Below are 121,896 nucleotides of genomic sequence, written 5' to 3'. Positions count from 1 at the left end.
TCTTACATGTCGGAATATGCATGATTTTCCTTAGCAACAGAATGGGCAGGGGAAGTGTCACATCTACTCTTGCTGTGCTTTCTGATCTCATAGCAGCTCAATCAATGGCCAAAGACAGGAGTCTTCATACCTGGTGTTTTCAGAAAGTGGGTGGGGCCAGGGGGGGTCTCTTGTTCATCACAGCTTTTGATTGGCCACTGGAGACCTGATTGACTGGGTGGATTAAAATAACGTTTCTTTAGCAGCTGCTGCTGATGCAATGTTTGTTTTATTCTCTCTTCTCCCCCACACTTGGATTTCCTTTGTATGTGTGTCTGCCTCCCAACCCCCCTATTTTTGCTGTGCTCCCACTATCCTGTGTCAAAATCCCAAAGGTACCCCCAGCCCAAAAAATGTTAAGGCCCCCTGGCCTGAAAGATATCAAAACCTGCTGCTGTATTTCATTTGTTATAGTTAAATTTTAGTTCGCCTTTGTGCGGTTCCAGATGGACACCAGCAACAGAAAAGAATACTAGCAAAAGAGCAAACCGTCTTTGAAAATGTGATACGTATGAAAAGGAACCAGAAAACAATAACAATAAAGCCAGCTAAAAGCAATTGTTATAGCACTATAGCTGCAGACCTCATTCCATTCCAAAAAGCCGTAAGCCGTGACTTCTTCGGGTAGTAAAAAGTTCCATTCCAAAAAGTCTTGCAAGAAAGAGTGATCTTAAATAATCCTCCTTCAAATCACATTGTGTGTGTCCGGTTGCTTCTGACTTGTGGTGACCCTCTGAATTAGTGCCCTCCAAAATGTCCTCTCATTAGCAGCCTTGCTCGGGTCTTGCAGATTGGAGGCCGTGTGACTTCCTCTCTTGAATCCTTCCATCTCGTGCTGAGTCTTCCCCTTTTCCTCCTGCCTCCAACTTCATGATTGCCTTTTCACGGCAAGTCTTGTCTTCTCATAATGTGAACAAAGAGCATCTCACATTGGCACTATGCCTTTTCTTTCCAGTGTATTTATGTGCTTTAGCCTGATGCTTCAGTGCAACAGTAATATTCTGAAAGTTTGCTGAATTTGTAAAGGTAAAAGTAAAGGTATCCCCTGTGCAAGCACCGGGTCATGTCTGACCCTTGGGGTGACGCCCTCCAGCATTTTCATGGCAGACTCAATACGGGGTGGTTTGCCAGTGCCTTCCCCAGTCATTACTGTTTACCCCCCAGCAAGCTGGGTACTCATTTTACCGACCTCGGAAGGATGGAAGGCTGAGTCAACCTTGAGCTGGCTGCTGGGATTGAACTCCCAGCCTCATGGGCAGAGCTTTCAGACTGCATGTCTGCTGCCTTACCACTCTGCACCACAAGAGGCTAAATTTGTAGTTCAGCCCAAATTTAGTTTCAGATGGACCACACACACACAAAGAATAAGCTAGAAGTGGACTGGTACATTTCTTTCCCCTGCTCTGGGGACTAAAATCATGAGTGAAGGACTTTGGAAAAGAGAGAAAGGACTGTTTCACCCTTTCCCCCTTCCCATTTTTAATCCTTTGCCAACTGGATGTTCCCTGAATTGTCCGGCACAGAGAACAGCAGAGAGATAATACAGAAAGAAAACAATAACCTTCTAATCAATTCCATGGTCTGGAAAATAACTAAAGGGCCACAAGACTGCATACAAGTCTTAAGCCTGATGCTTCAGTGCAACAGTCATTCCCTACACAGTGCCCCCCTATGTGTTTTCCCAACCCCCTCTTGCTTGTCCCCCAAAGTGCAAAGAGCCAATCATCACTTTCCTCCACATCGCTGGAGCAGGAGCGGAGTCCGTCGCAATACCTGGGGAGGTTCCAACCCAAGCATCCTCCTAGGATGGAGGCAGGTGTTTGTGTGTCCCCCTGTGGACAAAGGTGATGTCCCCTGGGCTTTGCTAAAGCATCTCCTGCATACAGGAGGTGAAGAGAAGCTGGGCTCACTTCTCTGCCTTGCAGAAGGGATGCTGGTTAGTTCAGTTTAGGAGAGGAAGAGGAAGCGGGCAGAGGAAGAGGTTTCGAGCACCGAGACATAACGTCTCTGTCTGCGGCTGAGCTGGTTATGCACAACTGGGAGGCACCTGAATGAGATGCGCTCAGCACTTTGCTACTTGGTCCACTGGCAGGAAGTGGCCTGAAAGCCCCTACGTTTTATGGTGGACAGCTGCAATTGGCAGCTATGTATCTTGGGGCCATTTTAGATGTGTAGGTATTGGCAGAATGTTTATGTTGGTTTTTATATGGAAGATAATGGAGCAGATTTTAAAGGGGGCGATCTGCAATCATCTGGGGACCAGATCCAGGGAAGTCAGAATGGATTTGTCTCCAACTGGTCCTGCCAGACCAACCTGGTTTCCTTCTTTGACCGAGTGATGGGCTTATCAGATGGTGGAAACTCAGTGGATGTTGTTTACCTATATTTCAGTGAGGCTTTCAACAAGGTTCCCCATGATGTTCTGATGGGTAAACTGGAGGACTGTGGACTGGATTTTTGGATGGTTAAGTGGCTGGGGAACGGTACCCAAAGAGTGGTTGTCAGTGACATTTTATGAGATTGGAGGGTGGTGAGCAGTGGGGTGCCACAGGGCTCAGTACTGGGTACGGTACTTTTCAACATTTTCATCAATGATCTGGACGAGGGGCTAGGGAGACTCCTCATTAAATTTGCAGATGACACCAAATTGGGAGGAGTAGCCAACACCCCACAAGATATAGAATTCAACCAGGCTTCCTTGGTGGTCTCCCATCCAAAAACTGACCAGGACCAACTCTGCTTAGCCTCTCAGATCCAAAGGGATCAGCCAAGCCAGGCTCATTCAGGTTGGGGCTCAAAGAAAGGTGTGGTGTGTTAAAGAAATCATCCTAACGGTTCTCCCTCTCCCTGTTACTCCTTGTTGCTCAGCATCTTCCCCCAGGTGGCCATGATTGCAAGAAGCATGTGCCTCACTGTGATCTGTGGGGTCAACCTCAGCTACTCCTGCACCCAAACCACAGCCCCTTGTGCAGCTAAACGAGACATCTGCCTAGCTCACTGAACAGTGAAAACCAGCTCTTGTTCTCTCAGCCCCACGAGCAAGATCTGTGATCGCTGAAGCCGGCCTGACTCTAAAAATACTGGTTTCCTTTCTAGACGGTTTCTTCCCCGCCCCAACATTTCCTCTGTTAAATCTCATCCCGTTGGTCCTCGTGGAGCCAGGCATTTGTCACCTCTCGCTCATAGAATGCAGGGGGTTGTGCTCTCAGGGTCGAAGGGACTCCTAAGAGCTCTTGGACGGCCTCGGGGGAGGGAGCAGCCCGTGCACAGGAGGCAAGTCCCCCACAGAGCCCACGTGTGGGCCTGTGCTGCTGAGAGCCGTGGGATTCAGAACCACCCTGCCGAGAAGCGTGACCTCAGGAGGAAGTGCAGGAGACCGGCTAAGCAGCAACATGTCTGAGTCCCAGCAGTTGACGGGAAGCACCATTCCCTGTGCCAGGGACGTGCTGCGGGACAACTACGAGAACCTGCTCAAAGTGGCGGATTACTGCGACAGCAACTATGAGGGGGTGAGTTGCAGAGCGAAAGGTTCGGGAGAGACGCGCCAGGCAGCTTCCCAGGGGAGCAAAGTACAGTGTGGGACCTGGGTGCTGGAGGCTAATTATTTATGAGATATTTCTTAAACCATAGGATCGTAGAGATGGAAGGGGCCATCCAGGCCATCTAGTCCCACCCCCTGCTCAATGCAGGATCAGCCTCAAGCATTCAGGATAAGGATCTTTCCAGCCACTGTTTGAAGACCGCCAGTGACGGGGAGCTCACCACCTCCTTAGACTGAACTCCTCTGACTGTTAACCCCCCCCCCCATTATCTAGCCTAGTGGCCCCCAACCTTTTTATCACCGGGGACCGGTCAACGTTTGACAATTTTACTGAGGCCTGGGGGGGGGTAGTCTTTTGCTGAAAGATGCTGCTGCCGCCTGAGCCCCTGCTCCACTTGATTTCCCGGGGGCGCCCCTGATTTCCTGCCACCCACTGGGGGACGCTGCCAGCAGCAGCTGTGCAGTGCCACACCAAGGGGGAGCCCCAGCCATGACGACCGCTGGAGACCACCAAAGGTGAGCCGGTGGCAGAGTGGCAGGGCAGCCCTCGAGGTAGCAGCCAGGGAGGAGGGTGAGGAGGAGCCGTGGCCCGGTACCGACTGATCCATGGACCGGTCCCTGGCCCGGAGGTTGGGGACCACTGATCTAGCCGATATCATATTCCATGTAGTTTAAACCCCATAACTAAGGATCCTGTCCTCCCAAGTCCCTCCGCCTTTCCTCACAGGGCTTGGTCTTCAGGCCCCGGATCATCCTTGTCGCTCTCCTCTGCCCCCTCTCCATTTTGTCCATGTCCTTATTGAAGTGAGGCCTCCAGAACTGCACACAGATGGGGCCTGACCAAGGTGGCATACAGCGGGACTAGGACATCTTGCAATTTTGATGTGACGCTGTGCTTTTCTCTCTGGTGAGGGTCCAAAGTGGTTTACAACACCGTCCTCCATCTTATCCTTACAAACCAGCCACCCTATAAGTTTGGGTAGGTTGAGAGAGAGATCTGTCACTCGGCAAACTTCCATCTCAGAGGGAGGATTTGAATCTGGACAGGCTAACCACTGTGCCCCCCCCTCTCTCTCTCTCTGCTGCCGTTCTGCCCATTGAAGATATAATTTTCTTTCTGTGCCAGTGGCTAGAATGGCACCAAACTCTTCCACAGAGTTTCCAGGGGGTTCTAAGGCTCATCTTCTCTTCAGACAAGGAGCTGGCCATGGGAAGAATGAGATGCTTGCTTGTGTCTTATGCAAACTAAGTCTGTTCCCCAGAAGTGGCTGTGCAGTGAATTCCCAAAGACACTCTTGGTTCATGTTCTAATCAGATGCAGGGAAGCAGTCTTCTCCCTGCTCCCGATGGAGTGGTCGGATCATGTGCCCTGGCCAAATTGTTACAAGGAATATACTTCATTCCCTGGCAGTTTTTAGTTGCTAGCTGAAAGGAGGGCCAGGGGCCGGTCTTGGCTCCTAACCCTTGTCTCTAAAGCTGCACTAAACAAGTTGCCCCTCCCCAATGTCTTTATCTTTTACATGGTTGAACACAGCTGTCCTATCTCCCCTTGCCCTCCTCTTCTCCAAGTTACACATACCCAACTCTCTCAGCCTCTCCTTGTAAGGCGTGGATCCCAACCCCTCATCCGTTCTATTCAACCTTCTCTGAACAGATTCCAGCCTGCCAATATCCTTCTTCCTCTTCAGTTTTGGATGGGAAATCTCTGAAACAAAACTAACCAGAATTTTGGACACTGTTTTGGACCAGAAATATCCCAGTGCACACCCCAATTCTGCATAACCGGTTGCTGCTGTGAATTGTCACACCGTTCTCTTCTGTTTTTACAACCCACCTCCCCACTCCTTTAGGCCCAAGACAAGCGCAAAGCCTTGGAGGAAACCATGGCCTTCGCTACGCAGTCTTTAGCCAGCGTGGCCTACCAAATCAGCACCCTGGCCAACGACATCCTCAGGATACTGGACCTGCAGGCCACTGAAGTGCGGCAGGTCGAGGCCAGCATCTGCTCCGTGGCACAGGTGAGCAAGGAGTGGATGGCAAGGAAGGCACAGAAGAGAAGTTTGTGTGCCTGTGTGTTTTCAGGGAGGGGGGAAGGGATTCTCTTTGGGTAGGTAGAGCCATGCTCTTAAAACTAAGGATGCCAGATCTCCCCTGGTCCCCAGCAGGGAATTGGGATGGGCAGGGGTTAACCAGCTCCAGGCTAGGAAACTCCTAGAGATTGGGGGTGGAGATTGGCAAGGACAGGGACCTCAGTGTCATAATATCAAGCCCTCGAAAATATCCATTTTCTTCAGGGGACCTGATCTTTGTAGTCTGGAGATGAGGTGTCTCCAGGTCCCCTTGAGGGCTGGCATCCCTGCCTAAAACCAGTTTCCTATTAGTAACTTTAACAGCAAGGGACATGTCCCTTGTTATGCCGCTGTTTTGTGACCCGTGACAGCTTGAATCTTGGCGCCCAAGGGATAAGGAAAAGATGTATTTGTAAAACGTTAGGGCGCTAGTGTGGGGCCATGGTCCGCTGAACTGTGTGCAGAGTCCCTCCTTCCATCCTGGGCATCTCCGGGGAGAAAAATAATAATTCCGTAGGGGCCCTTTCCAAACCCACGCATGCATCTGATGAAGTGGTTGTGTATTTATTTATTCACTATTTACGTGTGACTGGCCCAAGATCACTTAACAGGCTTCCATAGCACAGTGGGAATTTTGAACCTGGATCACCCAGGTCCTAGTTTGACCCTCTAACCCAGGAGTAGTCAAACTGCGGCCCTCCAGATGTCCATGGGCTACAATTCCCATGAGCCCCTGCCAGCGTTTGCTGGCAGGGGCTCATGGGAATTGTAGTCCATGGACATCTGGAGGGCCGCCGTTTGACTACCCCTGCTCTAACCACAGCACTAGACTGGCTTACATGAAGTTACCTTCTACAGACCTAAACTCTGGGACCGACTAGCTTAGAGTCAGATATTTCCCAATATTTCCCTACTATTTCATATCCTTGAACTGGAACTGCCAGGAACTGAACTGGGAAGCAGCTGTGTGCAAGTCCTGCATGCCCAGAGTACTTCTTCCCCTGTGGCTCATGAAAACAAAGGCCACGACAGATGTATTAATTTTTAAGGTGCCCGAAGGCTCCTTGCTGTTCCAGTTTTTAAAAATGGAACTAGGCAACGGAACTAGAATATACTACTTTTAGAGTCCTTGGAGGCCTGTTCACAAGGGTACCGCTTTTATTTGTTACAGCCATGAGCTATGGCAGCATCACAGGGTCTGTTCCTACCAGGATTTGCCTACTGTCCTTTCTCACAACTAGGCCATCAGAGCTGGCCACTGTTTAGCTGCAACGCAAGACTAAATTATGTTGCATCCAAGTATTCTTGTGTCTTCTCTTCCTCAAAGTGAACCTGTAGGAGGGCATAATGGGAGAGATATAATGTCCAGTTCAGAAAGGACCCTCAAGAACCATGTCGGTCACAGGTGAACATGCTGTTTAATTTCTTGCAAGAGAGCCTGGTCAGAAACTTTCCTGGAAGCCGTACTTGTCTGCTGGGCAAGTCTTGTTCCTCCATCCCAAACGTGTTCAGCTAATGCCTAACTTGCTTCAGTCACTTTGAGAGGGCCAGGAAAGGCTTGGGAGGCAGAATTTAAAGAGATACTTCAGACTGAAAAGAAGAACTCTGTTTTTTATTACCGGAAGGAGTCTCAAACAGCTTAGAAGGGTTGGTTTTTATATGCCACTTTTCTCCACTAGGAGTCTCAAAGCGGCTTACAATCACCTGTCCTTCCTCTCCCAACAACAGACACCCTGTGAAGTAGGTGAGACTGAGAGAGCTCTGAGAGAGGGCCAAGGTCACCCAGTTGGGTGCATGTGGAGGAGTGGGAGATCAAACCTGGCTCTCCAGATTAGAGGCTGTCGCTTTAAACCACTACATAAGGCTGAGGTAGAACATTAGTCTGTCTGATCTACTCAGGTTTGTCTGCTCTATGAACAGCACTCTAAGATATCACTCAAACGTCTCCCTCGTCCCACCAAAGAAAAATTCCCTGGTTTACATGCAAGAGATGCATGCTTCATGCTACCTCATGGTCCCCTACATCCACCTCTACTGCAGATGGTGGGGTCAACTGCAGGTCTGGCTTGAACAGTGTACCTCCATGACACCCCCTCCGCTAAGAGTGGTGCCTCTGGGAACCACAGTTTCTATTGGCTTTTCTGGTGCCCACACTTCCCCTCCAAAGTAAATAGCCAATTACTGACTTCTCCCCTCCTCATTGGATCAGGAGAGGTTGCAGAAGCACACGATTATATCCACCCATTCAGCACCAGCCTGCCTGGTAGGAAGATGCTTGGTCCGTAATCTCCCCGAAAAACCCCAGGGCAGCCACTCTGTGGTTCTGGCCACCCTCCCTACTCAAAATTCCAATAGTGTCTCCAGGGTTACCGTGGGGACCCCTGATGTTGATGAACCATTAGAGGAGGGAAACAGGTACAGGATTCTTCTGTGCTGTCCCACTTTCTGGGGCTTCCTTCGTTCCTTGTACTTCTCGCTTGTTGCTAAAGCCCCAAAGCAGGCACACCCTTGGACTCCGTGACTCAGTCCTAAGGATTCCTCCTCCATCTCCCCTCCCTGCTAAGTGGAATTTAGGGAGGACCCCACCTTGTTCTTGGACATCAGAGCCTTCTTCCTGTTACGGGAGAGATGTGCCTGATTGCTTTTCCTGTTTCCCTGAGAATAATACCCTTAAAAAAAAAAGACCAGGAAACGTCAGTGGAATGGATTAGTCACCTCTGCCTTCCCATCAGTTCAGGTCTTTTCCATATGCCTGAGGATTGAGGTGGGGGTGATCACAAGTACAGTTTACTTTGGTAACTGATTTGAACATCCTGACATTGAAGCCCAGAACATGCCTTGTGAGAATTATGGATCTGCACATTCTTTCCCCCCCCCCTCTTTTCTGGAGAGAAAAACAAAAAACAATACAGATAACATGATATGTTGAACAATAGCAAAATGGTCATAACAGGAGAACAGTAACATAATGGAACAAACATGGTGAGAACATCCAATTGTAACTGTAACATACTGATGGCCCCGTAGGATGGACATGTTGTTGGTGGTTTTCATGGGAAGGGGGGCTCAGTGACCCATGGGAAGTGATTGAATTCAGGTAACCAAAAGCCTGGCGGGAGAGCTCCCTTTTGCAGGCCCTACAGAACTGTTCAAGCTGCTTCGGTAAAAAGATAAGGAAATTAGGTAATTCTTGGCCCCTGTTTGCTTAAAGGCAGAGTGACCCTTGCCAGTTAGTATTTGGGGGAGCTAGGGAGTTCTGGCAGGGGCTCTCCAGAGACCCCCCCCTGAAGTTCCCAAATAAGGCCCTCCCTCCTTTGAAGGTCTCCTTTCCACAGGTGGTAGAAATGCACAAGGAGAAAGTGGCTCGCCAGCAGATTGGCATGCTTGCAGTTTGCAAGAGATTCCCACACTGCCAGAAGATCATCTATCCAGAACACCTCGAGCCCCTGGAGGCGTATTACAGGAAACCGATGAATTTTAGCAGTTTGGATGACATCGGACATGGGATAAAGGTAAGAGCAGGGACACCGCACCTCAGCCTCTCCTCGGAGCCAAAACAGGCCACCAGAGGAGATACAAGAGAGCATGCCAGATCTAGGAGGCCCTGTGCAGATGTTATCACTACAGTTCTCATCAGAGTTACAGCTCTGGGTTGGGAAATACCAGAAGACTTTAAGGGTGGAGCTTGGGAAAGATTTGAGGAGGGGAGGGACCTCAGCAAGATATCATGCCATACAGCCCATTCTCCAAAGCAGCCATCTTCTCCAGAGGAACTGTCCTTGGTCATCTGGAGATGAGCTGTAATAGCAGGAGATTCCAGATTCCACCTGGAGGTCGGCAATCCTGTTGACTTCAAGGGACTTAGAAGGGTGTAGAAGTGTGAGTAAAAGTCACCTTTAAGACCAACAACATTTTATTCAAGGTGTAAGCTTTCACGTGCAGAGCGCTGAAGAAGCGTGTGAACAAACCAAAGCTTATCCCTTGAATAAAACTGTGTTGGCCTTAAAGTTGCCCCTGGACTCACACTTGGTTCTACTACTTCTGACCAACACAGCTACCCACCTTAATCTATTTGCTTGGGATTGTAATGCACGTCGCTGTAAACACAAAGCACTTGGGTCACATCTGTGATGTGGGTTTTTGTAGCATTCTGAATATTTGAACCAAGGCCAGGAAGTGGAGCAAGGCCTGGTTCACACAAAGAAGAAGAAGAGGAAGAGGTGAATGTAAGCCTCTTTCAGACTCTCCCTTCAACAGACACCCTGTGAGGGAGGTGAGGCTGAGAGAGCCCTGTTATTCCTGCTCAGTCAGAACAGCTTTATCAGTGCTGTGGCGAGCCCAAGGTCACCCAGCTGGCTGCATGTGGGGGAGCGCAGAATCGAACTCAGCTTGTCAGATTAGAAGTCCTAACCACACATCAAGCTGGCTTTCTTTCTGATCTCTTTCAGCAGAGAATGATTGAGGCCAATCTCACTTCCTTTGGCCCACGGATCCTGAGCAAGTTTTGGTTTGATGACCTTAATACTCTTTGGGAGACATAGTGGAAAAGGTGGTCCCATAGATCCACCATTTAGGGCCTTAAAGGTTAATACCAAAACCTTGAACCTGATTTGGTCTCCAATCTGGAGTCCTATCAAATCACTCTTCAATACCCCTCAGTAGCAAGCACATAGAAGAATCTTGTCACTTCAAAAAATAACTCGATGGCTTCCAACTGGGAGAGAACACTGACAGACTAAGGATACTCAAACACACACTGGAAGGCTGTGGCATGTTTATATACGCACACACATGGAGAGCAAGGCCCCAATGGCTTTGGGGCTCACGTAAATGTATAGAATCTTATATACATCCTATAGCTAACAGGCTTCCCCCGGAATGAGCACAGAATCCCACCCAGCCTGGTTGCTGTTCTTGAACCAGCCTGGTTTTTCTGACCTCACATCATGTTCTATGCTTGAGAACTTGTGGTCGGCTTCACATGAGAAGTTGAGGGTGGGCTGAGGACGGATTCAGAAACAGAAACTGGGCAATAGACAGTGAGTCTCCTCTCACTTCCTCTGTGGAAAAGCTAAGTCTGCTGATGAACGCAGAGCTGTTCTCTTCATCCTTAAAAAAACTACCACCATCCCCACCCCAGACAAATGAACAGAGAAGGATCGGTCGTTGCATCCTCAGGGGTTTGTTCGGAGGGGTCTACTCGGCTCCCTAAAGGGGAAAGAATCACTTCTTGAAATTCTGTGATGGCTGGCAAGTCTTCCAAAGGAGCCTGGGAGCCTTCTGCGCTTGGCAAGCCACCATGATGAGGAAAGGAGAAGCTGCAGCCCACCATCTTGACCGCAAACACCTGCAGCTGATGTGGGCAGAGAGGAAGTTCCGTTCCCACGCCCACGCCCGCTCTCTCCAGCAGCCCCCTCGTTCTCGAGTCAGCCGTGGCCTTGGCCACATGGAGGGGGGGGGGAAGGGGGGGAAGGCACAACCCAGTTGCTCTGAAGAGGCACCTCTGCAGCCTCCCAGCCCTGCTCTGACACATGTGCACATGAGTCTGCTTTATACTGAGTCGGTCCATCAAAATCAGTATTGTACCCAGACAGGCAACAGCCCTCCAGGGTCTCAGGCAGGAATCTTTGTCATAACCTAGAATCACAGAATCATAGAGTTGGAAGGGGCCATACAGGCCATATAGTCCAACCCCCTGCTCAATGCATAGAATCATAGAATCATAGAGTTGGAAGGGGCCATACAGGCCATCTAGTCCAGCCCCCTGCTCAACGCAGGATCAGCCCAAAGCATCCTAAAGCGTCCAAGAAAAGTGTGCATCCAACCTTTGCTTGAAGACTGCCAGTGAACCTAATGCCTGTTCCTTTTTTAACTGGAGATGCTGGGAACTGAACCTGGGACCTGCTGCCTGGAAAGCAGATGCTCTACCACTGAGTTACTGCCTGCCTGCCTGCCTTTGTCTGCCAAGATTTGCGTGCTGTCCTTCCCTGAAGGTTCAGGGCAGCTCACAGCATTGTATAAAACCCATAATATGAAATACATACATATGAATATGTTTTCATATATGAATATATTAAAACATTTTACAACCAGGCCGTGTAATTTAATTAAGAGCTGTGTCAAATTGCCGCCTTCTCTCTGGTGGCTGAATGTGAAGTTTACCAGAATGGAACTAAGATTTTGCACATATTTTTTTTTAATTGCATCTGTTTTGCAGTTAACTTTTGGAATGTTGGATCCTTTGATTTTTCACTACTCAAAGGGGATTTGGAGGGTTATATTCAAAAGATTGGGTTGCCAGCTCCAGGTTGGAGTGTGGTGACGTGGAGGTAGGCAGTGGCAAGCCATTTCTAAACATCTATTTCCTTGAAAACCCTAAGGTAAAGGTAAAGGTGCAAGCACCGGGTCATGTCTGACCCTTGGGGTGACGCCCTCTAGCGTTTTCATGGCAGACTCAATACGGGGTGGTTTGCCAGTGCCTTCCCCAGTCATTACTGTTCACCCCCCAGCAAGCTGGGTACTCATTTTACCAACCTCAGAAGGATGGAAGGCTGAGTCAACCTTGAGCCGGCTGCTGGGATCGAACTCCCAGCCTCATGGGCAGAGCTTTCAGACTGCATGTCTGCTGCCTTACCACTATGCACCACAAGAGGCTCTTGAAAACCCTACTGGGTGGTAAAACAACATAAAACAGGGCAGGGAGATCTGGTTGTAGTTTTAACCTGTGCAATTGTTTTCAATCTCTCTTGTGCTTAATCTTTGGCTTTAAATCCAAATCGTTTTTTTAACTGAGGCATTTCTAACCTTAGTGTTTGTTTTCATCTTTATCAGCAACTTAATGATTTTATGTTCCCTGAAACAGTTCCTTATGCTGTCACTCGCCTTGTGCCTCAGTAGAGAAGAAGGGAGATGAATGTTTACAATCAATATATCCAAGCAAATTTGACCTATCCCTATCTCTTCAAATCAATTTACCTTTACGAGCTTTAGCTGTTCGCAATTAATAGGGATTCAGGCAACTGCACCTGTTTTCCTGTTGTATTTCTTTTGGTCAAATATTTACGGCATGGATGTCTCATGTGTATCATGATGTTAGTAAGTTTTTAGTGCTCACTTGCTTTGATCATTTACAGCTATGCCCTTCTGTCCATTAAAGTCAATGGGCTTCGAAGGGTGCAACTGTGTTTAGGACAGCACTGTTAAACTAAACGGTGGGATAATTTTAATTTATTTATGTAGGTAATTATCCTCTGAGGGCCCAGAGTGACTTATAACATTGTTCCTCTGGTTTTACCTTCACAACAACCTTGTGAGGTAGCTTAATCTTGGCAGAGTCAGCATTTCAACCCAGCTCTCTCAGATCCTAGTCTGATGCTCTGATCATTACACCTCTCTGAATAAGAAAACCAATACATGACTTACTCACACTGGGACAAACTGGGCTGTCTGTAAATATCCAACAGATTCTTGAGTGGCATCTGGCTATCCATGTGATATGACTAAAAATTGTTCCTTGCCCTCCTTTTCTCCACTTCTCTCTTGGTAAGGCATGAAGTTCAACCTCTCAACCATCCTGGTTGCTCTTATTTTAACATGTTCCAACTTTTCAATAGCCTTCTTGAACTCTAGTACCCCAAACTGGGCACAGTATTCCAAAAGAGGTGTAACCAATGAGAAATAGAATGGTATTATAACTTCCTTAGCTCTAGATTCTATGCTCCTAGCAATGCAGCCGAATATGGCATTAGCCTTCCAAGCTACGATAGCACATTGTTGGCTCATATTTAACTTATTGTCCATTCAGAACTTCTAAGTCCCTTTCACTAGTCCTACTATTAAACTAGGGGCCATTCCGCACAGCGTTAATGTTGCTGAAGTGTTACCATTGTGTAACGCTATTTATTTTTTGTTATTCACGACGTCGTACACAATCTGCAACACTCCTGCAAAAATCTCTTTGTTATAGCGCTTTTCAGAGAATCCACAAAAGTGCATTCCCCCTTTAAAAACCCACTAGACTCTTGAGAACAACCTCTTGAGAACAACCTGCAACACATCCAAAAATGACATGTGCATTCTCAGTATAGCGGTAGCAAGCATGTCCCTCCCTAATTTCTCGCACCCGAGCTTCCGGCGTCGTGATCGCCATTCCCCCCCCCCTTAAACCGGCAAAAGCAATGAATAAGCTATGCTTCTTTGCTGAAATCCCTCCACAAGCAATTGTTTGTAAAGTTTCCAAGCACAATACAGGCCCCCGTTCGACTCTGCCCCTAATTTCAGCCAGAAATAGCACGGGGGGGGGGGGGGGTTTGATGTAGGAGCACCAGCTCCTACATCAGTGAAAAAGGTCTTTCTGATACATCGAATGAACGAATATGCATTGCTACTGGTGTTTTCGGGTTTTTAAAAAACAGTTTTTAAAGGGAAGCACAAACACAACAGTTAATCGGCTGTTCTGTTTGATTGACGGCCAGGGGCAGGAGGAAGTGCAGAAAAATATCGCCTCCCTTGTTGCGATTTCGGCGAGACCGGAAACTTGTGCGTTATGAAAATAGCGCTAGTGGGAGAGCCTTTTTTCCGATAGAAACGGCTGTGCGCGTTACTGAGACCTGCTGCTTTTGATTGCAGCGCTTTTCAAAAGTGCTCAGATTTAGCAAAATTGCCCATTGTGCGGAATGGCTCTAGGTATCCCCCATCTTGTATTTCTTGTGTGTGTAGGTATGCACATCTATAGCTGCATCAGCTCCCAAGACTTACTCAGACCCCCCACCTTAAGGTGTCTTCATTGTTGATTAACAGACACTGCATAGAATGTTTTCCCTCATGCAAGCAACTTTTTGAAAAGTAGAATGAGAAATGCCTTCCTTGGGGAAGATTCAAATGGGTAGCTGTGTTGGTCTGAAGTAGCACAATTTATTCAAAGTGTGAGCTTTTGAGTGCAATCTTTGTTGGTCTTAAAGGTACTACTGGACTCCGATTTCCTTGGGAAACCACTGATGATGCATGAATCCTCTGGGAAAGAGACTATATTTACTTTGGCCCAGTCACACCTTTCATATTTCCCCTCTAATTCCCCACTTAGGATCAAAGCTCACAGTTGGCCAGAACAGGAACGCTAACCAGGAGAGGAACAAAAACTTCTACAGGACAGTCTCCTGGAAGTCTCAGGTGAGGACGGAAGAGGCAGGCAGCAGGGCCTCTGTTGCATGGCCAAGGGCCCAGCTACAAGCCACATGGGTTGGGTCTGCGCCGATTTGTCTCACAACCGTGGACAAGAGGGGGACTTCTCTCAGAGACCAATGGAAACAGCTGTGGAGATGGGCTTGCTTGCCCCTGGCTTGGACACCACATGTTCTAAGTCACACAATCACAGGATGTGGAACCCTAGAATGGGGCAAAGACAGCTCATCTCTGGCAGCTGTTTCTGCTGGCAGAAATAGGGTGGGAAGGAAGCAAGATGCCCCCCCCCTCCACAGTGCTCAGTGCTGCAAACAAGCAGCAGAAAACTTGCAAAGAGGAGTTTCTATTGGGGTGGGAGGGGGAAAGAACTTGGCTTGACTCAAGTCTCTTGTATTTTTAGCTTGCGGCCAAAATTGTGCCCTCCACAAAATGGGAGGCAAACAAAACCCCTTTTGATTGGAGCTGCAGTATGCATTTGATTAACTGGTTAGTTAATCAATGGCAAACGTCTTGATCATTTTTTTAATGCTATTAAATTTTTTATATATTGCCTGATTTAATTAATTATGCCTGAAACATGCACTCTGCTTAACCAGGAGGAGATGCCTCTTCTAAGGAGGTGCCCACTAAAGCAGGATTAGGGTTGCATCCAACCATCTTTTCTGCTGGTGAAAAAGGAGGTGGTCTCCTTTCACCACTCAAAAAAGGCTTTGGTGGGGTTCATGGGACCTGCATGGCCGAAAGCCACATGCGATGTGGATTGTAATTTGGAAGGGCATTGGCTGCTATTGGCCGGAAAAAAAACCAAAACTGTCCGGATCCAGCCCTTATAAATTATCTGAAAACAAAGTTGGCTTCTGTCCTTTTAAAATGGAATGTCTACTTGTTCTGATTTCGTCAAACTTAATTGTGTGTCATCTGTTAAAACATACACGTCATCTAAGGATGCAATCCCTAGGCAAACCTACTTGAGAGTAAATTCCATCAAATGAAGCGATATTTAGATTATTAATCCCTTTAAAACAAGGGAGATCTGAACAGAAGTGAATGCAGGGATCTGCTCTGAGTTTACAGGATAAAATCAACAAAATGTCAAGCATTGGGCTACCCAGTGTTTTCAAGTGTGTGTGTGTGTTTGTGTGTGTGTGTGTGTGTGTGTGGAGGGGAATCCTTGCTTTCATTCCTGTCTATACTCAAGGTGTGCCTAGAGTCAACCTGTGGTCCTCCAGATGTTCATGGACTACAATTTCCATGAGCCCCTGCCAGCGAATGCTGGATGCTGGCAGCGAATGCTGGCAGCGGATGCTGGCAGTGAATGCGAATGCTGACAGGGGCTCGTGGGAATTGTAGTCCATGAACATCTGGAGGACCACAGGTTGACTACCCCTGGCCTAGAGGACCTCTAACGATGGGGGGTGGGCAAGAGTTGAGGTTCCGCTGAGCCGGTTCCTCAGTCTGAGTCTCCCATTGCCTTAGTCTTTTGTTTCCATAACAACATTTCATTCCGGCATAAATCTCGGTCGATCATCTGGAATAAAGCGGTGTTAGTCTTTCAGGCACCTTTTAAAAAGGCCGATATTTCATGTTTTGCAGAAAACGTTAACATAGTGAAAAGATTTAAAGGTCTAATCTCATCTTTAGCCTTGACACAGATTGCCTGAACCAGCCTGGCTTTTTCAGGCCTCATAAGCTAAGCAGGGTCCTGGCAGTACTTGAATGGGAGACCACCAAGGATAACGATTCTCTCCCATTCCGGAAGTGGCCTGCCTCTGTAAATCTGTTGCTGGGGAGCACAGAAAGGGCAGTGCTGCGGCAATATCCGGGGCAGTGATGCTCTATGTTCTCGGTGCTTGGAGGGCAATGCTGGGGGGGGCGTCTGGAGTTCTGACCCGGCTGATGGACCTCCTGATGGCCCCTGGGGTTTGGCCACTGTGTGATACAGAGTGTTACCCTAGCAAGAGCCCCCTAATACAGTGCAGTCTTGCAGAAGGCACCGTCATATGCCTGGCACTGTGCAGAAGGGTATCCAGAGGAGCCAGACTGACAGCGGCTTGATAGGGAAAATCATAGGATTCAGTTCTTGGTCAACGAGTTGACGCTGGACTCCATCTTGTCTGAGATTGCCAGAACAGGATGGAAAGTTCCTTTCTCCCCCGTTTCCTCTAGGCCAGCCCAAGAGACTTAATTCTAAATGGGTGATTATGGGAAACACAATGGAGTCATTTCCCACTCCCAACCAAAGACCACTAGACTGTCCAAGAAAGGCAGTGGCTCCCCCAGGAACTAACTAGACCAGGGGTAGTCAACCTGCGGTCCTTCAGATGTTCATGGACTACAATTCCCACGAGCCCCTGACAGCGTTTGCTGGCAGGGGCTCGTGGGAATTGTAGTCCATGAACATCTGGAGGACCGCAGGTTGACTACCCCTGAACTAGACCAGCACTTCCCCTAGACTCCTTCCTGATTAAACAATGCAAGGTCATTAAGAAGATTCTAGGACACATTCTTCAGATTAGATGTGCTTCACGCCTAGCCAAGGTATTGTTCAGCATGACAGGCTTACTCCATACCCCACTCTAGTTACACCATATGCCAGCACACCTATCAGAGTTGTCCATAACTCATAATCAATGACCCGTCATTCACGTCACATCTCCATGTGGGCAGTCACCAGGCTGGCAGGAATTTTAAACCCTTAATTGGTCAGAACCTGAGCTCTGCTCTCTTTGTTTGTTTGGTTCCATCCACCCCCGATGTCGCCAAACCCATCTCTTTGCTTCTCACTCAAGTACAGCATTTTCCTATTTAGCTAACCCCTCCCCTCTGTAGAATTTAGTGTGCATGTTTTTGTGTGTGACTTTTGAATGTATCCTGATATTTCCCCCAAATAAATCCCCTTGTGTGTAATTGTCATCTTTATTTGAGAAGGGAAAGGACCCCATGAAAATTGGTAGACAGATCTTGCTGTTATCGGCCTCTTGTTAATATTAATTCCCCATCATCATTCATGACAGGCCATTTCTGGTAACAAGTGTGGGACTGGCTTGGCCACTGGCTGATCCAACATGGCTTCTCTTACATTCTCCCAGCTTCCTTGAGGTAGCTGGTCAGCTGCAGTGTGAGCAGAGTGTGGGAACAGATGGGCCTTTGGTTGATCCAGCAGGGCTCTTCTTACATCCTTAAGTCCAGGGTAGCTACGACAAAGCACCTCAGCGTTGTAATCCGTCTTTTGGGTTTAGGAGAAGCCACCGGACCCTGGAGCCAATACAAACCCCTGTCATCCCAGATGCCAAACTATCACCAGCATCAGCGGAGTCCTCCTTGAGGTACCTTATCCAGAAGCCAATGTCACAGAGAAGGGAACTGCAGGAGGAAGAACTGGTTGATCTTGATTGACGTAGCCTAATACTCTTTCTTGGGGCCAGGGCGGTTTGGGAACATGCTTGAGGCAGAATCAACGTTGTGAACTGTTTTTGCTGTAAGTGAGAAGTAGAACGTACTCTGTATAGACAACTGGAATGGGGATAGATGGGGGGGAACCCATTCCACAAAAGAAAGAATAACTCTTTGCAATAGCACCGAGAACTCCTTCACAATGGCCAGACATGGACACCACAGTCTTCCCATTGTGCACTTGGGGAATATGTATCTTATTTTAGCCTGAAGAAAATTTCTTGAGGCTCCAGAGCCTTTTTCCACTCTATGTAACCCTTTCTTCAGCGGAACAACCCCTTGGTGCTGGAGGACAGCTCCTTCAGCTGGAGGAATTTCTGCTCATCATGTAAGGATTCATGTCTCTCTCTCTCTCACACACACACAAACAGGTACAATGGGGAATGATAGAGATATGCAGACTTGAATCTTAACCAGGAAGTCTTCAGATTTGTTGCCCCTCCTATTTCCTCCCTGTGAATCCAGCCTGCTCCAGCTTCCAGGAACTGAAGTGGGGGGAGTCTAGTAACAGCACAAGTCTTCTGCTAGCGTTGGTCAGAGCCTACAGAACAGGGGACTCCAGCTAGGTTCCCAGGGAACCCTGGGATTTTGTGAGGGCACCCCAGGGATTATGCAATCTTTCCCCAGAAGTTCAGATGGTTGCTGGCACCAGATCCAATGGGATGAAATTAATTCAAAAGAAATTTCATCTAAACACCCAGAAGAAGTTCCTGACAGTCAGAGCGGTTTCTCAGTGGAACAGGCTTCCTCGGGAGGTGGTGGGTTCTCCCTCTTTGGAAATTTTTAAACAGAGGCTGGATAGCCATCTGACGGAGAGGCTGATTCTGCGAAGGATCAAGGGGGTGGCAGATTATAGTGGATGAGTGATAGGGTTATGAGTGTCCTGCATAGTGTGGGGGGTTGGACTAGATGACCCAGGAGGTCCCTTCCAACTCTATGATTCTATGATTCCATGGTCAAAAAGTTGAAAAAGGCTGCTATAGAAGATGTAACCCATACCATAACTGATCTACTATACACTGGGAATTGAGGCACGGAAGTGAGAGGAAGGTATCAAACTTTGCTTAGCGGGGTGGTAAGATACAGGCCACTCCCCTGAGTCTGTGGCTGAGAGATCCCAGGTTCAATCCCCAGCATCTCCAGTTCATGCAGGCCAGGCAGTAGGCAAGACCTCTGCCTGAGACCCTGGAGAGCGGCTGCCAGCCTGAGTAGGCAATACTGACCTTGAGGGACCAAGGGTCTGATCCAGTGTAAAGTAGCTTCCTGTGTGTTCCTGTGTGACTGTTGCAGGAGTTCTACTGGAGTGATGGGCAACACCAGCTTGAAGGCACCGACTGAGCCGCCCCCTCCACCCCCTTTGCTGTCTCTCTTTGCTTCTCCAACGGATGAAGGTGACCTTCCTCCTCCCCCTCAAGCCGATGCTTTGCTGCCACCACCTCTTGCCACGGAAGATTTGCCTCTGCTCTCGGGCCCAGGTAAGGCCTTTGTCAACATGCGGGACTCAAAATCAGCTCAGGCAAGGGGGAACTCGAAGCTCAACCTATGAGAATAGGGATGGGGATGGGCTTCAGAATTCAGCACCCTGGAAGCTCCGTTCTCCTTCAGGTTAACAAAAAAAAAAAGAGTACGTTTCCAGCTCTCATCATTGTTACAAGGACCTTACAATTTAGTGAAAGTTCATCAGTCAGTACTAGGGGGCTCAGAAGGGGACCCAGAGGCTGATGGGTGGTTAGGAGATTCAGTGCCAGGCACAACTCTCTGTCTCTTCCAGAACTAACAACAGAAAAGTACATACATTTGATTTTCTTCTGTTTGGGAGGAAGTTACTCATAGGGCCGTCTTAAGTCCAAAGCGACTTAATGACACTCCTTGTGTACACCTGAAGCAACTGACTGTAACTGGCTTCTTTGCAGACCTGGATTTCCCAGCATCCCCTCCTCCTCCACCTCTCGACGTGACTGATTTTGAATTATTGGCGCCTCCGGTCCTGCCTCCTCCACCCCCCCTGGAAAAACAGCCGTGGGTCCCGGATACCTACCTGGAAAAAGGTACCTTGCTAAACGACTCCCAAGGGTGTCTGACTCTACCTACTGGAAAAAAATTAAGCCATGGGGATGATCCCAGGGATAGTTTGAAAATGAGAGAGGGTGGGGCTCATGAGAGAGAGATAGAATCATAGAATCCTAGAGTTGGAAGGGGCCATAGAGGCCATCTAGTCCCACCCCCTGCTCAACGCAGGATCAGCCCAAAGCATCCTAAAGCAAATGTTTTTTTTATATCCCACTTTTTACTACTTCAAGGAGTCTCAGATTGGCTTACAATTGTCTCCCCTTCCTTTCTGCACGACAGACACCCTGTCTGAGGGAGTACTGAGAGGAGCTGTGATCGGCCCAAGGTCACCTACCTGGCTGCAGGTGGAGGAGCGGGGAATCAAACCCAGCTATCCAGATTAGGGGCTGCCGCTTTTTAAAAACCAGGCTGGCCCTCCATCTGTGAGGCCTCTATGATTCAGCAGCAAGTCCTCTTAGTGGTCCCCCAGCAACAACAGCACCAGCCATGGGTGGAAGCTTGCCCACTGGCACTGCCACCCCTAGGCTGAGTTTAGCCTCCCCTTTGGCACTCCCAGTGTCACCTGGGCTCATTTTGGTTTGCTTCTGGCTGCCAGGGGTCTCCAAGGGCCACCCTACTGAAAACTGCCCTGACAAGTTAAATGGCCCACCTGCCCCGGAGACATTCCTTCAGCTGTGTGAAGCCCTGTGTCCGATCCCAAAGATTGGGGAACCAGCTGCAGTTATCCCCCAGTGGAGAGGGCAGGGCCTTCTGTATCTGCTTCCAGGCACTGTCCTCTCCATTCCTATGTCCCTGACCTAAGCCTGGCCATTCAAAGGAAGGTGAGTCAAACCCCACCCATGTCTGCCCGACATCATCTTGCAATTCTAGCTGGCTGTGCTGGATTTCTCCAACATGTGCGCACCTTAGGCGATGGATCCTGCACACAGTTTCTACTTGGCCAGCAACTTTTGCCAAGAGTAGCAGCCTGCACAGAGTCAAACTTGTCCTATCTCCACCTGTGCACAACTTCTTGTGCCACCAGTTTTGGGGCACCGTAATCTAAAGGGGAGGACTGCAAAAGATTTTGCTCAAGCGAAGTCCCATCAAGTCCTTCTATGGTTCTCTCACACACTGCTGGATCCAGGCCTGTATGGATCTTAAAGACTGCACCAGCCCTCTATTAGCAGGGCTAGTTGGCCCAGGCCTTGCAGAGGTGACTGCATGAACACAGGGAGCAACCCCCCCCCCCAAAGGTTCTCCTGCACAGGTTCCCTTGCAAAGCTCAGGAGCTCCACGGGAGAAAGAGGGCCCTCATCAGATCAACAACATGTCAATTAGATTTTTATACCGCCCCTCCCTGGAGCAAATCTGTTTGAACCTCCTCCTGCCTCTGCCACCCTTAACAGGGCGCAACTTGGGCTTCCTCTCTTCTGCCATTCCCCTTCCCTAAGCCCTGAGTTCCACAGGTTAAATCCAAATCTGTTTGCATGGACTCTGACCCAATGGCAACCTCCCAGGACTGGCTCTAAAGATGCTCTAAAGATGTGAGGCTGCTTCTTCCCTCCCTCTGACTCTCTCCCCCCCCCGCTCTTTCTCTCGGCTGCAGTGGTGACGCTCTACCCTTACATGGGGCAGAAAGAGAACGAGCTGTCCTTTGAAGAGGGGACCGTGCTTTACGTGACCCGGAGGTACTCGGACGGCTGGTGCGAGGGGATCAGCAGCGACGCTGAGGGCTTGTTCCCGGGGAACTACGTGGAGCCTCTGCCCTGAAAGAGACAGGGAGAAAGTGGGGGCTTCCGCTGTCAAACTCTATGGATAAAAGTTCCCTTAAAGATGCCTTTGATTCTGAGGACCTGGGCTGGGATTGAAGGGCGCCGGCTGGAGAGAGAGCCTGGCTGGGCAGAGGCTGCTGGATCTGCCCTCCACTCCATAAACCAGGCCGGTAATAAAACAGGGTTAAAGGGCAGGGTATGTGTCTCTGTTTATTGCAAGAGGAAGACTTGCAGCTTAGCAACTTATTCCCCACCCCACCCACTGCCCTTGAGACACCAGCCACAGCCCTGTTTTCCCCAGCCTCCCACATAGAATCAGAGTTGGGACCCCCTGGGTCATCTAGACCAACCCCCTGCACTATGCAGGACACTCACCACCCTATCGCTCACCCACTGTCACCTGCCGCCCCCTTGAACATTTATTGAATGCAGTCAATACATCTCAAGAAGATACAGTTTTTGCCTATTGGTTTCGTTCGCTTTTGGGTGTATTTCTATGAGAAACGAACGGTGTTTCTTTATATGGACCCCCTTGAACATATAAGATTAAACATCCCTAAAGTGCATTGAAGTGCATTGAGCGGTCTTTCCCACTGAGCATCCAGCTGGTGGCGCTATTGCATTGCTTGGGACACTTAAAGGAATAGCCAGTGCAAGAGCGGGCAGGGTTTGGTCAGGAAGACACAGGATTGGACCAATGGCCGGAAGTTGAAGGTTGCTTTGTTTACTAGCTCTGGGAAGACTAGAGTGGACCAGTGGCCCATTCATTCAGGGTTACACAGAGTCACTCGCAACAGGCACTCAGCTTCTTCAAGGATGGCTTCTTCAAGGATCTAACTGCAAAAGCACACTGAAAGTGCATTATCCATATCCGCTGTGTGTGGAATGGGAGCGGGTTGGGAAAGAGTTCCCAGGGGAAGCCACTTCCCCTCCTGGGATGCTGGTCCAAATCAGACCCTCCTGGCACTTTAGAACTGAAGTCCCCCGAGGACTCCTAAATACAGGCCCTCTCCCACTGGGGTTTTCTCTTTATGGGTTCCACAGTCCCAAACATAGCTTTTTGGGTTGTCCAACCCTCTCTTCCTCCAGCAGAAAACCTGGTAGAATCCATCTCTTGGTGGCTACGTGGTCATGAGCACACAAGACTGCCTTGTATTGAGTCAGGCCCTGAGTCTACGGAAGATGCTATTGCCTTCTCTGACTGGTAGCGCTCTCCTTTGTGTCATAGAGAAGTATGCTCATTACCTGTTCCTTGATCCTTTTAATTAGAGCTGTGTATGAGGGGTTGAACCTGGGTCCTTCTGAATGTAAGGCAGATGCTCCATCCATGAGCCTTAGCCAACCTCATGGTAATCTGTTCTAGGGTTATGTCTACAGAACTCCTCTTTGGACAGCCCCGTTCTCCTCAACCTTACTACATAGATGGGGTGGGGGACAGCCCTTCTTCCTTCCAGGAACACGAAGCAGAAAGGACTGCACTTCAGATTTTGGTAACAACATGACACCATCAGAGCCAGGATTGTTTGCTAGAGATATATAGGTTTTTTCTTTTCTTTTCTTGCTTACAAAAGACATTTCCATGGCTTAAGTTCCAACAGAGCTGGACAGACCAGAGGAAAGAGGAAAGGACATCATCAAACGGAAGCAAAGGGCATTGCAGGCAGGGCTGGTCGCATCTCTCCTGCCAAAGGACCAAGGCCTGGTTACGGAAGGAGCACAGCAGCAAGAGAGATGAGTGCAGCAGGCACAAGGCTGGGCCTTCAAATGAGGCAGAAGGCGGCAGACGGAATTAGGCTGGAAAGGAAGGACAGCTGCACAAAAGTGGGCTCACGTTCATCATTCCCAGAAACGGAAAAAAACAGCACACCCTGCAAAGGTGGCTAGAAACTCTCAATCCAATAAATTTGTTTTTTAAAGGATCACCAGGCCTTGGCTGGGAAGTACCTTGAGATTTTGGGGAGGGAAGGTTTTGGGGAGGAGTGGGACCTAAGCAGATAATCCCACGGAGCCCACCCTCCAAAACAGCAGCTTTCTTCAGAGGAACCAATCTCCGTCGCTGGAAGATAGTTTCTAATTCTGGGAATCTCCAGGCCCTATCTGGAGCCTGGCAGCCTTGGGGATCACCTCTGCTTTGGGTCTAAAATTGCACAGTCCGTTTGGTTACCCTTGCCACCCTGGCTGGACCACTGTATTTTGCTGCACGGGGTACAACCAGGCTCAGTCGATAACTGGGCGTAGCATTATAGCCTGAGATGCAACCCCCCCCCCCCAGCACCATGGGCAGACGTGTTTGTACTGATAGGCTGCATTCCTCGAAAGGAGAAAGAAGCTTCCTGACAACTGCTCTGGATTCAAATCTGTTTCCCAATTTCTGTACCCTCCTTTCCTCCTTCCCCTATTCGCCAGCTTTGCAGGGGTCACCCTAAGCGACATCACACCCTTCCAAGCCCATCGGAATCAACGGACTGAGAAGGAATTAAGCTCTGCTTAGCCTGGCGCTGTTAAACTGAATGTCCAGTAGCTCCCAGGATTCAAGGGGCATATTATGTGTCTGTATGTGTGAGCCATAGCAGCTAAACTGATACAAAATGAATGTAAGAACGGACTGCCCTCCCCATCTGTTTTATTTTAAAATGATGATGAATTTGCATCATGACCCCCTGGTCAATGTAGTCACTTTGGTAAAGATTTCAGTAAGGAGTTCCAACTACAGCATGTGCCTGTGCATAGAAATGGAGATCACACACCTCACTCTGATTTATGCCATGTATGTGGCACCCTTTACACAGCCTCAGTGCACCTCGGAGCCATGCAAGAAAGGAGAGGGTTTAACCATTTAACCTCCATTTCCCTATTCAAAGCCACCCTGCTGTTGGCACTTAAAACCACTGGCGTTTAAATCAAACGCTACTGGCATTTAAAAGGAGAAAACACCCTTCCTCTCTTGAAATGCTGACAACAGAGCAGATGGGAACCAGTTTCGAGGAGCGCAAAGTGGAAGTTGAGCCGTTAAACCCTTTTGACCTTCTGTGCAAAGCCCCAAGGCAAATTGAGGCTACAATCTGTATCTTGAAGACAGAGTGAAATATATGATCGGATTGAGCCCTAAGCCCCCCCCCCCCATTTACTGGGGAAGGCCATGGGGGCACACATAGTCCATACTAGCCAAAAAGGTCCGTAATGCCTGGAAGTGCATTCAAGTGGGAAGATCAGGACACGGAAGCAATGGAGTCCCAGTTTGGACACGTCCTTACAGAAGTGGGGGTCTGCTTCTAAGCAGGTTCCTTCCTTAGCTGGTTCCTTCTTCTTGGCCATCCCTAGCTCAGATCGCACCTCTTTAGCCTATGGACCTTCTCCTACCAGTGCTAAGTTTCTTGTTTGTGAGTTTTCCTGTTTTCCCTGAGCAGCACCGACACGCCCTGCATGACTGTGCCGGAGAGCAGTTCCCACCCACCCCTCAAAATCAAGGGAGTCTTCTTCTACGCAGCTGGGTTTGGGTTGTTCATGTTCCACACAAGTTGAGCCCTATGACAGGCAAAGTATTCAGACTAGGCAGGAGGCTGGGCCCCAGGCTAAAATGGCCATGCTTCCTTCTCCAGCAGCCTGAGTCCTCCTCCTTTTCAGGGCAGCATCAAAAGATTCTGATCTCCCATTGGATGGAGCAAGACTGACAAATGCCAGGGAGGTCCCCTGCCTGGCTTAAGCGCTTTGGCGGCAACAGAAGCCTTCCCCAGATCCCCCAAATGCTTCGGAGAATGTGCTTGAGAGAGAATGCGTTTAGGGAACTTGGAAGCAAAAAAAAAAGTTCTCAAAAGATGAATACAGAGCTGCATGGCCAGTCATCCACCCACCCGTCTTTGAATGGATATCCTAGCTGCATAGAGGACCCTCATCCCGAGATCAAAGGAAGGGAAGCTCCATAGATGAAGGCTTTGAGTGAGCAAGAGAGAGAAACCCAGCACAGACCCCAAGAACAAGGGAGGTATGCTGTCCGGAGGGTGACGTCGAGCTGCTGCTTCCACCACCAGGTCTTCTCAACATTTCTTCTTGAGGGCTTCTTGGAGACAGCTCCAGACTTCGAGAGCTGAATCCCAAGGGACGACTGCAGCCTGGTAGTGCCCAGGCTGGCTCTTCTCCATCTCTAGGATCAGCCGGTGCATTGGGTAGCCTTTTCTAGGGAACGCCACATCCGTGGACTTCATAGCCACAGACGGGCAGAAGTCATTGGCTCCATCGCCAACGTAGAAGACCTTCTCAAACCTGGCTCCCTCATGAGACCTCTCGGCCAGGTATTCTGTCAGGATCTTGCGCTTGCACATGTTAGCCGGACATCTTGGGCAGCTGTGTGAGTGGTACGGGCCTAGGGTGAAGTAGCCCCTTTTGTCAAAACTGGACGGGTTACTGAAGATTTTGCGGAAGAGGGAGTAGGCGCCGGTGGCCTTCAAGGCACATTGGATGCCAAACATGTTGGCGTCAGAGATCAGGATGATTTCAAAGTGCTCCTGCTGTTTGGAGAGGGACTGGAAGAGGTCGCGCATGCCCGGCGAGAGAGGGATGGTCTCATAAACAGCTTTGAAGTCGGCCATCTTCACACCTTGGTCGCCCATGTACTTCAGCACTCTCTGCATGTACTCGTTGTAGAAACCCTCACGGTAGGTTTGGCGGATTGTCTCTGGAAGCTGCTTCTCAGGAAGGGCCCGGACGACGGAGTCATCGCTGTTCTCGTTGATGATTGTCTCGTCAAAGTCAAAGATGAGGAGGTATTTGGAGGGCTGCGTGGCCACGGTACTCCCATCCTGCACCAATCACAGACACAAGACCCATTAGTGCTTTAGGATGCTTTTGGCTGATCCTGCATTGAGCAGGGAGTTGGACTAGATGGCCTGTATGGCCCCTTCCAACTCTATGATTCTATGCATTGAGCAGGGGGGTTGGACTAGATGGCCTGTATGGCCCCTTCCAACTCTATGATTCTATGATTCTAGTGGAAGCCACAGTGTCAAGGATCTTGCATTCACCAGTGCTTCCCCACCACCAGTGCAAGAGAAATAATGTGCTTTGCCTCAAGGGTGAGACCGGGGAGAAAAGATAGTTGGGCAATCTATAAAATGTATCGAAAATCAAAGTTACACAAAGGGGAAATCACATGGGGTGATACAGTAATCAAAAAAGGAAACCGTGTGGCTCAATAGTCATCTATATCATACCTCATAAAAAAGAGCCAGGTACTTCTGACAACATGTAGAATGCTCTAAAGCCAGAGAAGTAACCAGCACGTCCAGTGCGCCCATGGACTGATGATTGACAGGTGCCCTGCCTACTCCCTTTAAATGCCTTTCCAACTGGGGAGGCATTTAAACGGAGCCTTAGCAGCCATTTGGTGCTCTTAACAGTCCTCATCGGTGCAGGATTTCAGAAACAGGCCCTGCTCTGTCCAGGTCAGGCAGTGCTTTTCATGCTGCTGCCTTTGGCTGCCGGTTGCCCCTGAATGCCAGTGACTTGCCTTGTGCTTATGGAAAGACCAGTGGGAGACAAGCCTAACTATCTAAGCAGGGAGTCCATCTGGATCCACAGCGATGCAAGCAAATGACAGCATCTTTGGGCATCCTTCAAGCTTGGCTGGGACCTTAATCTGTTCCTCTTATATCGTCAGCTCTGACCGTAAGGAGCTTAGCTCCCAGGAAGGCTTTGCAGCCTTCTTAAGCCTGGTCACGCTCTTTTGGGAACAGGTCCATTACCGGCTTGAAACGTCCATGGCAGCATCCCAAAAGGGCAAGGATGGGAGGCAGGAGAATTTCAGAACACAAGGCAGATTTGGGAAGGGAAAAGGTGACTATAATGTCACATGGATTTTTTGTTTTAAATCCCAAACCATTCTCTGCATAAGAAGCCTGGTTGGAATTGGACTTCCTAAGATCTTCAGCTGTCAGCTAAAGGCAAAAAAGGTAATAGTCCTCATTATAACAGAGTCAACTGCAACTAAGGTTATTAGTTCTGGGCTGGGAAACACCTGGACATTTTTTTTGGGGGGGGGCATTAGAACAAGGCAGGGTGTGGGGTGGGGAGAGACTTCAACTGGGTCCAGGGCCAGAGTCCATATTCCAAAGCGGCCATTTTCTCTAGGCGAACCAATGTCTGCCGCCTGGAGATCAGATGTAATCCCAGGAGATCTCCAGCCACCTCCTGGAGGATGGCAACCCTATTTGTCCGGAGGAAAACCTGCTCAGTTTTGGAGAGGCACAGTTTCTGAGCCACACCAGCCTGCCTCCGCACCTCTGAACTACTTTTGTACCCGTTTCACCTTGGGATGTGAACTTATATACATTCCAAACTGAGAAATGTCGGCCAATGACAAGAGTGAGAGCGAGAGGGAGGCGGGGCCAAAATAGGATGTGTGGCAGAGGGAAAGGAACCGAGGAAGCCAGTGTGGCACTGAGGCTGCTGGGGCTTTAACTGAGGAAGAAGAACATATGAGCCCCTGTGGACCACAGAGAGGGTGGCCGGAGCGTCTGCCTTGCAGCAAGAAGTGTGCTCACCTTGAGGAGGCACCGCAGCCCGACACCTTCGAAGCACCTTTTCATCCTCAATCAAGACTTTAGTGGGCACCACGGTACACTGGCCCGTGAGCGACACTCTCTCTGCATCAAGGCCTCTTGGCTGCCAAACAAACCACAAGTCGTCATTTTTTGGGTGGGTGTGGACAAAGCTCTAACCGCTACCCTACACTGTCTCTCTGCAGTCAGAGGCAGGCCATAAAAATCCCAAGGGCTGCATTCAGTAGGAGCTGGAAGACTAAGTCACGCAGTCTGAAATCAAACTCCGCAGCAAGAATGGGATAAACCCACATGCGTGAACTGGGGATTTGAACTTGGTATCTGAGCAAATACTCAAGTGTCAAATAGAAAACCTCTTCCTATGTTCTACTGACCTCTGCTGGTCAGAAAGAGAAATTCTGCTGCATGAGATTGATGGGTGAAGAAAAATGGTAAGCAAACACGGATGCATTTATACCCAATACTTCTTCGACCCTGACCTAATCCAGGCTAGCCTGATCTGGCCAGATCTCAGGCTCCAAGCAGGGCCATCCCTTGGATAGCATTCGGAAGGGAGACCCGCAAGGAATACCACAGCTGTGACATGGAGGCAACACTAAATTTTCTCGCCCACGAAGTCTCCGAACGGCTTTCCCCATCATTCTCCCCTCTTCCACTTCATCCTCACAACAACTGCGCAAGCACTTAAGCATTCATTAATTGCCTTATGTAAAAGCAAACCACTTATGTAAGAGAAAACCAATTTGGAAAGAATGGCCAAAGAGCTCTGAGAAGGAGGCAGAGTGGAGGGATGGAGAGCAGCCAGTCAGTGCTGGGCATGGCTGGTTTCCACTGCAAACTGGGAGAAATTGACTGCACAGGAATGCTTGGAAACAGACACAGTGTCTGTGCTTTCACAGCATCTTGGTGACTCAAATAATGCGCGGATGTGCACACTCAGAAGGGTGACCGCCCAGCTTTTTAGCACCTCCAGAGAAAGGAATCTACCCACAGCCCAGGTGATTCTAGACAAACTGTGGCCCTCCAGATGTCCATGGACTACAATTCCCATGAGCCCCCGCCAGCATTTCCCCTCTCAACCGCCTCTTCTCCAGGCTGAACACTCCCAAGCCCCCCAGCCTGTCCTCGCCGGGGAGAGGATTCAAGTTCAGAGGCACCAGGGAGACCATTAAGTTTTGGAGAGGCAATGTTCCCTCTGTCAGTTTCCTTCTGTTTCTGTAGGTATATTTGGTAAGGAACCCCCTACTGAGGGAAGAAGAGATTGGCTTTGGTGCCTGGAAGGACCAGCTCAGGAGGGATAAACCGAACTGGATTTTAGAAACACCCACAGCCGTGCTGTCAGGTGGATCCAAGCACCTTACAAAGAGCCTCCCTCCACTTCGAGGGGCTCTCCTTCCACTTACACGGGAGAAAGGCTTCACACATTAGCCAAAAGCAAAAGCAGGCTGTCAGGATGCAAACACCCTTTGCTCAACGGAGTGGCTGGCTAGGGACAGGGTCCGCCCCCCTCCATCCTGGAGCTCAAGCTTGGTGACATTTGTGCATCTCATCCCTTTGCAGGGACACCAAATCCAACTGGGTTAAGGCTGGAATGATGAAGGCACACTACGATGGCCACTAGATTCAAACCCATCCTGGAGGAAGTGGGGCAATCCAGGCATCCCCAAAACTGCAGCGGGGGGAGGCGGAAGGTCTGAGCCTGCTGGTGTCTCATCTACCTTCCCTCCCTCCCTCCAAGGTGAGGGGGGGACGACTATTGACTTATGATTATTATTTAGCACATGGCACGTGTGCGATGTAGCCGGGAGACCCTAAGATAGTCGGGATACCAGGCAAGAGGCGGTTTGCCATGGCCTGCCCCAGCGTCACAACCCTGGCGTTCTTCGTAGCGTCACAACCCTGGCGTTCTTCGTAGCGTCACAACCCTGGCGTTCCTCGTAGCATCACAACCCTGGCGTTCTTCATAGCGTCACAACCCTGGCGTTCTTCGTAGCGTCACAACCCTGGCGTTCTTCATAGCATCACAACCCTGGCATTCACCCTTCCAAGTGGTCGCCAGGGCCAGCCCTGCTGAGCTCCCTAGAGCCAGGCCGGGTGGAGAAACTATTGTTGGCTGCACACGCAGAGCTGCGGCTGAGCAAGAGCTCCTTTGCTGCAGCAGATGGCAAAGCGCTAATGTTTTCCGTTTCACAGGATGTTCTCTGTCTTGGGCTGCTCCCCCCTCCCCCTCGCAAGCGGTGTGGGATGTGTGAGCAGGGCCACGTCCCACCAATTCAATACAGCAATACAGCGAGACGTGGCACTGGTTCTTCTTCTTTTCTAGTAGTGTACTTTGGGGGACTACAGATTTTTAGCATTGGCTGCCCCGTAGCCAGCCAGAGTGTGCATGCATGACCTTCCTATGCCACAAAACCAGGATTCAAAGAAGGGATTAATTATTCTCCATGCGCCCCTATGCGCTGGCAGAGGAGGAGGGGCAGACGGAGGGGTCTGGATTCTGACTCCAGCCATGCTCTGCCACAAACCGAGGGAACAGACTTGGCCAAGTCAGCTATTTATTTTAGCCTCCAGCTGCTTTTGGCACCCTCAGGAGGATGGCTCAGGGCTGTACATTCACACCGGCTGCCTCCGTACGGCCAGAAATGACTCGGCCTAATCGCTCCGGCCTACCTACCTCACAAGCGGGCTGTTGTGAGGAGAAAGTAGGGGGAGAGTCACTTGGCATCCTGATCAGGGAGGAGCCTGGGGTGTCAAAATAAAATAAACAAGTGCAGAAGTCCCCATTCACTAACAGAAGTATAGCGCATCCCTTCCCGTCAAGGAGATTAAATGGTGGGCTAAGATCCTTGAAAGGCCATCACCTACTATAGAATTAAGCCCACTATTTAAGATCTTCCTCCCAAATCTTGCTCTTCCCAAGGATACCGGCCTCCAAGCGGGCCCTGGGGATCCCATAGAATTACAGCTCCTCTCCAGTCATTTATTTTGTGGTTTTTAGGCAGCCCCTCTCGGAAAAGGTCTCCGAGGGGCTAACTCCATAATCACTCTGTCTAATGATCATTCTCTTGCGAGCCAAGGGACATTGTTGGTGGTGTTCTACTGACCAGCCTGGCTCGGGATGGGCACATGCAGCCCAAGTGCGGAACCTGGCAAGGCCCGTGCAGATGGCAGAAGGGTTTCCCTTGACCTCAACCAAGATGGCAGAAGGGTTTCAAAAGCACCTGGGTCAAGTTGAGGCCAAAACCAAAAAAGGAACACAACCCATAGGTGGTCTAGAGAGGTAGTCAACCTGTGGTCCTCCAGATGTTCATGGACTACAATTTCCATGAGCCCCTGCCAGCAAGTGCTGGCAAGGGCTCATGGGAATTGTAGTCCATGGACATCTGGAGGACCACAGGTTGACTACCGTTTCCTGGCAGTAATGGCTGTGTTTTTTTTTGGGGGGGGGTGAACTTTGTGACACCATACCTCGTTGCCATCCTCAAATCTCCAACCTGGAACTCCCCACTGGTGCCCAGCTGTAGAGGCTACCCCCTGCCAGGTCCTCATTGTTCCCACTGTGAAGGGGCTGCTTAAACCTTCCCAGATCTGATACCCACTCACCACAAGCATGTGCCCTCTGAGTCACATGGCAGGAAGAAGGGGAATCAGAGCTCAGGCCATGCACAGGAGCACAGCAATTAAGCCTAGAATACCATCGCATCTCTGGCACACCACCAAGGCTCCGCTCTTAATGGGACTGATTAGGGTGTGGGGCCGCCACCCCCAACAATTAAACCAAAATTATATGGCCAGGGAACCGATGTTCTCCTGCTCTCACAGGCTTTGGGAACATGCCAATTTGTGGCTCAGGCTGAACAAGCACATGCAAGTCGGCCCTTTGAGCTATTCCATTTCCTGGAAATTATTAGATCCCTGGCCTGATAGCAGGCCTCAATTTGGTTTAACTGCATCCGGGATGTGCACTCAGCCCTGCTTCCTCCTTCCAATTTTGTAACACCTAAGAGGTCGACTCACAAATCACGAGGCATTTTGTGGAAAGGCTCGAGGAAATGGAATTTTGAAGTACCAGAGTTTGGCATTGCAGAGCTGAGAAACAGACAAACTTAGTGGGAGTGCTTTGAGAGCCAGTGTGGTATAGTGGTTGAAGAAAAGCAGCCTCTAATTTGGAGCGCTGGGTTTGATTCCCCACTCCTCCACATGCAGCCAGCTGTTTTTGCAGAACAGTTCTCTCAGAGCTCTCTCAGTCCCACCTACCTCACAGCATGTCTGTTGTGGAGAGAGGAAGGGAAAAGTCTTTGTAAGCTGCTTTGGAACTTCTTCAGGTAGTGAAAAGCAGGGTATAAAAACCAGCTCTTCTTCTTCTGTCCCCACTTGGTGGATTTCCTGATGGCACCTGGGTTTGGACCACTGTGTGGAGTGTTGGACTGGATGGGCCATTGGCCTGATCTTCTCTTATGTTCTTAAGTAACGTAGCATTGGGTTTCGGAAGTCAAAGAATCATAGAGTTGGAAGGGACCTCGTGGGTCATCTAGTCCAACCCCCTGCACCCTAGGGTTTGGCTTAAAGCAAAAATATCTGAACCCTCATTTATAACTGCACCTTTCTCTCCAGTGGGGACTCAAAGTGTCTCCCTTGTCTCCATTTTATCCACACGACAACCCTGAAAGGCAGGTTAGGCTGAGCTTGAATGACTGGCCCAAGGTCATAGAATCAAAGAGCTGGGAGAGAGTTCCACGGTCATCTAGTCCAACCCCCTGCAGAATGCTGGAAACTCACAACTACCTGCTCACCCACAATGACCTCAATTCCAAGCCCAGATGATGCCCCCCCACCCAGAATCCCTGGCCAGTCTGGCCTGGAAGAGATTTGTTTCCCAATCCCAAAGTGGTGATCAGCATTTCCCTGGGCATGCAGAAAAGGGCCACAAGAGCCAAGCACTGTCCCTTCTGCCCAGCCACTCACAATCTGCCTAAGTCCACAGAATCAGCATTTCTGCTGAATGGCTCTCTAGCCCCTGCTTAAAAACTTCCCAAGATGGAGAACCCACCTCCTCCTGAGGAATCCTATTCCACCAAGGAACTGCTCAGGTCAACCAGCAAGCTTCCATGGTCAAGTGGGGATCTGAACCTGAATCTCCCAGATTTCTGCCTGACTCTAGCTGCTACAGCATGCCAGATCTCTATACACAGAAGCTGGTGTAAAAAGAACTGAATGCGCAAATCAGTTCACCCAGATTGGGTGTAAGATCGTTCCAGCCAACAACAGCTGTTACTGGCAAATGTGCTGTTGGATTCCTGTGTGAGTTGGCTACAACAGACTAACACCTCTGGAATTACTTGAAATATATGTCTCCCCCTATTTCCCCTTCCAAGAAACTGGGTTCTGGGTGGCTTGCAAATACACATGCACAAAAAACATCAACCAGCCACGATATGACAACAGTAAAACCGCAAGAACATGAGAACTGAATCAGACCAATGGCCCATCTAGTCTCTCAGTGGCCAACCAGTTCCTCTGGCAGACCAACAGCAGGGCTCAGAGCCTTCCCCTGACTCTGGAATTCCGAGGACTAGTGCCTCTCTATGTGGAGGTTCCACTCAGTCTCCATGGCTGAATCTATTTGAATCTCCTTTTTAAAGCTGCTCATTGCTACACCTTCTGGCAGCCAGTTCCAAATCTGGATCACCGGGGTAAAAAAGTATTTCCTTTTGTCTGTCTTGTATCTACCGCTCATCAGTTTCACTGGATGCCCTTAAGGTCTAGTATTTTGGGAGAGGGAGAAAAAAATTACCTTTGTCAACTCTCTCCACGCCATGCATAATTTTATCAACCTCTATCCTTGCCTCCCCCCCCATCTATGCTTAAAGGGACTCTAGTAAAAGCTTGAGCAAGCAGAATAGAATGGTCACTTCTGCTAAACCTCTGCAAAGGACGCCCCTTCCCCCCTCGGATGTCCTTATGAACTATAATAGCGGGAGGTCTTCAGGCCCCGCCTGGAGGTTGGCAGCCTTATCTCAGACTAGCCTGAGATTTGGAAATATCGCTTGCCTCTGGTTTTGGATTTAAACTGTATTTTGGGTCCCCATTGCGAGACGCAACACAGAGACACAACACTCCTTCCCATCAAGCAGAGGACAATTTGAGGAAGGAAGTGGGAGGGGGAGGGCCTAACATGGCGTGAGCCAATTTGGTCAGCCTTTAAGGTGCGGATTGTCTCCTGCTCTTTTCTACTGGGCCAGTTCCAACAGAATTCCTTCGGTGTCGCCCTCTAAACCAGGGGTGGGGAAACTGTGTCCCTCCAGATGTCCATGGACTACAATTCCCATGAGCCCATGATGTGGGCATTCGCTGGCAGGGGCTCATGGGAATTGTAGTCCATGGACATCTGGAGGGACACAGTTTCCCCACCCCAGCTCTAAACACCTGATTTCGCAACTGCCTTCCCGTCAAGCAGAAGCAGTTCCCCCTTTTCAACTCCGAAGGCAGGCTGGAGTCAAAACACCAGCAGGCTGTCAGATTTCCCTGTGTCCTCGCTTAACCTCCCCCGAACCACTCCTTTTGCTGGCAGGCTCAACATTGCTCCTGCTCCGACCGCCCTCCCCCACTGAGTCATGCGCATCTTTGTCAGTCGGCACATCCAAACACCAGCAGGGGCGGGAAAACTGCAGCAGCAAACACTTTGAAAAACAAATTCAAAAGGGAGAAGCCCAAGGATGAAATGGTGGCTCTCTGAAAAGGCTGGGCAAAGGAAGCGCCAGGGGAGAAGGATTTTCAAGCGGGTGTGCCATTCCTCTGCACAGATCTCAGAATTCCTTGGGGGGCTCCTAACTAAATAATCTTTCTAACAAGGCAATTGCAAATCTCCCCCCCCCCGCCCCGCCCAAACCTTCCAGACATATCTTTATTTAATGGGATACGAAACCTTCATCACGTGACTTCTTCTATTGACACAATACTTGTAGTTATGGAGTGATAGGTGATAGGCGTAGGCCCCCCGTGGGGGTGGAGGAAACAGGCTTATGGAGGGGAGGGAGGGAGGGAGGGAGGGAGGGAGGGAGGGAGAGAGAGAGAGAGAGAGAGAGAGAGAGAGAGAGAGAGAGAGAGATATTTTGGATTTAATGCTCTGTGTTTCAGGGGGAGCGGTGAATGGTTTTAAATTGTCATTTTGTAATGTATTATTTTAATTTATTAGCCACTTTGGGGGGTCTTGTCAGGGCAGAAAGGCAGGATGTAATTACCCTAACACTTGGAACTAGACCTAGACAGACCTTTTTATATTTTGCAGACATCTGGGGCAGGGTGGATCGGCTGGAACTGGGCAGGGAGGAAAGATTCGGATATCAGCCTTACAGGATCCCCCAAGTTTAGTGCTTGATTTTCCCACCTTGGGGATAAATGAAGTCATCGTGTTATGCAGAAGTAGGGATAAGGGTGCAATTCAGAAATGCTCTTAAAGGAGGAGCTAAATCTTTTCTCGTCATGGAGCCTCAAACATCTGTCTCTCTCCTCTGTATCTTTTCCTTCCTATGCATAGAATCTATACTGGGTCCTGTTTTACCTGGCCAGTGTTTTTACAGAAATAAATTTGCATCTGGCTGAACCCACATCAGGCTGTAACAGGAGAGAGGGTTGCATGAATGAATATTAATCCAGTTTTTAAAATCCTTGCATGCAGAAAAGCAGCAGTTCAGGGAGAAGGCTGTTAGAATTCTCCCTGTTTATTTTCTATTTGTTTGTGTGGAGCATTTGAGCTTCCTACCTGAAGCCTGAAGGGGCATGGCCCAGATGCAGGGTTTGTTATACCCTTGAGTAAGGCTAAGCCTAGAGCAGGCTCAAGTTGGCAAAATGCCCTATAAACTCTTCTAAGACAGCCGTTTGCCACAGGATGGTTTCCAGTCCCTAGCTCATTCATCCTTCCAACAGCTCTGCAAGACAGAACAGGAAGCTCTTTATTTATTCCTTGCTTTTCTGCCCAATGGCAACCCAAAATAGCTCATGATCATCTCTGGTTTTATCCTCACGCCGACCTTGTGAGGTACATTAGGATGAGAAAAGTCCCAGTGCGTTTCCACGGCGGAGCAGGGACTCGAACGTGGGTCGCCCAGGTACTAGTCTGACACTCTGACCATTCTACCACACTACTCTGGGGCCCTGTGGCAGAAGCCCAGAACTACACAACGGCCACGGGATCAAGTTGGGGACAGGGAATCGTTTTTAATGTCCGTGGTGGGTTTCGGGGAGTTTTAATCCAATGCTTTCAAATCCAGAGGGTGTTTTTCTTTAAAACGCATTTAGGGAGGTGTTTCCAGGTTAGTTTCTGCTACAGATTGCTCTTTGGGAAAGCTGGCATAGAGCTTGAAATGCTTCCTTCCAACAATCTGCACATGACTGGCTCAATGCCGGATGATCTGTGGAGTCCCCAAGATCGGAAACACACAACCAAATACCTGAGCCAGAATAAAAAAACATAAGGAAGAATAAACAGGCCAGAAGGAAATTAAAATAGGATGAACTAAAACTCTGTACAGAGAAGCCTGTGTTTACATTGGCAGATCTTTTCGTTCAGAAGAAAAACAAGCTTGCTTATTGGGAGAGAAACTCGCCGATGCTATATTTGAAGGTGCCTAAGCCACTACTGCAAACACGGCATTCAATGAGTCTCTCTTCTGCTACGACCCATCCGAGAGAATCCAAGTGTCTCACCTTGGTTTGGCATTTTGCTACCTGGACAGAGGCGACAGGGAAGGCCAAGGGCAACCGCGTGAGGCACTAGAGGAGAAACTATTGATTAAGTTGAGCTGGGATACCAGGGAGATGAGTCGAAGACCAGAACTATTTGGGAGGCAGGAGTGTGGGGGGGGGGGGACCCAATGATTAGCCCTGTGTGGGTGCAGAGATGTGGGTGGAAATATGTTTGGAGCCATGGCAACAAGCCAAACTGAGTTATTTGGGGCAGTGAAGAAACCAGGGCTTTCAGCTTCTGTTGAGTAACAGCCGACATCTCTTGAAAAGAGCAACGTACAATTGGGGACAACATGCTATGACCTCACCCTGCCCTTCAGTTAACAACTTCACCACCCTGGCAACAAACCCAACTCACAAGTCCAAAGGATGGCTGTCTGCCATGGCTGGGTGTATTTGCACAGACGTACGACACAGGCACAGGATATGGCAACCCATAGTTTGAGAATTTCAGCTTTCAGTACTTTGGAGTCCCAAGTTTTTGCTACCCTGCCGAACTCTGCACTATGCCAAAGACAGGAGCAATGTAAATACAAATCATTAAGTACGTTGAATTAGTTTGTATTATGCATGAGCATCAGAGTACACCATGCTCTTGAGCACAGATTCGTGCTCCTGGCAGGACATAAAATCTGCTCGTCACAGAGCCTACACTCCCCATGCAGCCTTTGGGATTCCACATTCTTCCCTTTTTTTTCCTCCAGCACTCTCTATGTCAGGGGTAGTCAAACTGCGGCCCTCCAGATGTCCGTGGACTACAATTCCCAGGAGCCCCTGCCAGCGAATGCTGGCAGGGGCTTCTGGGAATTGTAGTCCACGGACATCTGGAGGGCCGCAGTTTGACTACCCCTGCTCTATGTCATCTCCTGTTTGGGGCATGACAAAGTAGTCCTGATGCTCCTGTATTTCAGAAGAGAACCATAAACCGAGGGGCTAAGATCGGCAGGATTATATTTAAATAGCATCAGACCTGGAAGGGCATTGTGTTCCAAAGATCGGCTCAGCGCATTGGCTTTGTTACATATCAGAGGAAGTAAAAGCTTCTGCTGGAATAACTCTGGCCCATCTTTAATGTTCCCAGCTTTGTTCTTTCTTTGAAAAAGAAACAGTGACACATAAAACCCCTTAGAAGACAAAGCCACGGGAGACGTCAGATAGGTAAGTCAAAAAGTGCAGAACGAGGGTCAGAGTATTGGGCTAGGATCTGGGAGACCCAGGTTCGAATCTCCACTCTGCCATGGAAGCTCACTAAGTAATCCTGGGCCCCTCTCAGGCTAACCTTGCACCACAGGGAGGTTGGAAGAGGTAAGAATGATGTAAGCCACCGTGGGTCACCATTAGGGAGAAAAGCAGAGTATAAGTATTGAAATAACCCAGCTGCTGCTAGCAACTTGTTTCCAAGCATGGCCACAATGGCCCAGTCTCGGTGTCCAAATAAATAAATGAATGAATGGGGGGGGGGGTTGTACTGGCCCTCAGACCTTCAGTTCAGTTCATTCTTTTTATAGCCTTCTCTAAATCCAGCTGCTTCTTGGATCCCTTCAATCCAGTTGTTAAGCCTCCCAATTCAGCATCTGGCAGCATCTGGTGCTGAGGAACCAACTCGCTGGGGCTTCTTCCCCAGAGATAACCTCCAGGCTGCTTGCTGCCTGCATCAGTCTCTCCTCTCCGGCTCCAATTCTGCCACGGCCAACAGATCCTGCTGCCCCTGGGATGCCCGACACACCTGGATTCCCAAATGCCCAAAGATGCTTATGAAGCGATGTGGGGAAGGCATGCCCCCCCCACTCCCTCTTTCTTCTACCATGGTGGGAACCTTGTGTGTCATTCTTGGGGTCCCATCCTGTTTGGGAGCCCCCGGCAGCTATGCTACCAGAGAAAAGGGTGGGGGATGCCCGCCTCTCTCTTGCACCTTCCCCAAGACAACTGCCCAAGCCCCCAGACAAGACCTACAGAAGTAACTCCTGCACTAAGGAAATCGTCGTGGGCAAGGGAGAGGGGTGCGATTTGTATGAGCCCCCGGACTAGAGCCAAGAGGGGGGGGGGCTGAGAATCCTCATCCCAGGGCCAATCGGGGAGGCATCCCTGTGCAGCACTCCCCCGGCCATGTCCTGCCCGTTCTGGGCACAGATGCCCTCCGCCGCCCAAGGGCAGCCTGCAGGAGTGTGGCTAGGACCCCTCTGTCCATTGCTCTCCCCCTTCCCCTCCGGCGTGGCCGGGGGGCTTGCATGTCCTTTTTGTGCCCCTTTATTACAGCGGCCAGATGGAGACCCCCCTAAGGGCTAGGACTCCTCTTCCCCATCCCCACAACGGCCCCAAGAATCCCCCCTCCCAACTTCTCTGCCGGATCGCACCATCCTCCACCCGCCCAAGCGCCGGGATGCGACCCCTTCTTCATAGCCTCCCCCCTGCGCTGTCCCCGTTGCCCTTGGGCCAGCCCCGCGCTCTCCGTCGCGCCCCCCCCCCTCTTCCCCGCAAGCGCGGCAGACTCACGTGCGTTCTTGGATCGGACGCCGGCTTAGAAGCAGGGGCGGGGGGGGGGGAGGAGGGGGAAGAAAATCCCTAGTTTCGGTTCAGACTTGAACTTTGCTCACTGCATGGTTCTTCTTGGGCTTCAGGCGGGGGGGGGGGGCGGGGAGGAGAAGGGAAGCGGCTCTCCCTCCCAGTCCCAACTCTCGCAGCAGCGGCGGGACCCGGAGGGAGATCCCCCCCTTATGTACAGGAAGGCCTGGGGGGGCGCGGCCGGAGACGACCCGGGCCTTCCCTCGCGTCTGCCCCCTGCACATCCCCCCCCTCCCCTCCCCCCCCACCGATCTCGGAAAAGAGACGGAAACTAAGCCCGGCGCTTTTGCTACAGTGGACAACCGCAGTCCCCCCGCGTCACAAACGAAGCAGCCAATGGGAAGGGCCGCCGAGCCCAGATCAAAAAGGGAGAGACCGCAACGGAGCGAGAGCCGGCACTTAGGAGCGGCGCGCGCCCTCCTCCCCCCTTCCCCGGGGCATTCCAGGACAGGCGAGGCGGCAGGCGGACCCCCAAGTCTGCGCCCCGCCCGGCCGGCCGGACTGGCTGACCGGGCGCCGCGGAAGCGCTGCCGTGCCCTTGGGACCCACCTGTGCCATGGCTTCTGCGAGAGAGCCGCTGCGGACGGAGCGCTGCCTGAGTCACCTGCCCGTGGGTCCCGCAGCAGCAGCGGCGGCAGCAGCAGCAGCAGCAGGAGGGCCCCGGACGAGGAAGAACTTCTGACGCACCCGCGTGGCTCGCAAGGGGCCAGAGGGCCGGGCCCGGGAGGGAGCGAGGGAGGGAGATCCCGTCGATAAGGCCGCCGAGAATGACGCCTCGGCCAGGGCCTCGAGCCGCAGCCAAAGCCCTCTCACGCGCCAGGAATGCCAGGGGGAAGCGCAGGGCAACCCTCGCAGGGCGCTCCGCATGGGGAAGGGTGGTTCTTTCCAAGCAAGCCTTTATTAGGTCCTGCATGGCTGCCAAGGTGCACTTTGAAAGCCGGGGGTGGAAGAACCCCAAGTCAGGGATCCTCAACCTGGGGCCCTCCAGATGTTCGTGGACTAAAATTCCCATGAGCCCCTGCCAGCTTTAGCTCATGGGAATTGTAGTCCATGAACATCTGGAGGACCCCAGGTTGAGGATCCCTGCCCCAAGTGATCTTGGTTCCTGGTTTAGCCTCTCCTCCCTTGTAAGGTGGTCATGAGGATACCATGTAAGGAACCGCGGAGCACCACGCTGAGGACTGGCAGAATCGAAGCGCACAGAGCCACGTTGGCCGTAGGAAAGGGAGCAAATTAAAACCAAAAACAAAACTTCAGACTAATAGACTTCCATGGGGATGGGAGGGAGGGAGGGGGAATAGCGACCACCCCAATGTCCTTAGAGCAGAATGGAAATGCAGTGAGCCAGCGCCTGCTGAAATCTCATAATGTCGAGCTCCTTTCCCCAGCACCCCAGGATTAACATCATCAGAGTGCAAAATAAATTTAAGAAAATATCCTCAGTGTAATTAAAGGATGCGGAATTCGGTTTTTCTTGAGGATTTGGGCTTGTCTGGGCACAGAACATTAGAAAAAAGTATCCAAAATTCTGCATTCCCAAAAGTAATTAGTAATATCACAAAGAAAGGCTACAAAGCGGTGGAACAGATCATATATTCCATGTAGTAGATCCTCACTCTCTGTTGTCTGGAATCTCCAGTTCTAGTATCTTTGGCAGGAGGAACAGGCAAAGAAATCAGTCTGCCTTCACACACACTGAATAATGCACTTTCACTCCACTTTTAGCATCTGTTTGAAAGTGGATCTTGCCATTTCACACAGCAAAAACCAGTTGCAAAGTGCATTAGAAGTGGATTGAAAGTGTATTATTCAATGCAAGTGCCAGAACAAGCATTATTAGCACCAACAAATGAAACATGCCTGACTCTGTTGGTCCCTCCCAAATGTATGGCTTCCAGTTGTCCCCCCCCCCAAAGTTGCATTTCAAGCCGGATTGGAGGGGGGGGGGCAACATTTCAAAATCCCTGAACAATTCCTACTTTTATTCTTGCTAGAGCAAATGACCAAGGAAATGGGCAGTACAGATGAACCAGAATTGTAGCTGGTTTGTCAAATTAAGACGACTTTCTGTCTCTTTCCAAGAAGCTTAGACAGGCCACTCTGCAGAAGAGCAGAAATCAAGAAGGGCTTTATAGCCTCTAATATTCCTCTTCAATTACATATTTTTTAAACCTCAAACATTTCACCAACACCATCATCATCACTCCCCAAGACCCTTTATACTCAATGAAAGACTTGGAAACCAGAATCACAAAAATAGACCCGCTTTTTAAAAAGTTATCACAGCTGGAAAACCTCTCCCTGCTAATGGCTAACTAGAGCTCCCAGCCCTGCCACAAGAGAACACGAGATTACAGGATGACACATGAAAATAGCTTCGCCCTCCTCCCTAAAATACTGCCGACTGCTCACTGAAGCAGATCCTGAACGACCTGTGGGTTTGCAGAGCCCTCTCATTTTGTACCACATGCTTTGGAAAGATAAAGAGAACGGCATATTAAAAGCCCAGGGTGTGGCCCATGCTGGACGATAATTTGAGTCCCTACTTTTTAGCCATACAGGGATGCATGCCTGAGGTTACCAATTCTGCCTGTGAAGACAAGGCCTATGGGAACGTACCAGGCTCAGGGTCCCCAGCTCTGAAGAATTTACAATTGGCCTTGATCAGGGCCTTTCCGGCCCTGGTGGAACCCTCTCTAGTGAGATCAAGGCCTTCTAGGGCCTTAAACAGTTCTGGAGGACCTGTAAAACATTTGTTCTGCCAGCCTATGGTTGAAGCCAGGAAATGACATCATGAAGGTGCCTCTGTGCCCAGTTGTCTCCCCAGTTGTCTAAAACTATGAGGTGGGTGGTTTTACCAATGATTTTAATGATTTAAAATGCAATTTACATTTTTTCTACTACTACTATATATTGTGCCATATTGTACTCTTATCTGATGTTACCTGTTCTGAGTATATTATCATGGTTATTAAGCCGCACTGCAGGCGTGGCCAAACAGTGACTCTCAGATGTCCATGGACTACAATTCCCATGCCAGCACGGCCACCTATGCAGCATGGCACATACAGGCAAGGAGAATGATCTTAAGTTACTTTGGGTTCTCCATTGCGGAGAAAGGCAGAGTAGAAATGAAATACTGATTATTTGCCAAGCCCATTCTCTTAATCGTCTCAAATGTTAAGATACTGCATATTAAGTTGTATCCAACAAAGCAAGCTGTTTTCCCACTTAGTCTCACCCAATTATCGTCCTTATTAAGACTTCCGGGGGAGGGGGGGGGGAGTATGATGGAAGTCTTAATCATCAATTAATAATCAATTTATATATTTTTAAGAACCTAAAAGAAGCCATGTTGTATCGGGCCAATGGCCCATCCAGTCCAATACTCTATGTCACACAGTGCCCCAAACCCAGGTACCACCAAGGAGGTCCGCCAGTGGGGCCAGAACTCCAGAAACACTCCCACGGTTGCCCCACAAGCACCAAGGAGCTTTTCCACAATCACACCAAAATCGGAAAACGGCACAGCCATAGAACACCACTACTAAGCCTAGAACCTTGTAGGCAGGCTTCAGCTGGGTTTCCAGTGCCTTGCACATTTCATCGTGATAAACTGCAAACGGGACAAAGGCTGAAGGTGCCACGCTCTGTGCCACTGCTGAAGGTGGCCCCTGCCACACCCACAGCAAGCAATACCAGTTTCTTCATATGGATTGCATTATTGAGATTGAGGCAACAGTTTGTAATCCAACATGACACTTTTGAAAGCTCAAGGAACACATGCACAGTGATCTAAAAAAAAAACATTTTCAACAACATAAACTCATCTGCTTGCTTGTCCTTGACTAGATTTCAACCGACTCCAGAACTGCCACTAAGGTCACTTTTAAGAGTGAGACTGATGGTAGTGGATGACCTGGGCTCTGATTGATCTCACAGGATCCCCTAAAAGCTTGTCGTTGGCATCCCTGTCTCAAAAGCCAGCTTTGAAATCAGAAGAGTTATTTTCCTAACTCATACAAGATTCTAATCTCTCGCTCACACACATGCATGTGTGACACTATCCCTTCTCTTAGGGGAGATTATTTCTGCCTGGGAAAAACATCACAGTGAAGCAGCCCTGTCTCCGAACCTTTCTGAGAAGATTAAACTGCAAACAGGAGGATGATTGAGGGGTTCATCTGTATTCAACATAAGCATTGTGGCAGAGCGCTACAAGGAACACAACTTCATGGTTTCCACTTCCTCGACACTTCCATCTTCAGGACTTGAAGGCATTGCTGGGATTTGATGATGCGCGAGTGGAATTTCAAGCAGAATACACTGTTCTGAAGATTCTTTATTTTAAAAAGATGTTTTTAGACCTCAAGGCTTGGACAAGTTTGAAAAAGCAATGTACAGGAACCCCCAGTGTCCTGCATAGTTTAAGAATACAAGAGCCCTGCCAGTGGTGTCCAGCTGTGACTCATGACAACTCTTTCCCCCCCTAACAGCCAGTCCTGTAATAATTCAACTCCAATGTATCCAGGGCCAAGCAAAAAAGCAAGAGCTATGCTGTCCCCTCCATCAACAGCTGAATCCATTTAATTTTACAGAGATAAACTAACAAGGTTATCGGTGGCCAAGTCTACACGCAGGGGCTGTGCAGAAGCTGACCAACAGAATGTAAGAGCCACAGTGGTACAATGGTTAGGGTGGGAGACTCACTTGACCACTAAAGCTTGCTGGGTGAGCTTCGCTGGTTTGATCACCTATCCCCAGCTGTTGACATGATAAAATGGAGGGGAACAACTCTGGGTGAATGAACCCTTGGAGTGAATGAAACAATAATATACACACACCCCTTTCTCAAGGTTTGCAGCAGTCCCTGGAAGTGCAAGTATGATGTGGTATGGGAAAGGTCAACAATGGACACCAAAAAACATTGGATTGTTCGCAGGACCTAAAGAACTGCCCTGTTAGGGTCACTAGATGAGGAAACCCCAGGGACTGCAAGCTCAAGGGCACGTGAGCATCCAATTACACTTGTGCATGTGAGCATCTAATTACACCTCTTCATAGTCATGGACCTGAAGGTCAGAGGGTGACACAGCGAAGCCAGACAAAAGTAGCAGCTAGGATGGTTTACAGAGGATTCACTCTCCAGTAGTCTGCCATGCCCTTTATGAGGCAGATCTCTCGACCACCAGTTATTTCAGATTAAGTTGAAAAGAACATTTCCTAGCAAAATTAGCTGAGCAGGATTAGTCCCTCAGCATCTAGCACTGCGGAACGTTAGGATGGCATGTAAGGAGTTACATTTAAACACAATCTGAAACTTACTGGAATGCCAATACCTGCAGGTGGGCTCTGTGGCTATGTTGCTATGACAGTCCTAATACAAACATTCAATTATGCCAAAACATAGGATTTAGGGCAGATTATTGCAAAAGGAGCCCAAGCTTTAATCCAGGGGAGATTTCGAAGAGACTTTCACAGCAGCTTTCTTGGATGCTTTCCCCTGGATTGATCAGGATGTCCGTACAATTCCCTTTTTGTGGGAGTGGGAAAAACTCGCTGGAGGAGAGCTTGTTACATAGATGACATTACAAAGCACAACAGGAAAAACACCAATTCTCCAGCACCATCAAAAAGAAGGCTTTCTATTTTTAATGTGTCTAAAGTAAGCTTCCCCTCCCCCCCCGAACTATATGAAATACAAACAGCAGGAGAAGACAGCATTTTATTCGCCAGCCCACAGCAGAACTGCCAAGGCAAAGAGGTTTCTCATGGAGGAAGGGGGGGTTACAGTGGAGTCTGTCATATCTGGTAACCTCACACATTTCTGACTTCGCAAGTTGGCTTGGAGTGTCAGCCAGTGTGTGCTCGTTCCAGCCCTGATGCCAAGATGGATACAAACCTCCTCATACGAAATTAAGAAACTGGTGCGGGCAAATCCTAATTCAAACACACACTTTATGCAGAGAAAGACTACAAAAAGGCATGCTGTGGTTGACTTACCTCTCCCAGCCATTCCTCAACCACCGTTAGGCTTCTTGCTGCCACCCTAAAAGCCAAACTGTAAGAACAGACAGAACCCTTCATAATAATTCAGTACTTATAACTGAAGGAGAGAGAATATAAACTTCAATTCGATGCTGAAGGCATCGGGGGTGGGGGTGGGCGGGGTGTGGCAGGCACTTTCAACCATATCCTAACTCACATCTGCATCACTATTCAGGTACCCCTTCTACTTTTTGATACTGGGACACACGCAGTTTCTTTTTTATTCTATACCATGGATTTTTTCCCAGCAAGGTACATGCCTTAGAGAGCCACTCAAACCAAATCGGTGCCAGAACACACCAATCAGCAAATTCTTGATCCACTGTTGGAGAATGGGCTAAATTCTATGCTTACAAGGCTCCACTTAGAGTCGCTGTATCAGGAGAAAAAAACAGAGATCTAGATCTATGAACTACGGTGTCTCTCTAGATCCATGAACTACAGTGTCTGCTAAGAACCAGAGCAGCAAAAAGTAGTTCCTCCCTGCCAGAAACGCCATTAGTCTAAATCAGCCTTTTTCAGCCTTTTGACCATGGAGGAGTTCCTAAATTAATTTTTCAGGTGACGAGGACCCCTGAAAGTGATGTCAGCTGGCCTCCTAGGTACCGCTTTGGGCTTCAGTGATCGCCGAGGTAGCCGAACCGTGCCAGAGCACACAACCCTAGCCTGGACCCCCCCCATACCATGTCACAACCAACTCCCCTGCCTTTGATTTATATACCCACAGCCTACCCACCAAGCCTTCTTGGTGGAGGTAGCCAGTTCCCTAGCTTGTGGACACCAATTCCCTACCTGTCCTTTTCTGCAGGAGGGGAATGGTCACAGGCACCCCCCTCTCACCCGAGCTCCTGTGGACTCCAAGGGGTTCATGGGAATCCCTGGCCTAGATGATGAGAGAAGAGTCACCCTGAACTGTAACCTGCTCGTTTTTTGAGGGGAGGCCAACTTTACCCACTTTTATATTGAGAAATACCACTTTTCAAGACTCGAGGAGATGCAGCACATGAGCTTGCAAAAGAACTGAAATATAAAACATACATGTCCCGGATATTTAGGATTCATAAACAGCAGCCAAATACTGTAAATTTATTGAGAAAACCATTGTTGCAAAATTGGCTTACAACTGATTTACCAAGGTGAACTGGGCTCTTTTCTTCCTTTAAATTTATAAAAGTAGATTCACCAGGCCAGACTTGTTGGCCTGCAGCATAGATAAACTATACAGAATTATGGGCTTGCAAACATGACATGGAATGTACAGAACCATCCTGGGCAGCAGAAGATGGTGAACCGTCATATTAATGTTTCACTTTTATAGCTAGCTTTACTATCTACAAAAGAGAAGGAACAGATAAAATGTTATCACAACATCCTTAAAAGACTCGTTTGTAAGAAAAAGGAAGGGGGCGGTTAAGACACTGTCATTCAAATATGAGAACAAGTATCAAAAAGACCAAATCCTCTATATATCCTTTAAAAAAATGCAAAATTGTAGTTAGATGGCAGAAACACAATTACCAGAGTGTAATAAGGGAGGGGGGTGATTTGAGCTTTGGAAAAACAGTCGTAGGGAAATACATGCTCTAAGACAGGGGTAGTCAAACTGTGGTCCTCCAGATGTCCATGGACTACAATTCCCATGAGCCCCTGCCAGTAAACGCTGGCACAGGCTCATGGGAACTGTAGTCCATGGACATCTGGAGGACCACAGTTTGACTACCCCTGCTCTAAGAAGTGGTAGGTGTCTCTGTGCCTTCTCCTCCAAGGTGCCAAAAAAAGCTATTTCAGCTTTTTGCATGCTGCCATATTTCAATTTCAGTTAACTGAATACGAACTGCAATTCATGTTTCCACCAAGTACGCAAATCCAAATTTATTCTACACAAATCCAGCCACACAGCACCTTATTTGTGATTCGCCATGTTTCTCCTAGTGAACTCAAGATTTTTTTTTGGGGGGGGGGGAAGAGAGCAGAGAAAAAAACAAACACAAAAGCAGCAGCATCAAAAGAGCCCCAAATCAGAAGTCATACCTTAAACACACATTGACATAATAACCGGGTTCTAATGTATGCCTAAGAAATGACATCCTACTCCCCATTTCTGGCTGAGTCTCCCCCCCCCCTGCCCTGCACGACTTCGTATTCCAATTTTGCCCCATGAAAGAGTTTACCTTTTCTGAATCATTTCACACTTCATGCCTAGCAGGTGAAAAACGTATGTGGAAACACAGCAGTTTAAATGTACTGGTGTTATAACTCCAAGTGAAAGAAGAAATTGCAAGGCTAAGGACCTCCCCCCCTCCCCCAAATAAGTTATTATAAAGTTCTGAAAACTGTCTCCACTTTCGAGTCAGCCTTCCCACAGACTTCTTCCCTTCCATCCCCAGCACCTTTATTTAGAGTAGTACAGATGTAAGAATATTGTTTTTACTATAGAAGCTATCTGCATCTCTCTCTCTCTCTTTTTTTTAAAGAAATCACATTTGAATGATTATAAAAATTATCTATTATAACAACATAGGTCCAGCTACACTGAAAAAAATTACACCGCTTATTCGAAATACATTGCATTTTAGAAACAGGATACTAAATATGTCTATACAAAAAAACCCTCTAAAATAATTTTTCTGTATTAAAATAAAGAGTGTGTTAGGAGAACTACCAAATGAGATTAAGTTTTGTTTACTGTTTTTTTTTCTTCTTTTTTTGCTATAATGCTTAATATCTTGCGATCATGTGGCTGGCTTACTCAACCAGCGCGCGCACACACGCACACACTCACACTGTTGGGGGGTGGGAGTTGGAAAGAAATTAACAAATACACAGTGATAATTAATGCTCTGGGATTTAGTCTCAGTCTTTCCGATTAGTACAAAGGAAACCAGGCCCGTCCCCTCTTTGAGGAGAAAGTCCAGGATATAAAAGCAAGCATACCTCATCAGCTGATATGAAACGGTAAAAAAAAAATTCCACAAAGTCTCAGTCCTTGTGAACCTATAAAAGTCAGCAGTAAAACGTCAAAGCCAAGCTGGGCTTCTGTTCCGCTGGGTCCCCCCTGGCATCCGATGACTGCTTTTTGCTCAATAGCCGAGATCAACGCAAAGATCCTTCGGTCGGAGCTACGGGCGACACCGTGAGCTTTCATGGGGGTGGGGAGCACCCTTCCAGGTGTGAAAGACCCAAGAGAATGGCAGGCTGAAGACAAGCAGTTAGTGGTGCTGGACTGAGCTGTTTTTTTCTGCTAGGTGCCTCAGAAAACTGTCTTCACCTTGGCCCCTGTGATTTAAAGGCTCACTCTTAAACAGAGCGGGAGGCGGGGGTAGGTGAGGGACAGGCGGGACAGGGAGGTGATGCGGATGGTGTGGATGAAGGTGCAGGTGAGAATACGGGTGGGCAACGGGTCGGGGAGGAAGTGTGCTCACCGGATTCATATTAATCGGCGGAGTTGGGGCCGGGGCACTGGGCGTGTTCGCAACGGAAGGAACAGTGGTAGCAGGAGAGGTCGTGGCGAGGGGGATCTGGGCGGCCGGCGGCACGTTCACTGGACTGGTGACGCGGAAGCACTTCTCCTTGTGCGCCTTAAGCATGTTGGAAAAGCGGAATCGCTGGCCGCACACGTCGCACGGGTATGGCTTCTCCCCTGTGTGTGTTCGGCGGTGTCTCTTCATGTTGGGCCGGCTGGTGAAGCTTTTGCCGCAGATTTCACAGATAAAGGGCTTCTCTCCTGTTAAAAATCAAAACATGGCACTCGTCTCACACCTGAAGGCCCATCTGGATGGGCTGAGATTGCCTCCGCTGAATTGCAGCTTTTCAGCTGATATTAGCGGCGATACTAAAGGCGAAACATTTCAGGTAGAAGTATTTTGTAGTTAGCAGAGAAGGGAATCTAGGTTTCCATGGGTGAAAAGAAGTACTCCTCTGCAATATTCTTGGCTGAGAGAGGCTATCAATACCACATCTAAACAATCCTTGGTCCTTCTTCTCTAACTGTGGTGCTCTAAAGCCTTTTTCCTCCATCACTACTTCTTGTATGATAAATTCACAGGGATCTCCTTTGCCAACCGTTTCCTGAAAGCACAGATCCTTAAACCTTGTCTCCTTCTCCCCACCCCAGACATGTCTGGAAGGACAACCATTTTATTGTGCTCATTTAAGCCCTCACATGCCCCCCCCCTTTCACGTAATTCCTGGTTGCTTCTCCCTTGACTTAAATTTGAGTCCAATGGCACCCTTAATACCAACACCTCTTAAGTTGACACCTTGAATAATACTTAATTGGACTTAACGGTGTCCCTGGACTCAACTTTTGCTCTGCTATTTCAGACCAACACGGCAACCCCCCTGAATCTATCTCCCTTTAACGGTTGGGCTCAGGGGTTGGGCTCAGGGGTACAATTTCCCTTTTAGATTTCTGAATTCCAGCCCAGCATGGTATATTCTGGCTGGCAGCACCAATCTATGGTTTCAGACAGAAGCCTTTTCTAGCCCAGCTGGGAATGGGTTGGGTGAATGCTCTGAGAACCTCTTGCTGACTTCTGCAAGCTTCTCTGCTCTGGCCATTGACGGCTTCCTGATTTCCCCTAGAACTCTGCCACCCAGATCATTCGCCTCTCTTGCTGGACCGCAACACACCTCCTCCTCAAAACCCTTTCTTCCCCTCTGCATGAAATTTCGAAGCCCTGCCGGCTTTTGCCACAACCTCCCACTTTAGGCTTTTGCTCTCATATCCCAGATACATCCACGACCTTGTTCCTTATGCCAAAATCTCTTCTCAAACTGGCTTTCCCCCCTTAAACCCTTGCAAACAAAAGCTCATAAACCTCCTCCGAATGAAATTAAGCTGATTGGTAATTGCATTTACTCACACTAATTTCACATCCTGACTAAGGTTGGGTGCTTCGGCCGCTTCGACTAACACGGAAGCCCAAGGCAGCCAGCACTGCAGAGGAGCGGTGCCGGTGTACCAGCTGGCACCTGCACGCGGGTGCCGGCTGGTGCGCTGCCCCTCCCCTCCACGGCACTGGTCACCTTGCGCTTCGGTGATCGCCGAAGTGCACCTAAGCGCCTAATCCTGACTCCCCTTTTCTTCCCTCCCAGGGCAAAATTTAGATTGTGCTGCCCTCGGAGCAGGATCCTTCCTTCTCCAGGTATTCTTCTTTAAAGTGGTTGGAGTACTGCTGACCAGATGTAGGAAAGGGTTAAGTGTTGAGGAACAGCCATCTGTGGTGCAACTCTGCAAAACTCTCCCTGGACACTTGGCCCAGTAGCACCAGAAGGGGGCCCACCCTCCACTGAGATCAAATACAAACCCTGGCAATGGACTTCATTATACAGCTAGGAGAAGAAGCAGTGGAGTCAAGGTATAATGTCTCCGGGTTACACACAGATCGGAGCACCACCCGCCTCTTTCAAATGTGACAGTTTCCACATACAGCTCCACATACAGCTCTGGTTTTTGGGAGGTTTAATCAGGCAATTGAATGAGGCAAACCTAGCTTTATAAAACTGTTTAAAGTTAGGTGCCTAAAGAAGAAGAGCTGGTATTTATACCCCGCTTTTCACTACCGAAAGGGGTCTCAAAGTGGCTTGCAAGTCTTCCCTTCCTCTCCCCACAACAGACACCCCGTGAGAGAGGTGGGGCTGAGAGAGCTCTGACAGGACTGCTCGGTGAGAACAGCTCTATCAGGACTGTGACTAAGTCACCCAGCTGGCTGCATGTGGAGGAGCGGGGAATCAAACCCCACTCGCCAGATTAGAAGCCACCGCTCTTAATTACTACACCACTACAATCTAATCCTCTGCACTATGGCTATCACTCAACTTCGGAACGATTAGTTTAATTTTGCAAAACATTTTTTTTTTTTTTACTTCCTTACCAGTGTGGGTTTTCATGTGCTCATCGAAGTACTGTTTCATATTGAAGTCTTTACCACACCACTGGCACATGAACTGTTTATGCCCGATGTGGATGCTCATGTGGGAACGAAGCTGGTACTTGTACTGGAATCTTTCGTCACAGTTCTAAAAACAGACAAATGGGATCTTTTCAGTTGCCTGAATCACAAGAACAGAACAGGCACATTTCCCAACAGGAGAGAGAAACAGAAGCCCACAAGCATGAAATCATCATCAATACGGATGAATTCTAGGGGCAACTGTCAGACTGTCTCCAAAGGAAAGACAAGCCATGGATTACAATTTTATTAAACCATCACGTTTGAAGAAATTTTTTAAAATATATATGCAACCCTCTCCAGTGCACAGACTATTACCTTAGGTGGGATGGAACACAGCTAAGGGACTTGATGGGAAGGCAGAAAAAAAGGGGGAGGATTTTGCTCTATTCATTTCCAAAGACCCGACAAACAACTTGGGAATCAAAGCAATTAATGCTACTATAATACACCCAAAAGCTTGCATCCTATGAGACGACGATGAAAAGCATATAAATTCTCCCCATTATGCCTTCCCTCTGCAGTCCCTTTCATACATCCCCTCTCCCCCAACAATTTTGGGAATGGAAAAATACATGTGGAACAACAGCTCTGCTGGCTGCAGGGAGGAGGTTGTGAACGGTCTGTTCCCCTCCGCTCCGTAGCTGTGCTCGTGGGAGGTTAACAGGAGGGGAGGTTTATACCCCCTTCCTCCTCTTCAGTGCAGCACCCTCCCAACTCATGAGCCTAGCCATCCTAAAAATCCTGTAACACCCCCCCCCCCCCCCACACACACACACTTTCCAGGAGTCATCTTTCAGAGGGCTGAAAGGGACTGTGTAGGAATGCAGAAATGCAGGGAAAATCAACACTGTTGGTACCTTGCAGAATACAAGTCCCTGGATACACAAAACCACAACACCTAAATGACACATGGCTACTTGCCGCCTTGTGGCTTTTAATGAATTCACTGTGGCAGATATGCAGCCACGTGGCCATGGGTCAGTGGCACTACCTCGTCAAAGAGGGAGGTACATTTTGCCACGGCCCTGTTACTTCGCACTCCCCATCCGTTGCAGGGGTACGGATGATACGGATGGCTGGAACCACCGCAGGACTGCATTAGCCCTGCATTGAGCTTAAGCAGTGGCCATGGGGTGGATGAGTCACATACATGCAACCTCAGCCACTATCCAACACAATGCGTAGACTGTTCAAATTCTGAGTCATTCGGACTCCTCTTCCAGCACGAACAAGCAGGGGCCGTACCTCACACCGGAAGGGCTTCTCGCCAGAATGCTGCAGGGAGTGAACCTTGAGTGACATACTGCGTTTGAAGGATTTTCCACAGGTTTCACACGTGAATGGCATGTCCTTAGTATGTGCTGAAATGTCAAAGGAGGGAAGAAACTTCACTTCTGCACACGAACAGACAGCTTAATTGATATAATAGCACAGAGAAGACGTCTACATTTTGTTTACTATTCCAAAGGAATATGGGTAGTCCAAGAAAGAAACTGAAAGTGACCTCACACCAAAACCATTTTAGCCCTCTCTAATATAATTAGGCAGAATCTTCCACAAGCACTGATAACAATAAGTGATGCTGTTGTGCCTTATGGCAGGGGTTGTCAACCAATGGCCCTCCAGATGTTCATGGACTACAATTCCCATGAGCCCCTGCCAGCGTTTGCTGGCAGGGGCTCATGGGAATTGTAGTCCATGAACATCTGAAGGACCACAGGTTGACTACCCCTGCCTTACGGGCTAAGAGCAGGGGATGGTCAAGAAGCACTGCACCAGAGGCACCCACAAAGCAATAATTTACTTGCCCAAACTATTCACGTGGGCTTTGACAGAGACTCCTAGAGAAAATAAAAAGCCTATCAACCTAACCTAGCAAAAGGTTTCCTAATTTTTAGCTAAGACCCTGAATATAAAAGCAAAGTATCACCCTGCCTAAATCTCTTTTCACCGGAAGAAAACATTCTTTTATTACCAGCCCACTCTGCCAGCACCATACCTTTAAGCTTACACTTCCCAGTCTTCTCATTGGGCTAAAACCATGCCTTTAATAAAATAAAAGGAGCAGGGTTGTGATCAAGTCCTCCCTCCCTCTGATCCAGCTATCCAATTTAGAAATGGCTTAGGCGATTACCTCCTTCCCCCTACCCCACGAAAATCACACCCATCACATTCCACTAAGCTGCAATCGGTGGTGCCACTCTAATAAAATTCTCTCTGGACGCTTGGCCCAGAGGCACCCACTGCTGCCATGAGATACACGCTCTGGCCACAGATTCCATCATACAACTTAGAGAGGAAGGGCAACTTAAGCAGCTGAATCCAAGTGCAACATCCCTGGGCTACAAACAGTTTTGTGCACCAACCACCTCTCTTTCAGATGAGTCGACCGCTTTCACATACCACAAACAGTTCCTGCAGCTCCTGTTCTTGGGAGGTTTTATAAAGCAATTGAATGCAGAAGGTAACCTGGATTTTTAAAACCCAGTCTACTCCTCTGTTGTTTTCCCACATGGAGATTCTGTGGAGCAGTGGTTCCCAACCCCCGGTCCAGTGACCGGTACTGCTCCGTAGATCAGTTGGTACCGGGCTGCAGCTCTTCCTTGTCCTCCTCCCCAGCTGCTGCCTCGGGCCCTGCCGCTCTGCCGCCAGCTCACCTTTGGTGCTCACCAGCGGCCACCATGGCTGGGACTCCCCCTTGGAGTGGCACTGTGCAGCTGCTGCTGGCAGCGCCCCCCAGTGGGTGGCGGGAAGTCAGGGGTGCCGGCGGGAAAGCAAGTGGAGCAGGGGCTCAGATGGTGGCGGTGAAGTCCCTCAGCAAAAGACTACCCCCCCCTGGCCTCAGTAAAATTGTCAAGCGTTGACCGGTTCCTGGTGATAAAAAGGCTGGGGACCACTGCTGTGGAGGACAATCCTTCTCCCAGGTTTTACAATGCCCAGTGAAACAACCAAGGGCTCGGCACTGAACGAGAGGCTTTGCATCATATTTTTAACGCAGGAAAGCCCCTTTTGAACAGCCACTCACGAGTCAAGGGCCGAGAAACAAGAGGCACAAAGTTGGCCAAACACAAGCGACAAAACACTCACCGACCATGTGCTTGCGCACGTGAGCCATGGTGTAGAACTTCTTCTCACATATCTCACAGGAGAATTTTTTCTCGGCATATCCATGGACAATCTTGATATGCTCATGAAGGGACCAGAGCTTCTTGAATGATTTATTACAGGAAACGCACTGGATGGAGGGATGGGGACAAAGAAGGTTAACTCAGACTGAGCTCATTTGGGAAGTTTCATGCCCCCTATGGTACAAATGAAGCACATTCACAGAGAGGATCTCACAATGGTCAAGTATGCATTTCTAAGGCTGTTCCTACAGGGCCACCCTCTTCAATCAAGTTCTGTTGCTTCTCCAGCCGCTGCTATAAGTTTAGGGAAGGATAAATGAACATTCTTGGCATAGGGCGCCACCTGCTGCTGTCTGAGGAGCAGAGCAACAGATCTGAGTTGAGTAGCACATTAGAGACTAACATTTTTAGGGTACAAGCTTCTGAGGGTCAAAGCTCCTTTCCTCAGCCATGAGTATGAATGGAGGTCCAAGTCTTTTTCACTCAGCCAGAAAGGGGGGAGGGGCTTGTGGAATGCGCTTGTGGAATGCAGAGGTGCAATGCAAAATGGAATCAGCTTGATTAGAGCAGAGGGGAAGAAAATTAGCACTTGGGGTAGTGATGGTGAAAGAGCCATTGTTCTGAACCAGGTTTCTAGAATCTGGTGGATATTTAATGACTAAGCTCCTCTCTACCCTGTTCTATAATGAGGGATAAAGTGCTCTTACCACTGACGAAAAATTGATGTAAAAGTGAACAACAATAAACTGAACGTTACTTCATGACACGACACCTTGAGATCAGACCAATGGATACTTACCATGAAGGGTTCTTCTCTGAGGAAAGGAGGACCTATTGGTGGGGAATTCCTACCCTCCAATTAGGGAGGCAGGGACAAATTCTTTTCCACTTCCTGTCTTTGCTGTGAGAACCACACATCTCCTCAGTTCTGACAACTCCAAAAGCATCTTGATGAAACCCTTCATGAAACCCTGGGGTTACTTGACTGGGTGAGATTATTTTTTTAATATATTTTCATAAATTTGTTAAGCATTTATTGGGTGATATGACCATATATGGTCATCGACTTGTCCCTGCCCCCCAATGATGGCCCTGAAGAGGGTGGAAGGGAGGGGCCCCGGGTGGCATGTATACAGCTCTGCTTCCCAACCATACTCTGCATGATCACACCACTTCTGGGGTTTCTCAAAACCTGAAGATTTCAGAGGTTTCTCAACGGTCAATAGGTTGAGGAAAGGGTGTTCTGGGCTATGAAAAAATCCAACACAGTAAAGGAAAAATTAGGACAGGAAGTGGCCCTGCTGAAAAGAACAGTGAAGAATGAAGATTACTTCAAGAAGGACAAGATATTCCCCTTTTCTCAGAGGAGAAGGTCCCTTCATAATAAGTATCCTATGGACTGTTCTCCCTTAGATGCAGAGGATATCTTAGTGGGACCTCCCAAAGCAGGGTGGGCCATCATATTAAGCGTTTACAATATGTTGTAACATTCTTCTGCCAAATGCTGGATCAGATGAGTCCTGGGTGTTCATTTTGCTGTGTCTTATGAAGTGGATATGTTGACCCAGTGGCCAAATTGCACATCTCTTCAACTGTGGCATGTCGGACAAAGGCTGCACTGGTGGAAAAACCAAATGGGCAATAATCCTGGATGGTATGTCCAATTTTTGAACCTTGTAACCTTCAATAATACAAGACTTAAGAGTACTGCTGACGGCCAATCTTGATATCTTCCTTCATTTGGTGGAGAGAAATGAGTAACAAATCAGTTTCCCCATATGTTCTGTCCTACAAATAAAGTCTTTAAGCATGTGTCTTACATCCAATGTGTGCCACAGTCTTTTCCTTGGATGAATGGGATTTGAACAAAACAACGTAAGGCAAAGCTGAGATCGGTGGAATGTCAAATTCACCTTTGGTTTAAAAGTTGAGCTTGTCCACATGACCACTTTATCCTTATGGAAAACACACAACTGAGGACTGACCAACAATGTGACTAGTTCAGACATCCTCTTGGCTGATGTGACTGCTGTAAGGAACAATCTCAGCCTTTTAAGAGGAATTTTTTAAAAAGGTTGCAAGGAATGACTTGTAAGTGCAGAAAGCACTTACAATACTTTTAGAATTGACGTATATGAGGGCATCTGGTTAGACACAAGCCTTGGAAATATGGCAATACCATCATCAGAGCTTCAACCTGGAGTAGAGTAGAAGCCTTGAGGTCGTTTGCATGGCTGTCACGTAGAAATGCTAGAATGGATTTGATCTTTGGTTTCAATGAGTCGACTTCTACTCCACCTGACATACGCCTTCCAAGAAGTGCTGTAAATTCTATTAGTGCTGTAAATTCTATTATCTTCCTGATAAACTTGGGAGGAACCAGTGTGGAAGGGTAGATGAAGAGAAGGTTTGACCTTGGGATAGAAGAATCTGGTGAAGTACTGATTTACTTGATGATTGTTTGATGAAGCCAAGGTCCACTAAAGGAAGATTGAAGTGGGACATGATCAGTTGGAACAGGTCTTTTTTCAGGGGCCACCCCCCTTTTTGAATAGTCTGCCTGCTGAGCCCATTTGCCTGGATATCCATCAAATGCTCTGCCTTGACGGATACCAGGTTCTTCTCTACCTATGCTAAGATCCTGATTGTCTCCTTGTGGAGTCCTGAAGATCTAGATACCCATCCCCCCTGCTTGTTGAGGTAGGTTTTGGAAGACACACTGTCTGTTCTGATTAGAACATGTTGACTCCCAACCAGTGAACTGAAATAAAGTAAGACTGGAAAATCACCTGAAGCTCCAGGAAGTTGACAGGAAGACTAGTCTAACTTCTTGATCACTGACCCTACACTGGTTAGTTTTCTAGCATTGTGCCCCAACCAGAGAGACTGGTGTCTGTGAAGATCTGCTTCACCTCCAGGATGCAATATTTCTTTCCCTGCAAAAGACTGGGCATTCTTGTCCATGAGACAAGACTGGTTTTTATTGTCAAAGGATCCCAGATGGAAAGATTCTATTCATAATTTGTAGCTGGAAAAGTCTCAGAAGTTGCTGCAAAGATCCTGTGCACAACTGACTCCATTGGACAGCGCTGGTGGAAATCAGTAGACCTATCATCTTTGCAAGTGTCATCAGTGATAAAGACCTGCTCTTGATGATTGCTTGTGACATCTCCTTAACGTTCTTTGCCTTTGGTTCTGTTGAAAAAAAGGCAGTGATATTTTGAGTCTAATATGATACCCAGGTGTTTAAGTCTTCATGTAGCTTCTGGAGAACTTTTCTGCAGGCTGATAAGAAATCCATATGGATGCAGACAGTGGACAGTTGTTTCCGTGTCTTAACATGACTTGATCACACAACATTACCTGATCAACAAGTCGATTAAATAAGGATGGATGTGAATGCCCTACTTCCTTAATTTTACAACTGGACTGACTAGGATCTTCTAAAAGAATCTCAGGGCCACAGTGAGGCTCTGAATTGTAGATGATATCCTGCAATGGAGAACCTCAGAATTCTTCTGTGACCAGGAAAGTTCAAAAAGTGGAGGTAGGTTCCCATTATATCTACTGATATAAGGTACTCTTCTGGCGACAAAGATTCGGTAAAGGATCTCAGTCTCCATTCTGAAATGCCTCAGTTTAATGTTGTTGAGGTATTTTAAATCTAGGATTATCCTCCAATCTGTTTTTTTTGGTACCATGAAGATGAAATATACTCCTTGTCCCCTTTCTGAGGGAGGAACAGGTTCAATGGCCCATATGCTGAGAAGATGTTGGATAGCAGCACATGTTCTCTGTTCTTCTTTATTTTGGGGCTTTGGAGAGGGAAGAAAATGCCCTGGTGTGTGTGGGGGGAGGGGGCTGATGAATGCTATCAAGTATGCTCTGGAAACTATTTCCAGGGACCAATTGTCTGTCTGAGAATTGATCGACATGTCTTCAAAGTACAAAAGACACGGCCACCAGAATTGGTTCATGCTTTGAATGGTTTATTTTAACAGGTAGATCTTCAAGGTCTGCTGCTGAACAGCCTGTTAAATCAAGTGTTGAATGAGCCTCTTCTGAAGGTTTGTCTAGAGGAGCCTCAATCGGTCCTTGTTGGGAACGAAAAGGGCAATTCCCAAAGGGCCTCTTTTCAGTATGACTTAAAGTTCTGGGTAATACTTTTTTATTGTCTCTTGTTTCAACTAGAATTTTGTCAAGAGTGTCCCTGAATAGCATGATGCCTTGAAATGGATAGGCTATAACAATTGATTTAGCATGGAGGTTGGTTCGCCAAACCTGCAACCATAATGTTCTTCTGGCAGCTGCTGAAGATACCATAGCTCTAGAGGAAAAAAATTAAGGAAACGAATGTTGCATCTGCCATGAATGAAGTGCTACTGGCTCCCAGACAATAGCTACTCTTGAGACTACTGAGGGCACCAAGGAAGCCTTAATGGCCATGGTTGTGTCCCCATGGGCCTTTCTTAAGGCAAAGTCAGTCTTTTTGTCCAGGTGAGAACCATGCCCTTGCCATCTTGTGACAGGAACACAGATGACTGTAATGCTGCTATTGTGGACCTGAAAAGCTGTTTAGTGAAGAATGGTAAAACCTACATTTTCTTGAATAAACCTGGAAATTGCCTATTGGCCATAGGTTTTGTCCATTCCACCTTTAACTGTTTGTCAAAGAATTCAGGAAAGGGCAAGAGCTTATCTGTTACACAAAACCTAGGGAAGAATTAGTTGTATGCTTTGGGCCTGTCCTTGGGTTCTGATGAGCAGGACTTGCTTTTCCTCCTGAGGGATTATCCTGCATGTCATAGTCTTGGATAAGAGATATTAGTAATTCTTTGATTAAAAACAAACAAACTGATGGACTGTTTGGGAATTTTGATCTCATTCCTTTCCTCGTCAGAAAGGATCTCCCTCCCTTCCTGTTCTACTACACTACCGCTATCTGAATATATATCAGGATCTCATTGTGACCTATCTCCTTTTCTGCTAGATCTCCCTTTCCAAGAAATTGCTCTTTCCAAATCCCCTCTTTGGGTGGGGAAGGGCAGGAGAAGGAACTGGTGTGGGATTTATCTCTGACATCTCCACCCTGACAAAAACTGTCAATTTCCTCCTGCATGGTTTCTCTAAATAAGGTCAAGAAATCTGGGGAGAACATTGAGGGTCCAGATCCCTGCACATTACTCACAAGCAGACCTGGATCCAGATGCTACCATGAGTTGTGTTTCTGAGAAGTATCTTAAATTACTTTCACTGGGTCTGGGATTGCTTGTGGGGCTTATGGATATGGTGAAAACCACTCCACAGCCTTCTCCTAGTTGGTTAGCAAGAGTGCCAATGGCAGGTGGCACAGAAATGGTGACCACAGGCTCTGTCGGTAGAGAGAAGAACATCTCTTTTTGACAGGCTTTTGAGGTTCTGGCATCTTCACACTTGGATCAACTGCTGAGGTGGTTCCTGGGATATTTAGGCCAACTGCCTTGGTATTTTGTCCAGATCAGCAGTGGGGGTGGGGCTTTTAACTATCCTGAGAGGAAGCCATCATTGCCCTCACAAGCTTCCATGTTATAGTGATTGAGGTGTGTGCTTCTGAAACTTGTTAAATTCTAGAACACTCTCCTAGCTCTTCAGATTTCTGCCTGGGATCTCACCATAGGAGCACGGCAGACCAGAATAGAAGAGAAATTAGTGAGAAAAACAGATAAAATAGAGATCTAGGAGTATAGATGAGTAAGAAAGAGGAAACCGAATTAAATTGGTGAAACACTGCCCATTATGAAATGCTTTTCCTGTTGAGGCAGGAAAAGAATGGAGATGTGTGACTCCCACAAAGGAGTAAGGAAGAGAAGTCTAAGAGCTGATATTATAGCCATCTTCAAATTCCTGAAAGGCTGTGACAGAGGATGGAGCAGAGTTGTTTTCTGTTGCTCCAGAGGGTCGGACCAGAACCAATGAGATTAAATGAATTCAAAAGAATTTTCGGCTAAACATCCGGAAGACGTTCCTGACAGTTAGAGCAGTTCCTCAGTGGAACAGGCTTCCTCGGGAGGTGGTAGGCTCTCCTTCCTTGCAAGTTTTTAATTAGGGGCTAGATAGTCATCTGGCAGAAATGCTGATTCTGTGAACTCAGGCAGATTGTAAGTGGGTGGGCAGAAGGGACTGTGTAGGTACTTGGCTCTTGTGGCCCTTCTCTTGCATGTCCAGGGAAATGCTGATTGCCACTTTGGGGTTGGGAGATGAATTTCCTGCAGGTCAGACTGGCCAGATATTCTATTTTGTTGGCAGGGGGGCATCATCTAGCCACAGAATTGGGGTCACTGTGGGTGGGCAGGTAGTTGTGAATTTCCTGCAATTTGCAGGGGGTTGGACTAGATTACCCTGGAGGTCACTTCCAACTCTAATATTCTATGAAGTGGAAAAGAATTTGTTCTTACCTCCCTGAATGGAGGGTAAGAATCACCTACCAAGATGGATTTGGAGGGAGAAAGATCAAAATGGTTAGCCATGGTAGTCTGCTTGTAGCTGCAGAAAGAACAAGAGTCCAGTAGCAAATTAAAGACTAACAACATTTGCAGCAGGGTATGAGCTTACATGAGACACTGCTCACTTCTTCTATCCATCTATCTATTGATTTGTATTCTGCCATTCCCACTAGCAGTGGCTCATGGCGGGTAACATTTGTACACTCAATAAAATCATACTGAAACAATTAAAACCCCATTAAATCATCTTAGGTGGCAACAAACCCTCCCCTGTTCAACGGATTCCTTAAAAATGCCGCAGGGGGGAAATGCAGGGTAGCCAGATGGATTGGCTGGCTCTGGGAGGGGCCCAGATCTTCCTTGCTTTCAGATACAGCTAGAATGTGAGACCATCTGTCCTTGTATTTTGGAGAGTAGAGTGATTTGAGATGCCAAATGACAACAGCAGGTAGGACTGGATTAGGTGTGCTGTGCAGAGAGGTAGGAGGCATGGAGAAATCAGCACTGGTAATGAATGATGCAGGAAACTTAGGTCTCGATTCAGTCTAGGAGGAAGCATTTTCTTGAACCTCATGAACAGTTGCAATTCAGTAGTTTATCGTTCTAATCTCCCTTTGAAATTCCTGTGTAAGAGAAATGCTGATCGTAGGTCAGCAATGGAATGTCCTGGAAGGTTAAATCCCCCCTTCCCCCGCTCATACCCTGCCACAAGTATTTTTAAGGTACCTTTAAGGTATCACCAGACTCTTGCTCTTTTCTAAATCAGACACTGCAATCGATGCCACTGGAAATTTAACAGTCCAGACTAGGGTTTGTGTTCAGCAGTGTCCGAATTGGCCAATGCAGCCAGTGCCATGCTGCGCGGGGGGGGGGGGGGCATCCACCTCCCCTCCTCCCTTTTGGCGCGGCACTGGTTGTGTCATCCTGGAACGGCCTATTTGGATGCTGCCGCGCACAACCCAGACTGCCTGTTCTTTGTTTTGGAAAACCGCTGCAGGCAAGCTGCAGAAACCTTACTGCATATCGATAGAAAACAGGTAGCCTTAAGGATAAAGACAAAAAGGCCCTGGCCCCTCAACCAGGGCCAGGGCCTTTTCGGTCCTGGCCCCTACCTGGTGGAATGAGCTCCCGGGTGAGCTGCGGGCCCTGCGGCATTTACCAGCTTTCCGCAGGGCCTGCAAGATGGAGCTCTTCCGCCAGGTTTTTGGTTGAGGCCAGGGTCAGCGGAGTGCCAGCATTCCCCCCCCCCCCCGGATCTAGTAAGTGTCAGCATTCCCCCCCCCCCCCGGACCTAGTAAGTTAGATCTCCTCCCCACCCTCCCTGCCACTTTGATAGCAGGGGATAGGAATAATGAGAGCTTCCGCCATGTTGGGATTGTTTTTAAAGTCTTTTAATGGGGATTTTAATGGGGATAAGACTGTTGTGACCTGCCATGAGCCTACGGGGAATGGCGGGAAATAAATCTAATAAATAATAATAATAATAATAATTAAAATCTCTATCAAAAAGAAACCAAATCAGCCCTTCAGGAATGAGAAAACTGCATTTCTACATGCTGCTGACAGGAGTTTTTACTTCTATTACTCAGGATTCCTGTATGGATGCAGAGAGTAAACAGTATTTGTGGAATTCAGACTCCAATATTCTGTCAATAGAATAAGCCATGCAAATTGAAGGTTTAATTTGTAAATTTCTTACCATTACATTTCTTGCCAAAATACAGGCATTTTTGTAGAACCTTATTTGGCAGGACATGGGCTGTGGGTGGGGAAAAGAAACAACATACTCCCTCTAACCAAGATTAAGGCTGGAATACAACTAAAATAAACCAGGGGGCTGCAATCTATAGTTCTAAAGACAAATATGGCTCTTGAAAGAAAGAAAACATCTATAGAAGTGATGTATTGTTGGAGGGCTAGGTAGGATGTGAGAATAACCATGGGGTGAAAGGAATGGCAGGAATTTCTTTTTCTGAGACTAAAGGGCTTCTTAGAGAGGGGTAAACAGATGCTTGCAGTCCAACTGAGAACCGGGAGTTGGATGCAGGCAAACGTTTCCACAGGCACAAGGAATTCTACCCACAGAATGTGATTCTCTTGCCTCTCACCTCCTGCGGCAGCCTGAAATGCCCTCCAAATCCTGTTTCAAGGGGTTCTTTATCCATACAAGAAACAAGATCTCAGGAAGCATTTGGGCCTGCTGCAAGACAGGAAAGGTGAGCTAAGGGATCCGTAACCACCAGTGATAGGGCTACAGAAATGTTACGGATTATTAACATCAATCAATCTGCATTAATGTCATCACAGCAATGGCCAGGAGTGCCTTTTACCGACTTTGGCCTGTTAGCCAGCTGTGGTCACTGTGATGCATCTTCTTGTTACATTGAGAATACTGTAATGAGCTCTACATGGGACTTGAAGGACAGTGTTTGGAACTTCAGTTTGTGGAGAATGCTGCAGCCAGGAACTTGACTGGTCATGCAGACCACATTATTCCAGTCTTGGCCCACCTACAGTAGCTTCCAATTTGTTTTGGAACACAATTCAATGGGTGGTCTTGACCCTCAAAGCCCTATATAATTTGGGACCAACAAGGGTAAAAGACAAATCCCTAGCATACAGTAATATGGCTGACCCTTGCTTGGCAACAGGGAAACCCTGAATCAGTGATCAAATGTAATACAATTATGAAGGTACATAGCATCAACTGGATCTGTTTTTCATGTGGCTGAAGACTCGCCAGAAATTCTATGATCTGTGAATTAATCTCAACATGATCCTTAATGATCTGGCTAGATGCAGAGCTGGGTATATTCTGCTCTCAAAATGTAAAATTCTGTGACAAGAGGAGGTGAACTTTGCAACCTGGTATAAATTGTGCAATGTATGTCAACAACAGCCGCCAATACAGAAACACGACTTTATAAAGATAAAAATATTTATAGAATGCTTGGAGTAGGAGCACTAACATAACACCTTGTATGGTTGCCACATTCTTCAGACCCAATCCACCTGATTAATCTATTTCACTGCCCAGATTTGTTTTCTCTCATATCCAAACTGGTATTCAGGAAGGCAGACACAGAGAAGGGAACAAGTGCCTTCCAGCTCCCACAGAGGAGGATATGATGATCTCTGGAATGACGGTATCTGAAGCTGAGATATTGTATGCAAAAGGAAGAGAGAACTGGTGAGGTGTCAGAAGTAGAACTTTTTAGGGGGTTGGGACACCTTCCCTATAAGGCTGAAGAATCTGAGACTTTTCAGCTCAGAAACAAATTAGTATGAGAGAGGTTTATAAAATTATATGCATGCGGGGGGGGGGGGAGTTCACAAAGGGAAATCTTTCTCCCCTTCCCAAAACATTACAACTTGAGTTTGATGGACAGTAGATTCAGGATAAACAAAAAGAAATACTCTTTCACACCCAGAGTGATTAAAATGTGGAATTCACTGCAGGTGCAAAGGCCTTTGGCCAATATAATAAAAGCTATCTACCTAGCCCCCCTTCCCTCCCAGAGGATGTAGTGATGGCCATGGGAAAAGGGATTGGATAGATTCATGGAGGATAGGTCTATCAGTAGCTAATAGCCGTGGTGACTAAGGGGAACCTCCATGTTCAAAGGTACTAAACCTCTGAATCCCAGAGCCAGGAGACAAGATGTGGGGATGCCTTGGCCCCTACACCCTGTTGTTGGCCTCCAGTGGAACTGGCTGGCCACTGTGTGATGCAGGATGTTGGATTAAATGGACTACTAGTCTGATCTAGCAGGACTCTTATGTTCTCATGACTTACATGCTTCTATGCCTCAATCAAACATTTGCGCCAGAAATGGCACATGCAGTTCGTTGTGAGGGTAGCTAAAAATCTAAGTGCGGAATTGCAGAATCTTTCATGTGGGGCTAACACTCCATTGCCATATCTAAGCAGTGAAAATGAGCACTTGCAATTAAACCAACTGCAAACTTTCACAATATTTTAAGCTGATCTAATCCAAAGCAAGGACTCTCCTGTACGATGCTAAGCAGCCACATGATAATGGATGCTATCAGACTTCTCAGCTAAGTGTGGGCATTCTGTCAATTCTACTTAGCTTCCAAAATATGATGAGATGAAGCTAGCCTGGGCCATCCAGACCAGGTCTATATGGATGTGGGTTTAATTTCACTGCTTGTAAAATGCTATATAATGCCACGTACAACACGAGAAAATCACTCGCACAAACAATTTTCATATAAGCGTCACATGCTGAAGAGAAGCGATGACTTTTAAAAACCTATACCTTGTGTGTAAAACTATGATCTTGATTTGAAGGCCTAAATTCTGCAAAGCCCGGTGCATCCTGCAAGTGAAACAACTGTGCAGTTTTACAACAGTTAATGTTGTTGAAGCTGAAAGAAGCAAGCGACGTCAGGACAAGGGGGTGGGGGACAACTAAGCTTTAATAGGGAACGTAACATGAGCCAGTTGGCAACACGAAGGGCATCTGGAGGATGGGTGCTGAGAAGCCTTCAAGGCAGAAGAGGAGTTGGTTTTTATACCATGCATTTCTCTACCTTAAGGCATCTCAGAACAGCCTTCCTCACCCCACGTGAGGCACCTTGTTTGTAGGTGAGGCTGAGGGAGTTTTGAAAGAAACATGACCGGCCCAAGGCCACCCAGCAGTCCGAGTGGAGGAGTGGGGAATCAAACCCATGTCTCCGGATTAGTGTCCTCTGCTCTTCACCATTACATCATGGTGGATCTCATAGAAATGGTAGGCAATGTAATTCTTTGAGCTTGAGGGGGGGGGGGGGGAAACTGCCAATCTGAGAGACAGGTCTGTCACCATAGAACAATGTCCAGAAACCTATATGGTATAAATGGCTTTTTTAAAAGATAAATCTCCAGACAATGAGCAGTACACAGAGGTCACATAGAACCACAGAGTTGGAAGGGACCATACAGGCCATCTAGTCCAACCCCCTGCTCAATGCAGGAACTGCCTAAAGCAGGGGTAGTCAAACTGCGGCCCTCCAGATGTCCATGGACTACAATTCCCAGGAGCCCCCTGCCAGCGAATGCTGGCAGGGAGCTCCTGGGAATTGTAGTCCATGGACATCTGGAGGGCCGCAGTTTGACTACCCCTGGCCTAAAGCATCCAGGATAAGTATCTGTTCAGCCGCTGCTTGAAGACCACCAGTGATGGGGAGCTCTCTACTGCCTTAGGCAGCTGATTCCACTGCTGAACCAGGGGTAGTCAAACTGCGGCCCTCCAGATGTCCATGGACTACAATTCCCACAAGCCCCTGCCAGCAAATGCTGGCAGGGGCTTGTGGGAATTGTAGTCCATGGACATCTGGAGGGCTGCAGTTTGACTACCTTTTTTTCTCGATATCTAGCTGATATCATTCTCCATGTTTAAACCCATTACTCTGCTGCTAACAGGAACTTTTTCCTATCCTCCAATGCTGCATTTATTTTAAGCACTTCAAATGAGCAGATGAATGGTTCCACAAGCCTAAATATGTGCAGGCACCAAGTGAAAGTAACTTGATATACCTACTGTCAGAGAAGACTAGACTGCTTTTAACATGTTAAATGTCTGCCAGGATGACCCACTTGCCTGATTCTGTTCATTATAAGTTTGTTCCTGGCTTGTTCTGGGCCTAAAGAAGGAATTCATGTATCGGTACTTCTCTTTGATGAACCTGAATTAATGAAGAGCAATTTGTTTTTCTTACTATTTCTCAGTTCAGTTCTTTTGGACACGGAAAAGCCTTGTGATTCCAGATACAAACATTAATTCCAAAAATTTGATTTGGGGATTTTTCAGAAATCCTGATTTTTGGGGGGTCCAATAGAACTGAACGGGGATGGGGGGACCGAGAGGTAAAAGAGCAGTGGCAAGGCTCCTAGAAACAGCTGAGAGGTGGCTCAACTGAGGATCTTTTGGGCAATCCCTTTAAACTGGGCTACTCAAAAGAACTGGTCAAACACCTGATCCTGAAGGGAGAACTCTCCCCACAGGCTTGTCTGGGATTCTGCTGGGCAGCCTGATTTAAACTGGACTACCCAAGAGCCTGCCAAGCCGCCAGGTCCTGCAGTTCTGCTGGACAGCCTGGCTTAGACTGGGCTACCCAACAGAGCCTGTTCAGGAGCTGATCTCATGGGGAGATTCTCCCTGCAGGCTCAGCAGCCCAGTTTAATCATGTGGGGAGAACTTTGCTGGGTAGCTCAGTTTTGCTAGTAATTCCTGAATATTTCTGGGGTTTGGGGGAGATTTCTTTCTTGTTCTTCTAAAGAATCCTGGATACATTTGGGAAACTCAAATATACCTCAAAACACTGATAAGGTGTTTGTAGGTTATATTTTCAGTTTAAAGGTAAAGTTATCCCCTGTGCAAGCACCGAGTCATGTCTGACCGTTGGGGTGACGCCCTCTAGGGTTTTCTTGGCAGACTCAATACAGGTTGGTTTGCCATTCCCGTCTCCAGTCCTTACCGTTTTACCCCCCAGCAAGCCGGGTCCTCATTTTACCGACCTCGGAAGGATGGATGGCTGAGTCAACCTTGAGCCGGCTGCTGGGATCAAACTCCCAGCCTCATGGTCAGAGCTTCAGACAGCATGTCAGCTGCCTTACCACCCTGCGCCACAAGTGAAATTTTCAGTTTAGGCAAACCCAAATGTACATCCCTACTCAAGACTAAGAAATAGCAATCCTACTCAGATGTCCTATTTTATTCAAGAAGCTTAGAATACAACATGTGTGTGGAAGTAGCACACAATGACTGAACATTGTGGATATTTCTGCATGTATACCGTGCTGCACAGGGATTCCAGAGGCCAGCAACCTCAGCAACTCATGATTCTCAAGAAGGACCGGAACCTAATGGCTTGTCGGGGAATTTTGATTCAGGCAAATGGCATCTGTGGAATGCTTTTGGTGGGGAGAGGGGAAAAGGAGGAAAGAAAGAAAGCTCGGGCCAGGTTTAAGACTGCGGATAAACTTCCTAGAATTTTTAAAAACATACCTAGCACCTTACAGTGTGCAGGAACCAATGGACAGAGTGTGGGATTTTCAATGGCACACTAGCCCACTGTTCCATTGTGGCAGAGTTTCACAAAAGACTGATATGTAGGGAAAATCACGTATACGCCTACACTGAACTGCATGATAAACACAGGTCTGTGTATTTCGCAAGCACAAACAGGAAGCTGTGACTGGCTCCTTGTATCACACAGTGCAGTTGTCCATCCCTTTGTCCCACATTATATGGTTCCCAGTGGTTCCGATGGTCATGTAAGAAACTACTCTGGCCAAAACTGCATTGCTCTTATACCTCTTATCCCTAGCTGCCAATTCAAGTTTCTGCTTCCTTATCGAAATCTGTGAGAGCTTTTTAACACCTGCATTCTGCCAAAAGAATCATTCAAAGGAACAGAAAGTGTTAAATTCAATCTGCTCTTCAAATTACCTTGGTGCACAACAGGCTCAGCTTTACTACGGGCATGTTATGATTTCTGGAAATCCAACTCTTGCCTCCATGAACGTAGGCCCACATTAATTCTATTAAAAGCTGACATTCCATTTCCCCTAAGGGGCTGTGCAGAGAAATCCCAACCAGCCAGCCCCCATCATCTCCCCCACACTCATACAGATCGGTTTCCTTGGGCGGGCAACAAGAAAGGACGACAGACGCGGAGAGGCTTGGACCTTTGTTCTCCTCAAAGGATTTCCGCCCCTTCCAAGGTGTCCAGGGGACAGCAGAAGGTAGGGAAATCTGGAGAGCAGGCAAGGAAGACCTACCTGGATGTTTTTTTCACAGTCTGTTTGCTGGTGAAGGGAGAGCTCACTTTCTAGCACAAATTTCTTCCCACACTTGTCGCAGATCTGCATGCGCCTGTGAGTGACGTTCATGTGCTTCTCCAGATACCAGCGGGTGTTAAACACCCTGGGGCACTTCTCACAGGTCAAAGTCTCCTTTTCTTCACACTTTGATTTCTGCACAGGTGCCTTGGGCTCCTTTGCAGCTTTCTTCTTACGCTTGGGGGTTTCAACGCTTTTTCTACGCCCCCGTGTAGTTCTGGAAGTAGGGGAAGTTGTGGTGGCTGCAGCAGATGCAGCTCTCCGCGTCCTCCTTTGTGCAACACTATCATTCGCCTCTCCTTGCTCTTTTTTCTTCTGCCTCTCATTCTCATCATAATCATTACTGTCTTCAGTGGCCTCTTCCTCCCCACTGTCACCCTCCTCTTCCTCACTGCTGGTCTTAAGAACAGCAGTTTCTTTGGACTGGGAGGGGACCCCTTTCTCCCCTTTTGATACATTTAAGGTTTGGTTGTTAAGGTTTACCTCGACTATTATCTGCTCCCTTTTGTAAGTCACTTCATCTTCCTCCTCTTCCTCCTCCTGCAAGTCGTCAGAGTTCTCCCTGTCTTCTTTCACGGCTCGGGCCTCTCCTACTGCTCTGTCTTCCCTGAAATATGGCTGCTCCTCTCTTTCGTGGAGTTGTGGCTTACTTGCTTTGGGGTCCACCAGCACAGAATAAGGGCTCCCAGACTCCCTCTTGTACACTTTGGTGGACAGATCAAGTTCCTGACTGGCTTCGTGATAGAAAGGGGGCGGCACCTGATCCCGCTGGCTGTCCTCTTGTGCCATCCCAGCTCCGTGGGAGGTGCAGTTTTTAGCCATCTGCTGGCAAGAGCTGGCTGCGTCATTCATGGGGGCTCCCGATTCATTGAGCACCTCGTATTCCAGAAAACCAAAGTAGCTCCTCTGGAACAAGGCGAAGCATCGGAAAACGCTAACACATGGCTGCTTTGGGGGAGCAGAGCACCACAGCACGTGTCGGTCATGGAACTCTGGACTTCAGCAGGACAACGTTGTCGGCAGCAGTTCACAGGAAGAAAGCTGCCAACCAACAGCTGAACACTTGGTCTAAAAAAGAAGAAGAAAATTAAGTCAGTGGCTTAAAAGGACAATGGAAGGAACTTATCCCTGAAATCACTTATGGCTTAATCCAAGCACAACCGGGATTTAGCCACACCAGTCATTAGCCGTTCTTATTCATAATAGCCCATTCATCCTACTGGGGGGGGCAGGGGGTGAAGAGTTTAATTCTAATGCTGGCAAATATTTCGGCTGTCTCTCAGAGCAATGCAAAGGCCTTGGGAGACATTCCTAATTTAATCGTCTGATTTAAACGTAGTATGCAAAAAATACAAACGAGTCTGCCTTAAAATGAATCAGAGTCGCCTACTGAAATTCCTATCATCTATTCGAGTAGCAGCACTTTGGGCTCTCAGGCAGAAGTCTTTCACACCTCCTATTACATGACCCATTTAACTGGGCACATGAGTACTGGGCACTGAACCACTGGGCCGTGCTGCCAAATAGCTTATTTTAGGGGCCATCCTATGTCATGCCCTAAGCTGGCATGGCTCAAGAGTATGCTGCCCCCATATTGTGCTGACGCCACTGTCGGGCCAATGTGACTCCTCTGTGGACAGAGAACAGGACAGCAGAGAAGCAACCTAACCCTCTCTTGGCCTAGTTACATTTTTGACACATAGTCCCAGCAAAGTGCATGTGCTTGTGAGCCCAGCCACCTGCCCCTCTCCATGCACTGGTACAATCTGGTCACCAGTTAAGACTGCAGGGAATCACAGGCTTCCTAAGCACTATCTAAATCAGGGGCTGGCAGGAGCTCATGGGAATTGGGGCTGGCAGGGGCTCATGGGAATTGTAGTCCATGGACATCTGGAGGACCACAGGTTGACTACCCCTGACCTAAATGACACACAGAATGACCACAGTGCAGATGATAAAGGGTGCTTCTTGCTACACTTACATAGGACATCCATGGGAGGGAGAATTTGATGATCAGAACCCCACAGAAAGGGTACTTTGCACATACAGGCAAGGAGAACAAACATTGTTACAGCACACTCCTAACAGTATTCAGGGCAAATCCATTACAGGTGCATCACCTTGCCCCATGCAAAGAATATATATCAACTCTAGGCATTCCTCAAACATTCGGCTTCCTTATAGAAAGGTGTGTGTGTGGAGATAAGCTGGCACTGCTACACATTTAGCACAATCTCAAGGCTGTGGGGACACAGAGAGCTCAGCTACAGTCCCAAGTAGCTGCCAGCCCCTCCATTCTACCCTGTGCTTTAGCTAGCCAAACCCCCAGTAATTTCTATTGCCCTGTCAGAGTAGAAGAACACAAAGCAGCCCAAGCAGGCAGTGCAGGTGGCCCCAATGCAATTTCTACAAAAGATGGGTAAATACTGATTCAAAGGAGTCATCCTACCATGTAGGGACACTCCAAAGCCAAAGGAGGAGCTACAGAATCTGAAAGAGAACCATGTGCAGGCCAGAGGTGTGCATTCGGCCCAGTTAAAACTTAAGAAGTTCACTGTTGGACCAGACCAGTGGCCCATCTAGTCCAGCGTCCTGCCTTATACAGTGGCCAACCAATTCCAACCAGCCAGCCATCCCAAGTGAATGTTTTTGATGGACAAATTATCACCTGGGCTTGGGACTCCTTTGTGAGCTTCTTAGCTCCATGCAGTGCTTGAGTCTGGAACAGTGGACCTGACAGTGCTTTTCTCAATAGTATTTCACTGGAGAAATAAAATCATGGGCCGTGGATTTGAATCCTAGTGAGGGGGTTGCTGGCATGAAGGCAAAGCTCACCTTTTAGCCAACAACAGGCTGGGTGTTAGCAAAACAGGAGGAACCCCACAAATCAGACATCACAATTCACAAAGAACAGTCTTTTAACCACATGTAGGGTTGTGCACTTCAGTGCGGTTTGGCCACTTTGGTGATCACCGAAGCCCAAAGTGGGGCATATGAGGCCAGCACCATGGAGAGGAGGGGCAGCGGTGGCAGCCCAGATGGTGGCTGCACGCAGGCATAGAGCTCTGCGCCTGTGTGTGGCCGCTGGCTGGTGCGCTGGCGCTGCGCCTCCTCTCCACATCATGGTGCTGGACGCCTCGGGCTTCGGTGATCACCGAGGCTGTTGATTTGCATTGAAGCTACATAGCCAAATAGGCAAGAAATTCGAAATCACTCCACTGCCCTGTCAATCCCAGTCATCTAACTCCCCTCCTGTCCAACCCCCTCCCTGCACGCCGCTGATACTTAAATGCTGAGAAGTCAACAAACAGGTTATTTGGCCATCACAGAACAAAAGACAAAGCCCTACCTGGCCTGTACCTAATTCAGTCACAGCAGGGACTCACTATTAGCGGTTCTATTCCCTCACTACAAGATCCATGCCAATATTCCGGGAAAACCTCACTTTAATTTCTGGCCCAGTGTGTATAACCCGAATCACCTGTCAAACTTTACCTTCTGTTCAGAAGGAACCTGCCTTTGAACACTAGTCCTTGCCACATGGAACCTTCCTCTTTTATACCTGCTTTGAATGAATAAGTCCCAGCACTGGAGACGGTCTCATCCTGATCTGCGTCAGACTGCTAAATTCTCTCTCTACATTTCCAAGCTTGGAAAGAAAATCTTCTGAACTCGGAGCACTGATGCTTGTTCTTTGCCTGGTGCAGAACCTCCCCCATAATAAACGTGCTCCTTTTCCTATAATTAACTTTATTTCTTTTTCCCCCAGTTAATCTGGATTCTCAGTGTTTCTCCCACACTTCTAGCAGTCCTTTGCCACATAATCATAGATCTCTTATTACTGGTCTGTGGGTCACAGACTAAGTTTGAGGATCCTTTCTGCTTGTTGTAGAACTCAAGTCAGAGAGGTTCTCTTAGCACTGAGTGAGAGGTGGTAGTTTCCTTATATGAACGCCAGTTAGCAGAGATTTTGGGTTCCAATGAGTCAGAGGGACATACCTACAATGGCAAGATTCCCAACTATTCAACCGTATTCTGATTGGTGGGCTTTCCAGAAAAATTTGAATTTTAAGAAATAATTTAAATAAAATAATTAAAGCATTTAATAAAACCATTTAAATATCTTAGTAAAGAAGGCAAATACACCATGTACAGTTACTGGGGTTTGTCCATGCTCCATATTCCACATTTAGCTCTTCTACCTTGATTGGTATACAACAGGGGTAGTCAACCTGTGGTCCTCCAGATGTCCATGGACTACAATTCCCATGATCCCCTGCCAGCAAGGCTGGCAGGTGCTCATGGGAATTGTAGTCCATGGACATCTGGAGGACCACAGATTGACTACCCCTGGTATACAAGACAACAGCCCAGACAACTATAAACAGACTATATTTACAGAGGTGGGGCAGAAGATTTCCCAATGAAAAGTCAGCAATGAAAAAATGTCTGCCCCACATCACTGATTCTGATCAAAGAGTACATTTAAATGTTTTAAAAAATAAAGAGTTCGCTTCCTTTCCCAATGGGGACCCCGAACAGCTCTTTAAAAAAGGGGTGGAGAAAAACAATGCATTAAGAATTGCATTAAACTTTTGACTACACTTGGGGACAACAAAGGAAGGAATGTGCAAACACAAATGTTAATTTCGTTCTTGAGGACAGAATAAGCCAGCCACAGTAAAATATTTTTGTTATAATTTCTCTGACTCTTATAATAAATGAGGCTGTATCATTTTCCTGGAATGTTAGCACTGCATCACTGATGTCCTGCATGTGTTTCTAACCAGCTTCTCTTTGGTCTACTGGCTGCCCCACACCTGGGCATTGCAGTATCCCAGACCTTTAGGTCTGGGGGACTTTAATGTCTGTGCAGAGCTGCCATCTTCTGGCAACGGCCCAGACCAAATGTCGTTTCTCAAACACACAGTTTGCTACTGGTCCCATCACTCAAGCAGGCCACATCCTGGATCTGATCTTCAGTGTAGAGCTGAAAGTGGATCTGGCAGCAACTATTGCCATGCCATGGTCAGACCACTGCACCCTGAAGGCCCAACTCTGTATGCTGCTTCCTCCTTGCATGGGTGATGGGCACATCCTTACCCGCTCGCAGAGACTTATGGCTCTGGATAGATTCCTGAATGCTCTGAGGAACCCGATGGCTCTCAGCAACTCAGTAGATGGGCTGGTTGATGACTGACACAGCCAGATGTTGACCACCATCAATGAGATCGCTCCCCAAAGTTCTCTCCACCCCTGTCTCAAACACGTCCCCTGGTATACAGAGGAGCTGCATGAGAAGAAATGGGAGCTAAGATGACAAGAGCAAGTTTGCAGGAAGACTCATGCTGAAGTCTCAACAACAATTTATAGGACGCTTATGGCAGCCTATGAGATGGTGGGGAAGGCTGTGAAATGTGAAATTTTTCACAGAATACTAGCCCGTGCCCAGCACAATTGTTTAGGGTAGTTTGGTCATCAACCAGCCTCAAGGGTGTGCACTAAAATAATAGTCAACTGGATATTAACTGTGAGGCCTTTGTGAACATTTCTGTGGATAAAATTTCAATACTCCACTGTGATCCCCCCCTTCTGACACAGTAAGGGAACTAGAGGCCCCTTGGCTGCCTTTGGAAGGAGCATTTTGATTTCTTCAGGCAGCTCATGATGACTGAAGTGGATAGGTTGCTAGCATCAGTGAGGCCAGCCACACACCCATTGGATCCCTGCCCCTCATGGCTCCTTAAAAGGACTGAGAGGATAAGAGACAGTTCTGTCAGGGCCCTTAACTCTTCCAGCTCATTTCACCTGGTAGGAGCCAGGACTGAAAATGTCCTTGCCCTGATTGAGGCCAGTGAGCTTCCCTCGAGCTGGGGACCACTAGCCTGTTTTCATTTAATGAATGGACAGCTCTCTGGGGGGCTCAGGCAGGCTATCAGATACGCTGAGGCCAGGCTGAGAACAGCCTTAAAAGTCAAAACAAAAACCTTGAACCAGATCCAGAATTCAACCAGTAACCAACTGGTAATTGCATTTGTTATTAACTGAATGATGTATACCACCCTGAGCTGGTGCCCAGGGGGTTGGTATAGAAATCTAATAAATAATAATAGGCTGCCTAAGGAGTTAGAAAGACCTCCTCACAATCTTCAAGCAACAGCTGGACAGATACTTATCAAGGATGCTTTAGGCCAGGGGTCCCCAAGCTTTTGGCATATGGGGGCCACATTAGCATGTCCAGTGCCTAAAGAGGGCCACATCTTAAACCAAAATTTAACAAAACCATTAACCTACTTATTGAGATGAAAAGAAATGTTAACTAATGTAATCCATGTTGGCACAATATTTAACCGTGGAATCCTTTTATTTAGCTACACATGCTTACCTAGTCAGTGTGATTTTTTTGTGGCTGTTTTCTGTTAGACGAGGCATTGATGTCCAAGTCAAGGTTTGTGATAGACACTCTTAAAATGTCACGTAAATATTCATCTGTAAGCCTTGATCTACACTTCAATTTCACAATTTCCATCTTGGAAAAGGTTTGTTCGCAGATGTATGTGGTGCCAAAGACGGTGAACATGCCTGCAGCAAATGTCTTTAGGTTGATAAATGTATCAGGTGGACCAGAATAGAAATCAAACAGACTATTTTCTCTGTAAATGTCTCTGAGATTATCACTGGCTTGCAAACCAATTAGTTCCACCTGAAAAAAGTTAAAGGGGCAGGATGAACAGCAGTAGATGGGGCCTCTTGATGCAGGAAGAATGGGTCTGAGGGGAAATGCCCTGAGGGTGATAGCAGCAGACAAGCAGGTTGGAGGGCTGCACAGAAAGTCGTCTGGGGCCATATGCGGCCTGCGGGCCTCAGGTTGGGGACCCCTGTTTGACTGTTCCTGCACAGAGCAGGGGCTTGGACTAGATTACCTGTATTGAACCTTTCCAACTCTATGATTCAATAATAATAATGATAGTAGTAGTAGTAATATTTCCAAAACAGCTGCAAGCACTGAAAACTGAATTCCCAAAAACTAAACCCAGATACAGCTGGCGTACAGTACATCAAACTACACCATCCCAAAACTCCTAACAAGTGCTCCAGAGATGCTGTGCAAAGCATCGACAGCTTGAGTTGAAACAGGAAGGTCTTAATTTAGATGATTGACAGACCTGACTTCCCTTGAAGTCATGGCCCATTCTCCACCAGCTCCAATGGTTGCCAGTTGAATTCTGGATCAGGCTAAAGGTCCTGGTAATTATCTTCAAGGCCATACGCAGTCAGGGCACAGTGTACCTGAGGGACCACCTCCCTGCCTATGCCCCTCAAAGAGCACTACACTCCGCTGCCTCCTACTGGCTAATGATCCCTGTCCCTAAAGAAGCCCGCCTGGCCTCAACCAGGGCCAGAGGAATGGGAAGGCGACTGTAAGCCGCTTTGAGCCTCCTTTGGCTAGGGAAAAGCAGCATATAAGAACCAACTCTTCTTCTTCTTCCTCTTCATCCTTCTCTGTCCTGGCCCCCACCCGGTGGAATGAGCTTCCAGAGGAGATCAGGGCCCTGATGGAGCTAAAACAGTTCCACAGGGCCTACAAAAGGGAGCTCTTCCACCAGGCACTTGGTTGAGACCAGGCACAACCAACAACATCTACAGGGCCCCCTCCCTCTCCCCACCCCCAGAAATCCATCAAGGCATTCTGCCCCTGGATCTATTTGAATTATTACTGTTTAATGTTGCTTTGTTACCCTGTTATCATCCGTTAATAATATTAATGTTAGTTATTTATATGTATGGTTCTTTGTATAGTTCTCAGTTCCATGTAAACCACCCTGAGCCTTCGGGGAGGGTGGTAAATAAATATAAATAAATAAATAAACAAACAGACAAACCATACTTATACCAAGCTGACTCTATAAAAAGGCAAAATATACATACAACTTTGTGTAAATGGCTTACAGGTGATCAAAAGCAGGCATATATTTAAAAAATATGTTATGTGTTGCAGGATTATGTGGAAACAAGGCAGCTGCTCCAATATAGCAAATCTGATCTGCGCCGTAGAACAATTTTCTGCAGGTGACTATTGTAGCCAGCACAGAAACCCTCCTGCCTTGAGCTAACAACTGCGACCAAGAAACTGGGAACCTTCTCAGGAATAGCCTTTGTATCATAGAACAGTCTCTGGGAAACCTGCCAGGCTTCTATTTGTCTCTCTGTCATTATGACATTTTTGTATACTGAAGCTTTTTACCTTAGTATTTGATTTCCTTCTTGGCTTGTTGTCATTTATGAAACTTATACTTGGCTTTATTCATTAGCTGTGAAATTTTTTAATTGCATATGTTAACAGTTGGTATGTGGGCAGCCTTGAACAGCTTTTTTGAAAGGTGGCAAAGGAAATGAAATGACAGAATCTAAAGAACTGGACTTGCATAGAGGTTTTTTGACTTTTCCCTTTGACTCGTGTCCTTATTACAAAATGATTTTGCAGTTTATTTCCGCTCCAAAAGTAGCTTGCCATTTATTAGGGAGGGCTGGTTAAGAAATATGCCCAATGTCCTGATGGAAGCACAGGACTAAGTGCACAGATTTTTTAAAAACTTCCCCCTCCAAATGATGTGCAGCCTTCTGCAGTAAGACGAAGATCCCAAGGTACCTCAAAACTTGTGTACTAGGGACAGTGTTACTAGACACACAGCATACTTGGAAGTGTCCCACTGAATTGTGCTGCTGTACAAAAGTACTTAATCTATCTTTATCTATTCTTATAATATAAACTTTATCTATTCTTATAATATAAATTATGAGCCTCTTGTGGCGCAGAGTGGTAAGGCAGCTGTCTGAAAGCTTTGCCCATGAGGTTGGGAGTTCGATCCCAGCAGCCGGCTCAAGGTTGACTCAGCCTTCCATCCTTCCGAGGTCGGTAAAATGAGGACCCAGCTTGCTGGGGGGTAAACGGTAATGACTGGGGAAGGCACTGGCAAACCACCCCGTATTGAGTCTGCCATGAAAACGCTGGAGGGCGTCACCCCAAGGGTCAGACATGACTCGGTGCTTGCACAGGGGATACCTTTACCTTTACCTTTATAATATAAACTGGCTGTCGGCTCAAAGTTTCATGCGAGAGATTCTCCTGTGACACTTTGAGCCGTTAGCCAATTTACATTATAAGATAGATGAAGAACTTTTGATGTATAGTAGTATAATATTGTAAAAGGTTACAGCCACTGAGGAAAAATATTGTTTTTGGAAATGGGCTTGTGAAAACATCCAGAACCCGTTTTGGCTATATTTACTTTGTAAACCTACCAATCAAGAGACTTTAAACGAATGGTTTAAATTGTCCTTTATTGTCAAGCCAACATGTTGATTTCTTTCTCTCTTCAGTTTGGTGAAATCGATTAGCCCTCTATTTTTTTTGTAACTTCCCCGGATCAACAAATTGTTCTTCAGATGATTGCAGATCACAAGTTTAAAATCTGTTCCATTATCTTTCCTGCAATGGAGGTCAGACTCACTGGACTGTAGTTTCCTGGATCCTTTCTCTTGCAGTCTTCTGGCACCTCTCCAGTCCTCCAAGTGGTCCTAAAGATGATGGACGAAGGTTCTGCAAGCTCTCCAGAAAGTTCTTTGAGCACTCTTGGATGTACACCATCCGGCCCAGGGGACTTGAACTCATCCAGTGCAGCCAGGTGCCTCTCAACAACCTCTCTGTTCATGTCAACCTGCCACCCAGATGTGTCCCTATTCTTCTGGGAAAACACAGGCAAAATAGGTACTGAGACTTTCTGCTTTCTCTCTGTCCTCTGTCAGTCTCTCTCCATCTTCATCATCCAACAGTGGGCCTATTGCCTCATTTACCTTACCTTTGCTCTTCACACATTTAAAAAAAAAAACATTTTTGGTTATAGTGGGCTTCCCTGGCCAGAGGTATGTTACCCTTCTACAGATTTGGATGGCAATTAAGGAAGGCCACTGATACTGGGAGAGCTTTCGGCTTTCTGCTGGGCCTGCAAAATGAAGCTCTTCTGCCAGGTTCATGGATGAGACCAGTGCTGGTCGGATGGGGCTCCCCCCTGGAAGTTCGGATGGGGCTGCCCCCTGGAAGACATGCTCCCATGCTGGCCCATCCATTGCCGTGGCTGGTTGTCACACTCCCCACCCCAGCCGCCCCGGCTGTTAGTGGGGTTGTTAAGATGGACTGTTATTATTTAGCCATACAATTCTGTATTTTTGTAATTTTATGGGATTTTAATGTTTTGTTTTTTTTAATTAGGGATCGTATTTATTGGATTGAATTTTCTATGTAACCTGCCAGCAGCCAGCATACCGAGAGTGGCAGGCAATAAATCGAACAACAACACCTCTTGTTACTTGCCTTGAGCCATCCAGGAAGGGCAGGCTATAAAAATAAGATTATATATGAAAAGGCCCTAAGAAACATGGTGTGCATGCCAAGAAGTTTTTTTAAAATGTATTTTGAAATTCTTACACCCTACATAGCCAATAGATTTAGTCCAATTAAAATGACTGTCTAAATTGTTCAGGTAACCTATGTATATAACCTGTACCACTTAAACCTACAAGCCACCTACAAAAAACAATACTGATTTAGTTTAGATATTCTTTGAACAACTTTTATGCTGGATACCTAGTCAGCCGCTCTTAACAGAAATATCCAAGTATCATGTCTGACCCTTGGGGTGACGCCCTCTAGCGTTTTCATGGCAGACTCAATACAGGGTGGTTTGTCAGTGCCTCCCCCAGTGACTATTGGCTTAAGATCCTCCATTATCAGAAGTATTCAAGTAATTTACTATTTCCATTTAAAAATCGAGGCAAACCAACTTTAAAATCGGTACAAAATTTACATGGATGAAACTTAAAAAAAAAAAAACTAAAACATTTTTGTGTCCAAGCCAAAACTGTTTGCTTGTGGTTTGGGGTCAAAGTTAAGTGGAGTAGCTTTCTCACATGAAGTAACTGATCAATGCAAGAAGGTAATTCCACCTCCTCAATCCTGAATGTGATGTGCTCAAACGGATCCAACCCCATGCGTACTCCGACGTTAAGCATGAGATTGAAGCACTGAAAGAAAGGGAGAGGGGGATCAGCTGGGAGGGAAGCAGGGAGAACAAATGAGGTTCAGTATGGGCAAGTGCAAAGTAATGTACATCGAAGCCAGAAATCCTAAGTATAAATATATGAAATATGGTAACTGACTAGGTGCTGGAGAAGACTTTTGCGAGTCCCTTGGACTGCAAGGCCAACAAACCAGACAGATGAAAGAAAGTAGTACTCCTTTATCCATAAAGTAATTAACATGTAGAATTCACAGCTGTGGGAAGCAGGGGCATTTAAAAGCACAGACAGCTTTAAGAGGGGATTAGATATATCAGTGGCTACTATCCAAGTTGGGGAAGAATGTGATTGGCAGGAACCCGGGGAGATTCATCAGGCAAGTTTAAAACTGAAGCCACAAGGGGAAGGAGATGTCCAAAGTAGGGATTTCTACTAATGCTGTAGAGCTGATATTCATGGTCTGGATGGGTCAAATAGAACCAAGGGTAAGAAGCTTCAAGTGCCTATACACCAATGGCCAAGCCATGGGCAATAAAACAGAAAAGCTTGAGCTTCTCATGCAAGCAGAGAGATGATTTAGTAGGCATTACAGAAACTTGAAGAGCCTCTTGTGACGCAGGGTGGTAAGGTAGCCAACATGCTGTCAGAAGCTCTGACCATGAGGCTGGGAGTTCAATCCCAGCAGCTGGCTCAAGGTTGACTCAGCCTTCCATCCTTCCGAGGTTGGTAAAATGAGTACCCAGCTTGCTGGGGAGTAAATGGTAATGACTGGGGAAGGCACTGGCAAACCACCCTGTATTGAGTCTGCCAAGAAAACGCTAGAGGACGTCACCCCAAGAGTCAGACATGACTCAGTGCTTGCACAGGGGATACCTTTACCTTTACAGAAACTTGGTGGAATGATTCCCATGACTAGAATGCAGTAGTGGATGGATATGAGTTGTTCAAAAGAAGCAGAAAAGGTCGAATAGAATGTGGAGTGGCATTGTATGTGAGGAGATACCAGATGAGGAGAGTGACACTTTGTTGGAAAGTATCTGTGTGAAGATAAGGGAGGGAAAAACGATGAGTATAGTGGTTGGAGTCTTTTACAGACCACCTAACCAGGGTGAAGATGTGGATGTTGCCCTTCTTAAGAAGCTTGATGGACTATCCAGGCAAAAGAACCTTGTAATTGTGGGTGACTTCAACTTCCCTGATGTGTGCTGGGAAACAAACTCTGCTAAGCGTTTTGAATCGGGCAACTTTCTGAACTGCCTGGCTGACCATTTAATTTATCAAATGGTAGAAGAACCTACAAGAGGCTTGGCCATGCTTGACTTAATACTAGCTAACAGGCAGGAGCTGGTGGATGGGATGAAGGAGGTGGGGACCCTGAGGGGGAGTGACCATGTCCTCCTAGAATTTTTTATAAGATGGCCAAAGAGGTTTTTACAGAGGACTAGTGCCACAGGGCTCGGTACTGGGTCCGTTACGTTTCAACCTTTTTATCAATGATCTGGATGAGAAGGTAGGGGGATTCCTCATTAAATTTGCAGATGACACCATATTTGGAAGAGAAGTGAACACCTCACAAGATATAGTTCAGCGAGATCTGAACTCACTGGAAAAGTGGGCAAATGAAAACAAGATGCAATTCAACATCTGGGCCTGGTAACAAAGCCTTATGAGGAAAGGTGGAGGGACTTGAGGATGTTTAGCCTCAAGAAGAGGAGGTGAAAAGGGAACCTGATTGCTGTCTTTAAATATTTGAAAGGTTGTCATTTAGAGGGGGGCAGGGAGCAGTTCCTGTTGGCAGCAGAGGATAGGACCATCAGTAATGGGTTTAAACTATGTGTAGAATGATATCGGCTAGATATCAGGGAAATCAACTGCCTAAGGAGGTAGTGAGCTCCCCATCACTGACAGGCTTCAAGTAGTGGCTAGACAGATACTTATCCTGGATGGTTTAGGCTGATCCTGCATTGAGCAGGGGGTTGGACTAGATGGCCTGTATCTAGTCACAGCATATAGATGGAACACTGTGTCTGTGGTAGTAATCCTCAGCATTCCTGGTTCTTGGAAGGGCAACTGTGGGAGGGCTACTGGACCGATTGGTAGACTTCCCGATGGCACCCGGGTTTTGGCCACTGAGTGCTGGACCGGATGGGCTTTGACCTGATCCAACACAGCTACTCTTATATTAATGTAGGTAGAAAGTGAGAAAGAGGAATGGGGCTCTTTCCAAAGCACTGTGTAATAGATTAAGTCAACTGATTTGAACCAAATTTTCCATTTTGCAATGCACATATTTCTGGAACAAGCATGCATTCCTGCCAGTTACTTATATAACAGTGTTTTCAGTTATTTACAACTAAATAGAGCTTTTGTAGAAACTAGGCACACAATACAAGATCTCTGATCATGCAGCTCATATCCACTGTAGATCCATCATACTTTCTAATACTCAACTGTGGCATGACGTGCTAATATTTCAATCCACGGATGGATTGGGATCCTATAGACAGAAAACCTCCTGAAAACAGATTTTCCTGCAAACCAAAATCATTTTAAAAAATCCAAATAGGATAATTTATAACCCCTTTAAAAACAAACTGTTATCTGACCACGGGCAGACAATGCACTTGCCTCTTTGGTGGGCCAGAAGCATTGGTAGCGGGAGGCACTGGGAGCAGCAAAGAAGGGGAAGAAAGCTAAGAGAGGGGTGAGATTCCCGCACTAGTAAGGCATGTTCTAACATGGAAGTGTGGCTCTATCTGTGAATTAAGGAAGACTGTGGAAGGAAGACTTCAACAAACTTGGGTGACCCTCATTCCAAAAGTTTGCTGAAAAATCTAAAAGCCAGAAAAAAGTGGATGGGAGCTATAAATGCTGCCAACAGAGGAACATTATATGAGACTCTCTGGTGAAGCAGTGAGCAAGGAGGCACTCTAGGCAAGTGGTAGCATCATTTCAGGCACAGAAGTAGGTTGCCAAGAGGCCAGCAGCTTAGTAGTCTGGGAGGGCAGCGCACAAAGGATGTAAACGGGTCTCAACTGCTGTGAAGAAGGGAATGGGAGGAAACATTGTTATCTGATCAGGAGGAGGAATTGTTGTTCTGGACTCTGGATGGGAGCCTGCTAACCCCAGGCCCGGTGCAATTCCTGGCCTTGCCACTGTGGTTGTTATAGTCCCTGCCATCATCATGGCAGGTTTGCCACTGGCCCCCACCACCACTGTCAAACACTCAATGCCAGTCCCAGCACTGCTGCCATGGCCCCCAGGCCTGCATTTGCTGCTGGCTTCCACTCTCACCCCCCTTGGCATCTCTCCTGGAATTACCCAAGTCTGGCCCTCCACTCTTTGGCCCAGCTGTGGGCTGCAATAAAGCAAGCAGGCTGGGCCCATTCTCCAATAGGATGGGGAGAAGTAAGCAGGTAGACGGGAGTGGATAGGCAGCCACTTTGGACAACACCTACCACTTTCTTCCCTGTACGTTATGCTGCCCAGAAAGTGGTATCATAAGACCTTGCACAGGCAGAAACGTAAGTGGGAATACAAATCTGACATAGGGTGAATAGCTACTGCAGTCTTCTCCCCTAATATCTCCATTTGTGTAACAGATCTAGTGGAAGTGTAAATTTGGCATCAGATCCAACCACATATATTTGGTCCTGTGTTGATCAAGTGTTCCCAGTGAGATGTAAAAGGACATGTTATATCTTCCTGGATCCAGGACCAAGATCACAATAAAACAACACACAACTCTTGTCATTTATAAACTTCTGAAGTCAGTTTTTTCATCTTGTTGTTTTTTTTGGGGGGGGTAGGATGGGGTTAAATGCAGAAAACAGTGCTTCACTCTGTTGGTTTTAACAGAATTATAAAATGTAAAATGTTTTATTAAATGTAAATCCTTTTAAAAAGTGATTCTTTGAAAATCTAATATCCAAACCAAACAAAGTTAGTTTTGCTGTAAAATAATTGTTTCGCATTGATCCTGGTGCTTATATGTGAATGCATATGTGACCATACACGTGTCAATGGAAGCGTGACAAGGGAGAAAGGGGGAAGTTATGGACATGCTAGGGAGAATGGCAAGAATATCTTCTCTCCTACCACTGAGACATTCATCTCCCAAAGCATAAATGCACCAGAAGTATCACTAAATGGAACACCTTAACTGAGCTCATGAAGAATCACACAAGAACAGAATGCAACAGAGAAACAGATCTAGCAACATTAATTATAATATGTATGCAGAACTTTCTGGTGCTTCCGTCTGTCAGGCCCATAGGACGCTATATAATGCAATTTAAGTCCACAAAACCTGTATGCTTATAACTGTAGGCCAAGTTGTCGTTACTGCTTGTTTATATACTTACATAATACAATTTGGTTTACACGACATACAAGATGTGCTCATACTATTTCATACTAGAGACCACAAACATTACAGTAAATACTCAAGACAGAGCAGAGATGTAAATAGACAAGAATGAGCAAGTGTAATGGATGTCAAATAGACGGGTGATAAACCAATGCACAGCACTATTCAGCTAGCAAACATACTCAATTAGCAGCCCTGGAATAATGAACAATATCTATCTCCCCCAGCAACATACTGTCATCACCCCCACCCTAAACGAAGATTTGCATGGAAGAATCTGCAATAGATAATACTAAGTACTATGTAAACTATAAAACTTTGCAATGCATTTTCAAAGATATGTTCATTGTTTAATTGTCACTAATTTTGTCCAAAACAGGCTGCATTATTATCTGCAAACCGCTCCCGCGGGAACGGTAAAAATAAAACAGTAAGGGGTAAGTGGGCGGAGAAAGGGGTGGGGCAAGTCCGGGGAAAAAAACTCGAAGGGGCCAATCGGGAGCCACATCAGGGGTGGTCAAACTGCAGCCCTCCAGATGTCCATGAACTACAATTCCCATGAGCCATGGGAATTGTAGTCCATGTACATCTGTAGTCCATGGACATCCATGGACAGTCCATGGACATTGTAGTCCATGGACATCTGATGTGTAGATAGTCTTATTGTCATTGAGAGATCATTTCTGTCCAAATCTGTCTTTCTCAACTTTTTTCTTCCAGGGCTATCAGGAAACTCCCAAGTTTCATGAAACCCTGGTTTAAATCATACACTTTGTTTTGTTCCCTACAAAAGTTATTTTCCGTTCTGTTTTCATACATCATAGCTGGCAAAAATCTAAGGTATATAGAAGTCTCACAGGGTGGCACAGTCGACAGTGATCCCTCTCAAACACTGGAAATTCAGTTTTGCTTGAAAAAACAATGCATTTATATATAATTCCATAAATATGTCATATCCGGGCTGGCTTGATAAGTAATGCCACTATTTCTTTCCTGCCCCCAACACCACTCAGCAAGTCTCACCACAGTGCTTCAAGTTTTGCTTTGCTTCAAAATTTCTGGAAATTATAAGGCTTAACTCGCACAGTGAAACCTTTAACCCCCAAGGTGACATGCCTTCCCTGCCTCCTCTTATAAACCACTGGTGTCTCATATGAACTTCAATAGAAACTTAGCTGAAGAACAATGCTGCAAGAGATTAAAGAGAAACATTATCTCAAAGCACAATCACTACTGTTTCAATGCAGGTGCTGCCAAAACATCCCCAGGACTGGAAGCTACACATGGTTCTGTCCCAAACAATCCCAGACATGCACACCGTACTATTCCTTATCCTAGCAGTATCTAGAAGTGATATAAGCGTACTGAATAATGATAAAAGGTATACAACCTTCCAGCATTTCTCTCTTACCCCCCAACTCCCCACACACCCTCAGATCATGAAGCAACACAACAGAAAGTAGCGTTGAATCCTGTCCCATGTTAAATTCCTAAGGATGTAGGAATGGAATGCATCTCTCCAATACAATTTCATTTTGTCCTAAAGTTCCACAGTGAATACAGCAGGAGAAAAATGTGACAAAACAATCATCTATAGAAAGCGATCCAACTGCTATAGCTCATCCTCCAAAACTTGCTGTCCTGACGCTCTGCCCATTTGTGGTCTATTTTCCTCACCTGTTCCTTCAAGCTTGATACGAGCCACTTCCATCCTAAACTCCTCTACCTGTAAATAGTCATCAAAACCGTTTACGCACTGGAGTTTTCATGCCAGGAAACAGACTGGAGTATTAGTCGTGGCAGGTTACCCCACCTTTTCCTGCACCCACACGGGGGAGCATTTGGCCCGGTGCACTTCATCTGCCCCCCCAATTTGTGCTCCTGCATGGGAGCTGGGGCAGTGAAGTTCCCAGTGCATAAACGGTCCAAGTGCAGCAAGAGAAAGATTTAGTGCATCCTGGCTGAAGTCCAGAAGTCTACGCTTTCGGGCATTTTTTTGTTAAACCTGAGGTGGTTCTTCCTTCTGCTTTCTCTTGTACACCTAATGAAAACACAGTGCCTCAGCACAAAAGCTGACTGCCAAGCTATGGATTCTGTGCTTTCTCCAAACTTTGCAATTTTCATCTCTCTGTACACAAATGCTCACACCCTCCATATGGTAGACACACCTATGCACTTTCCATGTCTCTATCATTTTGCAAAATGTACAAAACAGAATTTTTTAGAAAGGCTTTCTTGCAGAGACAAAGCTCTGCAGTAATATTTCAGCTCAGATGACTTTTAATAGGGACAAAATCTTTCCTACATCTTACTGCTTTAAACACATTTGCATGTGTTGTCTTCACACCCACCCATCTCAGCCTACCTGCAGCTTTTGTCTTACTCAGAATAATTTCTGTTAGATGGAAATCTTTTCATATCTTGTAATCTGTTTTCTGAGTGACTGAAAAGTTTTTATCCTATATGCCTTAGGTCCAAGAGAGAAAAACAGACTATAAATGAAGACAATAATATTGTCACTCCTCCATACAGCAGTACTAAAAGTCACACAATTTCCCTTGGCAAGAGAAACACTACACTTGAACACTGCCTTATGTAGTTCTGTCAGCACAGCCCATTTGTAGTATGCACTTCCACCATTTCATGCAAAATTATGTTGTTACCACATTATCGTTGTGCTGTTCCACATTTGTTGGTTTAGTAATGTTGCAAACTCATTGTATGCATACCTGTGCCTCTTGCACCTGTCAATATCACCCTTCCCTTTTAATTCTGCCATTAGCTATGGACATTTGTATCAATTCCTCATATGCACATACCTATGCACCTGTACCTGTACTAATCAGCGCAACATTGCCTACAGAACACACAAGAAATCACATTCCTCAGTAAGACTTTTAAAACAAATCTTCTCATTTCTAATCCCAAAGGTGTTACAGCCATTTCATTGTGCAAACAGAGAGAATTGTTGCAAATATTTCCCCTTGGGGCAGACTCCAAGGTGTGTTCAGCAATCACTGATAGCCTAGCGACCAACTCACCTGGCCAAACCTCTTCTCCTCTCCTTTATGTTATCCTGGTATATGTTCACTCTAAATAATACTGTTCAAGATGCCTATTGTTGTCCTGACCACTGTCTCCCCACGCTGAAGAAGTCATCCATTCACCCCAAACTCAGAAACCATAATCTTGCTTGCCACTGGAAGTTTCTAAAGCTCCCTCATGAGAGAAATATACTACATTTTGTTGAGGGTAGTATCCTAACTATTATCCAATCTATACTCACTACAGCAGCATTTTCCAGATAACTATGACTGAAAAGTGTGCCACTTTTCCTATGAAAGTCAAGATATAAAAACTTGCAAGGTTTTTATTTAAACCTCTCTAATCAAAGACATGGTGCAAAGTCATTTTTATTATGCCTAGATCAGGTATTATCAAATGCAGGTTCCAGTCATGATCTACAAAAGCTGAGGACATTTTTAGGTACCTGCAGTATATTTTGTACACCTGGACAACCATCTGAGACAGTAAAGGTTTTGAACTGCAATATCAGTAAAATAATTCTAGTCATATCAGTGAAATCATTTTGGCATGGAGAGGGGACTTGCACACATTGCCTACTCTTCTACTCCTGGAAATGTGGCAACCATTTCTAATGCATTTCTTAATGCACCTGAGGTATACCATCTTTTACAGCACATTTGCTCTGCTTTATATACTCTGAAGTTAGGCAAGGAGTATACCTGTTCTTAAGACAATATGAGATACCCCAATCCCCTTGGTGACTGCAAAAGGGACCCTCCATTAATCAACTTCTCTTTTTCTTCAGGATACAGATCAAAGCCCTACTCTCTGCTCCCACAAAATTCACTCCCACCCCCAAGATCCACACACATACACACTTTCTTCCCCCTACCCCCGATTTCAGCCCGTCCACACTGGGGCCTCCACCCTTCACCGCTAGATCTACAAATCTTTGCGCTCAAGGCAAGTCATCCTGGCTTTCGCCCTCTTCTCTCCTTCCCCCAGTCCCAACCCCCAACCCCACAGCACTCTGAGAGATGGGAACCACGGGCCCCCAAAGCTTTCCTATGCACGGACTAGACACACTTCCTAACTTTATCTCCCCCCCCCCCGCCCATTGCATGAAGGCGACCAATAGCCAGCTGCAGAAGGTGGCGGAGGAGGCACTTTGTCGATGCTCAGAGGCACTCTTCCCTATTGTTCCTGGAGGCGCCGGGGCTGCAAAATGCTCAAAGCCCGGGTGATCCAATGCAACCAACTCCGTGATTTCGGCTCCCGGGCAGCCGCCCGATCCCCGACGACGCTTCTCTGGAGCACTCACCCAGGCCAGGACCCTCCAGCGCCGCTCCTCCTCCTCCTCCGCTGCCGCCGCCTCCTCCTTCTCGTCGTCGTTCCCCGCCGGCGCGGTCCATGCCAGGGGAGGGGGGGAAGGCGGAGGGCGGCCCGGGCCCTCCCTCCTTCCTTCCTGCCCTCCCCCCGCGCGAGGCCCCCTCGGCCGCCCTCCCCACCGGGCCTAGGCCCGTCAAGCCGCGGCCTCTCGCGCAGCCGAGCCCGCTCTCGCCGGAGCGCGCGCACGCGCCCCCGCCCGTCCGCCCCCTCCTCTCCCCCTCCCCCCGGCCGCCGCAGCGCTACGTGGCCGCCGCCGCAGCCAACCCACTCCGAGCCAGTCAGTCAATCAGCCTCGCGGCGGCGCCTCCTCCCATCGCTCTCCCTTCAGCGTCGCTCCGTTGGCTCGTCGGGAGGAAGGCGGACAGTGCGCGTGCACCGCAGGCGGGGGAGTCTCCCGCGAGAGCGGCGCGCGGCTTTCTCCCCCCCCCCCCCCCCCCCCGTCTCCGAACACGGGCGCACGCACATCCGCCCCCTGCGCGCGCAACAGGCCGCTTTTCCCTTTAACCTGCGCGCCAGACAGAACGCGCACCCGGCCCCCTATAGTTTGAGCGGGTATGAGAATGGCTGGGGGGGGGGCGTTAGCGAGAGGGCGCATGCGCGGTAGGATTTAACGTCCCCGCGCTCAGCCTCAGGTGAGGAGGCAGAGAAGGGTCTGGTCGGTTTGTTTTTAGGCTCTTGTTTCTCGACGTGCCCAGGTAGCGGAGTGTGGTCGGCCTTGGCCAATTTTTGGATGGGGGGCCCATGGTCGTGACTCCCAGGCAGGCAATGGCAGCAGCCCTTCCCCCTCCCCGGAAGCGTCTTCCCTCGCGCAGGGGCGGCCAAGACCTGCGTTGAGACTGGTGGGCAGGCCTCTAAGTTCCGTTCAAAAGTAACGGGCGGGGGAGGGGAGGGGTTGGGGTAAGCGGCTGATTGGCCCGAGCAGCGGGGGCGTGGCCGGTTTCCTTTGGCGCCTTTCCTCGAATAGGAAGGGGTGCTGAGGACGGGGCGGAATTTGCATCAGCCAGAGCTCATCGCTGGTAAGAGGAAGGGGACGGGGGGCTTCTGTGGCCCAGCACGGCTGCTATTATTATTATTATTATCATTATCATTATCATTTTTATTTCCTAGATGGGGGAAGCAGACCATCATGAATCCAGCTGGTCCCCATCCATCCACTGCATCATGAGTTTTCTGAAGAGTTCCCCCTGCATTTTAAAACTGGTGGGGAGGGAGGGGCCTGGCTTCCAAGCGACTGGGTCTTGTGTGTGTATTTCTGAGTGCAAAAACATCTGAATGGTTGAAAGCTGTGAGGGCTGATCAGGGTTTTGTGTGTGTTTAAAAACCTATCGGAGGTGGGGGCTGGCTTTTGGGCAATCAGGTTGGTTTGTTTTTGGGTCACTGTACAAGGAATGAACTAAATTGGGATATGCTGCAGATCTAACTGCATTTTTAAGCACCCTTTGCTTAAAATAAGGGAGGGGAGAGACCAGTAACCTTTGCAATGAGCCAGGGAGTCAAGAGGTGCTTATTGTTTTCTTTTCACATATTATTTTTTAGGTTGCTGTGCAATTTTTGTGGAATAGGATGGCGCCTTCAGTTTCTAAAAAGCAAAAGTATGAAGTTGAAAAAATAAATTTTAGGCCAGGGTGGAAAGGAGGATTTGCATTTACTGATAAGGAAGGTAGACCTTTGTGTCTTACCTGTCATTTGCCACTCAGGCATTACGAATCCAGTAACTTGAAATGCCACTATGAAACAAGTCACAAAAGCTTTTCATCTGATTATCCATCTAAATCAGAATTGTGGAAAACTACTCTTGCTATGTTAAAACTATCACTAAATAGCCAGCAGACAGTGTTGAAAACATTCATCAAGAAATCCGATGTAACAACTAAAGCTGGTTTTCTCATAGCATGGCATGCTGCTTGTGCCAAACACCAATATTCGGATGTTGATTTTTTAAAAGAGAATGTTTGCTGAAGTTTGTGCAGTGTTAGACCCAAAAAACATAAATCTTCAGCGACTAATAGCACAAACAGCAGTTTCACGGCCCACTATAGAGAGGTGCATTTCCCAGATGTTGCAGGCAGATTTAAAGGGGTCCTTTGTATTCAGCTTGGCCATTCATGAATCCACAGACACCCAAGACAACCCACAGTTGGTGACCTTTGTCCATTATGTGTCTCCTGATGTCGCTGAAAGAACAGACATTGGACTGAGTGGCGCTGAAAGAAAGTACTCAGGATGTTGACACTAAGGATGTACTTCGCAAATGCTGAAATTCCACTGGAGAAGGTTGTCAGTGTTGCAATAGATGGAGCACCTGCTATGGTGGTGAAATATGGAGGATTAGTTGCACCCATGAAAAGTGATCCTAGCTTTCCAGAGTTTTTCCTAATTTCAAGTGTAAAGATGTTATGAAATCTTTCCTTGATATTGTCAATTTCATATGCTTGAATGGAAAGACCCACCAGCAGTTCAAAAGCTTTTTTGAAGAGCTGGAGGTTAAGGATGACCCAGGCAATGTCTCTTTCCACTGCAGTATGAGGTGGCTGTCAACCAGCAGTGTCTTAAGTAAGATTGTGAATTTGCTGGAATCTATTATTACTTTCTTTGAAGAAAAGAAAATGTTCTATCATCAACTGAAAGACGAAGAATGGATGCAAGGCATGATGTTCCTTACAGATATAATCAATCATCTGCAGATTCTCAGCTTGGCACTTTAGAGGAGGGATAAGATTGGTTCTGATTTTACTCAGGCAATTTTCAGCTTCCAGAGTAAAATAGAAGTTTTTCAAAGAGACATGGTGTCAAGGTATTTCAAACATTTTCCCAATCTCAAAAGGAAAGAGATTGAAAAAAAAAAAGACCACAAACTTGAAACAAAGATAACTTACAAAGATTGCTTGATAATTTCCAAGACAGGTTTAAATACTTGGAGAATCTGAACTTGTGTTTCGACTTCCTCGTAAATCCATTCTCAGTTGATGTGGTCAGCAGTGGTTACAGACTCATCTGTGTGGAGTGGAACTAATCGAATTACAGGAGGACCTGGGTCTGAAGACAATCCATTCTACAATTGAGTTCTGGAGGCAAGTAGCAGAAATAAAATATCCTGAACTGAAGAAAAACAGTGTGACACTTATCTGTTTTCGTAGGGCCCATAAGGTCACCATTTTTAATGGTAATTTTAAATTATGAACATGTTTTTTTTAGTGTAAAAAGTTGGGAGCTAGTAAACCTAGTATGCAAGTTTGTGGACTAGCACTTGATTTTGCATTGCCTTGGTAGTTGGAAAAAAATAGATGTGTCCTTTATAAATATATAGAAAAATTTTATGCCAATTGGGTATTCCTGATGAAGTGGGCTAATATAGATCAGGAGTTTATAGAATAAATTCTTAGTCACAAGACTGGTATCTAATTTTTCTGCATGAATGGGCTTTGAATCTAGTTTTATGTAATTCTGTCATTTCTACTGTGTCATTTACATTTGTGTTAATTTACATGTACTTTATCCTATGTTCACTAAGACTAGCTAGCAGAAATTTGTAGGAATGTTTTGATTGAGAGTGGTAAAAAACTTGGGCATGGACAGAATCCTAAATTCTGTACAGAAGTGAATAAAACAAAGGTATTAACTGTATCCTTGGAATATATGAGAAATATATTAAAGTAGTAATATGCCTTAATAAATAATAGGAAAGTACCTACATTTATAATTTGCTTAAAAAGCACAGGGCCAAACTTCATCCTCAAACCTTGTTTCAGAACATAACTTACATAATTCTAGTTTGATGTTTTGTCTAATATGCTTGTTCTATTAGTGCCATTTCCTATTTTCACACTGTTCTGATGGGTTCTTACTCATTTTCCAGTTGCTTGCTATGCACATCTTACCTGCCACCAAACCCTTGGATCTCTCTACTCCAGGGATTTCCAACCAGGGGCCTGTGGACCCCTGGGACCCCTGAAGGGGATCCCCAGGAGTTCTGATGTGTTATGAGGGAGTCCAGGCTGACTTCACAGCTCCTTCTCTTATTTCCAGCCTACATGAGGCAGAGACCCCGTAGTAGTAGTAGTAGAGTAGAGCAGTAGAGACTCTAGTAGTAGTAAAGGCAGGGGGGTGGGAGTAAAAAGAGGGCTAAAGGTGTGTATAGTGATGTCACTTCTGGAGGCATGGCAGGGAGTGACCAGCTGACATCACTTCTGGGGGTCCTTGAAATCTGAAAAAAAATGTCAGGGGCTCCTTCACAGTCGAAAGGTTGAAAAAGGCTGCTCTACTCAGTCAATCACATATTGTAATAAGAGTATTAGCATACAATAACATTAACAAAGTTGTCACACCCTTAAGGTGTTAGCATTTGGATACATTCCTGCTATTTTGAATAGAAATATGAAGCAACATGTTGCAATTAAAAAGAGTAGCAGCGGTTAGGTATTAAATATTAGAATTAGTGGAGGGTGCAGTCAAGGAAGATGTAACATGCAAAAATGAAGATATGAATGAAGAAAAATGGGAATTCTTTTGTGGCAATATATTCCTCAATAAAAACTTCTCCCATCGTACACCTGGATTAACTTTTTTTTCTTTGGGTTTTCATAATTATTTGCTTGTCTCTTTGTTTTGTTGGGATGCATTTTTAATGGAAGGCTTGAGATGTCAAGAACTGTTGATCAGCAGGGTGTGGAAATCTGGTAAACAGGGGCATTGAACTATCTGTAACTTCTTAATGATTGTATTTTGCAATTATATAGTATTTCTGTGCATCAGGAAAATCCCAGATATGGATAGCAGTGGCTGATTTTTCTTACTTCAGCAATAGGTGATGTTTCAGAAATGGTTTTTAGCACTCATTGATGTGAATTCTGTCTGCAATCCCAGTAGCAAAACCAGGTCCAGGTCCAGCCAGGTATCTTCAAACTCAAGGGTCTCCAAACTTTTTGAGCTTTCAGACATATTTGGAATTCTGACAAAATGTAGTAGATGGAGCCACAAATTGGCTGCCACAAAACGGTTGCTTCAGAGGCAGAGTCAGCCATAAAATGGCTTTTGCAGCATACTTCTAGTCACAAGTTGAGAACCTTGTGATATGGTGACAGTTGCTGCCAATGTAATGTTTTAAAACGTCTGCATAGCCAATTAAAACTCCAGTGGCCAATCAGAAGTGTTGCTGGATAAAAGTCCTATCCACTTTCTAAAAACACTTGGCCCTTTCCTGGGTGCCCTTTCCCCGTGGGCACCATGTTGGAGACCTCCACTCAAACTCTCTGATCGTTCAGGAAAAAGTATAACCACTTCCAGATAAAGCTTTTTCTCCAGCCAGGCACTCCACCCTCATCATCAAATTGATCTTAGCCCGATTGACTTCAGTTTGGTCACTTTTCTTCAGACCGTTACAACATATAAATTCTGGTTCAGACTTCAGTTGGGTTATACAAAGAAGAATTAAGTCATCAGCTTATTGATGCTACCAAGCAGCAAGCAGTTCGCCCTTTCAACTGACCCAAGTAAGATTCAAACCTGGCTTCCAAAAGTGACTGCTTAGAATTTTCCAAGAAGTAGAACAATTTTGATTTGGGCTGCTGCTCTTACCCGCTGTCAAAAACTCTGAAGAAAAAGGCCCGCTGAACTTCTTTTTGATGTTAATGGTCGTAAATATTTGGTGTATTTTATGTATGCCAAGTCAAATTCCTTGAAATTGTAAAATAGCAGCTGTGTCATTTTGTCCTGTAAAACTGCAGAGGAGTTGTGTGCGTGCTTTTTAAAAACCAGTCCTGTTCTTGTATATACTGCCATTTTTATGATCAGGCCTGCAGAAAACGTCCCACCAAATTTATTTTGTTTTTTCTATTTTAACTATTGATTTATATTCTCTTTAGTACGCAAAACAGTGTTAACCTAATCAAAGTTACATCGCACGGTGTGATTACTTAGTATGGCACAATAGAGTAACTAAATCAGGTTGAATATATGTTGCATTGTGATTTAGGAAGTTGGGTGAGATGCACCTTCAATAAGTCTTCTTCAAATGATGGAGAGCAAATGGTGCTTTCACTGACGCTTGGTCAGAGTTAGCGACTCTCACGGCTCATCAAATTGGGCCGTAAGAGTTGGGCCACAGTAGCATTTTGATCAGTTGGCTTCTCTTCAAAGCTTTTTACTTTGATCCACGTTGCTGCTTTTTACTTTGATCCACATTGCTGACTGTGTTGCGTTCCAAAGAGATTAGCAGTATATCATCAGATAACAAGGCATGTTGACTGAGAGCAAAACTTAATCCTGCATTACTTATTCTAAAGCAATGGATTGACTTTGAATGTATTGGCAAAATGTAATCATGGCATTATCGAAGAAGAGAAAATAGGTGCCAGGTTTCATGTGGTACAAGGAAAATGGAGAATTTTGTATTTCCCCACAGAATTGAATAGAAAACTGACTTGTCTTATTTATATGTGACAGATGAGCAGACTCACCTTGGGTACTGAGTTACTCCGGAGAAAGCCAAACCCATAAATATTTTACAAATTTAAATAAACTGTTTATAAAGAATACACTGTTCAGTACCACTATGAAATGTATCCATGATTGTTGTTAGTTGCGAAGTTGTGTCCGACCCATCGCAACCCCGTGGACAATGATCCTCCAGGCCTTCCTGTCCTCTACCATTCCCCGGAGTCCATTTAAGCTTGTAATGATGACAAGTATAATGGAAAATTATATGGTGATGAAGTTTCTGAACTGGAACTGTTAAAAAGCAAACATTTTTAAAAGGCTCGTCAAATGAGTGAATATGTAGTTAAAGCAGGTTGCCCATGAACTATTTGTGTCCTCCATATCCTTTTCAGAAGGATTTTGTGAAAAATCGGTCCATCCTTACCAACAGTAGGCTTTTGCAAAGACAAGTCTAAGGAAAGAGAGTTGCCAAAAGATCGATTCAGGTTTGTTGGTCTGACACAGCAGAACACCTTCTAAGATGGACAGTCATCTCCTAGGACCGACCAAGTTTTTATACAAGATATGAGTTTTCATGTGCACCTACACTGTTGTAAGTCCTGCAGGGTGCTGATCTCATTACCAGAGTGTTCCACCAGGCCAGGGCGAAAAGGGTCGTGACTGGTTGAGGTCCATTTGATCTCTTTATGGCCAGAGATCTTAAGCAAGTTTTGGTCATTAGACTTCACCATCCTTTGAGGGGTGTAGTGGACAAGGCAGTCCAATAGTTTGTTGCTCTGGACTCAAACTCAGTTCTCAGGTCTGTTAAAAAGGATCATGTTTATTAAGAACCATGACTGAATAAATTTTTAGCACATTGAGGCCTAGTTTCAAAGTGATTGATTCAATGTAATCGATAGTGGGATTTTTCTTAACATTGGCTGAACTTGCTCTATGTGGGCTTACCCTTGTCCCTGGCCTGGTGCAAAATGCAGCTGCTAGGCTCCTCACTAGGTCTTCCTGAAGGACCCATATCCAACCTGTGCTGAGGCAGCTGCATTGGTTACCAGTTAGGGTTCAAGGTGCTGGTATTGACCTTGAAGACCTTACATGGTCTGGGCCTGGTGTACCCGAGGGACCATTTAATCCCCTTTGCCCCATGCAGAACACTGCACTGCAACTGAAAACAAACTGGAAGTCCCTGGCCCCTGTGAGATTTTCCTGGCCTCGATCAGAGCCAGGGCCTTTTCAGCCCTGGCCACTGCCTGGTGGAATGAACTCCCAGAAGACCTGAGGGCTCCGACAGAGCTAAACAGGTTTTGTGGGGCCTGCAAGATGGCACTCTTCCACCAGGCATTCGGTTAAGACCAGGCAGAATTTTTGGAGAATTCTTTTCCCCAAGAGTTCAAAGTAACACAGAGTTCTCCCTAAACCTATTAAGGGTTTTCTGTCACCATCAACCAGGGATTTTTATGGCAGAATGAGGATTTTAAGATGGGTCTCCCTATGCTTAGTCTAACCCTCTAACTACCACCTTAGAACAGTCACATTGTCCCCTGTAAGCCAAAACACCATCCTGGACAAATGCAACATTTTCCATAGGCAATTCCTGCTCTGTTCCTGTTCTCACAAGTCTTGTTTGGTCGTTTGAGGTCCCCCCCTCCTTCTTCCTTTGATCTCCCTTTTGACATGAAAGGGCATGTCACCTAAGCAGAGAAAGTACATAACAAACCCATACCTTTCCTTGCAGTGCAGCCGTTTGCCAGCACACCAAACAACACACCTTGCCTCAGAGCTGCAGATTTTATCTGCCCTGATTTCTTTTTTAGGATCTGGAGGCTGCTGATCTGCCCTGCTGCTCTCACAGCGGTGCAAACTAGCCCTTGAACATTTCTCATGGCCCTTTTCCCTCCAGGTATCCTGGCCCTGTTCCCAACAGGTATTCTTCCCTATCTTCTCTGCGGTTTCACTTTGCGAAGCTTCAGTCTTCAGTTCTCACCCTTCACTGCCACAAGAGGATCGACTGCTATCCTGTTGTAGATACAGTTGTGGTGGGAGGTGACAGTTTTCTGCCCCTCCCAATTTAGAAACACTGGTATGTTGTTAAGTGTGTGGTTTGGGAAAAGAGCTGGCAGGGGCTCATAGGAATTTCAGTCCACGGACATCTGGAGAGCCACAGTCTTGGCCGCCCATGTGTGGAAGCACTGAAGTTTATTTCAAACTTAAATGGCTAGTGTTCCTTAAATTGCTGAAAACGTATTTGGAAGATTGAATATTTTTCCTGATATCTAGCTGGCACTGTTCAATTCATGTGCTCCCTGGCCCCCAAGACGTTGGTGTGGCCTCAACCAGAACCATGGCCTCCTCCATCGTGGCTCCCACTTAGTGGAATGAGCTCCCAGGAGAGATCAGGACCCTTACAGGCCACAGGGCCTGTAAAATGGATCTCTTCCATCAAGCCTTTGGTTGAGGGCACTTAGAACAACACCAATCTTGAAGCCCCCTCCCAATCACCAGCTATGCCCAACAGAGAGAACACAGGGCAATGCCTGGCTGGCCACTGCATGTTATGGAAAGTTAAATTGCATTTATGTTTGGAATTGCTATAACTGAAATTGTTGATATTTTTGTAGTGTTATATTCCAAGTGCTACAAATTCAAACTCAAGAGTCCAGTAGCACCTTTGAGACCAACAAAGATTTATTCAAGGCATGCGCTTCCGAGTGCAAGCACTCCTCTTCAGACTAATGAACTACCATAATAACAGTGGAACTATAAAGCAAAAAGAGCCTCTTGTGGCGCAGAGTGGTAAGGCAGCGATATGCTGTCTGAATCTGTCTGCCCATGAGGTTGGGAGTTCAATCCCAGCAGCCGGCTCAAGGTTGACTCAGCCTTCCATCCTTCCGAGGTCGGTAAAATGAGTGCCCAGCTTGCTGGGGGTAAACGGTAATGACTGGGGAAGGCACTGGCAAACCACCCCGTATTGAGTCTGCCATGAAAATGCTAGAGGGCGTCACCCCAAGGGTCAGACATGACTCGGTGCTTGCACAGGGGATATCTTTACCTTTACCTTTATAAAGCAAAAGCTAATTCTGTTAAATTAGTAAACTGTGTCACAACATCCAAATTCAGCCATATGGTGCCATATAATTCTTTGCTAAAACAGCCATTCAGTCCCCTTGAATTCAGTTGTAGTTCACAAAAACATTGGAGAAATAAAACTGTCTACTTTAGTGATCAACAGCTGTCACTACCATTTTTTGCTGGCCCACGGCTACCCACTTGAACGAATTCAAACTGTTCTTGTGTTCTATGTACCATGAGCCAGAAGCTATAACTTTTCAAGCTACAAACCTTATTTGTAAACTGCACTGAGCTGAGAGGGTGGTATAGAAATGTAACTAACAAGCTAACAAGTTTAAATCCGTTACTGCAGGTCCTATTCTCTGCTGCCAATAGGAACCTTTCCCTACCCTCCTCTTAGTTATTATGTAAAACGCCCTGAGCCCCCGGGGAGGGCGGTATATAAATATAATAAATAAATAAATAAGTTACAGCCTTTCAAATGCAGTACTTAAAGAGAACAATCATTTCCCCTTTCAAGCTCCTCCTCCCCAAGCTGAACATTCCCAAGTCCCTCAGCCTTTCCTCATAGGGCTTGGTCCCCAGGCCCTGGATCATCCTTGTCACTCTCCTCTATATTCTCTTAATTTTGTCCATGTTCTTTTGGAAGCAAAGCCTCCAGAACTGCACACACTACTCCAGGTGGTGTTGATACAGCCCAAGACTGCATTTGCCTTTACCGCCACATCACACTGTCTCCTCATATTTATATTAACTGTTTGCAAGTACCCCAAGATCACATCCACACACACAGGGCTACCCAGAAGTATCTCTCCCATCCAACATGCATGTTTCTTATTTGTGTGACCTAGAACTTTACACTTCTCCTTGTTGAATTGCATCTTGTTCTCATTTGGCCACTTTTACAGCGTGTTCAGATCTTGTTCAGCTCTTATCTTCTGGGGGTAACCTCACTAGCCTTAAATGGAACTTCACCAAAAAGTCAGATCTAAGGGAATGATGTGTGCATTACATGAATAAAAAAGTTAAGATAAGACATTTAGGGGAGATAGAAATATGGTGTGGCATAGTATGATCTCATCAGAAGCTAAACAGAGTCAGGGCTTGGATGTGAGACCACCAAAAAAGCCTGTGTGGAGGTAGGTCATGGCAAACTACGTCTGCTTCCTTCCCTTGGAAGCCTGTGGAGGTCACCTTCAGTCAGTTGGAACTTGACAGCCCCTACCTAAGCAGATTTTCTACATGGTGTGGCAGGTGGGGGGGGGGAGGGGAGGAGTGGCCCATTCCAAAGTTCACAGCACAGTCCCTAGCAGCACCCCATCCTCCTAAGAACGATCTTAGAAGCAAGTGGGTAGCCATGCTGGTCTGAAGCAGCACAATAAAACAAAACCAGAGTCCAGTGGCACCTTTAAGACCAACAAAGATTTATTCAAGGCTTGCACTCGAAAGCTCATGCCTTGAATAAATCTTTGTTGCTCTTAAAGGTGCCACTGGACTCTGATTTTGTTTTACTGATCTTAGAAGCATGTGCTTAAGATGGCACTATTAGAAACAACTGCAGAGCTTTAGTGATCAGACATGAGCCTTCTCAAGTTGCTCTGGATGCAAGATGCATGTCTGCCAACGTTCTCCAGGAATCCCAAACTTCCTCCTCTCCCCAGATCTAATCTCTACCCCGAAAAAGAATATGCATTAATTCCGTCAATATTAAATACAAAATCGCAGTGTTAAGGAGGGGATGTTTTATTTGTTCATTTATTCAAGGTTGATTAATACAATCTTTTTCCTGTATCTTCATTGCTAAGTGAACTTCTTTGGAAGATTTTTTTTAAAGACTCATGAATGCTGCTGACATTAGATTTGCAGTAGATCAGGACTCCTGTGTCTTTCTGAGGACTTGGAATTTCAGACTTCCAAAGCAGAGATCAGTTCCTTCCGGTCATGTGGTTGAGGCACAAGGAGTTTTGTCCCAGAGAAAAGAGACTCTCGTGAAATAAAAGGCAAAGCAGGAATCTCATCTGTAGAACTGCCCTATTCCTGTCCAAATTCTCTACAGAAAGTCAAAAATGATACTAACTGCTGGACCAACGACATTAGAAATGGGCACCACAACGGGAGTGGGAAATTTGGCAAAGAGAGCTTCTTATGCCGCTAAGACACACCAAGTGGATGGTGAATCTGGCAGGAAAGAGGCAAAGTTGGTCGGGGGAAGCTCCCAAATTCCTCCCTACACACTGCAATGGAATACAGATGAGTTCAGTAACCTTAAGAAAAACTGGATTGGCAAATAGGCCTTTCCTTGGTAGAATCCCATGTGCCAAATGACATCCCTCTCTTAGCCTCCACCCACGTCCTTTCTAGCGTCTGTCCTGGACAGTGATCTCTTAAATTCTATTCCAAGGAGGGCGAGAGCCAGAGAAAGAGAAGAAGATTCTCTGCCTTGATTAAGGGACTTTCAATCCAATTTCTATTTTGTCTGTTTCTCCCCCATCAGCCCCAAATTGAGAAACTTCAGTGATTACGCATGGCTAAACTTACTTTCAAAGGGACAGTAGAAAAAAGGGCGGGGACAGGGACGGAGACGACCCCCTACTGGGGTAGCTGGAGAAGCATCGAATGTCCCGAAGGCAGGTAGGTGATGTTGCGGGATCGCGAGAGCTGGTAAGCGATGTCTTCGGCTGCCTCCAGCTTGCGCAGTTCGATCAGGCCGTCGCCTGCGGTGGCCAGCGAGTTGGCGATCAGCTCTGCCGCCTTAGAATCCCCCTCGGCTGAGATGATGGCTGCTTTCTTCTGCTGTTCCGCCTGCAGAAATGGAGGAGGAAACGGACATGGAGCTTGGCCAGGCAGAAAGCGGCCGGTCAGCGGGGGCATCAACCTGTCCTCCTCTCCCCTGCCCAGCTGGTCTACAGAGTGTCTAGAAACAAAGGAGGTCAAGATTCGTGGGGAAGGGCACACTCCTGAGAATCTGGAGGGCAGGCAGGTTTACCTGAAAGACGGTAAGTTTCAAGCTTTCATGAGGAAATCCAAATGAGAGGACTGTTAAAGAGACACGTGTGGGAATAACGAAGTGTGATCATGCATTTCATGCAGTTTTTGGGGTTGCATTTGAGCCATCTCATGGGAGGGCACCAGCATCTGATCTGCACAGATGACTGTGAATGTCAAAGGTTTCAAGGATCTTAATGAAACTCTTTCTCCTTGTTCCATGCTTTCTGAGAGGGGCTTCCCAAATAGCCTCTTTGGCTCAGTTCCCATGTACGACAGGACTGTGGTCACTGCTGCAATGCAACCGTCCTGCTGCTTACTTGCCAGAAATTCTTGGTGTAATGTGAAGCGGGACATTTTAATAGCTGATAAAACAGCTGTGCAAATTAAAACTCTGGAAAAAAACCTTTTGTGTAGTGGTTGAGCGCGGCAGCTTCAATCCTTATCCATGGTGCCTCTATATATTTGTGAAACAGCCTGGGGGGTAGAACGTGTCCGGCTGCCCAAGCTGTAATAAAGCCAATCAGGGTGCAACCAGCTGGCTGCACCCTGATTGGCCCTGCCCCTGCAGCTCTGCTCTCCATCCCTGGATGCTAGCCTCTTTGCTCTCAGATACGCCTCAGTGCCTGCAGCCAGCAGCATGTAAGGGGAGAGGCCCTGGGCAAAGGGTCATGGTGGAGGGCCTGCTAGGCTGGGCCTGCTAACTAGGGCCTCCAGGCCTGCTGACTGCCTGCTAAGGAACTCTGTCCTGGGCCTGCTAATGAGCTGGTCAGCCCCCGCCCCACTTGATCCAGCTGCGAGCTGCGGCCCAAAGCCATCTTAAGCTGCCTGGCTGGGGTCCAGGGGAGGGGACCCTTTCAAGACCCGTTTTCAAGAACGGGCTCTGAAGCTAGTATAATATATAACACACACACACACACACAAAAACCACTCTTGCAAATAATACACTATATTGGCTAGTTCTTCCTGCATTTGAAATGACCAGTCAAAATTTGGTTTCTCTTGCTATATCACAACATCCTATCCTGTGACTAAAACATGCAATCATCTATTGTCAGCTTGTACTGATGAATAGGAGGAAAAGTTTAAAATACAGGTTGTAACCAACTGGATTGAAGCAGGAAGGATGTTCTACAACGTTAGGGTGACTCCTCAGAATGAGAGTATTCAGAGCAGGACCTGACTAGCGACCCTCAGTGACCAGGGAGATAACACAAAGAGCAGGATGAGAAAGGCCACACCTAGTTCTCCCTGGGGCAGGCTGCCTAGCCCTGTAGCTCTCAACTGGTGGTGTGCTTCCCACCAGCGGGATGCAAATGACACTCGGGGCTTTCAGAATGATTAAGAACTTGTTCACCCTCAGTCCCTGTTTCCACCTGCAAATGTGACATGCCATCTCCTGAAGGCCTTGCCTGCCAGGGATTATCTATCTGCCATTCCTGGCACCCTAGTAGCAACCTTGGATGTTTAGTGTTTCTTCTGATCCCTTGTGCCTACCAGCAAGTGTCCTCCATGTGCCACTTCTCAACAATCCTACCTGCCACGGATTATCCACTGTGCTACTGCCATTTTTTATGTCCTCTTGTCTTGGGAAAAGAGGACTTTTGTCTCCATCATGCAGGTCCCTGGTTTTTAGACAGAGTGATGGATGGGACAAAATGGATGTTTGAGGATCACTGTCTGAGCCCATTTCCAAACTTGTTATAAAGGTAAACATCATGGAAATATTTGTACACTGGGAAGGAGTGCGCTAGGGAACTGGTGCATTTTGGCATATCTTCATTGTGTTCTTACCTTTTCCACTATGAACCTGGCCCGTTCTGCTTCTTGCTGGGCGACCTGTTTCATTTCTACAGCTTCTGTGAACTCCTTCCCAAAGGTCAGATGTGTCTTAACAAAGGAACAGGAACAAAGAAAGGGTCACAACCAAGGAATACCATCAACATCACATCAAAGATGCTGAAACATGATTGAGGTTACAAGCACAGTTACAACCTGAGGGCCACAGATTTTATTTATGCATCAGAGGCTCAAAACATGCACAGCTGTGGCTTTGGAATGTGTTTTTCCAAGGAGTTTCTAGAAGTTACAGTATTTACTCACGTATGCAGTTAAAGTGGTAAATTACTTGGGACTCATTTCAAGAATGGGTGAGCAAGCATGACTTTTTGATAGTTTTACTTTGAAATATCTCAATCATTGCTTGAGGAATGCTTCAGATTTTTTTCAAATGTAGCTTAGGTAGGAAGGAAGGAGGGAGGGAGGGAGGGAGGGAGGGAGGGAGGAAGGAAGGACTGTCAGGGATTTGGGGCCTTTCAAATAAGAGTTACTATTAGTTATAGACAACCTTGTTCCTTAGAATTTTATGGCAGGCTCTGTCTCCTATGGCTACCATTTCGTGATTGTGCTCACCCCCCAGTGTCACAGTTACAAATGTTTGATTCCCCTCTCATCCCATCCCATCCCGTTGGGTGACACTGGGCCAGTCACAGTTCTCTTAAATTTGTTCTCACAGAGCAGTTCTCTTAGACCTTTCTCAGCCCCACTGATCTCACAAGGTGTCTGTTGTGGGGAGAGGAAGGGAAAAGTGTAAGCCACTTTGGAGTAGGGAAAAGATGGGTGTAAAAAACCTGAGTTGTTCTTCCTGCTGGTCCAGAGCTTTAGTCACTCTCTCCCAACAAAGTTTCTGGAGCCAAGAAGCCTCTTACCAAGGAAACGTCATCTAGGATGAGGCCAAACGTGGCTGCTCTTTCCGTGAGGTCTTCGCTCACTTGTCTGGAAACCAGCTCCCTCTGTGTGATCAGTTCCCCGGCATCAAAACGAGCCTGAAACAAACAGAATCACAAAGGTGAGCAAAATCAAACCACAGGGCTCCCATATCAAGATGGCATGCAGGCCCAAGGAGTATGGTGGCTTCACTTGAAGCCAGCATGCTTCTTTTGGAGCCAAAGAGGCGTAGTGGTTAAGAGTGGTTAAGAGTGGCAGCTTCTAATCTTGCGAGCCAGGGTTTCATTCCCTGCTCCTTCGCATGCAACCAGCTGGGCCTGCCACAACACTGATAAAGCTGTTCTGACTGAGCAGTGATATCAGGGCTCTCTTAGCCTCACCCACCTCACAGGGTGTCTGTTGTGGGGAGAGGAAAGGGAAGGCTGTAAGCTGCTTTGAGACTCCTGGTAGAGAAAAGCGGCATATAAGAACCAACTCTTCTTCTTTGTGCCCTTTCCCCTGTCCTTATCCACTTGGAACCAAGAGGGCAGATATGCTTTTGGCCTTGCCAGGCAACCGTATCAGAGTCAAACAACCAGAAAAGGCATAATCATCCTCAGCGACTGAGGGCAATTGCAGAGAGTGGGACAGAGAAACACAAAAGCTGAGAAACAGCCAAGAGGCAGACAGATCAGGGAAGGAGGTGTGTGAGGGGCCATTCGACTTTGGTCTACTGACTTCCAGAAACTTTGTGTCCGCAAAGATTTTGGTGCTTTTAGCTACATAAGAAGAGCCCTGCTGGATCAGAGCTTCCCGTCTCCAACTTCCCGTCTCACACAGTGGCCAACTGATTCCTCTGGAGGGCCAACAACGGCATGTAGGCCGAGGCCTTTCTGAATAAGAATGTAAGAAGCCTGCTGAATCAGGCCAGTGGTCCATCAAGTCCAGCCTTCTGTCTCACACAAGAGCCCAGTCAGTTCCCTTGGACGGACAATAACAAGACATAGAGGCCAAGATCTCTTCCTGATGTTGCCTCCTGGCTCTGTGATTCAGATGCTCTCCTCAACCACCATGGCTAGTAGCCATTGATACACTTATCCCCTTCTAAAGCTGTTTCTTCCTGTGGCCAGCTCGCCATCGTCTGGCAGCCAGTTGTACATTTTAATCCCTCTGTGTGTGAACCACTACTCCTTTCGGGGTGTGGGGCTCTTCAAGCAGACCTGCAAAATACAGGCTGTCTAACAACTGCTGGTAGGAAGAGTTGCTCAACATAACCCCACTATAAAGGGAGGGCGTTGGGAAGGTTTATGATGGAGGGGGGAAAGAAGGCCCAGTGCCACAGGCAATGTGGAAAAAAGGACATATAGCCATTATATTAAGGCCCCAGGTTGAGCCAAGATGGCTTCCGGGCTATATTTTTGATTCACTTAGATATCTGAACCCTTCCTTTCTCCTTAAAGCAGCTTACAACATCATTCTCATCCTCCATTTGATCCTAACCACTCTTTGATGTGGGTGAGGGAATCTGGCCCCAGGACTCCCAGTGAGCTACCATGGCAGAGTGGGGATTCGAACCTGGGTCTCCCAGACCCTCTACACCAGCCTTTTCCAACCTTTTGACCATGGAAGTACTGCTGAAATATTTTCCAGACTTGGCAGTACCAGGAAGTGATGCCAGCTGGAATTGAAGTTCATGGACATCTGGAGGACCACAGGTTGACTACCCCTGTTCTACACCACGCTGGCTCAGGTTACCAGTGCTGGGTGCATGCAGAATCCTGCCCTGCCCGCCTGCCTCTTACCACCACGGACTTGAGGATCTCAGTTGTAATGGAGGGCAACACTCGTTCATCGTAATCTTCTCCAATGCTGGTGTAAATCCGGGGAAGCTGCATGGCCACCGGCCTGAACAGGATCCGCAGCGTGATGTTCACATTCTGTAGATCTACCAGAGAAGTAGCGAAGAGAGTTTAGAGCAGGAATGGGCTTTTGCAGGTCAACGAGGAAGCTGCTCTGACGGTTTTGGAGCCATGGAGACAGAATGGAGAACTGGGCCATCAACCAGGAGAAAGGAAGTACCAGCTAGCTGATGTTCCCTTCAGAGGACAGGTCGATCTAATCAATTTGATGGTTTTTGTCCTCCTTCAGCAAAATCCTATCTGAGTAGGTCTCAGGAGCCATCACAGTCAAAAAGGACACTCAGTCGAGGTATTCTGGCCTACTCAAAGATTCACACTTCTCACCTAGTAGTAATCCTTTCCAGATTAACTCATCCGCCAAAGAGGCACACCTGTGACGCAGCCCCTGGACATGGGAAAGAACTCTGAGGATTGACACCAGCCAGGCACCTGGACTGCCAGTGTCCTTGGGGCATTCCCATGCTCTCCTGCCATTCATTACCCCAGGAAGGTGCAAGTGATGCATCAGGGAAGTAGAAGAGGAGGTTTTTATGCCCCACTTTTATCTCTCCTACGGAGTCCCATGGGGACTTACAATCACCTTCCTTTCCCCACAACAGGCACCTTATGAGGCAGGTGGGGCTGGGAGAACCATGTTGGCCCAAGGTCACTTAGCAGGTCTCACATGGGGAAGAAAACTTGGCTTTCCAGATTCCTTTACACTTATCCACTACACCAGGGGTAGTCAACCTGTGGTCCTCCAGATGTTCATGGACTACAATTCCCATGAGCCCCTGCACTGCACCAAGCTGGCTCTCCACTGGTCATGACTGGTCATTTCAACAACAGACCACTGACTATCTCACGAGGAACCCACATGTAGGAAGCTAAAGGCCAGTCTTTAAGTCGTCATACCCTTCAGCTACTGTTTATTGCACCTCCTCAATTGTTTTACTGCACAGAAAGCTGTTATCAGCTCCTCTTCCCACCTGGGAAATGCTTGCTCCACTGGAAAGTCTGCACATCCAGGGGGCAGCTTGCTCCACCACTGATTGGCCCTACAGGTTGACCAAGAACCACGGCCAGCTGGGTGCATGACAGCACTTCTGCATGAAGTCTTTGGCAGTGAGTGCCGCTTCTCAAAATGGTGTGCGGGGCTAAGGACCTGGGACGCTATTGGCCATTACATCAGCTAACAAACATTCGAAGGCACAGCTCATCCTCTTCTCCACCCCGTACGGATTTTAAATGTGTTTTTAATGGCTTCCGTCCTTAACACTGTTCAGTTACATTTGAATTGTTTTAACAGGACTGGTTCTGTTAGCCAGCCGCCTGGAGCAACTCTCCACAGAGGAACCATATAAACACCCTCCACTAAAATAGATTTATAAAATCACAGCTGATATGGCGACCCCACAGGGCTTTCAAGACAAAATATGTTCAGAGGTGGTTTATCATTGCCTACCTCTTCTTTGCTACCCTGGCATTCCTTAGTGGTCTCCACATACTGACCAGAGCCAACCCTGCTTAATTTCCAAGATCTGATGAGATGGGACCAGGCCAGTTATAAAAGACATAACATTAACCAGAGCCCATTGCTGGTCCCACATACTCACCTTTGCTGCCCGTGATCACTGGGACGTTGCGGGGGCGAGAGCGGCAGTCAAAGATTATCGGCTTCTGTACCCAGGGAATGAGGAAGTGGGTCCCTTCGCCCACCACTATGTCCTGAACGCCCCGGAACCGGTCAAAGATGACAGCCCTGTGGCCTGCATCCACTGAAAAATGGCACAGAGTAGAAACAAGTCAACTACACACTCTGAATAAAAAATTTAAAAAAGGGGGGGGGGAGATCCAGGAATACTGGACCAAGTGAGGAGACAGGGCTCATGCCGGTAGAACAGACATTAGGGAATTCATAAGCAGGGCCTCATGAACAGGACTGGAGAGGCACAAAGAGGTCCTACAACAAAGATCCTTCAGAGCTAATAAAATCAGAGTCCAGTGGCACCTTTAAGACCAACAAAGATTTATTCTAGGCACAAGCTTTCGGGTGCAAGCACTCTTCCTCAGGCTTCAGAGCTAGACAGCCACCCTCCCCACTGACCTCTGTTCCCTCCCAGCCCATCCTTTTCTGATTGGTTCAACTGACAGCTTGTGTTGCATGTGTTGCACTGTTTCAACACTGTGGGCAGCTTTGGAATTTTGACAAAGTGCAGCTGCAAAATGCCTGCCACAGGAGTCCGAGCCACATCCCAAGAAACCCCACAAGTAAGGGAGAAAAGTGGCTGTTTCCAAAACACACTAGAGAGAGGAGTGGGAGAAAACCAAAGCAGCACTGCTGTAGCAGCTAAAATTGAAATAATAATATTTTATTCTGCACAGCCAATCAGATGCCCTGAGGGGTAAGAACCTCACACTGCTTCACCCACCTTCTTCAAATATTTGGTGTTGCTGGGCGCTGCAGTATCCCTGAGCACCATACGGGGGACCCCTACTGCAGTGGAAGGCTCTTCCAGAATCTGGGAGCAAAGGTCTGGCTACCTTCAAGGCTGCGCTGAGACACAACACTCCCACCCCACTGGCCTATTTAAAAAAGCACAGTGCTGGCTACAAAGAGAAGCGTTCTGGTAAAGACAGAAGCTCAGGATCAACCCAGCATGCCAGAAGAAAAGGCCCCCTTACCATTATAAAGAGCAGAGTTGACAACCCCACCCGCAAGAGCCAGGCCAAGGCCAAGTTTGCCAAGGGTATCAAAGAGCTTGGTAGCCATTCGGTCCACTTCAGTCCCGTTCCTCAGTTCCAAGAAGTGTCACGTCTGCAACAACAGCCAGGAAAGGTAGAGCAGCATTCAAAATAGGAAGCAACAAAATGGCTTGGGTGCCAAAGACTTGCAAATCAAAGAGATGGGATTTTGTTTAATCTTTTTTTTTTTTTTAGATTCACTTCGGTTTGTCTTGGGCTCCTGCCCTTTGGCCTCTGTGTGGGTGTGAACTCCACTGAACTCTGAGGTTGCAGAAAATTGAGGGACACATAAAATACATGCAGCTACACTCTTGGGGAAAGGGCACTCAGAACAGGTTTGTTCTCATGGGCGGAGTAAACCTCCCCCCCCCCCCCCCCGAGCTTCTCCAGCCCCAGGATATCAGATCTTCCGGTGGGTCCCAGAGCTCAGCTTGCTGGGCCTCCAAAACCTCTGCAGTGCAGCCATTTCCCCTCTGCTACTGTTTCAACAGATCTATTGTGTCAAGAGCCACAGTCCCATGCATGTCGCCTCTCCTTGCAGGCAGGCTGAGAGAGGCAAAAAGAAATATACTGTGCAATGGGCAAAATTAATAGATACACTTAATGATCCTTCAGAACCATTTGGGCATAGATTTTGTGGTGATATTAAACACACCAAAACTGACTCTCAGTTTTGTGATCTCTCAGTGAGGTTCTGCTGAACCACTGGAAACTTATCACACCATGCTTGAAGGGGTACCTTTGAGGACCCCTTGCACCATAGAAGATCCATTTTGAGTCAAAACGTCTTCCTTTGGGAGCTCTATGATACTTTTCTGATTCTTTTGATAATTCCTCTACAATCAATACATTTCCCTTTGGGAAAAAAAAAAGCAAGACAGTTTTTGTCTGTAAATAGTTGTTTATTGTAAGCATATCTACTAATGTTGCTCATTGCACAGTACGCTCTTCTCTTCAGCTGTGTAATCCCATTGCATATTTTTAGGCTGAGAGAAGCAGCAGGACAGCGAGGCAAGGTCACTCAGAGGTGGGGAGAATTCCTCCAGGGTTCTGTCCCTTCACTTGCTCTTCGCTACTGCACACTTCTTGGCATTTGGCTTGTGTGTCCCCGCTGCTGCCCACGGCCTCAGCGCTAGGCAGTGGCTCCCCTCCCCTCCATGTTTTTCTGGTCTAGAGCAGGGCTATCAAGTGTTGCTAGTTTGGGCAGCAAGCAGGGCATAGCAGACAGAGCCCCGGCTTCAAATCTCCACTCAGCCACGATGCCCACGGAGGAACCCTTGGGCCAGCCCGTCTTCCTCAATCTAGCCTACCTCACAGGGCTCTGGAGAGAGTCCTAAGGAGGTGCACCACCCACAATACCCTAAGGTCCATGGAGCAAGGGGGACGGAAGCAGGCGGCCATCCCTTTCCCTAGCAGTTTCAGGAACAACGACAGGGCACGTAACGGTGCACATGTGTCCATGTAGGATACGGGCGGCCACACTGCGGCGTGTCCGTAGACTACAATGAGCCCTGCCAGGCTCATGGGAATTGTAGTCCATGTTCATCTAGACCAGGAGTAGTCAAACTGCGGCCCTCCAGATGTCCGTGGACTACAATTCCCACAAGCCCCTGCCAGCATTCGCTGGCAGGGGCTCATGGGAATTGTAGTCCATGGACATCTGGAGGGCCGCAGTTTGACTACCCCTGATCTAGACAGCCACCCGTGATGCAGGACTCGCCCGGTCTCCCCGCCACCCGCAGCATGGAAAGATCCAGAGCTTTCTCCTCCAAGCCGCTCCCTCTGCTTCCTCGCCCCCTGCCCAGCGCGCGCCCGCCCGCACTTTTCCTCCTCCTGCTGCTCCTTCCAAGGCGTTGCGCGGTTGCCACCCTCCCTCCGGGAGGAAGCCAGGACCTCCCTGCAGCCTCCAGTCTCCAACCCCCGCCCTCTTTTGCGCCTTAGAAGCAGCAACTATTCCTCCCTCCCCAGCCGCCGCCTGCCCGCCCGCCCTTCCCTCCCTGCGGCTCACCTCCCTTCGCGACGCTGACCTCCGCATGAAACCCCAGCAAGCCACCTGGCCTCCACTGCGCGTGCGCACGGCCCAGGCGCCTGAACGGCCTGGCCATTGGCTCACGGCCGGCCGCCGCAACGCCTGACGGGATCGTCGTGCTTCCCAAGCGCGGGCAGGAAGCTCGCATGGACGGGGGCGTGGCAGGCTGCTCAAAACTACAAATCCCGGAAGGCCGTGCAAGGCGCCGGCGCGGCATGGCGGAAATGTAGCCCGTCCGGGGACTACACTTCCCATGAGCCCCTGCCAGATAGCTTAATGGGTTTACCCTGTTCTTTGCCAAGGGCGGCAGCGCTGAGGCTGAGCGCCGCGCTTTCTTAGAAGTGCTGGATATTATTAACCCAGGAATATAATTTTGGAGATAGGAGAGAATGTTGGCAGGGATGCTCCGCAGTACTCTTGGTTTGCTGCTGACCCCCGAATACACCTGTCGTTTAGGGATGCCAGCCATCCTCCTGGGGGTCTCCTGGAAATGAGACTCCAGATGACAGAGATCAGTTCTCCAGGGGATAAAGGACTGCTCTGGAGGGAGGACTGTGGCTTTGCGTGCTCCAATGACATCGCTGGCTATATTAGTGTTAGGGTTGGGAATTATCTCAACATTTTGGGAGTGGAGCTTGGGGCGACAAGGGAACTGTGCACGGTGTAATGCCATAATTTTCAAAGCAGCCGTTTTCTCCAAGGGAGCTAATCTTAGTTGTGTGGAGATCCGTTGTAATTGCAATGATCTCCAGGTGCTGCCTGGAGGTTGGCAAGCCTAATTAGGCTCCTTCACACACTCTCTGGCAGTTTTCCAATGCGATCTGGCAACCCTATCCCATCCCCATCCGGTGGCCAGGGGGAACCTGGCAACCCTATGCTCTTCTCCTCCCCAGAGCGATTGTTAAATTAAATCATTTTTAAGGGGGGGAAAGCACAACAAAAATATCTTCAACCCTGAAAACAGTTTCGTCACTGATAATTTAAATTGCAAGCAACTTGGCTTTCAAACAGAAGCTCTTCAATATATGTGGAAATGTTCTGCAGAGAAACAATACTTTTGAATAAGTGATCATGTTTTACTGGGTTTCTAAAGTGCCATTAAAAGAAAGCAAGATTCAAGCAGAATGCTGACTCATTTTGAGTTCTTTTAAAAGGGATTTTAGAGGCTTTAAAGTCAAGAAAGCCTTTGTTTCCAGGATGGTCCATTGCTCACAAGATACCAGGAAAACTGTAGAAGCTCATGGGAACTTCATTGCTTTTGTTTTTAAAAAGTTATAGAAACAGTATTTAATGTAATGCAATTTTCAAGTAGGAATACAATGCAAACTTTATTTGGGGGGGGTTCTTCGATTAGAATGGATAAATCTGTTTAGGCTTTCTTAAAGCTCTGATAAAACAGGGCTTTGTTTTTTTTTATTATCTGATTATTGATTAGTGCATGACATTACATGGTAATGACTGGGGGAGGTACTGGCAAACCAGTATTGAGGTATTGAGTCTGCCATGAAAACGCTAGAGGGTGTCGCCCTAAGGGTCAGACATGACCCGGTGCTTGCACAGGGGATACCTTTTACCTTTACCTTTATACAGTCTTGACACACAGTATTCTTTTAGTACTGTTGTTGTGTTGCTCTTCTGTTATGACATGAAAGTGGAATTACTACTCTGGTTCCTATTGCGCCCTGAATAGCCCAGACTAGCCCAATCTCATCAGATTTAGGAAGTCAGGCATGGTATTAGTATTGGGATGGGAGACCACCAAGCAGCAGTCCCCAACCCCGGGGCCGGGAACCGTTACCAGTCCATGGATCAGTCGGTATCGGGCTCCTCCTCGCCCTCCTCCCCGGCTGCTGTCTCGGGGGCTGCCCTGCCACTCTGCTGCCAGCTCACCTTTGGTGCTCTCCAGAGGCAGCCATGGCTGGGGCTCCCCCTCGGCATGGCACTGCGCAGCTGCTGCTGACAGCGCTCCCCAGCAGGTGGCGGGAAGTCAGGGCCGCCAGTGGGAAAGCAAGCGGAGCAGGGGCTCAGGTGGCGGCAGCAGCGACGTCCCCCTCCCCTGGGCGTCAGTAAAATTGTCAAGTGTTGACCGGTCGGTAATAAAAAGGTTGGGGACCACTGCCACCAAGGACTACCAGGGTCATGACGCAGAGGTAGGCAATCTCAAACCATCTCTGAACCTCTCTTGCCTTCCTTGAAAACCTCACTGTGATCTTCATAAGTCACGTGCCACTTGATGGCAAACAAGCAAAACCAATTTTTTCCTGTTACAGTCCTGCCATGTCTACCTGCATGGCAAACTCAGAAGTGTCCTGTGCATTACTAATCCTGCTCAGATCTGTCATCAGAAAAGAGAGCCATGGGGATCTGTCAACTGCGGTCTTCACTCTGGGCAGCAGAGTAGTGCTGGGCCATAAATTTTGCAGATATGTAAAGTCTTGGATCATTAAGCCTGTTCTTCTTCAATATATGAAAAATGCAACATTCTGGGGAGTTTCAGGCAGCTTTGCCGGAATTCCTGGGCTTCTACAGTGAAGCTCAGGCCGCATTACAGAATCTTGTGCGGTTTTACTGCCGAGCACCAAATGGAACTGACAGGAGCCCATAAAATTACAAGCCCAGGATTTCTTTCCCATCATTGTTTATGTAACCAGCCTGTCAATGAATCATCTTCCAATCTCATTTTCTCTTTGCAGTCCCACCATTTGCTCTGGATCCTATGAGTATAGTTCCACTGCTTGTTTAACGGTTGCCAACTACTTGATCACTATGTAAAACCCTAAAGGTAAACATTTAATTTTATTAGCAAGATGCAGTTCTCTTCCAACAGTCAAATGCTTAAAGGCATTCCCTGGATGGACAGAAAGTGTTCTTGAGCTTCTGGAGCAATAGAAACCATTTCACACGTCATATTTTCCCTTGTTTGTTAAGGCAGGGGTAGTCAACCTGTGGTCCTCCAGATGCCCATGGACTACAATTCCCATGAGCCCCTGCCAGCAAATGCTGGCAGTGGCTAATGGGAATTGTAGTCCATGGACATCTGGAGGACCACAGGTTTACTACCCCTGTGTTAAGGGACCTGGTTCAATCCCTGGCATTTGCTGTTAAAAGCATGAGTAACAGGTGATACGGAGGAGCTCCCAGAGAGGACCTGCCAGTCAGAATAGGCAATATACCTTGATAGACCAGTGACCTGACTCAGTATAAGGCAGTTTCACATTTTCACATGTCTCTCACTACAGACCTTTCCTTCTCCACTGAATAGCCAGACTGATAGGGCCCCCTGGAAAGGCATTCTAGGTCCCAGCTAGGGTTGCCAACATTCAGGTCGCACCTGGAGATCTCTTGCTATTACAATTGATCTCCAGATGACCAAAGTCATTTCCCTGGTTGCCTCTATGGCAAGGGTAGTCAACTTGTGGTCCTCCAGATGTCCATGGACTACAATTCCCATGAGCCCCTGCCAGCATTTGCTGGCATTGTGCCAGACGTGCTCAGCCAGGGTTTTGTGAAACCCTGGGGTTTCTTGACAGCCCTGGAAGGGTTTCCTGAATGGGTGGGAGTTAATTAATTTTTAATATATTTTAAAAATGTGTTAAACATTAATTAGGTGATAGGATCATATATGGCCATATCAACCAACCCTCCCAAAATGGCCAAGGATGGGCCTGGAGGGGGTGGGAAGGGGAGGGTCCCCAGGTGGGCATGGACACAGCTCTGCTTCCTTACCATATTCTGCACCATTGCACCAGTACTGGGGTTACTCAAAGCCTGAATAACATTTCAGGGGTTTCTCAACAGTAAAAAGCTGAGAAAGGCTGCAATATGCACCTTGGAAATCTGCTGTTCCCCACTTGTGTTCCCCACAGTGGGGAACACAAGTCCCAGGTGAGGTTGTGCATCAGAGCACTGTGCTGAGGACCACATTCCTCCCCTCTTCTGTTCAGCCAAGCAAGCCCCCTTTTTCTGGCTCCTTTCCCAGCTGGCTGCGACATCAGCCCCTTCCTCCCCTCCCCAGGCATTTAGCGCTAACTAAGCAGAATCAGAGCAATCGGTCATTACTTTTTATCTCCTCCTTGTTCCATTAAATGCAAAAGGGAAAAAAGGCACGAAATTGCCTTTAATACGCTGCTGAGTGGGCAGCATTTCGAGGAATAGAAGTATATTTGCGCGGAGACTGATAGACCTTGGAATCTGCTGACGATACACCTTGGGAGAGCATAATACCTTCACCTGTCTAGCCCCTGACTAGAGAGTGATTGATTGCCTGCTCTTTCGCTGCTGTGCTTTGTTCCCAAGAAGCTCCACTCTTCATGCAAACAGTGCCTTTTCATCTGGAGGCAGGGTGGGCAGGTCTCCTCCGGCTGCTTGCAAGAGATGGGGGGCAGAGCTGTCAGCTCCAAGTTGGGAAACTCCTGGAGATTCCAAGGTGGAGCGTGGGGAGGACAGGGATCTCGGTGGGGTACCATGCCACGGAGCCCACCTTTCAAACCATCCATTTCCTCTGCAGACACTGATTTCTGCAGTCTGGAGATGAGCTGTAATTCTGGGAGATCTCCAGTCCCTCCAGGAGGTTGGCATCCCTGACTGGGGGGGGCTCCTTCCCAGTCTTAGTATGTATGCAGTTTGAGCATATGACACTACCTTATACCAATGAGGATTGTAGATTTATCCATGACTGGGTTGCTTATTTATTTATTTAAACCTTTCTAGAAGGAGGAGAAGCAGAGTTGGTTTTATACCCCACTTTTCATGCCCTGAAGGAGCCTCAAAGTGGCTTACAATTGCCTTCTCTTCCTCTCCCCACAACAGACACCCTGTGAGGTACATGGGGCTGAGAGAGCTTCTGACAGATCTGCTTTGTGCGAATACTTAACAGGACTGTGACTTGGCCAAGGACACCCAGCTGGCTGCATGTGAAGGAGTTGGGAATCAAGCTTCTGCTCTTAACCACTACACCACGCTGGCTTTCCAGCCAAAGAAGGTCCCCAAGGCTGCTTCCACACCTGTCAATAATAAGATTATGGAATTATGGGGAATCTGAATATATTAGTAGACATCTGGGCAACTGCAGGATTTTTTTTACCAATGCTTATGAGGTCTTATTCCCAAGTAGAAACCCATTTAAATAAAGGTAAGTTAACTTGCTATGCACATCTGAGCATGCTGGTCCCAAGCTCAGGTAAATGGGGAGGGTTAAGGGAAGACCTGGCAACCTATCTTGTAAAAAAAATGGTGCCAAGAAAATCCTATGGCACAGCTCTGAAACGATTTCGATATGGTGCCCACCGCTGAGCCCCTCAGGCCAGAAGGTCCCCAACAAGTGCAAGAAGCAAGGGCCTGCAGCAAGTAGCCCTGGATTTTATGACATGCCTGGGTCAAATCCAGCAGGAACCCCAGATGCTGATGCGGCCACTGGTGAAAGCAAGGGTCTGCGTATTATGAAGATGCACCAAATAGCAATTTGGAATGCTAGAGGACTCAAGGAAAATTGTAAATTGCCAAAAGAGACATTGTCAGGTTGAACATTGACCTCCTGGGCATCAGTCAATTACATTGGACTAGAGTTGGGTGCTTCGGCCACCAAAACAGCCGTTCATGCCCGAAGCAGCCAGTGCCACCAACAGATTTTTTTTTTCAAGCAGAAGATTTTACCATTTACTATTCAGGTCACAACTCCATAAGAAGGAACGGTGTGGCTTTCATTGCAAGCAAATTTTTTTCTCAAGCTGTGGAATGTTTCCAATGATCAATGATCAAATCATGACAATTTGTATTTGTACCAAGCCAATAAATATTGCAGCTGTCCAAGCTCTGACAACTGATGCAACAGAAATGGAAATTGAAGACTTCTATACCGCCATTCAAAACACTTTAAAACAAGTACCCAAGAAGGATGTCATTTACATAATGGGTGACTTTAATGCAAAAGTTGGCACACAAGCAGAGAGAGACATTACTGGCAACTTCGGACTTGGAGAAAGGAATGATGCAGGTGATCATCTGGCACAATTTTGTCATGAAAATCGGTTTCACATTAACACTTGATTCAAGCAGCATAAATGTCGCCCATACACTTGGACATCACCAAATGGACTACACAGGAATCAAATTGAGTACATCTTATGCAGCCAATGATAGTTCAGTCTTTGCTGTCAAAATATATCCAGATGCTGATTGTGGTTCAGATCATGAACTGTTACAGGCTAAAATCAAATCAAAACTCTGCAACATCAAGAGAACACTAGAGTTAAGGAAGTTCAATGTAAATAAAATTCTGCTCACATATGCAGTGGAGGTGAAAATCCATTTCAACTATTGGATGCAACAGAGAAGATGCCTGATGAACTGTGGCAGGAAATCCCATCAACTGTTGTTGAAATAGCAGTTAAACACATACCACACAAGAAGCCAGAAGAAAAGTTTAAAATAACTCTCAGATGAATCTATAAGAATAGCTGAATGTAGAAAAGCAGCAAAAGCTGCAGGCAAAAGTGGGGAAGCAAGAAAATGAGCTGTGGATTTTCAAAGGGCAGCATGAATAGACAGTGAAGTTTACTAGAATTAGAAATGCAAGCCGTTAGAAGGAGACTACAAAAAGGGACCCACGAGAAAGGCTTTCACACAAGTAAAGAGGTTCCGGATGCCATTTGCTGCTTGCAAAAGCATTATCAAAAATAAACAAGGGAAGAAACTGACTGACCAACAGAGCATCAAGAACAGGTGGTGGGAATACACAGAAGAACTCTATGCATGCAGAACAGAAGTTTGCTCTCTTCAAAATGAAAAAGAAATAGAAATAAAACTTGAACGGGCCATTGTTGAGGAGGAAGTCGAACAAGCCTTGAGTCAGTTCCCAGACAACGCCCCATATTTCCAGTAGCTACTTATGTCTGTGAAAGTTGGACAATAAAAAAACTGACAAGAGAAGAATCGATTTATTTGGACTCTGGTGTTGGAGAAGGGTTCTGCAAGTATCATGGACAGCAAAAGTCACAAGCAAGGAAATACTACAGCTCATAAAGTCTGATCTGTCACTGGTGGGCAAAATCACAGAACTCCGTCTCACTTACTTTGGCCATATCATGTGATCCAACTCAATGGAGAAAGCAATTATACTACGATTGGTCAGTGGAAAAAGGAAACCAGGCTGACAAAGGGCAAATTGTGATGGACACTGGCCAGAACATTGCATGGCTGAGGGAGGCGGTGCGGGATTGGGGATTGTGGCAATAGTTGTGTCATGGGATCGCCAAGAATCGGGCTCGACTGAATGGCTGACAACAACAATAACAACAACTGAACTTGCACTCAAGGAGATTTATTTGGGGAATATATTGGGGTACATTTAAATGCCCAAGAGCAAAGCATGCATGTTCCTAAGAAATACAACAGAGGAGAATTGGGGAATTCAGAGCAGGATCGAGTAATATTTACCTATTTCAGAAGAGATGTCACGCAGCGGGGGAGGGATGACATCTGGAGCTAGTGAGCAGTCCACAACAGAATAGGGATGAAAGCTGATTTTATAACTAAACTGTAGCCTGTGGCTATGTGCTGGAAGCCCAAACAAATTTGATGAGAAGTTCCTGAGAAGCTTCCCAAGAAAGGACAATACCTGTTAACTACTGATAAATAGTTACGAAATGGGGTGCTCAAATGTGTGTGTGTGCTAATAGATCCAAGGCATTGGAAAAAAGGGGGGGTGAAGAGGGAGATTACTAGCAGGAACAGCAATTTAGTATCTTGATGGCCCATTAATGCAGATGTGTTGGGAGGGGGAGGGTATGGTCACCTTTTAAGCACCCTCGTGTCAGGATGAACCTGATTGTGTGTTGCATTTTGTGCAATCCAGGTCCCATTTTCTGAACATAGAGATGTCAGATCATAATATAAGGTGATCAGATTGTCCCACTTTTGGAGGGACATCTGGGGGTATCTGGCAAATTGTACTAATGTAGAAATTAAAATATATATATTACAATACTATTTTTGCATTCTATGAAACTTTTTGTTGCTCCATATAGACCACATTTTTAATCAAGACCCCCCCCCCCGTCAATGGTGTCCCGCTTTACCAATGTTAAAATCTGGTCACCTTATCATAATATAATGTTTATATTTCTATGGCTCTATGAGGGATGCCTTGTGGGGCTAATCTAGGCTGTCCTAACCATTAAAAGGAAGGGTTTGTCATGCTGGTATCAAAGCATGGAGCAGAGCTGGTTTGGTCTTGCCTTCTTTTGCACAGTGACCCAGCGCTAATGGGAATCTGCAACCTGTTACATTCACGAATAGCAAATTTAAAGTATTAATCTTGAATAAAGAAAAAAAAAGTCTAAATGTTGCTGAAAATAGGCATCCTGTCTCTGTTCTCATGGCACCAAATTGTCTATGTGACCTGAAATGATCTATCATAAAATGTGAAATGAACCTAAAACGCATGTTGTTAAGCAAGCACTATTTTAAAATGCATAAAAGAAAAAAATGGTTAAAAACAGACATGCACAGAATTGCCTAATTGGAACACATGCTCAGAGCATGGTCTATATCAGCCTTCCTAGCATCTCACATAGCTCCTTTTATAGAAGAGTTAACACAGCTGCATAAGAGTCTAGTGGTAAATCACAAACCCTGGGCCTGAAGTTTGGTGAGTCTTGTGATCTGCCTTTGTCTTTAAGAGGTCTTTACGAAAATATTTGCTCCTCTGCCAAAATCAGGACTCCTGCCACGATATAATCAACAGCATCATATAATCAGGGATGGGTTGACAACATTTTTGAGCTTTCCCAGAGCTACTGTCATTTAAATGTTTGTTTGAAATGTTTATAACCCACCTTATTTCTATAGACTCAAGGCATCCAGCAGCCAACAACAGGTTGCAAGAATACAAATGCTGATTTTATGAACTTATGAACATAGGCAGAGAAATGCTGATTTTTTGAACTTAGGCAGATTGTGCGTGGGTGGGCAGGAAGGGATGTGCCAGTGTCTGTCTCATGTGGCTCTTCCTTGCATACCCAGAGAGCTGCTGATGGCCACTGTGGGATGGTGGGTGAATTCCCTCCAGGCCAGGCTGGACTCTAGAGCCAGGGGTAGTCAACCTGTGGTCCTCCAGATGTCCATGGACTACAATTCCCATGAGCCCCTGCCAGCATTCGCTGGCAGGGGCTCATGGGAACTGTAGTCCATGGACATCTGGAGGACCACAGGTTGACTACCCCTGTTCTAGAGATTTTTGGTGGGGGGGGGATCACTGGGTATGAAATTGGGGTCACTGTGGGTGGGCAGGTCATTGTGAGTTCCTGCCTCGTGCAGGAGGTTGGATGAGATGACCCTGGAGGTCCCTTCCAACTCTATGTTTCTATGTAACAGTTCATTTGTTACCTGAAATGGATCCTTTAGGGGAATTATGGGGGATGTGAATATATTAGCAAAACGCTAGGTAATTGCAGGATCTTTTTACCAATGTTTACAGGGTCCTTTCCTCGGGTAGAAACCCTTTTAAATAAAGATGCCAATTTAACTTAGGCTCAAGGAGATTTTACTTGGGACAATTATTGAAGTGCATTCAAAACTCACACACACAAGAGCAAAACATACAAGTTCCTAAGAGATGAAATAGACATAAGGTGCTAACAATCCACTGGAACAGATGCTTAATGACAATTTCCTGGGGTAGGTGTGGATGGGAGTTTGGGCAAAGGGGGGTTGCTTTGGGTGTAGCAGGAAGGAAATGACATAGTCAAAGATCGGAACTGGGGAAGGCCATAGCCTTGTTCCTGTGTTGAGACAGGGAGGAATTGGCAGCGAAGGGCTTCTTCTCAGGTTGCCTGCAAGATTACCTGCTGGACTAAACAGAGTCCGGCTGGAGCGTACATTCCCCCGTAACTGCGCGTGCGCGCACATAATTGTGTTCAGTCTCTTTGGCTGAAACGGACACTTTTTAGTTCATTTCCAGTCCAGAGAGATGATGGCCAAGCCTTAGCAGGGTGCAGGCATGCTGAACGAAGGGTGCTCATCGACAAACTTCTCAGATTGAGGCGTGGGTCTGACTACCAACACATTAACAAACAAGGATGCAAAGATGGAAACGGCATAGGTTTGAAAATGCAGCCAAATATGCCAATATCGTGGGGCAGTCAAACTGCGGCCCTCCAGATGTCCATGGACTACAACTCCCATGAGCCCCTGCCAGCATTTGCTGGCAGGGGCTCATGGGAATTGTAGTTCATGGACATCTGGAGGGCCGCAGTTTGACTACCCCTGGTTTAGCTGCCAGCAAATGCCTTCTTCTGCAGCACATCCTTGTGCTTCTTGGGGCTCATGGGAGTTGTAGTCCATGGACATCTGGAGGGCCGCAGTTTGACTGCCCCTGGTTTAGCTGCCAGCAAATGCCTTCTTCTGCAGCACATCCTTGTGCTTCTTCTTTCCCACTTTCAGGCTCTGTTTTCCAGAGAAATCAATTGCTTCCCGTGACCCAGTATTCCAAAATATATTCCTAAATCAGCCCTTGTTCTCGAGGGGAGGGGGGGGGGGTCCTACATTTTTAAAAAGTGTAATTAAACAATTACGAAATTGTTGTCAGGCAAAAATGTTAAACAAGCAATCAGTTTTGCTAAACGCAGCAATTCAAGTTTCCTCTCCTCCCAAGGGAAAGGGAGCTGATTTAAAGATCTCTCTCGGAAGGAACAGCATATAATTTATTGAAGCAGAAAGAAGCAGATCTGACGGGAGAACAAAAGA

At 47.2% G+C, this 121,896-nt stretch overlaps 4 protein-coding genes and 1 long non-coding RNA gene across 9 annotated transcripts; 2 read left to right on the top strand and 3 right to left on the bottom strand.

Moving 5' to 3' along the window:
• The first annotated feature begins 3,192 nt into the window (after nt 1-3,192).
• ABI3 (ABI family member 3) lies at nt 3,193-22,559 on the top strand. The gene is made up of 8 exons (XM_077313857.1): nt 3,193-3,548; nt 5,431-5,598; nt 8,985-9,161; nt 14,732-14,817; nt 18,069-18,155; nt 19,573-19,757; nt 20,196-20,330; nt 21,941-22,559. Exons 1-8 carry the CDS (start codon nt 3,432-3,434, stop codon nt 22,102-22,104), a joined length of 1,119 nt encoding a protein of 372 aa, XP_077169972.1. The 5' UTR covers nt 3,193-3,431; the 3' UTR covers nt 22,105-22,559.
• A 2,153-nt stretch (nt 22,560-24,712) lies between these two features.
• Nucleotides 24,713-40,658, bottom strand: PHOSPHO1 (phosphoethanolamine/phosphocholine phosphatase 1). Of its 3 annotated transcripts, none has more exons than XM_077313858.1 (3): nt 39,899-40,243; nt 28,643-28,763; nt 24,713-26,902 (listed from the first exon to the last, which is right to left on the bottom strand). In XM_077313858.1, exons 2-3 carry the CDS (start codon nt 28,685-28,687, stop codon nt 26,141-26,143), a joined length of 807 nt encoding a protein of 268 aa, XP_077169973.1. In that variant the 5' UTR covers nt 28,688-28,763; nt 39,899-40,243; the 3' UTR covers nt 24,713-26,140. The 3 variants fall into 3 exon arrangements, with proteins under 3 accessions (XP_077169973.1, XP_077169974.1, XP_077169975.1); XM_077313859.1 differs by lacking the exon at nt 39,899-40,243 and adding an exon at nt 38,879-38,900; XM_077313860.1 differs by lacking the exons at nt 28,643-28,763; nt 39,899-40,243 and adding an exon at nt 40,517-40,658.
• Nucleotides 40,659-47,065: 6,407 nt separating this feature from the next.
• Nucleotides 47,066-89,701, bottom strand: ZNF652 (zinc finger protein 652). Of its 2 annotated transcripts, XM_077315573.1 has the most exons (7): nt 89,225-89,701; nt 69,372-70,499; nt 55,060-55,207; nt 53,218-53,333; nt 51,892-52,036; nt 49,438-49,739; nt 47,066-49,291 (listed from the first exon to the last, which is right to left on the bottom strand). In XM_077315573.1, the coding sequence occupies exons 2-7, from the start codon at nt 70,281-70,283 to the stop codon at nt 49,280-49,282; spliced, it is 1,635 nt and encodes a 544-aa protein (XP_077171688.1). In that variant the 5' UTR covers nt 70,284-70,499; nt 89,225-89,701; the 3' UTR covers nt 47,066-49,279. The 2 variants fall into 2 exon arrangements, with proteins under 2 accessions (XP_077171688.1, XP_077171687.1); XM_077315572.1 differs by having other exon boundaries at nt 47,066-49,739; nt 89,225-89,700.
• A 36-nt stretch (nt 89,702-89,737) lies between these two features.
• On the top strand, nt 89,738-93,839 carry LOC143826687 (uncharacterized). 2 transcript variants are annotated; one of them, XR_013227099.1, is made up of 2 exons: nt 89,738-90,308; nt 90,829-93,839. It is a non-coding gene; the product is annotated as an uncharacterized LOC143826687 (long non-coding RNA). The 2 variants fall into 2 exon arrangements; XR_013227100.1 differs by having other exon boundaries at nt 90,400-93,839.
• Nucleotides 93,840-100,517: 6,678 nt separating this feature from the next.
• Nucleotides 100,518-111,279, bottom strand: PHB1 (prohibitin 1). Its single transcript, XM_077314118.1, has 7 exons — nt 111,133-111,279; nt 109,065-109,197; nt 107,996-108,157; nt 106,284-106,426; nt 104,484-104,600; nt 103,570-103,665; nt 100,518-101,592 (listed from the first exon to the last, which is right to left on the bottom strand). The coding sequence occupies exons 2-7, from the start codon at nt 109,150-109,152 to the stop codon at nt 101,380-101,382; spliced, it is 819 nt and encodes a 272-aa protein (XP_077170233.1). The 5' UTR covers nt 109,153-109,197; nt 111,133-111,279; the 3' UTR covers nt 100,518-101,379.
• Nucleotides 111,280-121,896: the final 10,617 nt, after the last annotated feature.

The sequence above is a fragment of the Paroedura picta genome, chromosome 16 (genome assembly GCF_049243985.1).
Source record: "Paroedura picta isolate Pp20150507F chromosome 16, Ppicta_v3.0, whole genome shotgun sequence".
NCBI classification, from domain to species: domain Eukaryota; kingdom Metazoa; phylum Chordata; class Lepidosauria; order Squamata; family Gekkonidae; genus Paroedura; species Paroedura picta.
This window is presented reverse-complemented; position numbering and strand designations above follow the sequence as displayed.

Excerpts from the sequence above, each read along its gene's own strand:
- ABI3 (XM_077313857.1), top strand. The coding sequence starts at position 3,432 with ATGTCTGAGTCCCAGCAGTTGACGGGAAGCACCATTCCCTGTGCCAGG. Across the intron at positions 14,818-18,068 it reads CAGTCTCCTGGAAGTCTCAG|GAGAAGCCACCGGACCCTGG; the intron begins GTGAGGACGGAA and ends TTTTGGGTTTAG. Across the intron at positions 20,331-21,940 it reads GGATACCTACCTGGAAAAAG|TGGTGACGCTCTACCCTTAC; the intron begins GTACCTTGCTAA and ends TCTCGGCTGCAG.
- PHOSPHO1 (XM_077313858.1), bottom strand. The coding sequence starts at position 28,687 with ATGAAAAGGTGCTTCGAAGGTGTCGGGCTGCGGTGCCTCCTCAAG. Across the intron at positions 26,903-28,642 it reads GGCTGCGGTGCCTCCTCAAG|GATGGGAGTACCGTGGCCAC; the intron begins GTGAGCACACTT and ends TGATTGGTGCAG.
- ZNF652 (XM_077315572.1), bottom strand. The coding sequence starts at position 70,283 with ATGAATGACGCAGCCAGCTCTTGCCAGCAGATGGCTAAAAACTGCACC. Across the intron at positions 55,208-69,371 it reads ACTGTGAAAAAAACATCCAG|TGCGTTTCCTGTAATAAATC; the intron begins GTAGGTCTTCCT and ends CCCTCCATCCAG. Across the intron at positions 53,334-55,059 it reads CGTGCGCAAGCACATGGTCG|CACATACTAAGGACATGCCA; the intron begins GTGAGTGTTTTG and ends TTGACATTTCAG.
- PHB1 (XM_077314118.1), bottom strand. The coding sequence starts at position 109,152 with ATGGCTACCAAGCTCTTTGATACCCTTGGCAAACTTGGCCTTGGCCTG. Across the intron at positions 103,666-104,483 it reads TCCTAGATGACGTTTCCTTG|ACACATCTGACCTTTGGGAA; the intron begins GTAAGAGGCTTC and ends TCCTTTGTTAAG. Across the intron at positions 101,593-103,569 it reads CCAGGTTCATAGTGGAAAAG|GCGGAACAGCAGAAGAAAGC; the intron begins GTAAGAACACAA and ends CCATTTCTGCAG.